The sequence below is a fragment of the Euleptes europaea genome, chromosome 7, assembly GCF_029931775.1.
Source record: "Euleptes europaea isolate rEulEur1 chromosome 7, rEulEur1.hap1, whole genome shotgun sequence".
In the NCBI taxonomy this organism is placed as follows: Eukaryota; Metazoa; Chordata; class Lepidosauria; order Squamata; family Sphaerodactylidae; genus Euleptes; species Euleptes europaea.
This window is the reverse complement of record NC_079318.1, coordinates 45220017-45350130: the sequence shown is the minus strand read 5'-3', so window position 1 is coordinate 45350130 and position 130114 is coordinate 45220017. Positions and strand designations below refer to the sequence as shown.

The 130114-nt window shown below is 42.8% G+C and overlaps 2 protein-coding genes across 2 annotated transcripts; both read right to left on the bottom strand.

Annotated features, from left to right (window-relative positions):
- Nucleotides 1–27981: 27981 nt before the first annotated feature.
- LIN9 (lin-9 DREAM MuvB core complex component) lies at nucleotides 27982–53723 on the bottom strand. Its single transcript, XM_056852576.1, has 15 exons — nucleotides 53645–53723; nucleotides 46036–46068; nucleotides 45299–45393; nucleotides 42729–42833; nucleotides 41515–41648; nucleotides 40412–40537; nucleotides 38928–39085; nucleotides 37017–37150; nucleotides 35576–35695; nucleotides 35294–35395; nucleotides 33053–33133; nucleotides 31401–31526; nucleotides 30203–30385; nucleotides 29664–29761; nucleotides 27982–28354 (listed from the first exon to the last, which is right to left on the bottom strand). Exons 1-15 carry the CDS (start codon nucleotides 53721–53723, stop codon nucleotides 28249–28251), a joined length of 1680 nt encoding a protein of 559 aa, XP_056708554.1. The 3' UTR covers nucleotides 27982–28248.
- A 13024-nt stretch (nucleotides 53724–66747) lies between these two features.
- Nucleotides 66748–102377, bottom strand: PARP1 (poly(ADP-ribose) polymerase 1). The gene is made up of 23 exons (XM_056852681.1): nucleotides 102235–102377; nucleotides 93949–94111; nucleotides 92880–92998; nucleotides 91942–92156; nucleotides 89040–89136; nucleotides 85948–86064; nucleotides 85449–85625; nucleotides 82667–82808; nucleotides 81371–81511; nucleotides 80376–80618; nucleotides 78307–78375; nucleotides 77484–77616; nucleotides 75827–76022; nucleotides 74984–75112; nucleotides 74047–74130; nucleotides 73248–73370; nucleotides 72609–72737; nucleotides 72121–72219; nucleotides 70661–70813; nucleotides 69116–69243; nucleotides 68967–69028; nucleotides 68000–68114; nucleotides 66748–66967 (listed from the first exon to the last, which is right to left on the bottom strand). Exons 1-23 carry the CDS (start codon nucleotides 102352–102354, stop codon nucleotides 66886–66888), a joined length of 3036 nt encoding a protein of 1011 aa, XP_056708659.1. The 5' UTR covers nucleotides 102355–102377; the 3' UTR covers nucleotides 66748–66885.
- Between the last annotated feature and the right edge of the window lie 27737 nt (nucleotides 102378–130114).

Sequence of the window (130114 nt, the reverse complement as noted above, 5' to 3'; positions counted from 1 at the left end):
TACTTTTGTCTTCTTGATGTTCAGCTGTAGTCCTGCTTTGGCACTTTCTCTTTTAAATTTCAGCAGTAGTCGTTTCAAGTCTTCAAGGCTGCACTTTGCAGCAGGGTTTTACTGTGAAACAACAAAATCCATTTACAGATGATCGTTAAAGTGCACTGAAAGTGGATTGAAAGTGCATTATTCAATATGTGTGAAAGCGCCCTGGGAGTGTGCCCCATCATAATTGAGGGGGCTCTCTTGAGTGGAGATGCATAACCTGCCCCCCCAGTTGCAAGACAAGTTGGGACTGGCACCTTTCTTTCTAGACAGAAGTTCTGCTAGGGCCACAGGTGCGCAGCAAGGCGAAGTGCCACAGATGGCTTCGCTGATATACCTGTTGAATTGCGCCGCCTGTAGAAGGGTGTAGGAGCCCTGTCAGGAAAGAAGGTGGCAACCTAGAGGCTGCCCATACCCTTGCAAGTCACCCACCCTGCGCATGCCCCGCTGAAAAACAAAATTGTCTTCAGATATTATAAATAAAGCAGAAGTCCATCTTTAAGACTAACATTTATTCCAGCATAAGCTTCCATCAGTCAGATATTTGTATTCATGACAGGCAGAAATCAGCAGGTGAAATGCCCGGTCAACAGTCAGTAAGGGATAACACTTCATTTGTTGATTTCCTCTTCTGTTTTTCAGCTTCTGGAGGCACAAGGAGAAAGTACCCAACACTTCTTGTGTGCTCCTTTATTTAGTCTTGAATGGATGCCACGTCCTGGTCCCATAATCTTGCAATATTAGAGCAGGTGGGGATCCCCACACATGCACTGAATAGAGCCAGGACATGGGTTCTCAAACTGGGGGTTGCTACCCAAATATGCATTGCAACTCTTGCAATTGTTAGGCTAGGAGGGAAGAAGAGGAGAAACAGTGTGTGACAAAGGCCTGAAAGGCTCAATAGCAACTGTAATAATTTGCAAGTGATACTAATAAAATATAAACATTATTCACCACAGGAGCAAATAAACTTTGTAGGCTGGTGCAGAGTACAGGTAAGAAAGTGCCACCTCCTATATTACTTCAAGCTCAATGCCAGGAGAAACAGTACCAGTACGAAATGTAAGTTACTCTCAGCTCTGATGTTCACTTACATGAGATTCTTGGGTTTTATGTTAGATAGGGGGCAAAGTAACATAGAGTTACTTTGCAAGTGGATCTTAACAAGTAGAGGGGCAGCCCATTCCTAAAGGGGGTGGGGGTAGATCCACGGCAGCCAAGAACGGCAGAGTAGCCATGGAGAAAAAAAAGGTATTTTAAAATTAACAAAGGAAAAATGGAGGGAATGCCCCATTGAAACCAGCGAGGCTGAACCACCAACAAAGGTGGCGCTGCCCCGTCGCCACTGAAGGGACATTGCTGGGGTGAATGGGGTTAGAAAACTGCCCAAAGGCAACTACACCAGGAATGCCTCCTTCATACCAGCACAGCTGTTCTCTTCCGGGATTTAGTTCCTGGAGTGGCTGCGCTGGCAGCAGGGGCCAGTGGAGCTCCATCGCTCCCAGATGATGGCATGTTTGCTACTTTATCCTGTGATAAAGTGGCATCTGTGTCCCCATTGGGGAGAAAGGTGAAGTCTAAATGAAGTTAATAAATAATAAAATTTACCAACATACTCTGCTTCAGAGGCCAACTTGTTGCAGAATAAATGAATACAATATACAGCAAGCAGAGATGGGACTTCCATAGTGGAATGGGGAAAACAATGATCCTTGGTGTGAAAACAGAAGTGTTGTTTTTTCAAACATAACAACATCAAAGACAATCAACACACACTACACTCTACATTTCTCACATTATACACAATGACACATACATCATCTACCATTCGCCTCTCTCTGGGCATGTACAGAACATTTTAGTAGCCCTTTATGGTTATAAAGAAAAACGTTTAACCAACAGGGGAGAACTTATAGAGTAAATAATGTTTACTGCATGTAAATTTTCTCTCACCAGCTCTGTCAAATATAATATGCCTTCTACTTGATTATAGCGATTTTACTCAGCTAGTATATAAAAATAATTACCATTAATTGATCTTGTTATCTCTTCAATCACATTATTTCTCAAGATATAGTAAATTATTTCAATACATAATTATTAGTATATATAGTGTAAATAAAATATGTGTTAACATTTCTGTCAATATATAACTAATAAAATGTGAGTAAAATATACCTTTTGAGTGGTTTTATCTATTTTAACTATAATAAGAAAAGAAATCATATTATTTCATGTAAGCTGATAGACTTATATATTCAATAGCACTTCTTTTTTTAAGCTGTTTTGTAATAATAACTATTTGGTTATTATTTCGTTATTATGGATGTGAGGGTGATCTGGCTGTGACATCTGTCACCCCATTGATTGCCAGGGTTGGTTTTAAAACTCTTAAAGCATATTATATTGTTCAGGACACATAGTCATAGTACAGTTTCAATTTCCTTTGAAATTCTTCCGGGGATTTTTCATTCATCTAGTCGGTCAACTTGGCCATCACTGCATATTCAGCTAGCTTGTCTAGCCAATTATCTACTGCTGGTATTCCTTCCTGCTTCCAGTTAGCAGTGATTGCCACTCTTGCAACGGTAGTCATACCGTATATCTAAAAAGGTATTCTCTGCTTTTGTCTATTATGGGTGGTAGAATTCCTAGTAGCATTGTTTTGGGGTCTAGAGGAAAGGTGATCTTTAGTATTTTTTTGACTTTCCTGGTGCACATTGATCCAAAATTTCTTTACTTTTCTGCAGGTACACCAGCTATGGAAAAAAGTTCCATCCATCTGTTTGCATTTCCAACAATGACCATTAGAGCTCTTATTCATTTTACTAATGTCTTTTGGTGTTATATACCAACGAACGAACAGCTTGTACCAATTTTCTTTCAGACTCCATTCTTTCAGACACTGTGAATTTTATCGCTTTGGACCAAAGATGTTCCCAAGTTCCCAGAAGTGTTGTTTTTCATATATGAAGTTCTGGCAACTTTGCTAGGCCACAGTGGGTGCCCACCCTAAGCATATAACCAGAACACAGAACTTAACAAATGTTAAGTAGTAGTTAATCTGTGTTAAATTATCTTGAATATGTTCCCCCTACTGTGTAATTGCAAAAGGACCTTATCAAGGGCACTGTGCCAGTGAAGAAGTAACTGCCAAGTGAACACTTCAGAAATAACCATCCGGCACAGTGGCTGGCATCATGAATCTAGATTGCTTTCTGGCCATGCACGCAAGATCAAAATATTGTACTCCATGTTAATTAGCAAATGTTACCATCCCCATGTACAGGCAGTCTCAGCTATTAATGAGGACTAATTTGCCATTTCAAATGAAGTAAAAATTGAAAGGGTAGAAGTATGTACAATTTTGCCCCTCTTTAACAAAGCTCTGGAGGCTGCTCTTTTTATAAAAAATAAAATCTTTAGCTGATTTGAACGCATGAAGATGCCTTATACAGAATCAGACTATTGGCCTGACAAGGTCAGTACTGTGTACCCAGACTGTGAATGGCTTTCCAAGGTCTCAGGCAGAAGTCTTTCACATCATTTACTACCTGGTCCTTTTTTAACAGGAGATGCCAGCGATTGAACCTGGGACGTTCTATGTGCTAAACAGATGCTCTGCCTCTGAACCAAAGCCCCAATGAGCCAGAGCCACACCCGCTGTCTTGACTGAATCACACATGTATCACTCCCCTCCCCAAACCCCACCCTCCCCAGGCTCCACCCCCAAATCTCCAGGAATTTCCCGACCTGGCATTGGCAACCTTTTAAACCGGTACTGTAAAAGCAGAATGCATGGGGTTTGCAATCTGGCACCAAGAGGAGAAGTCAGGATGCTGACAGGATGGTGGACAGTTAGCAGCATCCAGAACCTGGCATAGCACGGCTGTTCCTCCAACTCATGGCTCCCGCAATCATTGCTGGAACAGGAAAATGAGTTCCAGTTTGTGTACCACATGAAGATTTAATTTCAGAACAAAGGACACACGTTTGCTTATCTCAGTACTTTTCTCTGTGAACTGAATTCATTGCCCCCAGCTACCAGGACGTGCTCCATCTTGGAGAGCTTTCAAAAGGGATCAGACAGGTTCATGGAGGATATAGCTGTCAATGGATATTAGCCACAATAGTAAAAAGAAATGGAAGTGGATGCTATGAAAAACATTGTTACTATCAATAATTTATGGCAGATGGAGGACTGAAGCAAGCTTGTTTAGGGGCTTCCTAGAGGCACCTGGTTGGCCACTGTGAACAGAATGCTGGACTTGATGGGCCTTGGTCTGATCCAGCAGGGCCTTTCTTATGTTCAAGCTACTGACTCTCTTATTCCTCCCATGGGACAAGCGGCTTTGGGAAGTGAGGGGAGTTTCCGCTGGAGATACACCATGCAGGCCTGCCATTTGCAGAAGAAGGTAGTCAGAAATAAAGGATCCTCTTTGAATCCCAACCCCCTCCTCTCCCCTTTCCCTCTCCCTAATATTTAATATCTTGTATTTTATTTATTTGTATACTATATCTGGCTCCTTTGAATAAGATACCAGAGGCTTACAGCATGGTGGTGTGGTTAAGAGCAGTGGACTCTAATCTGATGAACTGGGTTGGTTTTCCCACTCCTACACATGGTGAAGCCAGCTGGGTGACCTTGAGCTAGTCACAGTTCTCTTCGAGCTCTCTCAGCCTCACCCACCTCCCAAGGTGTCTGTTGTGGGGAGAGGAAGGGAAGGAGATTGTAAACCAGTTTGATTCTCTTTAAAAGGGAGAGAACGTCAGCATGTAAAAACCAACTCTTCTTCTTACCTGCACATCTTAAATGACATTCCATATATTGTCGAAGGCTTTCACGGTCAGAGTTCATTGGTTCTTGTAGGTTATCCGGGCTGTGTGATCGTGGTCTTGGTATTTTCTTTCCTGACGTTTCGCCAGCAGCTGTGGCAGGCATCTTCAGAGGAGTAATACTGAGGAGACACTGTCCAATGACATTCCATATGTTTGCAAGGTTTGTTTAAAAAAAAAAAAACAGTAGGTGGAAAGAGAGAATTAAGATGTGTGCATCATCTCCTGGTTCATTAATTTCTTCCTTGGAGAAACTGCGGCCCATGCTGAAACGTGCCAGGCTGAAACTTAAAACTTCACTGTTAAAAAGCTGTTACCCAGTTGCTGATCCTGGCAATGTTTGATACCAAATTTCTGAACCTTGAAGCTCCTGCTTTCCTTGCATTTCCTTTATTGCTTTCTGTTGCCCTTCTTTTGGATCTTCCTCTTTTCATTAGAACTGGATTATAAATTGTCCACGGTTGATTTTCAGAGACAAAGGCAGTACTAAGTCTTGCCAGAAGTGCTACATTGTATCCAGTATGATAGCTCCATCATCATAAGCAGATTGGGCATCTGATTTCTTTTGGAAGTCAGCCACGTCACCTTTTTTTAAAAATGCTTCTAAATCCTGTTGTCCTTTATACACTCCAGGAAAGTACTCACTTCTTTGTTGGAGCTGCCCACAGGTTGGCAGTTTTTATGCCGGAAGCCCAGAAGGAATAGAAAATCCCTGGTGCCACCTGCTGGACAGCTTTAAGAACCGCAGGCATGCAAAGGTGATTCTTAAAAAAAGACTGCTCTCTATTTTCACAAAGCAAGATGCCCCCCTCTTAGAGTCTGTTACCTTTTCTGCAGGTGTAACAATTCTAACATTGGAAAGGGTGGTGGTGGACCTTTCTAAGACGCCTCCATAAAATATTTTGAAGTAGTTGGACATGTGCAAAGTCAGATAAAAGGCAACAGAAACAGGTCTCTTTTGCATTGACTGGTCATTAGTTCAAGTAAACACCAAGATTAAGATTATGCAGTAAATCTTCAGTGTCAAATGGTTCATCAGTATAAAGCATGCTTCAATATTTTTAAAAGCTATTAATCCAAAAAGACATCTCAGCAATCTAAACATATCTAATTTCCACAGCTTACTCCAATATATGTATCAAATTGTGTTGCATACTCCAACATATACCAAATTATGGTTCATCCTGGGCTTTTTGCAAAGCTAATAACATACAACTCCCTAACTTTCTGCAGTGGTGCACTTTTTTGTGACCTGTACTTCTTTTACCTCACTCTCCCCACCCCCCATTTTACCCATGTTTTCCAGATACTGTTTTAGCCAGAATCTGGAAAACGGAGGCAAAATGCATGAGGAGAAAGAGCCAACCTCTGAAGGGAGGAAAAGGCATGCCTAATCAGAAAGAAGCCCCAAAGCAGTCTGCAGGGGTGGGGGGAAAAGACCATTAACTATTTGCGTGCATAAATGGCCATTAATTATATGTACGCATAAATGGCCATTAACTATATGCATGCATAAATGGCCATTAATTATATGTATGCATAAATGGCCATTAACTATATGCATGCATAAAAGGCCATTACCTATATGCAGACTGCTGCTCCGCTAGATCCTCCACTCCATTTTGAAACAACCCCCCCCCCCCGGAGAGTTACACCCATTTCCCCAGAGGTTATGCAGAAGTGGACTCTGGGGCCATTTATGCATGGGAGGTTTTGCCTTGGATTTGCCCCTCTCTAGAAGCACATTCTCAAAATTCTCTGCATGGGGGCTTATTGTTGAGTTTTGAGGATTTAGATGGGGAAAATGTGCTTCTAAAGAGTGGCAAATCCAAAGCAAAACCTCCCATTCATAAATGGCCTGGTTGTCTCAGCTCCTTTGCCCCTCAAGCTCTCCAATACAGTGTCTTAATTGGCCACAACTCTCTCTCTCTGTGTGTGTGTGTGTGTGTGTCCTTAGAGGGAGGGTGGGGAGGCAGGCTTGCACTGCTGATGCTGCTGTGATCTGCTGGCGAAACGGATGGTACTCATCCTGTTAGTAACCATCGTACATCTGCATGGATGGACCAAGGGGTGCTATGCTCTTGGCCCCTGAACTGTGTGCCCCCAGCCGATACCATACACACTGCATGGAGGGCCTGCAGGGTGTGGCAAGCACTCCTTACAAAAATAGCTGGGGTCTTGGGGCCAGAGCTGCTCTGCAGAGGGACTGGCCAGCTCAGAGCTAGCTTTTGATGACATTTCCCATTGATTGGGGGGTAGGGTTGCCAGGTCCCTCTTCACCACTGGTGGGAGGTTTTTGGGGCGGAGCCTGAGGAGGGTGGGGTTTGGGGAGGGACTTCAATGCCATAGAGTCCAATTGCCAAAGTGGCCATTTTCTCCAGGCGAACTCTTGGCTGGAGATCAGTTGTAATAGGAGATCTCCAGCTATTACCTGGAGGTTGGCAACCCTATTGGGGGGACACTTGGTATGGGCCCAACAGGTTCATGTAACATAGTTGGACACTGTCTTCCCTGTACCTTTTGTATGGTGGTGAAGTGGGTGGAATAGACCGCTAGAAGTGCCTTGCTGCCAGCATTTGCAGTAGACAGCTGTCTTTCGGCAGTGGACAACAATGTTGGGGGGTCTAGCACTCTACAGAGGCCAGGAAGGCCCGAGTAGATCCAACCTTGGCCTATTTGGGCATGCTAATGAAGGGACAGAGTGAGAGAAAGCTGCAGAGTTTGGGCATCATAGGGGGCTGTTTGCAAAAAAGGTTAGTGCCATGGCCATTGTGTTTGTCAGGCTATGGGCTAGCACTCTGAGCGAAAATGGCAGCCATAACAAAAAATATGGTTGCGGTGGGTGATGTACCAGGTTCCATTCCCCTCTATTTCAGCCCAGGGCCCAGGGCCGTCAGAGCTAGGAGCACCCACACTTTGTGAGGTGGATGCACAAGACTGCACCATGATCAGCCATCCATCCAGATAACAATATCCGCACGAAATAAATGCAATTTTAGCATGTATTAAAAAATTAATACAAGTGTATATAGAAGACTCAACCTTGCTAAAATTGCATTTATTTCATGTGGATATTGTTATTTAAAGTGCCACAGGCTGTATTATTTATATAACTACTTTGGAACAGCTGCATGTTCATTTTGTTAATTAATAATAATAATTAATTAAATCTATCCAGATATGCAGGTCCATTCACATCCTGATGTGGCTGGATACTAAAAAAAAATCTGGTTCTGCAGATTGTCCTTAGCCAGCAGAAACAAATCTATGTCCTGATGCTGCTCACAGAATGTGGGAGTTCCTAGCTCTGAAGTCATTGTCACCCGTTCCGCTTTTCAGGGGATCAAAACAATTGTAACAAAACAACAGAAAACATAATTTGAAATCCATCACTTATTGATGAAAAATGGGCAGTCACCTGGGCTTTCTGTTACCAAGGGTCAGAAGAAGAAGAGTTGGTTTTTATACCCCAATTTTCTCTAACATTTTAAGAAGACTCAAAATGGCTTACAATTGCCTTGCCTTCCTCTCCCCACAACAGACACCTTGTGAGGTAGGTGGGGCTGAGAGAGTTCGGAGAGAACTGTGACTAGCCCAAGATCACCCAGCAGGCTTCATGTGGAGGAGTGGGGAAACCAACCCAGTTCACCAAATTAGAGTCCGCCACTCATGTGTAGGAGTGGGGAATCAAACCCAGTTCTCCAGATCAGAGTCCACCATTCTTAACCACTACACCATGGCTCCTCCACAGGAGTGCAAAGAACATCACCTCTGAACAGGGCAAGAGCACACATTTCCTCCTTAGGATAGTTTGTCTCATTAATTCCTTGGGGAAATGGCAGTAGCATACTCAGAACCCTGGATGAAATCTTTATGCCTCGGAGAGATGTGTGTGTGCATAGCTGCATTAGGGAAATAAGCAAGCAACATACTTCAAATCTTCCATATTCACAGTCCCAAGGTTGCCAAATTGTTTGTGCGATTGCACAACAATGAAGATGGTGGATAAGGCTTTGGATTTGGGGTCATAGTTCAAATCCCTGTTAATTCCTAGGCATATAACGTAAGTGCAGACATGATACTCAGCATTAGACCTCCCAATATCAAAAGTTGGAAAACAGTGACATATATAACAGAATGGGTAAGATGAGAAAAGGAAGTAATGTTCCTTTATGTCCCTTCCTGAACCATCATGTTAGGGAGATCTTGGTGACCCCGCTTTAAATCCCTATTCAGCCACGAAACGTGCTGAATACCTTGGGCTAGTCACATACTCTTTCTCAGCCTAACTTACTTCACAAAATTGCTGTGAGTGTAAATGGAGGAGGGGGTATGACTCAGTGGTACAGCATCTTCTTGGAGTGCAGAAGGTCCAAGGTTCGATCCCCAGCATCTCCAAGTAAAATGATCAGGGAGTAGGGAATGTGAGACCCTGGAGAGGTGCAGCCAGTCTGAGTAGACAATACTGACCTTGATGGACAAAGAGTGGTTTAGTATAAAGCAGCTTCATGTGCTCATGAGGGGAGACCCTGAGCTCCTTGGAGGAAGGACAGAATAAAAATGTACTAAACAAATACAACACATATTTAACTGATTAAATGAACACTAGCTGCAGTCCTTGGCTTACAATATATTTCTTATCTGACTCTTAATTCTGAGAAACAGAAAAAAATAATCAAATAACTAAAGTGGTTTGCTGGATGATGAACCATAGATGGCATTCGGAGGAACTGATTATCTGTCTTTGTTAAAGAAGAAGAGTTGGTTTTTATATGCCAACTTTCTCTACCACTTCAGGCAGAATCAAACTGGCTTACAATTACCTTCCCCTCCCCACACAGACACCTTGTGAGGTAGGTGGGGCTGAGAGAGCTCTAAGAGAGCTGTGACTGGCCCAAGATCACCCAGCTGGCTGTATGTGTAGGAGTGGGGAAACCAACCCAGTTCACCAGATTAGCATCCACCGCTCATATGGATGAGTGGGGAATCAAACCTGGTTCTCCAGATTAGAGTCCATCATTCCAAGCCACCACTCTTAACCTGTACACCACACTGGCTCTCAGGAATTTCATGAACAGAATTTTACAACTTTTATCAAATCAGTCCGTAAGTGCCACTGTGTATATGCTATGTATAATTTTTAAAAAACCAATAGCCCAAAAATAAATTTCTCATGACCAATTTTACTGATTGCAAAATGAGAAGTGACAGAACTTCCAGCTTACATAAAAGTTAAAACTTTTGTGCTGAACTCCTTTTTCACTCATTGAAAATCTACAGGTGAAATAGACTGTCAAGCATTCAAGTCTCACAAGTGTCAGGTGGAAAGGAAAGGAAGTAGATGCAGTAAATGCTCTGGGAGAACCTGATGCACCCGCATAGCTGAAGGCAAGTATCAATCTGGCAACTCCCTTGGACAGGAGACCACTGGAATCCCCCTTAATAGCAAAATAAAAGTATTATAAAAGATTCTGAAAAATGAATAGACAGGGAACTGAAATCTAAGCTATCACACCAACCAAGTTTTTTGTAAGAAGACTAATATGTCACATTTTTAGACATCTCTGGTACTTAAAAAGTCAACAACAAGCCGTTAGCACATCAAAGAAGTGTTGATGATGGTGATTTTCATTCATACTGGCAAAAGGCCTAGATCTAAGGTTCTGCGGAAGGTTGTTTGTGGATTTAAGGACAATCTGAAAAAAGATTTAGCCTAGTTAAGAGGAATATGTTTATCTCTTTTTTTATTTATCTCTTCATTCTATATGTAGAACATATCATATAGCAAGCTGGATTAGATCAAGATGAAGACAGAGTGGTAGAATGGAGAAAATTGGTGGAAGGAACACTAACTTGAGATATTCAGATGACACCACATTTCTGGCAGAAAATTGTGAAGAAATGACTACTGATGAGGTGCTAAAGCAGGATTACAGCTCAACATCAAGAAGACAAAAGTAATGACTACTGCAGAATTGCACAACTTTAAGGTTGACGATGAAGAAATTGAAATTATTGAAGATCTTCTATTTCTTGGTTCAATCATCAACCAAAAGGGAAACTGCAACCAAGAAATCAGAAGGAAATTATGACTGGGAAGGGCAGCCATGAAGGAGCTAGAAAAGATTCTTAAGTATACGGATGTGTCGCTGGTGACCAAGATCAAGATAATACATACCATAATGTTCCCTATTAATAGGTATGGGTGTGAAAGTAGAACAATGAAGGAAGCTGACAGGAAGAAAGTTTATTAGTTTGAAATGGGGTGTTCGAGGAGAGTTTTGCAGATATCAAATAGACACATCAGTGGGTTCTAGACCAAATAAACGCTGAACTCTCTCTGTGGAAGCTAAAATGACCAGCCTGAGGCTATAGTACTTTGGTCACATTATGAGAAGACAAGAGTCACTGGAAAAGACAATGATTCTAGGAAAAGTTGAAGAAAGCAGGAAAAGAGGAAGACCCAACATGAAATGATTAAATCAAGGAAACCACAGCCCTCAATTTGCAAGACAGGGTTGTTAACAATAGGACGTTTGTTTTGGGACATTAGTCGCTATAGGTCAGAAACTACTTAATGGCACTTAACACAAACACAAGAGGAACTAATTATGTTAAATTTCAAAACTTGTACTACCTTTCCAACCCATCATTTTTCCAAGAGGAAAATTTCCTTGTGAGGTCAGTTAGGCTGAAAAACTGCAGCTGGTCCAAAGTTACCCAGCAAGCTTCATGTTTAGGGCCAGATACCATCCATGCCCTGATTTTAACAGTAACTACATCCATAATAATTGACTGATTCCAGAAAAATAGAGGGGTGTCATGGATAACAGCAAGAGAAATTTGCTATCTCAGTAAATCGTCTGTGGTAGTAAAACATAGGATGGTAATTTGTACTGACCACAATTTATATAAACTAGACTTGAAGAATGCGTAGGGATCTCCTACTTTCCATATTAGAGGAAGAAAACTCTGAATGTCTAATTCAGAAGTTCTGTGGCCACAAAACTACACATTTGCTTTTTAAAAATACTAAATTTACATCCCACTTTTCCTCCTTGTGAAATCAAGGCAGGGTATATAGGGCTCCAGGAAGATCTCCCATCCAGGTACTGAGCCAACCCAGAAATCTCTGCTGGCAACAAAATATCCACAACTATCATCAGGATTCGATGAGTTTGCCCTCTTCTACCACCCTCATCTCACGTAAACATACAACTTGGGTGGAGATCAAAGATCATGATTCTTTTGGAAGTGTGGGAATACTGTAAATGTTTAACTCAATGTTTTCCTGTAAGAAAACTTTTCTTAAAATGCCTGGGCTATTGTAAAGGTGTTAAGGTCTTGCTCCTCTCTACTTTGATTCTTGGATCAAAGACTTTGACATTCTAACAGGAAGGGGACATTGCTGGAAATAGCCCCGTCTCACCAGATCTTGGGAGATTTTCTTTTGTATTCACACTTCAGCAGTTTGAGCAGCCGACAGACATCTCAGTTGCAAAGCTATCAGCACTCTGAACATGTAACTTGCATAGAACTAAAGGTATGTTGCTCACCACAGCTGCACCAGTTGCACCAGCTAATTTTTAAAACACGGAGACTTTCTAGGGATAAATGATCTTCTGGTCAGTAACTATCAATTATTAGCAGGGCTTTCAACCCCCTGGAGAGTAAAAAAAAAAAAAAGATCCTGTCTTTAGGGTAGCCAACCTCCAGGAGGGGCCTGGAAATCTCTCAGGATTACAACGGCTCTCCAGATGACAGATATCCTCCCCCCACCCCGGGGGAAATGGCTGCACCAGAGGATTGACTCTATGGCATTATACTGTGCTGAGATCCCATCCCTTCCCAAACCACATCACCTCCAGGCTCCACCCCCAAATCTTCAGGAATTTCCCAATCGAAATTTGGCAAACCTAAGCTTCCTGGTATTTTATCTCCATGCCATGAAAAGCCACATCTGCCCATTTCTACAAATTAGGCCAGTTGGCAACCCTAACTCTTGGCCTTCTGTGGCTTTTGTTTTTGGATTCTGGATGGGAGAGAGAGGTTGGGCCTTTAATAGTAGATCTGAACATCATTTCACCAAGACTAACTTGGTCTGTTGTGACATGTGTGTATCTACTTAAAGCTCTTCATAGCTCACAGAAGTGAGACCCATGTCCATTGTATTCTACCTGTGTTAAATTCAGTTCACTGACAACCCCCATTACGGGTCAGATACCCAGTCACCCTGAATTTTTATTTACTTATTTAAAACAACTATATCTTGCCTTTCTGCCAGTAACTCCCAAGACAGCTTACACCAACAACAAAGCAACATCAGTAAAATCCCCCACACCACCCAAAAAGCAGCTCCCAAGGCCAATAATAATATGGCATGCAGTGTGGGGTGGTGGACGAGGCTGTATTTCAATAAGGTGATCCATAGACTAGGTTCCCCAGCCTGGTGCCCAGGGGTGCCATGGAATCCACCAATACCTCCCATGTCTCCCTCCAAGCTTTTCAGAAGGTGGGTGGGGCCATTGCAAGGCAAGGCTTGTTATTGGCTGCTGTCCTTCAAGTGAAAGGACTTTCCACAGCTGGAATAGCAGCCACTGGAAGATCAGGAGGACTGGTAAGCAGTCACCCTTCAGGCTTACCTTTTTTATATTCCGTTTCTCCAGTCCTACTCCAGAGGGGTCCCCTCCACCATTTCTATTCCTTTTCCATGGTTTCTTAGCAAAGCAATGAGGAAGCTACTGTGGTTGGTTCCTCCTCCTACAGTGACCATTTTGAGTTTGGCACCATTTCCTGCTGTGGGCAGTTTTGGGTGGCGCTCACCACACTGTCTCAAGAATCCAAAGGTATCCACAGGCTCAAAAAGGCTGGGGACCCCTGCCACAGACAATGTGGGTCCTCAGAAGTCCTTTCCAGTTACACTAAAGACTAGGGTTGCCAACCTCCAGGTATTAGCTGGAGATCTTCCCCCAAAGGTGAATGGGGAGGGGCTGTGGCTCAGTGACAGAGCATCTGCTTGGCATGCAGAAGGTCCCAGGTTCAATCCCTGGCATCTCCTGTTCAAGGGACTAGGCAAGTAGGTGATGTGGAAGACCCCTGCCTGAGACCCTGGAGAGCTGCTGCCGGTCTGAGTAGACAATACTAACCTTGATGGACCAAGGGTCTGATTCAGTATAAGGCAGCTCCATGTGTTCATCTCCTGCTATTACAACTGATCTCCAGCCGATAGAGATCAGTTCCCCTGGAGAACATGGCCGCTTTGGCAATTGGACTCTATGGCATGGAAGTCCCTCCCCTTCCCAAACCCCGCCCTCCTCAGGCTCCGCCCCAAAAACCTCCCGCCACCCTACTAAAGACCCCTTCGTATCTCACTAAGTAGAAATAGCCAGCATAAGGAAAACCAACAAAATTATCCCTCAGATGTAGAGAATAGGACTTTTTTATGCTAGCATGTAAAAGCCAACAAGGTTGGTACAAGGCAAACATGTCCAGAAAAAGTATTCCATAAACTAATGCAACAAAATATGTAAATGCTAGAATGGCCATTATCTGGATCATATAAAACAGCTTTGGAAACAGGCTGCCCTCTTGTGGCAAAATTCATTAACAAAAAAGTGTCTACTTAGCGAAGGAAAATAATACGTATTCTCAGAAAGTTTTCAAACGCCAGTGCTTAGATGGATTGCACCTATTTAGGATTGGAAGCTTTTAAACTGGTCCCTCCAGCTGTCCATTTAATATCAGTTTGATTGGCAATAAATTATCAGGTGATTTTATTGATGCTATGCCATGAAAAGCATCAGCTCCCATTTCCACACATTAAGCCTTTATTAAAAGGACAGGACCCCTTTCCCCTGTCCAGTTGGCAACCACACATCCATTCTGCTTCAGTAAGACAGTTTTTTAGGTTCTGCGAATTATTGAAATCACTGGAGATCTAGAAAATTGCATTGGGGACAAAATGTATGACGGTTGGTAGAAAAGGTTGGAACCCACATGAATAACCCACAGTTTAGATGTAATTATGAGGTGCTACTAAAGTTTCCACCTTATGAGCAGTTAGATTAGCCACTGTGACATGCAGGGCCTTCTCTGTAGTGGCTCACACTCTCTGGAATGCTCTCCCTTGGAAATTCTAATGAACTTCATTCCAATTGTCATTCTGGAGTAGTTAAGTCCACCAGTGGTTGCTCTGTTCATCCTGTCATCATGCTCTGAAACATTTCTCTCTACCCGTCCTTTTTTGTTCCGATCATCCAGCCTAATGAAGAGCTCTGCAGAACTCAAAGCTGGCTGGTTTGTGATAGTGTGGTCCTAATAAAAATGTATTGCACTGTTATTTTGGGATTTCCTCTATAAACCTATACAGCTAGAATCATAGAATTATTGTTGGAAGGGACCACCAGGGTAATCTAGTCCAACCCCCTGCCCAATGCAGGAAATTCACAACTACCTCCTATCCCACACCCCCAGTGACCTCCTACTCCACACCCAGAAGATGGCAAAAAAAAAAAAACCTCCAGGATCTCTGGCCAATCTGGTCATGCAAGAAAGGACCCTGAGAGCCAAAGCTGACATATGGCCATCTAGCCTCTGCTTAAAAACCTCCAGTGAAGCCCACCACCTCCCAAGGAAGCCTGTTCCACTGAGGAACTGCTCTGTCAGAAAGTTCTTCCTAATGTTTAGTCGAAAACACTTTTGATTTAATTTCAACCCATTGGTTCTGGTCAAACCTTCTGGGGTAGCAGAAAACAACTCAGCACCATCTTCTATATGACAGCCCTTCAAATACTTGAACATAGCTATCATATCACCTCTTAGTCATCTCCTCTCCAGCTATTTACAGTCTTGATCTTCTTAGTTAGATCTTAGAAATTAATACTATTACCATTCATATAGTACGTTAGAATCCTATGAAACATTTAATATACAAGATTTCAGTAACCCTTAGGACAACTCTGCAAGATTCTGTTGGCACTGTTACCCCGTGTTATAACTGGAGGGCTGAGAGGAGCTTCCTATTAACCTCTCGGTCATTTTGTATCCCTATTACATTCACTCTATTTAAATATAAAGCTCATACCCTACCAGAAAATATTTTTGTTAGTCTTTAAGGTGCTACTGGACTCTTGCCCTTTTTGACTATTGCAAACAGACTAACACGGCTACCCACTGTGAATTATCTATTTAAATATGATTGTTATAATCCATTAAACCTACTTCATCCATGTTCTTGTGTGTTAAGTTCCGTCAAGTCGCTTCCGACTCATGGCGACCCTATGAATCAACGTCCTTCAAAATTTCCTATCTTTGACAGCCTTGCTCAGGTCTTGCAAATTGAGTGCTGTGGCTTCCTTTATAGAGTCAATCCATCTCTTGTTGGGTATTTCTCTTTTCCTGCAGCCTAAGAAATCCATGTTCATAGGGATTCTTATTGCCACCCCTTAGCAACAAAGAACTAATCTCAGGATCTAGGACTGTGCTTAGAAAGCCAATAGCCATTACCCTGGTGGAGGTGTAAGACTATCAGTCTATCTTGCTCCCATTAGTGTATTCTCTTCCTCTTGAGGAGCTGATAAGAGCTTTAGCTGGCAAGGGAAGCCTTGGGAGAACAGATTCATATGAAAAGATCACAGGACTACCCTTGCTAAACCTTAACAAGTTGGGAAAGCTCTTCTGTGGTAAGATGAATTTACTGGGTTTGGTAATGGGCAGATTGCTCCCTACCTCACTGGAGGGGAGGTGGGAATGTTCCTGATGCGCAAACAAGGTGTCCTGAACCAAGGGCTAGCAGCTTTTTGACAAGACTGCTTTTTGTGTATGTTAAGTCTTAATGTGCTGCTAAATCTTCAGATAGCTGAGGGTTTGAAAAAAAAATTATTTTGAGAAACTAGGCATTGATCTGAGGTTTAGATTGGCTTTTAGTGAAGCCCAGAGCCCAATTTATACTAAGTGCTGTTTGGTCTAGGCTTCTAAGCAGAGCTACTGCTTGGCTTCTGTCGCAGGAGGAAGGGGGATAGCAGAACTTTATGGGCACAATACAAAGTACCAGTTTTTAAAGCCTTAAACAGCCTGGGAGCAGGGTACCTAAACAATCACCTCCTTCCTCGTCTGTTGTGAGTTCCAGCAGCAATGATGATTCTTAAGCATACAGTTCCAGAGCACAATATAAATATCTTCTAGTGGCATAGGAAGGGTAGAGAGGAAAAGGGTAAAGATCTTCCTTTCCATCGCAAGCTATATTATACAGAAAACTTCCAGCCATGACCTCCTCAACCAATCACTGGGCTGAATCCATGATACTTTCTCAGCTGAACCATGTGACCTAAATAAGAGGCATGAGTAGATGACCTTGAGGTGTAACCACCAGTATTGGGGGTGGGGGGTGGGGGGTGGGGAGGTGGCTGAGACCTGCAGAGAAGTCAAAGAAATGTCAAATAAACACTTAGCTGGAACTAACTGGGATATTCCTCTAAAATGGCAACCTCTGAATGGTGTAAAACCCTCTGGCTTTCAGAAAGCTTCATGATTTAATCATTTAACATAATATCTCCAGCCCTCCCAGGCAGGCCGAGTTTCTTACCCTGTTTGCTAATTCAATTAACAGTGCATTCCTAAAGAGAGTTACTCCAGTCTAAACCCATTCATTTCGATGGGCTTAGACAGGAGTAACTCTCCTTAGGAAGGCACCGTAAATGCGATCAGTTCACCACTTCTATGAATTCCACAGCTGCTCATTTAGATGATTTATATCCTGCTTTTCTTCCCCAAGTCAGGTTTCCAAGGCAGCTATCAATGGACTCAAGAATAATCCCTCCATTAAAACCCTCCATTAATCCCATGATAGGGCTCTCTGATGGTCCCTCCTGATGCCTAATGGACTAGATGCCTAATAAACAAATGCCTAATAAACAAATGTTTATTAGATGCCTAATAAACTAGATGCCTAATAAACAAATGTTGACAATAGCAGGGAAAGTTGTATATCCATAAGAGCTGTGGTGGTCCTTCCTTTGAGCAAAAGCATTCTCCCTGAATATAAGCAGGTGTAGTAGAAGAAGAGTTGGTTTTTATAAGTGGAAACTCAAACTGACTTACAATCACCTTCCCTTTCCCACAACAGGCACCCTGTTAGGTAGGTGGGGCTGAGAGAGCTCTAAGAGAGCTGTGACTTGCCCAAGATCACCCAGCTGGCTTCATGTACAGGAGTGGGGAAACAAATCCAGTTCACCAGATTAGAGTCTGCTGCTCATGTGGAGGAGTAGGGAATCAAACCCGGTTCTCCAGATCAGCGTCCACAGCTCCAAACCACTGCTCTTAACCAGGGGCAACCCCGTCCCCCGCCCAAGTTTGGGTCGATCATTCTTTCTCCAATAAGTTATGCATGGGACATTTTGTCTTGGATTTGCCGCTCTCTAGATGCACATTTTCCCCATTCAGATCCTCAAAACTCAACAATAAACCCCCATGCAGAGTTCTGAGAATTCGGATGGGGAAAATGTGCATTTAGAGAGTGGCAGATCCAAGGCAAAACCTCCCGTGCATCAATGGCCTCCGCTTAACTTTCCTAGGAAGGAGCAGAAATGTGATGCAAACGTCCCAGAGAGGTTGAGACTGGGTGGGGCTAACTGGTAAGGGCAGGAGATTTTCCTCTTGACCCCCGCGGCGGCATAAAGCACCCCATCTTGCTACTTAATGCACGTGCGGGCGGGGCGTGTGTGAAGAAAGCTGCATAATGTAATCAAGGGAAGGCTGGTTAACCCCGCGAGCCTTTTGTCTGGGGCCGGCGCCTGTTCTGTGGGCAAGAGAATGACTGAAAGGTGCGCCCCCCCCCCCCGCGAGAGGGCCGTACAGGTATACAGGCGTCATTCAGGAGTCATTCATATGGGCAGAGCAGATAGCACCTCTTATCGTTTGGGAGGAGGTCTGATTGCATTTGCAAGTCTGGGGTACCCCACCGCCGGCTTCGTCGTTGATCTAATCAAAATCCATTTGCATGTCGTCGTGAATTTTGCAATGCAAGTCTCGACCCAAAGGGAGGAGGTTCCGCTGACCTGTTGCCCCAGTGAAAGTGCGCAGGATTTAGCCTCCCGGGACCGGTTTGTTCACCTGACTGCGCGCTCCAGATTGTCCGCCTGAGGACGCTTCCAAGAAAGCCCCCCTGAAAGAACAGGAGCCGCTTCTGAATACAGCATCACTTCTGCAATAACAAGCGCAACAAGCGCCTAATGCAGGGAGTAGAATTCACCCTCCACTTCCCTTCCTAGAAAGGGGGCTTCGTAAGAAACGCTGACTTGAAAATCTCACGTCGGTCATACACTTACAGCTACAAATGTTCAAGATGCTTGAAACGTACAGGGTTAGGGTGTACACCAGGCTGTGAAAAGCACGAAATCTGCCCCTCTTTTAATTTGCCCCAAACCATAAGGTTTTATGGGGTTGCTTAGAAATGATAATCTCCAGATGGTTGCTCCTGCTTTTCTTTTTCTTTTAGAAAAGATGTTGCTTTCTCTAATGGGATGTTCCTAAACCAAAAAAGGAGAGCGAACAAAGGACTGAATTCAAAAAGGGCAAGAGTCCAGTAGCACCTTAAAGACCAACAAAAATATTTTCTGGTAGGGTATGAGCTTTCGTGAGCCACAGCTCACTTCTTCAGATACCAAGGACTGAATGTGAGCGATGAATGCAAGGTGATAAATGTGTAGGTTTGCACTTAACAACTTAAACTCCTCTGAGTTTAAACTTAAACTTCTTTTGGCCAGCAGGGTTGCCTTGTTGGATAAAATCAAAACATAAAAGCCATATCATACTTTTGATTAGGACCAACCACATAGCACACACTTTAAGCATCTCCCCAAAAGGCCATTTATGCATGGGAGGTTTCCCCTTGGATTTGCTGCTCTCAAGATGCACATTTTCCCCAAGCGAATTCTCAAAACTCTGAATGGGGGTTATTTTTGAGTGTTGAGAATTCGGTTGGGGAAAATGTGCATCTAGAAAGTGGCAAAACCAAGGCAAATTCTCCTGTGCATAAATGGCCGAGTGTTCCTTGGGCTGAATGTTCCTAAGAACTCCTGGTTCGGCACCCTGCGTAGAAAACGCTTTGTCGAATCCAGTTAGCCCAGCGTGTGGCCTGGAGCAGGTCGCACCCTTTGTATGCTGGGATCAGGAAGAAAAAATAGGAGCCGTTGAGCCGAACACCTAAGAACCAGTAAAGGAGCTTTGGCTGCCTGGGGATGCCAAAAGAGGTGCACGGCTCCTTGAAAACGTCCAGACCAAAGTAGACCTTGCAGTTTAAGTCAAGTTGATGCATTAAGAGTCAGTGTAAACCAGACTGTGACAGTGTTGCCTAGTGAAACTTCTCAGGGTTACTCTCCAGTTGAAATGTTTCTTTCTTTTAGCTGACACCTACTTGTAAAAGATCTCATCTGACCAAAGAGTTCTAGAGAACTTAAAAGCACCCAAACCGATTTGTGCTATTTTGGTTGGCTTTAATAAAACATGGCTTCTGTTTTCAGATTTTGTTATGGGTTTGTGCAGCTAAATACGTGTTCGGTTTTTAAAAATCTGCCATAAGGTAACAAGTTTTGTTTTGACTTTTGTTCCCAAACTAATATTGCAACCGACATACTCAACTGGAAGTGGTGGACAGAGGTGGACTTACTTCCAAGTAAGCACGCATTCGGTTGGGCTATACAATGATTTTACAACCTAATCTGGTTGGATATGGTACTGTTGAAAGGGGAGTTTTTCATTCAATAGAGTTTTAAAAACTAATTATTACAGTGCCATCTGTAACTAATTATTACAGTGTTACACTAAAGTCGGTGGCCTTAGAAGAAGCATGTAATTATGTTTAGCCAATTGGCTTGGAGGAAAGTGTCCACTTTAACAGAGGTTTAATACGTGGGAACTGGCAGTTTAAACTTTTACATGTCTTGGAGTTAGATACCATCTCATATTTAAAAGGTTCTATTTAAAACGCTTCTATTAAAAAGACGAAATATTTTTCCCCAAGCCAGCTGGTAACCCTAATTGCACTTTTAATTTCTGCTGCAGCTCTTTTTTTTAAAGGTCTCGTTCGGATTATTGTATCGTTGGGGGGTAGCCATCTTGGGGACTGACTTTGTTCGATGGGATACTTGGGAAGTTAGCCTTATAGAACTCTCCCGGGGTTATTCCTGGGGTAAGATCCTCAGTTAATAGTCACCTGTGTACATTTGAGCTTTGGATGTCTTGCACTGTGCTGCCTTTCGGCCGCCCTGTTTTTACTCCCGCTGCCCCTATAAAGTTGTCAACTGGACACAGGGGAAATGTCCTGCCTTTTTAAGAAGAGGTTTACCGGGTGAGCACGGGCAGTTCTAACCTTTTCATAGCAGGGAGGTCAATAGCATCACCTGGCAATTGCTTGCGGTTAGGAGTGATATTAAAGGGACAGCCGGTACGATGAGTTTAAAAATCGGCAGCCACGACCCATCCCGACCAGTGTGTCTGCCCGTTTGAGGATGGTACTTGTTCCATCCAAGAAAACCTCTGGCACAATAAGCCCGTTGGGGCTTGGAACCGCCGCCTTACGAGCCCAGGTAGAGACGGACGCGCCGTTCCGACGGAAACAACCTTGCGGAGATACAGCCTTACGCGTTTCAATCGTGCTTTTCTCTAAAGAGATATTTTCCTCTAACGAGATCTCAAAGACCATTTATGCGCGGGAGGTTTTGCCTTGGATTTGCCGCTCTCTAGATACGCTTCCCCCACCCCCACCCCATCGGAATCCTCAAAACTCTGCATGGGGGCTTCTGGTTGAGTTGGGAGAATTGGGATGGGGAAAGGGGGCATCTAGAGAGCGGCAAATCCCAGGCAAACCCGCCCCTGCATAAACGGCCAAAGGAACACAGTCGCGGGGGACCTTTGCCTTTGAGGAATAGTCTCTGCTCGAAGGAGTCGTTTTTGAAAACGATGCTGGATTGTGGAGGGGGCGGCGGGGGCTGAGGGGGCGGCGGGGGGCGGCGGCGGGGGGAGGAGCCACGGATCGCCCCTTGCTGGCTGGTCGGTCCGTCTTGCGCACTCCCCACCCCCTGGGGGGCCCTACTTTCTCCCCTCCCCCTAGCCAGAGTATATCTAGGAGAGGACCCCCATCAGCTTTGCCAGCCACACGCTCCAGAGATCAGCGACGGCAGCGATTCACAGCGTTGGACGAGATGGCCCAGCACTTCGCTGCCCCTGCTCCGCAATACAGCAACTCTTTCCCGGTCCCGGCGGGTAAGTAATCTCTTTCTCCTTGGCCGTTTACGCACGGGAGGTTTCGCCTTGGGGTTGCCGCTCTCTGGATGCGCCTTTCCCCCATCCGCATTCTCAAAACTCTCTGCCTGGTCACTTATTTTGGAGTGTTGAGAATGCGGGTAGGGGGAAAGGCGCATCTAGAGAGCGGCAGACCCAAGGCAAAACCGCCCCGGCACAAACGACCCTACTCTGCCTGGTGGTTGGGGGCGGCTTCCAGCGAGTTGCAGGCGCCTCCGGTCCCATTTCCAGCCGCAGCGTGTTCGGGCCGAGAGCGGACGAGCCCGGAAGGCATCCTGCGAAGATGCGGGGGGGGGGGGGGTCAGGCCCTGGAAGCCGCTGGGCGAGGCAAGCGGGCGACGCGCCGGCGGCACGCTGCTTTTTGGAACCCACGACATCCTGGAGGGGGTGCTTCCAAAGGCCATTTCGGCACGGGAGGCTTCGCCTTGGATCTCTAGATGCACGTTCCCCCCCCCCCATCCAAATTCTCCAAACTCGGGCACTTTCCCACAGCCCAACTCATGCACGCCCAATCCACTTTCAGCGCACGTTGAAGGTGGATTTTACTGTGTGACCTGGCAACCTCCCCTTGCAAACGATCGTTAAGGTGCACTGAGCGTGGATGGCAAGGGCGTTATTCGGGCAGCGTGAAAGTGCCCGTAACGATAAGCCGGGCAGAGTGCGGAGAATCCGGACGGGGGGGAAACGTGCTCCGGGGGAGCGGCAAATCCAAGGCGAGAGCAGCCACGCATCCCTGGCCCGAGTCCACGTCGGCTCCCCTGGCGTGCCTTTCGCGCCCCCGAGCTCATTTTCGCCGGCCCCCCCGTTTGGGGGGGCGAGCCCTGGCCCGCTAACGCGCTCTTTCCCTTCCAGACCCGCGCCAGGCCGCCGCCCAGGTGCCGGCCTTGCAAGCCACGGCTGGGCGGCTTCTCCCCGGCGAGGAGGCGGCCCCGGTGCGCGGCGTGCCGGCTGCCGGGCGGCGGCGGAGGACCCAGTACTCCGCCGCCCAGCTGGCCACGCTGGAGGAGGCGTTCCAGTGCAACCAGTACCCCGACATCAGTGTGCGGGAGGCGCTCGCGAACCACACCCAGCTGCCGGAGGCACGCATACAGGTGAGGAGGGCGGGGAGGTTCTCCCGGCAGGGAGCCTTGGCTCGCAAGGAAGCCGCGCTGAATTCCGAGCAGGTGTGCGCAGGGTGGCCTGCGCACAGCTGCAGCCCCCGAGAAGGGCCGCTGCATGCCGTTTGGGTTACTTCTCCCCGGGCTTGCGTGGAAGCAGGCCGGCCGGGGCCAGGTGCATGGGCGCGTTGCATGGGAGGCTTGGGCCATTTATGCAGGGGAGGGTTTGCCTTGGGTTTGCTGCTCTCTTAGATGCGCATTTTCCCCATCTGCCTTCTGAAAAACTCAAAAAATAAGCCCCCGTGCAGTTTTGAGAATGCAGATGGGGGAAATGTGCATCTCCAGTCGAGAGCGGCAAATCCAAAGCAAAGCCTTCTGTGCATAAATGGGCACAATACAAAGTACCAGTTTTCTTCTTGTGGTCAGCCCAGCCCATAGCTGGTTAGTTGTGCTTGTGTCTCTCCTAAGGAGGCCTGGCTGTGAGGGGGTGGGGCTGCCCAGGACTTGCTGCTAGAACGACATACAGCCACTAAGAGGGCTGCAGCTGGTCCAGCTTTCCCTTGGTGGGCAGAACTTGACCAACTGTTAATGCTGCTAATTGTGTCTTGCCTGCCACAGTGGGGCACTCCCATGTTCTTTCCAAATCTATCTTTGAGCAGCCCCAGAAATGGGGGCTGGGATGGTCTATGAAGAACTGCTCTGCTCACAATGTTTCTTTTTCCTCCTAGGTGTGGTTCCAGAATAGACGAGCTAAAAAACGACGTCTTATTAAAGGGATCTTGCAAAAACACCCAGGGGCAAACGGGCCCTCCCAAAGTTTAAAAGACTCTGCTGCCAGATCTGTCCAAGCAGCCCCCACAGCAGATGGGCAGAGGCTTCCATCCACACTGCTTCCCTCCACACAAATGCACTTCTCTCCCCCTCGGCTTCCAGACATCTCTTCCTTCATGGTCAACTTGCTTCAGCCATCTCCCAGCCAGGGAAGATTACCTCCTTCAGCCTGATGACATACTTTCAAAGAGGGGCAGCCTCAGGGCAGGGAACTGACCCAAGATGACTGTTCAGAATACTACTTTAATGGACTTTTTAAAATATATTTTAATATTTTCTATACTTGTATTTGTATCAGCAAATTTTCCCCCATTCCTTCCCTTTATCTTTGTACCCTTTTCCTTTCCCAATAAACTCTTTGATCAAAGTCATGTTTTCCTGTTGTCTACTTTAAAAGTCATACTGTCTTAGGATGAATTGCTGTATGCTGACTGTTTTGGTTTGTTAAACAAACTCTGTGATGCTGCAGCTTCTGGTGGTGGTGATTTGGTTGTACAACTTGAGTGGGACACCTGAGACTGGGGTTCTTGCCACCTTTGCCCACTATTACCTTCATGGCATGTAAACAATACACCTTTTCCAGTATAGAAATCTGGTGAAGTCCCCTTAGTCTCTGGGGTTAACTATTTTAGGTGGTTCAAAGCTAAGTTTTGGGTTGTGGGACTGCAAGGAACTAGGAACTAACACCAATCACATCTTACAACTACCAATGTGAACATAACATTTGAGGGGGTGGTGGAAGTACCATTTTAATTTGGTGTACTGGCTAGCTGATGCTTGGTGGTTTTAAAAAGTAAAAAACGAGTTTATCAATTTTTATGAATAAACTATTAAAATGTTGGAATGTGTAGTTCACAAAATACAACATATGTTTTGGGATTGTAATTTAAAGTACAAGCTTTTAAAGTATGTTTTAATTAATGTTTTATGGCTATGCTATGATCTGCTCTGAGCCCAGCTTGTCAGGAATGAGGGCAAGATAAAAATCAATAAATTCTTGAGCCTGATGCTTTTGATAGCCTTAGCAATGCAGGTGTCCTCAAATAAAAGCAGGCAGGAATAACTCTGAGCCCCAAGGAGAAAAGGAAATGGGCATTTTTAATTTCTGTGATAGTTAACTATGAATTCCCATATAGTGGGGGCAGCTGCTTCTATCATGTTTGCTCCTATATTGGGGCAAACATGTCATGGGGCAGGAGAGACCCTCAACCCTGAATGCCCAGGTTATGGCACCTGTGCTTAAACTGAACACTGCTTTGGATATATTACAAAGTAGTTTTATACATATTTCCCCAGCATCTATAATCACTGTAGTAAATCATATCTTTTAATACCCAGTTCTTAAAAGGGAGGACCTGTTTCATTTTAATTGGTAAGTAGTACATACAAAGGGTAACACATTTCTTATCTTGTTAAATGGGGCAGGGTATATCAGCTTGATAATTTTTACTCCTTTTAAAAAAATTTCATTCAGCACAAAGAAATATGCTGCAGCCACACACACAAAAAGCAAAACTACTGAGCAAATTCTGGGGACCATTAAAAGAACACTTGATATAAAAACTTAACAAAATGTCAATATAAAGCGCAATTGGCCTGGTGGAACACTATGCCCAGTGAAGTTCAGGCCCTGCGCGACCTGAAGCAGTTCCACAGGGCCTGTAAAACAGCTGTTTTGCCAGGCATATGGTTGGGAACAGCAACGGTTTGCATCTGACTGACCTCCCCTCCTCCCTTCCATCTCTGTTATAGTTCCCACTATTATGATTATTATACTTCTTGCTGCTATGGTTGAAGGCGCCTGGATTTTATTACATGTAGAATTTTATTGTAATATGTGGATTGGTTTTAAAATTGTCTTAAAAGTTTGTAAGCCATTTTGAGCCTGACCTGGTCAGGAAAGGGGGTTTATAAATCAAATAAATAAACATTAGCAGAGTGAAGGAACTAAAATTCAGCAAATTGTTGTTGTAAAACTCTGTTCTAAAAAGAGCTCAAATCATTACTGATGTTACAAAGTGAAGTGTGCAACCAATTCTTAGATGCTGAAGTACCTATAAAGCCATGAAATCATGCATTTTGGAAAAAAAGCTTTCCCTCCAGTTTGTACAAGTAGTTAGTAATTGCATTAAAGTGGTATACTATGACTAATGTCTATAGACCATTTACAGGATGGTAATGTTAGCTATATGTAGACTTGGGCAAGAGGATGGCAAAACTCTTTCTGAGCATTGGGTTGTGTGGGAGAAACCAAATCCTGTTTGCAAAGATAACTACTTGGTCTAGGACCAAACACATACTAGAATTTAGAAAGCTGTTTCCTAAAAAATTTCTACTGAGCTTCATTGTAGGTTTTGAACAGACTTATCTGCTGTGAATTTAATTATTATGATTACGCAGTTATTTAGGAAGAAACTCAAACACATTCAGAATACTGTGTTCTGAAATGACTGTCCAACTGAAACAGTTTACAACCAATCCCAGCTAATATGGCTTTTCTTTTGTGGTATGTATGGTTTGGCTGAATCAGTGTTGGGGAAGCTATATGAATTGAGGAATACTATTGTGGATGTGATACACATTCTATTTACAGTAATGCATCATTGGCAAAAGTATACTAAAACCAGGCCTCCACAGGAGCTATTGACTTAAGTCAATAAATTATAAAGCATCCATCAAAACAGGCTATTACACAACCAAATGTTTATCAATAATTCTGAACAAGAAACCTTAAGAGGGCTGGACTCCATGAACGGCAAGAACATTTCATGGAGGAGCTGAATTAATCTAGAGAATGAGCCATCCAGTATATCCTGTTGTCAAGCAAAAATATATTTCTAAGCTTATATTATGTGAATATATGAACTATCTGACTTCTTCAGGTATAAAATGTTTTGCAATTTTTGTAAAATATTGCAACTTAACATAAGTCAATGAGAATAAAAGATTTATGCATTTCTTAAAAGAACAGGATTTGCTAAATATAGACTCTGCAGTTAAGTTTTAAAGCAGCACAGATACAGACACAATACAGAAGCATTTTTAAAACTATACAAAATTTTAAATTGAAAATAATTGTTTACATTTTCTTTGTACATTAACATACAAAAGACCTCATTTCATGAGGCATCAAAGAATCAAACATTGCTACAGCTATCTGAAAATTCAAATCTGGAAACAATTTATTACACTGAAGCTTTACAAGACTACTAAACAAACAACTCAATACACACTTTTTACAAGATTGAAGTTTCTGTATTCCCCCCCATCCCCAGATCTTGGCTGTCTATATTTTTAGGCAGTGCACAGGACTGGCTATCCAATTGCATTGTCAAAACTTTGTAAGTCGGTTGATAGCCAGTTTAGTTTAAGGTTGTGCAAACAAATCAGTGGAAAGTATTACCAGTTATTTGTGTGAAATATCTTAACTAGAAAACCTTTTATCCATTCAAGAAGGGGGAAAAAAGCAAGCCTGACAGTATTTCTGGAAATTCAGCAGTCCTTTGCTACTCCTTCATTAGATTTCTTTTATAAGTTACGATAAATTAAACATTCAAAAAAGATATTAACTGATTTACAAGGACTCCCAGAATCCACAAGTGTACAATAGCTACCTAGCCACTAGCATTCCTTTGCATATCCCATTCTGCTATTACTTTCCAGAAACAGGAATATACACACTGCTTTATCAATCGCCACTCTGTTAAGAGACTAAAATCCAAAGGCAGTAACACACTAATATTAGGGTACTGTACCTTTCAGAACAATAGATTGCTGCCCAGCCCCTTCTTTGTGTTGTTTCCTTTCGATTGCTTTCAACACATTGGAATTAGTTGCAACTAAGTTTAAAATATTCTTCCTTTACATTATATGAAACTTGTCTGTATAACATTCAATTAAAACAATGTACGTACTTTTATAACTAAAGTTTAGCTGTTAAACAAGATACTGTATGTGCATAGCAAGTGATGAAGTCTATAGCAATGCTGGTAATTTCTTGCTGGTTTCTTCAGAAGCAGTACAACACATCTCAAAATATCCTTTTAATTTCCTTTATTTTCCAGCAGTTAGGATATTTGGTGAAGCTTATAACGAGGCTTTTCCACAGCTACATTCTGTACACTTGGACTAAGGTGAACATTTCTCTTTGTCAGTCTCTGTTGGTGTTGTTTGCAGCAAAGGCATGTAAATTTCCCATCTGGCTGAGTCCACTCTGAATATGTGCAACATGGATCTCAACGTTATTCTGAAAACAACTAAGGAAAGCAAAATAGCTTTTAAGTATTTTGGTCATTTTAAAAAGAACACCATTTATATTTAATGTTGTCAAGCCAAGGTATCAACATGAAACTGTAAGACAGTTGAATAAAAAATTTTAAATGTTTTATTACTAACGATCACAAATATTTTGTAGAGATGGAGATGGAGCAGGCAGTCCTGGGTTGTGTGGTATCAAGTTGCCCAGCGCTGCTGCCAGAACTGGCCTTGATGACTCCTCCCTCAAAGGCCAAAAAAGTCCTGGAAAGGGCACTCCACTCTGCCTATTACTGACAGAAACAAAGGCTTGAAGGCTGTCAATACTATTGTGGTTGCCTAGCAATCCCACTGAGAGGGCACTCATTTCTTAAAGCTACAGGTGCTGCTTCCATTGTTGGGTGGGAATTTAACCCCTCCCCCCAATGTTTTTGTTTGTTTTTAAGATTTCAGATATTTCAGGTTTTTAGGAAGATCTGTCTTGTCTTTCCATTGCTCCAATCTGCAGATTTAAGAATTCAGATTTGGCCATGTTGATCATCAGATACGTTGATGAATCATAGAATTGGAAGGAACCACCAAGGTAATCTAGTCCATCCCTCTGCACAATGCAGGAAATTCACAACTACCTCCCCCCCGCCACACACACCCAGTGACCCCTATTTGATGCCCAGAAGACAGCAACAAAAACTCTCCAGGATCCCTGGCCAATCTGGCCTGAAGGAAAATTGCTCCCTGACCCCAAAGTGGCAATCAGCATTACCCTGGGCATGCAAGAAAAGGCCATGAGAGCCAAACACTGACACAACCCTTCCTGCCCTGCCTCTCATGATCTGCCTAAGTTCACAGAATCAGCATTGCTGTCAGATGGGCATCTAGTATCTGCTTAAAAACCGCCAAAGAAAGAAGAGCCCACCACCTCCTGAAGAAGCCTGTTCCACTGGGTAACTGCTCTAACTGTTAGAAAGTTATTCCTAATGTTTAGCTGAAAACTCTCTTGATTTAATTTCAACCCACTGGTTCTCTTCTGGGGTAAAAGAAAACAACTCTGCACCATCCTCTACATGACAGTCCTTCAAGTACTTGAAGATGGTTATCATATCACCTCTCAGTTGTCTCCTCTCCAGGCTAAACATACAAAGCTCCTTCAACTTATAAGATGAGTTATGACTGCCAACATACAGATCCAAAGAGAATATACACCATTAGACATGCTAAAATATTAAGAGAAAACTGGACAGTACTTTGGTGTAAAGATTCTCAGTTAAATATAAATATCTGAAATGTATTTGACTATGTACTGCACATTACCTGATATTGGAGGAATCTATGGAGTTCTTGATGTCATTTAATGAATCTGTTAATGACTTAAACTCAAAGGAATTTAGATCACCTCCTTCTGCTAGACACTGGAAGAAATTAAAGATTAAAATGTCAAGAGCTAAGGAATATATTTTTATCTCTAATGCAAAGCCCACATAACTACATTAGATCTTCTGATACGTGCTATAAAGCAGGGTGTCTAACAGCATAGACAACTATAGGGGAATTGGCAAAAATCACACACCCTCTTCCCCTCATGAACTTGTGTGTGAACACAGCAAAAGCTAACCAAGAATGCCTCCTTGGGCATCGTGGAAAGTTGGGATACAAATATTTCAAATAAAAAAGAATGGAGAGGGGTGCTAACCACTGATTCCATATTTACAATACTCCTAAAGGTCCTTTAGAAGCAACTTTTGGAAGCAACTTTTTCAGGGGGCACGTAACTGAAGGAAAAGACGTGTACTGCGAACTCTGGTTCTTTAGATCTGAGCCCTCTGTATGTTTTCTCTCTCAGCGCTACTTACCTTAATCTGCAGCAATATTGCTGTAAGTCTAGCAATTAGGTCTGTTAGGTTTTCATTTTCCACACAAGGCTGTCCTGTCGTTGATGTATTTGACTGCCTCACAATCTCCTGAGCTTCCTCCTCGCATCTCCTTCTCAAATCTGTTGGATGGTCTGCAGGCTGGAGGCCTTGATCTGGCGCAAGCTGTGGTGAGTGTTTAAAAAACTATGATTAACTTAACAACTGTCTGTCAACAGTCAACCGAAATTTTAAAATATGATTTCACAGATAGCTAAGTAATAAACATTTCTTACTCTATAGGTTGGAGCCTATAGAGCCTATGATCGGGCTCACAGAAGGTCCTTGTAGAAGTAGATCTTCCTCCTTCCACAACAACCCTCTGCAACCCCATGGACTTTTGGCATAGAGAGCTGCAGTGAAGAGGAGGAATCATCCAAAATTATCCCCAGTTTGGAATTCTGCTGGTGGAGGACATGTGGCAGAGCAAGCTTTCACTTGGCACATCAGAAAGCAGAGGCTGTTTTGCTCAATTCCACACATCACCGCAAAATCCTATACCAGATGGGTTTTACTCCATGGGTCTCCTGCAACTTCCAGCAATGGTTTATGGAAGTCACAGAGGGAAGGTGAATGTGGGGAAACATCCTCCAGTGCAATTTTCTAATCCAACCATAGGATCCAACCCAATATTTTTATTCAAGGACTCACAAATACAGTTGCTAGGTCACCTGTAATGATCAGAAATGTGATTCTGGCACTTCCAGCATTCTTTGGCAGGAGCAACAACAATTAAATAAATACATAGTTTGAGACACTGGGTTGGAAATCTACAGCAGTGTATTTCCACTAACAGATTTTTTTTATTTTTTTGCAGAATCCCTTTTTCTACTGCAGAATCACCCCTCATACTGTTACTGGGCGGGGGGATCCATGTCTGGGGCTGCAGCGAGATAGGGGAGGCAATGAGGTTCCAATCTACTGACGGAATTCCCTTCCACTGGATATACCCATAATAAGAAACACAGGGAAGCAGATAGTAACACTCCCAAAATGGCATTAGGCTTCACTATGTACTGGGACACAGTAATGAAAAAAAAACCTAGTGTCGTTTTGAAACATTCAAGTGAAGAATCTTTAGGACTTAATTTATAAAAATGATATGCTTAAAAAGAGACGCTATAAAGTAGTTACATTTTACCTCATAACAATATTGCTGAACTTTATGCAAAACTTTGTTTAGATCCTTGTTTAGCTGTTCAAGATCTAAAACAATAGTTGCATATCTACGCTGAAATTCAATGCTGATCGGCATAGAATAGGATTTCTGTATTGTAAAAAAAAAAAGAGGAAAAAATTAAGGCAACAATTTGAGGTATTTGCTGTAGTTAAAAATTTGTTGTTATGGAATTACATTTTGAAATAATTTCTGTGTGCTAGCACTTAAATATCAAAGCGTATTTAAATTACTTTCTTTATTGGGTGCAAGAAAATAAATCCGAGTACACACTTAAAATCCTCAACTGGATCTGATCAACCGCAAAGTCATGAGTCCTCCGTTTGGACAATTCCAACTACACAGGCCAAATCAGCTCCTGCAACTAATCTAAAGTACTGATACAGGTGATGTGTAAGCAGATATTTAAATAGTTTTTTATTATTATTGATTTTACTCTGTATGCCAATCAGTCTAAGGCTCAAGACAGACATGCCAAGCTAAATGCAAACTGGTTAATTCTACCAACTTCTGCAGGAGCCAGGAGTGCACAGCTTTCTTGAACATTTGTGCAGGTGAGAGAACAGATAACTGAAAAAAAGGACTTCTGGACTCCCCTTGTGGCAACAATTGTATTGAAACAGTTGCTCATGTCTTATTTTACTGTAGTTTCTACACAGAATCTAGTAACGAATTTTAAAGCCCCCTGTTGGAAAATAGACAGAATGTCTCAGATTCTTTTAATGTTTCCAATTTATTGAATAATCGTTCGCCCCATATATTGGAGATGGTGGCACAGTTTTTAAAGTTTGTTTTAAAAGCCCGCCAAACAGTTAATTAGATGGTAAGTATCAACAAACAGCGATATTCGATGTAACTGTCTTTTAACTATTCTATAAAGGGCACTTTATATCTCCATTCCTTTTGTACCCTTCTGTATTATGTTTTTATGCCAATAAAGGAATGATGATGATTACTTCTGGATTCATGCAAACTGTCACTGGGAAGCAGTACCTATGCTCATGGGCTCCGCACTCAGATTTTACTTCGTAGATGCTTCATGAGGCTGCTCAGTGTGGAGAAGTTCCCAGCACTTTAGACAAGGGCTTGGCTTATAATCCAGCCTCTATTTCTGGTTGCTGCCAGCCCCTTCCCTCAGCCCAAATTCTGTGCAGAAGGCTCAGAAGACTACAAGTATTTTCCCACTAGTCCTCTCTATGCAGCACATTTTTATCCCACTCTTCCTCCTATCATGGTTGTGTCTAAATTACCATTTAAGAGAAACGCCAGCAAAATCAATTCTGATTGGTACCTGTACCATACATTTTTTTAATGCATTATGCAGAGGCCAGCTCAATCATGCTATGAACACAGGACTGGTGGTTCCTCCCAAGCCTATGCTGCCTATTTTTGTTGTGAGAAATCTGATGGACCAAGGTAATTCTAAATCACTGGTCAGCTCCCATCTTTGTAAAACTGCACATTAGAAAATCATGTACTGCAGCCTATTTCAAGGGAATACCTCTTTTATATGCTGCAGATTAATCTTTCTTTGCACTATAAGAAGCATACACCTACACAATTGATAAAACTCTATGCACTCTAAATGAGCAAATGAAGCATGCATATGTACTTGCCAGTTTTTCTGCCTCTGTGTTCATTTCCCTGAGCTGCTTGATGTGTTCCTTTTTAATCATAAGGATTTTTGATAATCTCGTCTGCAGTGGGGGGGGGGGGGTAAAGAAAATAACCATTTTAACGGGTCTTCAATGTGCTGCAGAGGTGGAAAAGCCATCAGGCTGATATTTTAGTTAATAATCAGATGCACAAAGACTGTAACAGGTTCTGTTTTCTCAGCCAATGCTTTCAAAATAAATACCAGTGTACGATTTCCGACAAAAAAGTTGAGCAAGTGGACACATGGGGTTATCTTGGCTCTTCAGAGGCACTGTCATTTCCTTCCTCACTGTGCTTTCAGCCTGCTCGGTCATGCGCTGACTGCTCAGCTCCTCTACATCTACACATAATTGGCCATATTTCCTAGGTTTAAAAATTCCTTCTCTGGAGCAGCCCTGTCAGAGCAACTGCATGGGGAAAGTAAGAACATAAGAAGAGCCCTGCTGGATCAGATCAGTGGTCCATCTCGTTCAGCATCCCGTTTCACACAACAACCAACCAGTTGTTCTGGAGGGCCAAGGCCTTCCCCTGATGCCATCTCCTGGCACTGCCTCTATATATGGAGGTTCCCTTTATCCATCGCGGCTAATAGCCATGGATGGCGAGTCAACATTTGAGCTGGAGCGTCCATGCCATTTGCCTGATCCTCAAAAGTCCCACACATGTGGATTCTCTCGCTCAAGAGAAATCACATCAGTGGAGCCTTTTTAAAACTGGATATCAGCAGAAACATCCCAGATCACATATTGCTTCCCCCATGTGATTATGGCAACAGGGCCCCTTTCCATGGTGATGCTAGGACTCCCTATAAAAAAAACGCATAATTTTAAAGCAAAAAACAGAAACCTGAAAACACAACAAAAAGTGGGAGCTTAGTATTATCACAAATGCATGTTTCAGGTATTGTAAAAATTTATATTGTAATATAATCACACTTATGAGAATTTGAGATGCTTAATGCTAAAAAGTAAAAAAAGGATCCTGTACTTTTGCTCTGTGCATGCTTTTCTCTGGGTACTGTGGAGGTGGTCCTCCACTATAGGACATGTTCCTCTTGCACCAGGAACAATGCCATCATAAGCACATCCTAAGTCAATGGGTTTAGAAGGATGTATCTCTGCTCTGGATGGCTCTGTTATGTTTGATTTTTCTTAAACAGCAGAGCCCATGATATACAGCAGAAACTGACAGAAGTATCAAAGCCATTTGTGACCTATATGAATCTGGGGGGGGGGAATTCCACTGGGCTAGCACACAACTTTTGTATGAGCCAAGGGTAGTATAAGCCCCTTTTGTGGAACTAAGCAGGTCTCTGGATCCTAGAAATTATAATTGGTAGTCAAAATTCACTGCTACATTCTATTTTCTGTTGCCTGGTCACACTGAATTCCAGTGTCGTCTGCCTTCTTATCCAGCATGGGGCTCATATGCTCTAGCGACACAAACGTTCACAGTATTGCATGTAGTTTATAGCTGCTATCATGCAAAGCCACAAGACGTATGAAGGAAAGGAGGCACTACTGTTCCCTCTACTGTTGCATGAGGGAGACTGCACTGCATTATGGAGAGCAGGCATAGCAAAAGGAACAATGGTAGGGAAATACTGGGCAGAGTAATGAGGCGAAGCAGGGAAATCAGTAACACTGTAGGGAGAAAAGCAAAAACTGAGAGCAAATTTTAAAGATTCATAATTCAACTTTTGTTCAAAATTGAGCTAAAAAATAGAAAAGCAACCTGAGCCAAGTACAACAGTAGAATGGGTTTTACCGCAACAGCAATCCTCGGACTGAACAAATTGTACTACCTAGCTGTTTAACCATAGGGTTAACTTCGGTATACCAACAAGAATTTCAGCAGCATTCACTTCAAATAAATTTTACTTGCGCAAGAATAACATAACATCAGATTAAAATGAAGTGCTCTCAGTATTATTTAATATTTGTTATTTCAAAAGAAAACTGATGTGCATTCCTATCCATATATACTCAGAAGTAAGTCCCAGTGTTTAGCAGGGCTTACTTCCAGGATTGCATCTTCAGTGGGAAAATCCTGAAGAGGCTAGTAAAGATGACAGAACATCACTAGGAGGAAATAGATCCAAAGCACTGCATATCATTTTTGATATTGGAAAATTGATTTATCTACTGATGAAGTTCAAAATCAATACAGATAAAACTGAAAGAAAAGCAGTTGACACTCACCACTTGGATAAGGAATTCTACTGGAAAACCACCTAAAGTCTCGCTATCTGAGCCTGAAATTTTGTTTTTCCAAGAAGACTGTCCTAATAAAGGATCGCTGTCCTATACAAGAAAAAAAGTTGCATTTAACAACTTATTTCTAAAAAAAGATTTGATAAAACTTTAAACTTGAGTTCACTATATTTCAGAAATTCATCAAATTGATATTTTTTATTTTCTTCAGTTCTTTTAAATTCTGAAAATTGACTCAACGAGGCAGAATTTCCACTTTATGTCACTTACCGTAATTGGTGACTGAAGGGAAGGTGTATAATGTAGTCGAGGAGGAGTCATGAAATATCTAGAAGGCCGCTGTTTTTGTCCAAAGGCAGCAATTGGCATGGTTTCATGAGGTTCATTACTCTTATATCACAGAGGAAAACAAGTTTCAGGATCATTTTAAGCACTAGAATTTTATTTTTACTTTTAATTCAAACATTTTAAGGCTTGGATTCCACTCCACCCCTCCCCACTGCAACCCAAAATGCCCTCAACCCTGCTGTTCCTGGCAGTTGGAGATCCCCAGAAATAGGATGACAGGAGAAATCAGAAAAAACAACAACAAAAACCATGTAAACAGGAAGAAATTATTGGTAGGTTTCAACCCTAAATTTGGATTCTAGACAAAATATACAAAGGAAGTTATTTTGAGAAGATATGTTAAATCTCATTAAACTTGTATTTTATTATGAACAGTATTTTATCATCCAATAAGAAAACATCCCTCCCCCCAATTTTAAACAAAGTACAAGGTGCTGTGTATTTTTTCTTTCAGCTTCGAATCAGACTAAGGCTGCAATCCTATGTACACTTACTTTGGCATAAGCACCACTGAATTCAGTCGGACGAATTTCAAATTAAGCATGCCTAAAAATGAGCTGGACATACTTATAGTTCCAGAATGTCATACACTGCATGGTATGGAATATGGTGCTGATACACAAATCTCACAATCTTTGTTCCTCATTGTAGATTCAGAGTTTTGTAATTAACGTTATGTACAGTAAAGCCCTTACATACGGTGACAGATTTGGAGGCAGTATATCGGTTGCATAGCTATGCTGGGATCTGAACCTTTCTAGTCAAACTTGAAGAGCTTCATGGCGCAGAGTGGTAAAGCTGCAGTACTGCAGTCCAAACTCTGCTCACGACCTGAGTTCGATCCCGACGGAAGTTGGTTTCAGGTAGCCGGCTCAAGGTTGACTCAGCCTTCCATTGTTCCAAGGTCGGTAAAATGAGTACCCAGCTTGCTGGGGGTAAAGGGAAGATGACTGGGGAAGGCACTGGCAAACCACCCCGTAAACGTCGGGATGTGACGTCACCCCATGGGTCAGGAATGACCCGGTGCTTGCACAGGGGACCTTTACCTTTTAATCAAACTTAATACTACTCAGTAACTTTCAATATGTCTAGATTCTTATTAGTAGAGTGTCAACAAAAGCAGCAAGTAAGTGACAATTTGCCTGAGAGTAAAATGTTGACCACCAACTAAACAAGCAATTCTTAGTAAAGTTATTCAGTTTACAAAATATTGCTATTTTCCAAATATATGACTTGTATATGGGAAGATACTGTTTTACAAATGGCACATCTGTATTTGATTCCTGAATTAGTACCTAACATTAAAAAAAATGTAAAATGCATTATTTCCAGAGAAAAACCACATTCTATAGATAATACTTACAAGGACTTCATAATCTGGGATTGTGTGAGTTCCGAGCCCTGCCCTCTCAAACGTTACTCTGTAAGTAGCATTAAGAGTGTCAACAGCATCTATTTGTCCAGTGAAGAGTCCATCATGGGCCCCACGTAACCTCGCTAAAATCAATAACAATTATCACAACCTTTATCTGAGGGAAACAGATCTAGATGTCTTTGAGAGCTGGCTTTAGATAGCTATCACATACAATAAGGCAATTTCTACTGTGTACTAAAGAAATCAAAATTTAACATGCAACTTTCAAATTGAAGATGAATTCTGTGACTGGTACAACTATGAGAATTAAAGAATTTGGAATATTATATACTTTTCCCCTTTTGCATAATTTATAGTGCAATCCTAAAGGGAATTGCAGGTCGTTTATGTATGGGTAGGATGGCCCTGGTTCATCTCTCTCTTGTCTCACACTTTTATACCCCGGTATCGGAAAACCTTATACATGGTGTGGCTTGTTGCAGGAGCAATGCATAATTCCATGCAGAAATCAGGAAGCATCTGAAACCCCGCCCCTTGAAAACGCTGCTTTGTAATTGGCTGCAGTGCTTACTGTGATAATAACGTCACCCCACCCACTTCCCTTTCCCCCTGAGAGTGGCCACTTCACAACCCATTTCTCAAGGTGAAGGGCTGTAATATCTCCAGCCAAAACCTATAAGCGTCTGTCCCCACACCTTGAAAACACAGCTCTGCTCAGAAAAAGAAAAGGCGGGATGGAGATTCTTAGCTCGTGTGTGATTGTGAACCCAACACTTTTGAAACAAATGGGAGAAGATGCTATGGGGGGGAGAGTTCTTCTCTGGACACTTTCCCCCCTGCTGGTCTGATGGCATATCGATATAGCATTAAATAATCTAAAACACTAATCAAAATAGCAGAGAGAGGTCGGCGGAGGCTATGATTGGGTGCTCGCTGGCCTCCCCACCGCCGCATTTGGGTTATGAGGTACCGTGGGAGGGTTGAGCAAGCAAACGATCCTAGCCTCTGCTGCCTCTCTCTGCAATTTTGATTAATATTTTAGATGATTTAATGCTATATCGATATGCCGTCAGACCAGCAGGAAAAAAAGGAACCCAGAGAAGGAGCGGCACATGGCCACCTCGTCGTCGGTATGGCTTTCTGGGGCATTGTGGAGGGGAAGGCTGAAGTCTGGCTGGAGGAGGAGTTGGAGACAGGGGCATATGGGGCATGTGGAGATCGACCGCGACGTGACTATGCAACTTTCTATAACTGGGTTGAATATGGGAATAAAAAGTGACTTTGGATAAAACAGGGATTGGAAACCAGGGAAGTAGCGGGACGGAAGTAAGCTGAGCCTCAGGGAGGAGAATGTCATGCATAGCCCCGCAGGGAACCGAGACAATTGCGAAGAGACTCAGTTTACGGGTTATTGGAACTTAACTGAGAAGGGTGCCATAGGGGAGCGCTGTTGGCAGCTGCTTCCAAATCACAGGGAGTGAATTCAATTAACTGAGAAGGGTGCACCTCTTAGGGGCTGCGCTGTTGGCCAGCTGCTCCAAATCACAGGGGAAGTGGCAAGTGCACATGTGCCTCCTTTTCCTTTCCACGAAAGAGAAAGATAACAGATGCTGTTGTGGTAGCTTTACAGGAAAGGATAAGGAAGTTATTACAGTGGTACTGAGGATGGGTAGAGAGCTACTTTTAAATGCTTGCAGAGGGATTGGTCATTCTGGAGAGACCTTCTGACCACTCCTGCCTGTAAATATTTAAATAACTATGTAGACTAGTATTGCTCTATGGACAATTCAGTAGCAACTATGTAAAAATTACACTGCTTTAGTTATCTTCAAGCTAAGAATTTCAGGACTCAAGAACAACCGACAATATTTAATTCCATTTAACAGAAGAAAAAAGTACCTGTAACTTTTGTTCCTATAACTAGTGGCAGTGGGATTTCTTCAGGAAGATCTTTATACTGGGATATGTCTGCCACCTTCCGTTGCTGCAGAAGTCTAATTTTCTGCCGTTTCTGTTTTAATGCAGCTCTTTCCTCTTCAAAGAATGCAGAAGAACATCTGCAAATAAGTAAGCAGAATTTTTTCGTTTGCACTTGCTATGATATATCTTATTCTGAACCCGGCCACTGTGCGAATAGAAAAATCTAAAGAATGGGGCCGGGTAACACGGCATGGTGACAGCTGAAAAATCTTCCCTGCATGTCACTGAAGATTTAGCTGGTTTGAAACGGCTACATATTGTTTACAAACTCTATAAACTCTCTGACTTGGACTATCTGGGAAGGGTATTATTGTAGTATTGTTGGTATTACAAGCTAATGGGTAGTGTTTGTGTTTTGTATGTATTGTGTACTTGGGATTTTTGTATCGGTTTGGATCTGTATTGTATGGTGGTAATATAGTGATTAACTTGAGCTATGTGCTGTTTCTTGTCTTGAGTTATCCTCATTACAGCACAGGGTGTTATTTTTGGATTTCTACCTACCCTGAATAGCTTGGGTTCTGCATAACTCATGAATCTCCTAGTGGCTCACACATGCTTTAAAGGACAGCAGAAAATGCTCTGCTTAGTATCTCCTCAGATGTGAGACTGGCCATAGAATGCAGCAAGGATTTCATTCGGTAATATTTACTATCTACAGGGCTCTGCATAAATTCACACTTATAACACTGTAGAGTTTTTATTTAAGTCTGGTTTTAGCAGTCTTAAGTTTGTTGGCATCTTAGACTTAGTTGCTATTGTATACTTGGGTGGTCTTAACTTTCCTCTACAGGACTGCCATTTCACCATGAATATACAATGTAATTTTACAACAGTTGTAATGGTTTTATTTATGGAATGTATACATTTTGTAACTTGCCCAGGCTGTTTACTGGATTAGATAAGAAATGTCAATAAACTTAACCCAACCACTGTAGGCACCTTTCTGCTACTGCAGAATGCTGCCAGTGGCATTCTGTGGCACAGACTGGGTAGGCTGATCTGTTGAGGGGTGGGTGGTCCTGCTTTTTTGGGCAGGACACGTGAACCAGAATGCTCCCTCAATCCTACTATTCTTAGATTTCAGTCTGGGCAAACTAAAGGTTTTGTAACCTACAGTGCTAGTCTGGCAGCACATTCACAGTGCAGCTATCCTAATAGAATCGTTTTGGACCACAGAAGGGATATAGGACTTGTATATATTGAGTTGGTGAAAAAAGCTGCATTGTTTCATCCTCCGTTATAATTATGTGCTGCATCCTGTGTTCTACAAACTAACCACAAGCTTTGAAGAATGAATCATTCACAAGAAAGCTTCAAATAAAAGCTACAATTAACCACTCACAAAAACCCACTGCCTAAAAATGCTTCACTCATCCAAAGATACTCTCTAAGCATTTTACCTTCGTGGTTTCCCCATTAATCGTCTGATTTTCCCCCATTCTACTCTTGTTAATTTTCTGGTTTTCAGATTGGGAAACGATTCTTTCAGGCAAACACAGAAATCATTATCACCTTCAAACAGTGGCCTGTTTAAAAAAACAATTGGCATTCTGCTGTTATACATTCAAGTATTTTCAGAAAATACATTATGAAATAAGACAATTTCATTTCTACATATATAATTTCCCTTAGAATGAGAGATAATTTTTTAACATTTTGGCCAGTTATTAAATGGACTCATGGCCAGCTATTAAATGGACTCATGCAAAACTAACTAACCTTTCTTGATTACAATTAGAGGAATAAAAAGGTAACATTTTATGACTAATACTTTGAAGTTGATATAGTCAGTGTATTACATTTATAAAAGTTATATATTCCTACTGCCTATGGATGTTACACATAAGCTCAAGTTTCAATTAAACGGTTATAACTCTAACAGTACATTCCTATGCAGTTACTCCAGTCTAACCACAAGGACTTTAGACTGGAGTAACGTTGCATAGGATTACACTATGACTTGAATAAAAACAGTTATAAGAACCATCAAATTCATTGTTAGAGATTATTCTTAGGTCTACAACAATTGTCTCAGTCAGAAATGGAATAAGAAGCAAATGAGAAATAATTTCATGATGCAATATGCTACAATTTATAGCCAAAAGCAGATAAAACCAGGCCAAGAAGATAAACTGATTTAGTGAAAGAGTATTCGATGAACTGGAATAGAAATAACAATTATGTTTTTATCCCAATTAAAGTCTGTAACAATGTGAACCATTTATGCAGATGAATGAATTACCTGTCAAATAAACAGCTGTAAAAACATTAGATATTGATAAAACAATTTTTGCCCCATTTTTCTTTGGAAACATAACTTTTACTATATAAAGTAAATCCATATAGTTACTACATGAAAATGCACATAGCTTAATTCCAACACATTGTTTTAAATTGCAGAATAATAAATGAAAGGCCTTATAATCATACATACTTAGCTTAATTCCAACAAGTTGCTTTAAATTGTAAAATAATAAATGAAAGGTTTTATAATCATACATACTTATCTATATTGGAGTAGAACCATTCATATATACACCATTTGTGAGCTTTTGGAAGTTTGAGTAAATTACGCAGCCGCAAACCAATCTTCTGTGATGCTTTTTTGTCTGGGGTTGGCATCGATGCAGTAAACTTCTAGACAATAAAAGAAAATAGAGGTTACTAACAGATAAACAATTAAAGTGAAATCTTGCTACTTTATAAACTGTGGTTTGAATCTCATGTCTGCAGGCATAAGGGAGAGGTGAATTTTTGCTGATTCCCTCCTCTTTCAGGAGACCTCTGATCTCCCCCCCCCCCAAGCTAAACTGCATCTAAATGTACTTTTAGAATGCAGAGTGTGGATGCTGGCAGTCTTTACTTCAATGTTGTGTGCCTTTTAACTTTAACAATTTACATCTAACATTACAAATAAGTGACATACATATAGTTTCGTAAGGACCACCAAGTAATCAGAGGTACTGACAGTTCCCTGCTGGTATGACTGTATCAAACTAAATCAAGATTTCCCTCCTCTATTAAAGCCCAGTAAAAGCAAATACTTTGTTTTGTTTCCTATTAGTGCTTATTTCCTAAATCTGGAGCTGCACCCCCCCCCCCAATTCGTACTCAGTAAACAGAACGTGACATATTCTGCTCAGCTGTTTCAGCTCTGCTGGTGCACTCATTTCTGCTTTACATGGCAGACTCGTGTGTTGTGTTAAGTGCCATTAAGTTGTCTCCGACTCACGGCAACCCTATGAATTAATGACCTCCAGAACATCCTATCGTTAACAGCCTTGCTCATGTCTTACAAACGGAAGAGCATGGCTTCCTTTAAAGAGTCAATCTATCTCATGTTGAGTCTTCCTCTTTTCCTGCTGTCAACTTTTCCTAGCATTATTGTCTTTTTCAGTGAGCCTTCTCTTCTCATAATGGAACCACTTCAATATGCTTAGGCTTGGCTCTGTATAGGACAGCACTTAACTAGTTGCTGTTGGTTTCTTATGGTTTATTTGTTAAACGTTTTATAGCTATTGATTTTAACATCATGCCAACCTACCTTGGAATTATGTTCAGATTCAAATATTTCTGAATATTACTTTGTTAATTTTTTAATTTGAATTGTAATAATGAAATTGAAAAACAGAGTGTTTTTTTTATTTATTTCTTGATAGGTATTAAGTTTTAGCCTAGCTATGGGAGAATGTAAACAAGTTTTATACATAAGCATACCTGTGGAACCATTGCAACCCTCTGATTTCTTTTAGGTGATCTTGTACTTATTTGTCTTTCTTCTTCTTCACAAAAGGAACGGCTTCGCTTTGAACTTCTGAATGGCTAGAATAAAAGAAAAATCAAGATAACCGATTTGTTTCAATATACCAAATCCCTGATAAACAAGCAGAGAGCACCTTCTTTCCTACTGTCTGCTTTGATATATTAAGGTCCAGAACCCATTAGTTCTCCTTGTACCTTTAAAGACATTTTACTTTCAGTTGAAAGCAGTGCATCTTCATGCAGTGTTGTTGGCCCCCCGTGTAAGACTTTTAGTACTGATGTTATATTTTATGATTCTGAAATGGGATAGCTATTGGTTTAGTCCATCCTAAATCTTTACATTTTGGTGTTTTAGGATTAGTTGTAAGGGAAGTTAACAAAGAGCTGCCTCATATTAGGTCAGAGTATTGGTCTATTAAAGCCACTACTGATGGTTCTGACAGCAGCTCTCCCAGTGCCAGGTAGTTTGCAGGCTTTCCTATATGATCTGTTTCACCTGAAGATCCTACAGACTAAACCACTAAGCTTTGGAAAAGCAGCTGACACATGTTCTAATAAATCCACATTTGAAAATAAGGCAGAAAATTAGCCATGGGTCTTCTCCAGAACTTTGAAGGTGCTCTGTGTTCTTAAATAGTTAGTTCCCCTTGACAGGGAATCCTTCAAAGTTTAATACTTGTTAATGTCCATGTTAGTGTCAGTGGGACAGTTCAGCACATGTTCTCCAAATGCAGAGACATCAGTGTAGCTAAAAATGCTTAGCTTTAGCTGGGTTAAACCATATTATTAGAGCTGAGTTCCTCAGCTAGATCTCTCGGGTACTGTCTTAGTATTTTAGTTCAACCAACTGTTTACTGCTTAGTTACTGCCTGATTAGTGGCAAGGACTATTTAGCAAGCCCACTGGTCTGCCTGTCTGTGCCTCTTTGCCTGCCTGACCTTTCTACATATGAAAAAACTGTTGCCAGATTGTCATCTGGAGTTTCTCGTCCTCCAGCAGCACCAGCAAAGCTTACTCGAAAACATCAAGATATATAAGGACTAGCTTTATACTTCATTGCTGAGAGAAGAAGAAGAGTTGGTTTTTATATGCTTTCTCTACCTTTTAAGGAGAATCAAACCGGTTTACAATCTCCTTCCCTTCCTCTCCCCACAACAGATACCTTGTGAGGTAGGTGAGGCTGAGAGAGCTCTAAGAGAACTGTGACTAGCCCAAGATCACCCAGCTGGCTTCATGTGCAGGATTGGGGAAACCAACCCAGTTTACCAGATTAGAGTCTGCAGCTCAAGTGGAGGAGTGAGGAATCAAGCCCAGTTCTCCAGATTAGAGTCCACTGCTCTTAACCACTACACTATGCTGGCTGAAGCCAGCTCTGGGGAGAGACCCTCCCAGCATACTTTATGTTTTTAAAACATTATGTTGATGCCATCATTTGTGGCTGATACTGCTGCATTACAGCATTGTCTGAAGAATATGAAAACAAGAGGGGACCTGTGATCATTTGAGATGGTACAGGAGGTAGGATACAGGGAAAATGAGATGCTCTTCTGTTTCTTTGCTTGTATGAATGCCCAGATTATGATCTTGGGCAAATAATTTCAGCATGAATTACAACATGAAAGAAAAGACAGTGTGATATAAGTTCAAATTATATATATATTTAAGAAATTTACCACAGTTACATGGTAATTGCCCTGACCTGGATGACCCATGCTAGCCTGATCTCGTCAGATCTCAGAAGCTAAGCAGGGTCAGCCCTGGTTAGTATTTGGATGGGAGACCACCAAGGAATATCAGGGTTGCTGTGCAGAGGAAGGCACTGGCAAACCACCTCTGTTAGTCTCTTGCCATGAAAACCCCAAAAAGGGGTCGCCATAAGTCGGCTGCGACTTGACCGCACTTCACACACACACAGTAATTGGCTTGGCAATTATTTTTGTACCCATGTAACAGTGGATATGCTAGCATACATAATAAATATACATGTTAAAAATTTACCACAACTACATGGAAATTAGATTGGCAACTCTTTTTGCCAATATAACAGTGCAGTCTCAAGCAGAATTATTCCAGTTCAATGGACTTAGACTTGAGTAACTCTACAGAGGTTTGTACTGTAAGATTCCCACTGACTTTTGTTGTTTCAGTCAATTGCTTTATCTGAGCATTTACTGAAATAAGTGAGGGGAAAAGAAAGTCTTTTTTATAATTCCAGACTGTAGCAGGGGGCAAAAGCATAGATAGTATATCTGAGGGCACAGAATATGAGGACCTTTTATCCTAATGCTGTGCATGTTCACGGAGTTTTAGTGAGTTCAGTGAGGCTTACTCTGATGAAAGTGCACTTAGGACTGTAGTCTTAGCTCTGATTACAATGTTAGAACTTGAGAGTTATAGAAAAGTTTTGGAAAATACAACTGCAGTATATGCTCAAAACCGTAAAACATAAAAAGGCCAAATAAAACGAAATGTGGATTTTCGGCAAACTTAGGAAGCCACGAGCATAGGTCAGTGTTATCCCTTACCATTTCTACTGCAGCTCCTGCATTCTTGCCTTTCCAAATAGGCGTTTTCTGCAGAGAAGTGAACTTTTCATTCCATGTGTTGGATAAGCTTCCCTCTGTTATGAACAAGTCACATGTCATGAATACAGTTGTCTCCACATATGTGAAATAAGCAGAATAATGATCATTCTAAAATCTATTACAAACGGAAAATAGGATTTTATAATATTAATATTGTAACTATATTTTTGTCTGCTACGGTCACATGGAAACAGGGAATGGGGATATGTTTAATTCTAGCAGAATTTGCAGCTGATACCAGAGCTTGGCTGATAAAAACAAGGACCTAGGAGATGAGCCTTGAACTTGGGGGGGGGGGGGAAGTTTAGCAATCTTCATTTGTTCTTTCTTTTACCATAAAAATCTTTTTCTGAGACTTCATATTTTTACTTCTGTGTATGTAATCACCAAGTCTAAGAAACACAGATGTGTTTATTTCATTGCATGCATGTTGGAAAACATGCATATTTATTGTGCATTATACACAAGAGTTATGATGGTTCACAAGACATTTTGCAGCACAGGCTTCCTTTTCTCTCAGTTCTCCTGAATCTGTTGGTGCCTAATTCATCCACAGTAACTGAAATTCAGCTGACCTCGCCTTCCCACTTATGGAATGAGCTGTCATTTAAATTTCATTCTCATTTGTGACTGCCACTTCCATGATTACTACAAACTAACCAATAAATACGTCTTACCTTTCAAGCTCACCAGGGCTTTTGCTGATGAACCTGCAATTGGAAACACAAAGTCAATACAAATTACAATATGTCTCACAGTAGATTCATAGATGGCAATGTTGATATCTCAAATATCCAACTTATTATTCTGCATCAGTAAGTAACCAGTAAGAATAGATCTATGTTACAGCACTAAATTTGGTTAACTATCATGGCTCCCAACCAAGAAGTTCCATTCCAGAAATCTCTAATTCTATGAAGAAGCACTATTTTCTAAGAAAAAACATATTAGTGCCCTTAAAAAGCCACACCTTTTCAGGGGATGCCACAATAGTTAAACCAAGGTCAAAATGGGTTACATTTATAGTGTCTATCTAGCAGGAAGGTACCTGTATTAATTTACCGTATATACTCGCGTATAAGCCGAGTTTTTCAGCCCAAAAAAAGGGCTGAAAAAACCGAACTCGGCTTATACGCGGGTCAATACGGTAGGGGGGAGGGAGGGGGGAGGGAAGGAGGGAAGAGGAACTTACCGTCGCCGCTGCTGGCCCGCGCACCCTCTGGGAGGCCTGGAAGCGGCCAGCGGGGCCTGCCTGCATGCAGGCAGGGCCCCGCCACCGCCACGAGCGCAGGGAGGGCGCCGCTGCCGCCTCCAGCTGATCAGCGGGCCTCCTCCTCCCACCTCTCCGGGTGAGTAGGGGGTTCAGGGGCTCTTCCCCCTCCCCCCCTAGGGTGGCGCTGGGGTCGGGGTGGGTCTGGAGGGCCCGGGAGGGGTGGCACTGGGGTCGGTCTGGAGGGCCGGGGTGGCCGGGCAGGAGGGCAACCCGGGACAGGGGCGTTGTATAAGCCGACCCTCGGCTTACATGTGGGTGCCTAATTTCCCCCCATTTTGGGGGTGAAATTAGGCACCTCGGCTTATATGCGGGTCGGCTTATACACGAGTATATACGGTATAACAGCAAGAACAATCCAGAGTTCTGTGGCACCCTAAAGACTAATAAATTATGGCATATGCTTTTGTGGGGTACAGTCCATCTTGTCAGACATTATGTACTTGGAAGCAATCTTGAATTCAGTAGAATTTATTTTTTAGTAAGTATGCACAAAACAACAGTCAGTCTAGATTTTGAGTATGGTCCAATTTAAAATTAAACAGCATTAGTGCAGATAATGTCAATGTGATATCCTTCAAGCCTCATAGGAGGCTTAGAAGTTTTCAGTAAGATGCAAGAACGGGTTGATGTTTTTGCAAAATTTCTGTTTACAAAGGGCTAAATACTTCTTTTAGCAAAGGTATAGCAACTGTGAGGTCACTAACAAAGCTGTGGGAGCATATTTCCAAAACCAGGCATGATCATCCATTTTTTAAAGCAGTGTTCATTTGGAGGGGTTTCCCTCCTCCAACACAGCAATGTGAGTTTTTGCACAGCGGAGAATAAAAGATGAAACCACGTTTCATCCACTGCTCCAAACCCAAAGTAAGTATTTAGGTCTTCATCAGTCTTCCCTGTCAGACTGCTCTGATACCACACAAGCAGCACCAATTCAAGCTGAGTAACAAACATCATACCATTAAGCCACCTTGGTGGCCCTAGTAAGGGCAGAAAGGCAGGCAGAAATGTTGTAAATAAATGAAAGATGAAAAATTGCAAAGAAAAAAATACATTAGGCTGCTCTAACTTACAACAGATGTGCAATAGCTAAGCAAGAACCAGCAAAACTATGCTGTAACTCTCTCCTCTAAATTTTCCAGTCTTCTATTCTATGGTGGCTTACTGGAGTTGCCAAAAGAAGATGCTTTAAAAGCCCTGACCTGGATGGCCCAGGCTAGCCTGATCTCGTCAGATCTCAGAAGCTAAGAAGGGTCAGCCCTGGTTAGTATTTGGATGGGAGACCACCAAGGAAGTCCAGGGTTGCTGTGCAGAGGAAGGCACTGGCAAACCACCTCTCTGTTAGTCTCCTGCCATGAAAACCCCATAAGGGGTCACCATAAGTTGGCACTTTACACACAAAAGTGTTACATCATTACTGATATTCTCAAAATGGACACACAAAGTAAGAAATTACTTGCACTGAAAAAGGAAGAGATGAATCTACTCCGATTACAAATATCAATTTGTGAATATATTTATGGACTGCCTACCTAGGTAAACTGTAATTTGGTATATTACTTTAGATGTGGAAGTGACTGGTAAATTTAAAGAATATAAAGAGAAAACTATACTACTTTCCTGTGTTTACCTAAGCTTGTTTGAGTAGATTTTGTTACACTGGCACAGCTGTTTTAGGATGAAAAGGAACAGATTCCATACAAATTATCTGACCACCCAATGCTATCAGTCACCTATGTAAGACACTATGTAGACAGGATCAGGGTAAAGGCTGGGGCTGGGCACTGGAGAGGTAAGAAGAGATCTGGTCAATTGACCTGCCATAAATCAAATAATGTTCAATATTTGTTAATATGTTAACTTTATTAGAAATAAAAAAATAACTGATTATCAATAGGTCGGATACGTTTATTAATAGTAAAACCAAATTAGCAGCTGACAATTTTTTGGCAGAAGCCAAATCACAAGAAAGGAGTATTTCCTGGTTCCAGCAATAAGCTAGATGGAGTCACAGTTGTTCTAGGCAGTGACCTTTACAACGGATGATTGCTTGTGTTCCTGTTTCAACGCCTGCAGTTATGGAAGGTTGTCAATAGGAAAAACCTTTCCATACTGCTAACATTTCTCCTGATGTCCGGGGCAAGGAGACCTCATCCCTGGTTTTATTAACATATTACACCAAAAGTGAGCGGTGAATTATGAAAGCTCATACTCTTTCAGAAAGTTTGTTAGTCTTTAAGGTGCTACTTCAATTTGCAAGATCTGAGCAAGGCTGTCAAAGATAGGACATTTTGGAGGACTTTCATTCATAGGGTCGCCATGAGTCGGAAGCGACTTGACGGCACTTAACACACACACACAAGGTGCTACTGGACTCTTGCTCTTTTCTACTATTACACCAAACTGTATGAAATCAATAACCGTCTACAGACATAGTGGCATTCTTGGCTTTATGGACTATTTGACCATGGTCAATTGACAAAATTTGCCAGGTCATCTTAAGTGTGCCAACAGTGAAGCCCTATGTTGCACAGAACAGCATACAGATGTGCTGCTCAAATTGCATACAAACACAGCAGGTTGCCCTCTGCAACCTACCTGCAAGTCCTGACTTATGGATTTAAGAACATTGGCCTAGGAAAAAGCCACACAACTAGCTTTCACAGTTGTAAATGCTGGTGCAATAATAGTTCTTGGCCTATAGAATCAACACCTACAAGATTTGACTACTATGTTATTATCCTAGCCTACTTTCTTAGACCTATTGATCTAAATATAAAGTATTTGTAAGTAAAGATGTTAAGAGTCAGAAAGCTAAAGTACTCGACAAATATTTACCCAAACTGAGCTGAACGAGGACTTCAAGAATAGGAAGATCACATTAAAAATATAGCACCACAGATAAAGACTAGACAAGAGTACTGTATAGATTCTGTGTTATAAATGCTGTAAACATTCCTTTGCATTATAAAAACTGAATAAATTAGGCTGCGTACATGTCAATTTATTTTACACAATTGATTTTACTTTTTGGTAGTCCCAGGTGGAACAAGTGGACAGCCACAGGCTGGTTCAAACACTTTAAAAACCTCCATGCAAAGTAGAATTTGAACGGAGGTCTCTTTGGTCCTAGTTTGACACGCTAACCATTATACAATACTGGCTTTCTAGATTACCTACGAGTTAAACAGGCTAAATTAGAGGGTTCTAGCAGAAGTCCTTTGAACTCCAGAGAAGCTGGGAATTTTTCTCTAAAATGGTAATGAGTGATACAGATGAAACAGCTATGGGCTAAAAGTGTATTTGGTAAAAAGATGGCAGCCAGGAAAAACAGATGCCTCTTAGTAGTAGCTTTCTGGGAATCAAGGAGCTCCTCAAAGATACTCTAAGACCTCAGAGGAAAAGTTCATTTTCACAAGCCGCAGAAGAGAAAAAGCTGTGTCTGGACTGAATGCCTTCAGCCCTACAGGTGGGGGCTGATACGACAGAATGTTCACTTGGGTTAGGAGGAAACTTGCCTTGAGGTCAGGCTAGCCAGGAATCTAGGCTGTGGTTGCCTTGGATGAACTTCCAAATTTCACTAAAAAAATATTTTCTGGGCAGTCACCTTTGACATATGAAGCTGATGCTGACACACATCTCCCCCTTTCTCAGAGTCTCCCCTCCTCCATTTATTCTCACAAGAACCCCATGAGCCTTTAAAGAAAAAGTTCAACGAGTCCAAAGTCACTCTCAAGCGCAATCCTATGCACAGTTACTCCATTCTAGGACCATTGGGGGTTCGATTGGCATAACTCTGTATAGAGTAACACTGTTAGTGTGCTTCATGAGAGTGAGAATTTGACATTAGGTCACCCCAATCCAAGTTCAACAGTAATCCCTACAACACAATGGCTCTCATGCAAGTTAACATGTAGATATACAACTATGTTGGCTTTCAGGCAATGCCAGACTTATTCTATTTGAACATAAAAGCAGATGCAAACATCTTGGACACATTCATGCAAATATGTCTATGTATGCTATGTCATATATTATCTTTCTGTTCAGTGTACATGTTTTGCACATGGTAATCTGTCATAAGTCTCTCCAAAAGGCAAAGGAATATCCTTGAACTATTCTTTCTGAACACAGGATCACAGACCTATTCCACTATGACTCTAAAATATGTATGTTCATTCTACAAAACATTTTGGACATGTTTTACTAACTATGGTAAGAATATATTCAAGTATTTACTATACAAATAGTTATTTCCAGTGGCCAAAGTGCACTGCTATGTGTCTGCTACACATATTGTAAACTGAAACTTTTATCATGCTGAAGTATATTTTCACACCTGATCTGATGTCTTTCTACATACTGATTTAATTTTAAAAGTTTTGAATACATATTTTAGCACTTTCTTAATTATTTTTGTACTTCAAATATTTACAGTTTGCATACAAATACTTCACAAGCAATTCATAATTTGCCTGCAAGTGCTCTTTCATTCTCTTTCATATACCTCTGTTTTGTGTAATACCAAGATGATTGTAGGTCCATATGCAGTACGCATACCACTTTGTGTTCCAGTACATTACATTGGCCATCATACTCATAACTCCTATTCAAATATACAGAAAACTTGAATTTGTCAGTTAAGTCCATCTCTTTGTGTTCATGAACACTGTAACGTAAGGTGCCTATGCTTTGCAAGCCTACATGATACTTCTCCATGTTCAACACAAGGCATGTGGCTTAAACCCTGTGTAGATTTCTGCAAGTGCAAGGGGGGAGGGGTGATTTTTGTAGTCCCCTCTACAGGAGACTTCCAATTCCATTCATGTTATTCTGGGGGGCACTTGACCCCCAGGAGCAGCATTTCAGGGTGTGTTTTAGACTGCCAATTGGAAGGGAGGAATCAACTAAAATCATCCCCCATGCCTGTAGAAATCTAGATGAGCCATGGTATATTAGCTGCCCCATTGTTTATTCCTCAGAAAGGCATTTACATCAATATGCACCATTGTTCAGTCTGTACCTTTTCTTAATACTCTTTTTTTTTACATAAACAAAAGAGCTCAAGTAAATTCTAACCAGTACTAGAGGCATGTTTATGCTGTAGATACTAATTCTCCATGGAAGGTATGTTCTTTAATTACACTAGTTTCTTGGTTGGGTGCACAATATGAGGCATCCTTTCCCACATAGTCTTTGATCAACAATGAAATATACTATACCATCACCTAGGTTCTGCCGAAATGCTTCTCCCAATGGAAATACGTCCTTGTTTTTGCTATTTTTCCAAGACAGTGCATAGACAACTCAGGTGGACCATACAGACAGCGCCAATTAAGGACAATGCAACTACTGTTTCTCCAGGTGCAACATACATGCTACACCAAGCCACATAACAGGAAGCATGTTCCTTCATCTAAGTGAACATCCCCAAAACAATGTTCTGCCCTTTGATTCTGTACTCCAATGTATTAACGTTTATTAAAATACTTTACATATACATGAGGAAGGCAAAGGGGGGAGGGACAGTTTGTAGCGCTTTAGCCTCCTAACAAGGATGATGAAGAGAAGGTTTTTATACCCACTTTTCTCTACCTTGAGGAGTTTCAAAGTGGCTCACAATTGCATTCCCTTCCCCTCCTCACAACATTGCATTCCCTTCCCCTCCTCTTGTGAGGTAGGTAGGGCTAAGAGAGTTATGAGAGAACTGTGACTGGCACAAGATCGGCCAGCAGATCGCCCAGCAGATCGGGAATCAAGGCCGGTCCTAGAGTCCACCACTCTTAACCACTACACCACGGTGTGGACCAGGGGGTTAGAAATAAAGATTCATCCATATAAGGAAACTTTCTTAAGCAGCCACAATTTTTTTGTCGTTATCTTTTTATTTTTCACTGCAGAAGGCAGGATACAGAAGACCCCCCCAAATCCACTGTAGGCAAATGTCATGTCAACCCCCCAGGAGCGCGATGCCCAAGACGGGACCGAGCTGATGTGAACACTGCCCGCAGTTTCTCTGCACTGGAAAGATAATTCACGGTGGGTAGCCGTGTTAGTCTGTCTGCAGTAGTAGAAAAGGGCAAGAGTCCAGTAGCACCTTAAAGACTAACAAAAATATTTTCTGGCAGGGTTTGAGCTTTCGTGAGCCACAGCTCACTTCTTCAGATCTGCAGTAGTAGAAAAGGGCCAGAGTCCAGTAGCACCTTAAAGACTAACAAAAATATTTTCTGGCAGGGTTTGAGCTTTCGTGAGCCACAGCTCACTTCTTCAGATCTGCAGTAGTAGAAAAGGGCCAGAGTCCAGTAGCACCTTAAAGACTAACAAAAATATTTTCTGGCAGGGTTTGAGCTTTCGTGAGCCACAGCTCACTTCTTCAGATACAGCTAGAATATGAATCCACATTCTAGCTGTATCTGAAGAAGTGAGCTGTGGCTCACGAAAGCTCCTACCCTGCCAGAAAATATTTTTGTTAGTCTTTAAGGTGCTACTGGACTCTTGCCCTTTTCTACTGCTGCCCTGGAAAGGTGCAATGTCAGTGCCGCCCGGCGCCCTGAGCAAATCACAAAGCCGCCCTGCCGGGCCTGGTACGGCGCGCCCCCCTCCCGGCCCCTCCGCGGCACTGCCCGGCCTGCGCCAGGTCAGGGGGCGCAGGGCGCGGCTCACCCCCCGACCGGGACCAGCGGAGGTTATATAACAGCGGCTTCCGGCCCTGCTCTGCCGGTCTCCCGAAGGAGGGGACTCCCTCCACAGGCCAGCTGCCGGGGAACGCGCTGGAGAGCGGAGGTAGGCCGGGGCGGGGGGCCGAGGAAGGAGACCGTGGCTCCGGCCCCGCACTGCCCCGGCGCCCATAACAACAACAGCCGCCGCCACAGCACCAGCAGGAGGAGGCGACGAAGCAGCAAGCGCAGCCGCGGCGCCAGCTCGAGGGACGGGAGCCGCCGGCTGGCCCCGTCCCCGGAGCCGCTCCCCAAGGGGAGGCGGCGGGGCACAGCCCAGGGGCACGGGTCGCTACTCACTCTCGTCAGGCAGCTGATCCAACTCCGCCATCTTGAAGGAGCCGCGCCGCTTTTTCAAAGGCTGCCTGCCGCGGTGCATTGTGGGCAAAGGCGACTCGGTCCTCCAGCCTGCCTGACTGGCGGGCGGGCGGCGAGCCGAGGCGCTGCGAGCTGCCTGGGCTTCGGCGAGGCGGGGGCGGGAGTGGGCCAGGCTCGGTCGCGCGCGCGCTCGGGGTGCGGAGGGAGGGAGGGAGGGAGGGGGGGTGAGGAGGGCTCAGGTGGAGTCGGTGCTGGGCCGGCGGGAGGGGGGCTGAGGAGAAGCGGCGGAAGCGCCTGGCGGGTGACTCCGTCCGTCCGTCCGTCCGGTGCTGGCCGCTGCGGTCCAAAGCCAGGAGGCGCCCGGTGTGGGACCCTACAAAACTTCTCTACTTCAAGCGCCTCGGCAGATTTCGCTGGTCTGTCTCGCCCCTCCGCCCTTGATCTGAAATCTTCGTTGCTGCAATTCTTGGGGCTTTCCAAAAATAGGCGGTTTAATCTGCCACGTATACCTTGCCTGCAAATAGTAAGAGTCCAGTAGCCCCTTAAAGACTAACAAAAATATTTTCTGGCAGGGTAGGAGCTTTTGTGAGCCACGGCTCACTTCTTCAGAAATATTTTTTTGTTAGTCTTTAACAAAATGTTAAAAATGTCCTGTCTTCAGAAAATATTCTTGTTAGTCTTTACGGTGCTACTGGACTCTTGCTCTTTTCTACTACTGCAGATCTGAAGAAGGGAGCTGTGGCTCACGAAAGCTCACACCCTGCCAGAAAATATTCTTGTTCGTCTTTGAGGTGCTACTGGACTCTTGCTCTTTTCTACTACTGCAGACAGACTAACACGGCGACCCACGGTGAATTGTCTTGCCTGTAAATATCCGAGATCTGCCTTGAGCACCTGTGTGCAATGATGAGGCTCGCTTTTGCTTTTCCCATACGTGCCCATCTATTTTTCCTTTCCCTTCTTTCCTGCTTTATTTTTCAAACGCTCGACAACTCGCAGTAGCTATTCTGCTGTGTTACAGGCCACCTCGAAGACGCTGTGCCAGCAAAGACTTTGTCCTAATTGCAGTGATGTTTGATAATATGCACAATGGCCTTCTGGAATATTTAAAAATAATTTTAGGTGACGGTTGAAATTATAGAACTAAAATTTACCAGAATTATGTTACTACGATGTCATTGCTCGTGCAAGTTACCAGAAAAGGTTTCAATAGATAGCTAGATGCTGTATTTTCTTGTGGCTTTGCAGATACATATTTCTTCTCTTTCCCTTTGTTATTTCCATCACATTTACAGTGCACTATTAGTCACTATTCATTGTGTTTGCTCATCATTTAGTTTAATGTAAATAGTATCTTGCTTTATTACCACTGTCCTCAATTTTGATAATTTAGCTGAAACAATTATTTTTAAATCTTCAGAAAATTGACACCATGGCCCATCTGGAGCTCAATGCTGTTAAATGCAGTCTGAGCAGATAAAAGAACAAGCAAAGCAAAAAAAGTTTCCTTTCTCAAATATCTTCAGTTTGACTCAGTAAAGAAGAAGGCAGCTCAGAGTACAGCTGAAATTGAGAAAACATTCATTAACAGACACTTACTGTAAGGCTGAGGTGAAAACATAACAAAGGAACAGAAAGTAGATTGGTGAAAGATGAACTTGCAAGCAATTTACAGTATGGCCTAGATGTGATGATTTTGTATAGCAAATTCTAGTGGAACATAGATCCAAACAAGTTCAGGAATTTAACTTTCCAAATGATGGAAATAAAAAGATCACAAGAGCAAGCCTGCCAACAGTGAAGAAACATATTAATAGTGCTGCAAGTTATTTAGCAGACATGCAGTTGGTACCTTACTTACTGAAAATGGTTATTAGGGTTGGAAAAACATGTCTTCAAATTATGCATTCTTATGGAAAAAGTGTGGAACATTTGAAAAATTTACAAAATTGGAAAGCACTTGAACTACAATTGAAAAACCTATTGAAAGCTATTGATGAGGACAATATGCATGTAATCAAATGAGAAGAATACTGGAGCCAAACATTTAAGCTTCTGGTTGCTCTAGTGCTGTGTTGGCGAACCTATGGCACGGATGCCACTTCCGGCACACGTAGCCCTCTCTGCCGGCACGCATGGTTCCTCCAAGCCGCTGGCCATTCCGGCTCTGCCCTGCCCCGGATGGGGGAAAATGTGCATCTGGAGAGTGGCAAATCCAAGGCAAAACTTCCCATACTTGAGTGGCCTCTTTCTTTCTCCGTCTCCCTCCGTCCTTTTCTTTCCCTATTTTTCTTTCTCTCCCTCGCTCCATTTCTTTCTCCCTTTCTCTTTTTCTTTCTTTCTCTCCCTCCCTTTCTTCCCTTTCCCCCTCCCTTCCCTTTCTTCCTTCTTTCCTTCCTTCCTTCTTTCCCTCCAGAGGCTTCTCCGGCGCCCTCTGGGTCGGTGCGGGCGGAGGGGCGTGCAGTCCTTTTCCACCTTTGAAGTGCCCACAAGCCATCCTCCAAACACCTTTCCATTTGTCTTGATATGTAGAGAGAAAACACTAAGGAACTAGTTCCCAATCTCCAGATACTAGCTGGAGATCTCCTGCTATTACAAGTGATCTCCAACCAATAGAGATCAGTTCCCCTGGAAAAAATTGCCACTTTGGCAATTGGACTCTATGGCACTGAAGTCCTTCCCCAAACCCCGCCCTTCTCAGGCGCCACCCCAAAAACCTCCCACTCATGACAAAGAGGAACTTGGCAACCGTAGCCTCTCCCTCTGGGCCCCCTCTGGGGGTGGTATTCAGGTTAAATTGCCGCATTGGCACTCGGCGATAAATAAGTGGGTTTTGGGTTGCAGTTTGGGCACTCGGTCTCTGAAAGGTTCGCCATCACTGCTCTAGTGAGAGTTCTCAATGGAAAGACCTGGCATTCCACAGGACAATTGAAAAGTGATACAGGTAATAGTAACTTCTTAAAATGTATTGGATATGTAGCTTTGCTTGATTCAATTATAAAGAACATCTGCATAAACATAACTTGAATTCATTTTTATGAGCTTAGGAGAACTCTGAAGAACAAGCAGACTTAGTGTCCAGCAAATGCTATTAAAGTGAGAACAGGAGTCCACAATGTGGCACACACCATGGCACCTGCCACTACCTTTCCCAGCGTCCACCAAGTGTTTTTAGAAAGTGCCAGGAGGGACTCTTGCCCAGCAGGGCTTATGATTGGCCATTGGAGATGTAATGGGCTGTGGTTTGGCAGCAGCTGTCCAGGCAGCACAAGGATCTTCACTATATTACTGAAGGTAAACTGTATATGTATGAAAATATAAGCAATACAATCATTTTAAAAGGCATTCTGTTAAACAGAGCTGCTGCCTGGTATGTTGAAGTGTTACTATTAGAGTTATGCATAACCTCACTCCCTGACATTTTGTAGTTGCATCCACCACCTTGTATCAGAATTCCAAAGGTATCTACAGGCTTGAAAAGATTGAGGACCACTGTCTTAGAAGCTGTCCATTCTGCAAAATATTTTTTAACAAGCAGATGACAGTGAACATTCACTTTGTAGATGTATCAGCCTGTAGTTGAGGATAATGCTGAAGTGATTATTAAGAAACATTTTGTGGGTTTATGCTGTTGAAGGAATGCCAAAATATAGAAAATAGTATCTTAACAAGAAAATCAAATATATCGTATCTTAGAATGTTAGAGATTAAATTGGGATAAAAGGCATATTTCCACCCAGTGTATGTACACTTTGTGTATAATTGAATAGTAGATACATTATTGAAGCATTATTGTAATTCCTTATTTTTCCCTTATCCTGTTTAAAAAAAACCCTTTATTCTTTTGAAAATAAAAAATATAAACATGAAAAGAGCTTGAAGGAATGCCATCTATTGAGAACTTACATGGCTATGGGTGTGATAATAAGAGTAAAATGAAGGGTAAAGACAACAGTGTACAAAAGTGTGTGTGTGTGTTAAGTGCCGTCAAGTCACTTTCTACTCATGGCGACCTCATGAATGAAAGTCCTCCAAAATGTCCTATCTTTGACAGCCTTGCTCAGATCTTGCAAATTGAAGGCTGTGGCTTCCTTTATTGAATGGAAATAAATCCTGGAGCATTTTTTTGTTCCTTGGTGTCCACATTCCCTGGTTCAATGCATTTTTTCCTTTCAAGTACAACATGCCGTTGGGAAGATCTTCATGCTCAAGTGAATTCTCAGTGGGTTCGGCCACTGAGTTGAACATGATGGGAGAGTTGAATGGATGCCTTAAAGCAGGGATGGGGAACCTCAGGCCCGGGGGCCGTATGCGGCCCCTGAGGACATTTTTTGTGGCCCTCGGGAGCTCTGGGGACTCGCCACGGAGGAGCGGCACAGGGCAGCCCTCCCTGAGGGTATTCCTGGGGCCACGGCTTGCAGGGGCGCTGCGGAGCCCTTTGGACCTCCTCTCGCAGACTGACAGCTGTTGGTCGGCGAGAGGAGGGGGAGGGACGCTTCCCCCAAGGCTGCCCCCTATAGCTGCAGTGTGCAGGAACGCCGGGGCACACTGTAAGCCCCTCTTGCTGCCTGTCAGCTGTTGAGCAGTGAGAGGGAGAGGGGGAAAGAGGCCCGCGGCTCCCAGCGGCAGAGCATACGCGCAGGAGCCGATCGGGCTTTGGGGGGCCTTTTGTGGACTCTGGGGGTGGGAGGGCATGGAGCCTGGAGCCAGATCGCATGGGGCCGGCGGGTGTGTGTGTGTGTGGGGGGGGGAAGGCTTTTCTCTCTCCCTCTCTTTCTGTCTCTTTCTTTGTCTCCCTCTGTCCTTTTCTTTCTCCCCCTCTTTCCATTTCTTTCTCCCTCTCTCCCTTTTCCTTTCTCTGTTTTCCTCCCTCCCTCCCTTGCTGATCGACTGCGGGCTGCGTCCCCCGGCGCCTCATTTGCTCAGGCCCACTGCTGGCTGCCCTCCTGCCTGGGAGGGGGGAGGAGTGAGGGCGCCCTCCAGGCCTTCTCTGCGTGGCCTCCCCTGGGGTTGCCAACCTCCAGGTGGTGTGGCAAACTAAAGTTAGCATGCTGACAATAACTTAGCAAACAAAAGACAGCAACAATTTGCGAAAAATGCAAGTGGTATTAATTTATCATATCCACTATCGCATAAAAATAATTCTGTATGTAGCACTAGGTATACTAGAGTACAGAAAGGCAAACTTGCCAATTACAACAGTTACAACAAATAATACAGTTATTATTGTTCAACAAAATACACTGTGCAAAACAGCATGTGTAGCTCATCACTTTGTCCAAGAGGAGGGTTGCGAGTTCTTTCGACAGGTCTCTGGTAACCATCTGTTTCGGCTTATATCAAAGCCTTCCTCAGGGACCAACGCTTGCTGTTAGTAACTTGCTTGCGCGTTGGCCAGAGTGGTGGTGGCCGGAGACAAGGCAACCCTAGCCTCTCACCCCCCCCCACCACCACCGGGAGATCTACACCTGGTATGGCCCCCAAATTATGTTATAAATGTGCAAACGGCCCTTGGCAGGAAAAAGGTTCCCCACGCCTGCCTTAAAGCTTCCTCAATATAAGCTTGGAAGATTCTGATGCTACTATCATAGGGTTGTATGTCAATTCAGTGGATGCAGATGCTTGTATATGGCTTTTGCAAGTTCAGATGTGTAGTTTCACTCATTTTGTGGTTTGATATCTTGTTTGAGAATATCCTTAGCTGTAAGAAACTTAAGGCAAAGGGCTTCTACATATATTCTCTATACAACAGCAGTAATGAGAAGTTTTTGGAAGAATACAAGAGTGATGAAGGGTTTGAAAAGACTCCAGTAGGTGCTTGTGAGCTTGCTGAAAAATTTGAACTACAGCAGACTTTGAATCAGAACCAGCATTTATTCAGAAGAAGTAGAGTTTGCATATGAGGCAAAAGATTTCAGGATCCAAAACAAAATTAAACTTCTATTTTTCAGTTCCAAATTCTGCAGCTAACTCAGTTAAAGAATGATTTTATCAGATACAGCAGCTCTGTTCATCATTTGGTGTCCTCGGTGATTTGCACGGTTTGCAAAATAAGACTTCAAAACAGACAACATTCCTTGCAGCTAGAGTTGGTATTGTCAAAAGTTATAAATTCCCTTAAGTGGATGACAGGTTGGTCATGAACAAAACCACAAAGTGCTGGAGTGTGAATCCTGCTACCATCATCGCCTTAACTAACCCACCACCCAGAAACCAAGGGACTGAGTCAATAGCCCTCCCCTGTCTAAGATCAAGAAGTCATCCCTGTAAGGTAAGACACTTGCAAGTTGAGTTCCAAAAACCTGTTATTTTGGTAGCTATAGCCAACAGGGCTAAAGAACTGGATTCAAATTGAAGCCCTCAAACCCAAGAATGCCACAAAATAAGGTTTATTAAGGAAATGTACAGGAATATACAATTGAAGGGCAGTAAACAGCAAGGATAAAATAATAAAAGTTAAAAATCTAACCTAAGCGCATTTGCAAGCATTGGTTCTCTAAATCCAGATGTTACCTGACAAGGATGAGTCCAATAGTTTCTCAGTCCAAAGTCCAAAATATGTCCTGGCCATCATGGCCCACCTGATCTAGAATCAAGAGGTGGCCCAAAGATAGATGTAATGCAGACAAAGGGCAAGAATGAAAGATCTTCCTTTATGCCAAATGACACTTGTTGGCATGATTCTAGTTGACCAATCAAATGTATAGCGAATTATGAAACTTTATCAGGTATGTTGCTAACTAGGTCACCCCAGTCAGGTGTATTGCCATCATGGGATTATGTACTCTGCAGCTTTACAAGGCCTAATTAAGTACCTTCTCCCACTCACGGATCCTTGCACTAACACAATAGAATATAGAAAAGAACAAGAGTCCAAAAGCATCCTAAAGACTAACAAAATTTCTGGCACGGTATGAGCTTTCTTGAGTCACAGCTCACATCTGAAGAAGTGAGCTGTGGCTCACGAAAGCTCATACCCTGCCTGAAGTTTTGTTAGTCTTTAAGGTGCTACTGGACTCTTGTTCTTTCCTACTGCTACAGATAGACGAATACAGCTACCCATCAAGATAGATTACGTAGGCAAATTCCCTCCTTCCCTGGATTCTTTGGCTTTGAAACTGCTAGGCCTAATGGTTTAACTGACACCTGGGTGGACTCCCTTTCGTCTCTTGTTCCCTGACACTGCAATTAGGATGGCCTCAGGTTCTCAGAGAAAGAAAAGCTTGCATGATTTTTGCTGGCCTCAAGCCTGAACCAATGTTTCTGAAAGACAAAAGGCTGGTGGTAGGCAAACCATTCAACTGACAATTGTAGCATAAGCTTTCCCATCAATATATTGTCGAAGGCTTTCACGGTCAGAGTTCATTGGTTCTTGTAGGTTATCCGGGCTGTGTAACCGTGGTCTTGGAATTTTCTTTCCTGACGTTTCGCCAGCAGCTGTGGCAGGCATCTTCAGAGGAGTAACACTGAAGGACAGTATCTCTCAGTGTCAAGTATGTAGGAAGAGTCAGGGAGGGGTTGGGTTTGAGCTGAGTACTGTCCTGCAGACGTAATGTGCTAATCATTGTCCTGTAAGTATCAAGATAATGTACTAATGAGAGTGTGGTATGTTAATATGGAAGCTTGGCTTCCTGCCCTGAAAAACCTCCAGACTAACAAAGGCTACAGTCAACAATAGCCATTCAGATTAGCTTTGGATTTCACACATTACCAGATCATTTCAGGATACAATGCTTCCATATTAACATACCACACTCTCATTAGTATATTATCTTGATACTTACAGGACAATGATTAGCACATTACGTCTGCAGGACAGTACTCAGCTCAAACCCCCAACCCTCTCTGACTCTTCCTACACACTTGACACTGAGAGACACTGTCCTTCAGTGTTACTACTCTGAAGATGCCTGCCACAGCTGCTGGCGAAACGCCAGGAAAGAAAATTCCAAGACCACAGTTACACAGCCCGGATAACCTACAAGAACCAATTTCCCATCAATCTTCATTGTTCTTTGATTTCTCTCTCTTTCAATTTCTGTTGCTAGTGGGAGGCATAGCAATTCAAAGTTAAAATTGATAAAGACATGCCTTCATTCTTCAGTGCTGCAAGATGCTTGTTGGACTGGCCTTCATCTTAATAGGACTCAAAACAGCTTCAAAACACTGACGCAACGTAGTACTGTAAAGGCAACTGCTGCCCACATATCCTGCTTGTATGTGTCTCAGAGGCATTTGGCTTTCTACTTTTACTAGACTTGCCTGAGAAAAGTATACTTCCTGAGAGTCCAATATACAGGTGGGATCAGAGCCACAAACCTTTTGTTGATTCTACATTTGCTACTACAAAGATAACTCCATGAAGGCAAGCCAGTTAATTTCCCTCACAGATCATCCTTAACTCAATTTCTCATCGGTTGACCCTTGCAAATACTCTTTTCCTTTGTCGAAGGCTTTCACTTTGTGTTACTACTCTGAAGATGCCTGCCACAGTTGCTGGCGAAACGTCAGAAAGAAAATTCCAAGACCACGGTTACACAGCCCGGATAACCTACAAGAACTCTTTTCCTTTCTTCAGGGAAAAAAAATCCCAATATAGATATAGGAATGAAGTACTGTTGATATGTCTTCAGGAGCAGACTAGCTTGAATGGTTGAGCTAGTAGGGTGATAGGCAATTTATTGACACAATTTAGTAAATTATACAGTTGCAGCTGAAGATGTCTGCTGTAAGGGTTCTCCTGTTATAAACCGTGTAAATTCTGTCCCTTACAAATGTTATATGATGTCCTCTTAATGTGAAATGTTATATGGAGAATCTCATGAGATGTACAAATGATCTAAACTTCAGGGTAACCAGATATAAAATGCCCGAGTTACTGAAGTTAAGCTGTGGCAATCATATTGTGGCTGGCTCCACCTCCTGCAGTAGCCATTTTGTTGCTGTGCCCACCATGCCATGGCAGAATTCCAAATGTGCCCACAAGCTCAAAAAGATTGGGGAACCCTGATTTAAAGCTATAATGTGTTAGGGAAAACTGTGATTAACCAAGACTTGAGTCTTGAATCAGGAGTGATTTGTCTCTAACTCATGTCTTAAATACTAGAGGCCTATGGAACATCCTCTTTGCTTCAGACCTTTCATATTTCATCTTCCCTATTATTCGAAATGTTCCATGCACATATAAACACATGTTTCACACATGTACTCCCAGACCTCCATGTCAAGGGATCTTTTGTCTGTGCTTGAATTGAATGCTGCTTAGGCAATACTCTGGGGAAGGGCTTGGAACAGCAGACAATGAAGGAAACTACTTGAGTTTTAATCGTTAGTGAACATAAAAAATTAACAGAAGGACTGCTTTTGGAGTAATAGCCCATGAGATCTTCAGCTCATAGTTCAACAACCTTGGGAGGCCCTAGAGCCCTATGAGAGCTTCCAGTTTTGCTTTTTTGGAAAGAGCTGACAGTTCAGATGTGTGTAGAAAGCAAGGGAGCCACACGCTGTGTTTGCATGCACACTGAGAAGCAGCAGGGCAGCAAGGCAAGGTCTAGTGGTGGTAAAGGATTCCTTTTTAGCACAGCTAAACTTTGTCATGATTTCCCTGACATGTTCTCACTGCTCAGTGGATTATTCCTTGCTACTGCCTGATCTTGTTCCCATGAACTTGATCTGGAGAGCTTATGCCATATGCCTGTTCCATAGCACAATCATTTTTAGAGCTGTGAAGTCTTTTTGGGGGGGTGGGGGGGGGAGAATAGGAAAAACTGGAAGAGTTTTTGCTCCAACTTTTCCCGTGGAAAAATTGAACCAACCCATTAAAAAAGATAACATATTTCAAGAGCTAAATGATTTTTAAGGAAAGGTTTTTAAATACTTTTAACTGCGCTTCAATCCCTCAAAGTTCTATTAATTATGTAAGACATTGTAGTATTGGGTAATTACATTCCTGTTTGGTGTAACCATGGGGGTTACCGCATTATGCATTCCCAGCGATGTATTAAGAGTTTGAAAATGTTATAAAAAACATCGCTTTAAAAGGTTTTTTTGATGCCACGGCTAAAAAATGGTTGGAAGACGACTTCACAGCTAAAGGGGCCAAACAAAGTGCGAACAGCATTTTTTATAACATTTTCAAACTCTTAATACATCGCTGGGAATACATAATACGGTAACCCATGTATATCCCAGTCAGAAGGTGGGAGGCGTGTTGCAAAGAAGGGAATCAAGATGCAAAGGTACAATGCGAAATGCAATTAGCTTGTTTAGAGCAGGGGAGAAAATTGGGGACACAAAATTGGCACTGGAGATAAGAATGTCCCTATTCATCCAGGGTGTGTGTGTGTGTGTGTGGAGTGTCCATTGTTCTCAATTTAAGAATGACCTCAAACACAGAAGTCTAATGTAATCACCTCTTGAAGCATCTCTGTTTGAGGACTGCCACTTTTAGGTCAGCAATGGGATGTCCTGGAAGATTAAAATGTTCTTCCTCTGGTTTTTGAGTGTTGTGATTTTTAATGTCCGATTTATCACTTTATTTTTTTGCATAGGGACTGACCTGTTTGTCCAGTGTAGAGCGTAGAAAGGGCATTGCTGACACTTGGAAGATGAACAAGTGAATGAACCTGAGATGGTATGGCTGGCATTAAGTCTGGCGATTGTGTTCAGGGTGAGTACGGGGACAGAGTTGGCATCATCCCAGAGTATGTGTCCATGTTAGGAAGTGCTTTGTTGTGAGAAATTGTTTAAGATTAGGAGGCTTTCTGTGGGCAGGAAAAGGTTTGCCTCCCAGTGCCTGAGAGAGGAATTTCATTGTCCAGCATAGGTTGTCGGTCTGTTTCAAATTTTGGGCTGTGAAACTCTGTTGGACTCAGGTCTTGTCAGGTAACATATGGATTTAGAGAACCAATGCTTGTAAATGTCCTTAGGTTAGATTCTTAGCTTTATTATTTTATCCTTCTCATATGTTGTATATTCTTGCACATTCTTTTAATAAACCTTATTATACTTTGTGGTGTTCTTGGGTTTTTGGGGCTTCAATCTGAATCCTGTACTCTACCCCTTATTGGCTACAGGTACCAGAATAACGGTCTGTTGGAATGTGTTTTACGTCACAGGGCTGTGTTCTTAGTCCCTTGGTCTCTGACTGGCAGGTTAGCTAAGGGGACTAGTGGTAGCATGTTACCCTGGGGTTGTGAGGGTTCATATCTCAGCATTTTGTGGTTTTGTTCATAACCAGCCTGACACAAGGAGCCTTAAAAGCCTTTGACACACCAGTGGCTGCTGCTGTATGTAAAGGGAATGCTGTACGTACAAGGAACATGTGGGATGAAGTTTAGGGCATGGTAAGGGAAGAATAGGGCTTTGTCAGAATCCACACTTACCCGTCCCGGATGGTGGCATGATGTGACTGAAATAGGTGGCATAGGTCAAAATGTTCCTACTGGACTTAATGGAGACCCCAATATATATGCTTTGCTTTCTTCCTCCTTTCACATAACCACAGAAAAGGATAGCATTTTGGCCAACTGTTTGGCCAAGTCACTGCCCGAGGATAAGTAAACACCAGTCCATGAACACAAGTCTCTTATTAGGATCACACCATTCTGACCTCATGTGATGTTATTTCTTTTTCCAAACCATTATGGCAAATCTGTCCCAGGAAGACACCAGGATTCTCAACTTCACAGCTGTAACTGAGGTTGCAAAGGCAAGCTAGGGAATGTAAAAGACAATTCCTCAAAAAGTACAATGCCTGCAATGCATACCTTGTTCAAGAAAAGAGGGGTACAGAGGTGTTTTGCTAAAGAGGGTTTCCAGTGACTAACCACCCTCCCAGATGACACCCCTATCAGGGGGAACAGACGGTGTGTGTGTGTGCTGAGCCATGTAGAATGGAAGAACACTGTTGAAAGCATACCTTGCAGTGGTGTCTGTGGAGTGTGGTTCCTTTTGTCCTCCCACTAATTTCTACGTGAAGTAGATATCTCTAGAACACTTAGAGTTGGTATATTTTAGCGGTTAGTGTCAGATGACAATCTAAGAGACCTGGGTTCAAATCCTCATTCTGCCACGAAGGTCACTGAGTCACCTTCATCTTCTAGTCAACACACACTCTGCCTAAACTACAGGGTGTCCTGAGGACAAAATTTGAAGAACTACATATGCCACCCTGAGTTCCTTGGAGGAAGGGGGAGATAAAAATGTACCAGATAGATGCATCATGAAAGGCAATGCTGTTTCAACATGGAAGCTACATTCACTACCACCACACTGGGGGACAGGGCAGACATCTCTTGCATGGGCCTTTTGCACTGAATTACTAACGCTGCCTGCTGGAGAAACTCCTGTCGTTCTTTGTTTATGTGGATGGCACCCATCTAAAAATCTACCTCTGCTCATACAAAGAGCATATCCAGTGCCTTAGGTATAGTTTATGTCTTTTTTCTTGAGACAGCAACTGGTCTCTTGGAAAACCCCTGGATTCTTGAGGTGCTCTGGTTTCTGCCTATTTGGGTGAGAATAGTGGTGGTGCAGTGGGCTTGTGTACTGTGTTGGGTGGTATCATGGAGTTCTTTAGCTGCTGCCAGGTGAGGATTGTTGCTTCCTGGGTATAGGTCGGGTGGGGATGTAGGTGCCCAGAATTGTGGAGGGTGGAGAGGGAGCTGTCAGTCACTGGAAGAGATCCCGCCAGTGCTGCTACATTAGCTTTCCTTAGTGCTACACCGTTGATTGCTGGTTGAGAAAAGGATCACAGTTATATGAAACAGGCCCTGTGTACTGACCAAAGGATCACACTGAAATCAATGAAAGTGTGGATACAAATAAAGATTTAGTATGAAATTAGCTTTTATTTTTACTTCAAAATAAACATGTTTAACATTTATTCATAATAGAAACTAAGGAAGTTTTTGTTGTTGTTGAAAACCCAAAAGTGTGTAAACCATTCTAAGTTTCTCCTCCCTGCCTCACTTACAAAAGGCTAAAACCAAAGGGGATTTTTTGGTCTGTCAGTTAAAAGACACACAATAGTCCCAAAACTAGAAGGGGTCAGAAAGGAAACGTTTCTCAAAGTATATAAAAGAAAAGCCTTGCTAAGGTGATTGCTGAAGTTCACTCAAAGCTCTGCAGCCTATTTCTGGTATCTCAGCAATAGGAACGGATGCTTAGGCATTTCAGAAGTTTACACTATTAACTCTTTAACAGGCCCTTCCAATCTTTGTTCACCAGAGAGATGTCTTATAGTTGAATTTCAACTTCAGCAGGTACTTCAGGTTTACCTGAGCAATATCATAGACAATATATCTGTAGGGAACAATGAATTAAGGAAAGGTTTATTTTCTTAAAAAGAATTTTCATGAAGAACATTAGCATGAGGTCATAAGAACTTAAGAGAAATCCATGCTGGGTCAGACCAAGGGCCATCAAGTCCAGCAGTCTGTTCACACAGTGGCCAACTAGGTGCTTCTAGGAAGCTGAAATCCTAGGGTTGCACTTGCAGAAAGCACTCATGGTGTTGGTCCTTCCCTCACCTTTCCCTTCCTGCTGAAAAGGCATTCCTGTAGGTCACACACACCTATGGACAAAAAGTCACTGAGCACAGGAGATGCAGTGAGGAGGGGGAAGATCACGAAGATGTCCCACCTTGCTCTTGCATCATCAGAAAACTTGGCAGAAATATTACAGTACAGCAAAAACTTTGTTGGTGCTAGAGGAAGGCAGGGGGAATTTCGTCACATTCCTTCATCTCTTTGCAGCCTTCAGGCCACATGGCTTTTTGTCAGCACCCTGTAATGGGCCTAGAAGCAAACTGGCAGCTATTGTAGTTGCAGATGCACTGTAACACCTGTACCTTACATGTGGTGTCAGGCAAGACAAGGCCTGTTGTGTCCTGAATCAGGTGTAGCTTCCAAACTGTCCCTGAAGGAAGCTCCACCTAGAGTTTACTGCAGAAGTTGATATGCCAGGTACCAAACAACATCCCTATCTCCTACTGGTCAATGAGTCAAGTGCAACTGCAAAAAGCATCTCAGGTTGGTCACAGCTGTCAACTGACCAGCCCAGAGCAGAATCTAGAGTATGCCCTATTTGAATACCTATTTTGTGCCTATACAGCCTCTATCTGATCAACTTCCTGACAGCAGTGGAAGCCAATTTCATTCAAGCTAAGCTTTCCAAGCAACAGATAATGCCCCCTCCACAACACTGGCTAGAGACCCCAAGATCCTTTACTGATGGCCTTCAGCTGGGTGGAAGCAGCTTCAGACAGGCAGGCAGCTCTGCCATGGTGATCGTGGAACAATACATTCCCTTAGAAAAACGTGCTTCAAAGGATACTCATTATACAGAAGACAGGTGTCGCTAACTCCCGATGGTATTCCTTTGCCTAAAGGAACATCTACGCCATCAAGAGAGATAGTGGCTGAGGGATCTGGTGCAGTTTTGCCCAAGCCTGTATTAAGAAAGCAAAAAAAAACAGCATTCATGTTGGCAAGTGCCCTTCTGCACTGAAAGCCTTTTCAGCTTGTCAAGATAGTCAGTTGTGGTAAAACAGATTTGAATCCCCACTGTGCCATGGAAGTCTACTAGGTGACCTTGGGCCAGTCACAAAAACTCAACCCAACCTTAATCCCAGATTTCTTCTGAGAAGAAAATGGAAGACAGGATAACGATGCAAGCTGTTTTGGGTCTAAATGAAGGTATAAATGAAGAAATTGATATATTTATACTCCACCTCTTTGTAATTTGCTCTTGAGGTGGCTACTTTAAGTGCTACTGAAACTGGCTGAACACAAGTTTCCCAGAGGAGCTTAGGAACAAACACCATTCCTTCAAAGGGACTTAATGCTGAGTATTTAATAGTCTTATAATCATCCAAAATTCCTTTGGATTCATTTGTGTTTACTTTTTCCCTACTAGATCCCAAGAACTCACGGTGGGTTACAATATATCCGTATCTCATTTTATTCACAGGTTGAAAAGAGGTAATTTAGATCAAGGCTACTCAAGAAGCATCATGGCTGAGTAGGTGAATGTGACAGTATGCCTCACTGGCTCTAATGTATATATGAACCTTCATTTTCTGTTTCCATGATCTTGTGAACAAAAGTCCTTTGCCCTGGACAACTGAAGCAAACTGCTCACATTCTCCTTGGGATTTTTAGCATAAGATCATAGTAAGGCTAAAATAATTTCTATAATAATTAACAATACATATTAAGGAACATCCCTCCACTGTGCTTCATGAATTTATCTACAAGGTACTATGACAACATTTCTTCACACACACTCAAATGAGGCTTACCTTTGACACTGTGTTTTCCTTTCGGCACCTTGGTGATATGGGAAGCATTCTTCATTTCGTACCTATCAAGCAGAGAGGTTATTACTTCGAGTAAGATACTGATGGTTGCCCCCTGTAATACAAAGCCTTTCTAAATACAAATTACTTACATATTTCCAAGGGCAACTTCTCCCAGCAAGATTAAGCCTACGGAGTCATTTTGGGAGGTGTGACAATAGTTGGCGCTCTTGGATACCATATCCGCAAAATAGACACCTTTACCAAACATGTAGCCGGTCTAGGGAGAGAACATTGGCAGCTTAACAGCATGTGACACTACAGAAAAGCATTTCCAACACTGCCTTAGCAAGTCAGTCTAGTGGGAGGGGTGACTGAGCTAAGACTGCAGCTTCTTGTCCCACCAAACCTGCCCGAAATCATAAACTCAGACACTAAACAGTGGGAGGTGGCAGGGGTGGGGGCAGCAGAAAGTCATGCCCAGAAACATGCCTTGCTTATTCCCTGTTGCATGACCAACTGCCATCCTGCAGGCTAGGAAGAAACTTTCTTCCATATCACATTGGACAGTAATTCTCAGAAACTGACTGAGCTTGCTCTATCCAGGAATCAGCTTTCTCCAGTACACGGGGGCACTGTGGGTCTAGACTGTGCAGGCTGATTTGTGAGAGGACAGTGAACAGATGGTACTGCCTCACAGCTAGGGGTTGGACAAGATGGCCTTTGGGTTGCTTGCATGCATCTCTGCAACACAAGGCTCTTTGAGTAAAATTCAGTCTGCTCCAAAAATTCCCAAAAATCAGGATTTAGGAATCTTGGCAGAGTTCTTAAAATGTAAGATACATAAATATAAAATAGAAGTCTTGACCAATATTATCATGTTGAGGGAAGGCCATATCAAGACAGTCCAGCCAGAGCAACATCTGAAATGTCCAGGGGGGCACCCTTCCTATACTAGATATTTCTGTGTTAGCAATAGAAACCATATCTGTGTGCCGGCAAAGCATACAGGGAGGGAAGCAGGAGCACACCCGCTAATCTCACCTTCACATGTTCAAACTGTCAGCAGCAGGATATATGGGCATACAAACTGATTGCATGCAGGTGCTTTCCCCACCATCAGGGACTCTTGAAAAGCAGCATTCCCAATGGAGTGTACAGCGTACGTGTCTGACAGGACTAGCAAGCATGGCCCCGTCTTCTCTATCTAGGAGCACTCCCTGTATACAAGTACAGGTTGAGTATCCCTTATTCGGACATCCGATATCCAGACTGATCCGAAAACTGGACCTTTTGAGCCAGCATGCAGGCATTACTCACAGGCCCTCAGCAGTGCCATTGATGGTTCAATGTACACAAAATTATTAAGGAATATTGTTTAAAATTATGTTCAGGCTATATAAAGTATACAGAAAACATATATAAAACATAAAATACAGAAAACATATAAAACATAAATTAATTTCGTGTTTAGACGTGTGCCATCCCCAAGATAGCTCATTATGTATATGCAAAAATTCCAAAATACGGAAAGATCCGATATATGGACTTCTGGTCCCAAGCAGTCCGGATAAGGGATACTCAACCTGTATGTTGAATGTACAGGGCTACTGTAGACCAGGAATTCCAACGTAGCAGGAAACTGAAAAACTCAAGATGTCTACACAAAGCCAGTTAGCTCGCAGTATTTTACATACCACAGGGGCCTCAGGTGGAGCTATTCGGAGACCCTGTGATAAGATACCAGCAAAATTGGTAGTGCGAGAACCATGCCACAGCAGCTGACGGTTGTGTAGCTCTTTGAACGGTTTATAACGCTGACTTTCTCCTTCGCGTTCAATCTTGAAAACCTGTGGGAAGGGAACAAGATTTTTTTTTAATAATACATAGCAAAACCACGTTTGAAAGTAAGGCGCACTAGGAAAAGAAGAAACTCAATTCTAATGAGCACACAGCATGTGTCCTGTGCTACTAAGCACATCTAGAAAAGCTTTACGTTCAAAAACTGTTCTCTGGTCTGAAAGCAACCATGAAAATCCAATTTTAGGGGCAAAATAGGTGCAAGCATTTAAAATCAAAACTGCAATCCACTATGGTAAAACAGACATCTTTTATAGATCAATTTCAATTTTTTTAAATTATGTAACTAGAAATTTGGAACAGAACTGAATTAAAGTGAGACAGAATGATAATGATTTAGGTAATATATGTGTAATAAATACCTTATTATATATGGAAAAATATTTTGAGAAGAATAATGTAATTCAAATACGCTGTTAATTGAGTTACAATTTTGAATGTCACGCTTGTATATTGTTATATTGTGTTTATGCTTTAATGTTTTCATGTTTGTGTTTGTTAAAAATAAAATTAAGAAAACAAAATTGCAATTTACTAATTATATTAAACCAACTTAAAATTTAAGACTGTTCTGAAGACGAATTTCCAGTGAGAATGATACCATCTAAAATTTGACTATGAATGAATAAAATGCTGGGGCGTGTGTGTGCATGCTAATTCGAGCACTTAGGACATCCCCAGAGACGCTCTTTTATTCCCCTTTTCTCTCACTGTTGTCCCTTCCTGGACTTGGATCTCTTGCAAGGCACATGAGAACGCTTCATCAGTCTGTTGCGTCCTTATTGACTTGGCCATACTTCTCCACCTCTCCAGGGCAAGCAGGTCAAGGTGGTTCTGGGACAGTGGCCTTGGCAACAGATGTGTCAGTACGCTCTGCCCTGCTCTCTTATTGCTTGGGGACAGTATCAGTGGGACAGCTTGGGCTGCAGAGCTGAGGTGTAGGCCTGTGCGACCTGAAGCAGGAAGATCCTGGACAGGTTGGTGAGGAAAAAAGTTTGCACTTGAGAGGAGGGGCCGAGTCAGCACAGATTCTCTGGTCCATTCTAAGCATCGTTAGGGTACAGCTACTGGTATCCCCTGCTATGGTTGTGTGTAGAAGGGAAGTGTAAAGACTTCTGTCCAGACTGTCACACAAACTTTGTATCTCTTTATGCCACAGTACAACTTCCCACACAAATAACACAGTACAACGCAAAGATTAGCAAAGTACTCAGCATAAAGCAAACAAGAAGGCAAGAAAACCAACCAATTCTGTATTTCAACCCTTAAGCACAGAAAATCTTTAATCAGAACCTACCTCCATGACTTTCAAGTCATAAGCATTGTGAGTACTGGCATGAGTATTCTTAACATACTGCTTTATGATCTTGGCTTCTTCTGAATTTTTGTCTACTACCTATGGGGGAAAGAGGACAAAATGTGTTCTTTGAAAATAAATGAGACAAAAGGAATCTTAAGAATAGAGGTGAGGGTTTTTCATCTCACAAAGCTGCAGATTGAGTTACCATATTTACTCAGAAAGGAACACCCTTCCTAAAAAGAGGTTATACAAAGGTTTTTTTTAATTACTATACATGCTTGTACGCGAATGAAAAATAACCCCCTCCTTTCTTGATAGCACAGCTGGACAAAGTCCTAATCTTCCTTTGAGGTAAATACAGTATTTATCTGGTTTCTCCAGCCATGTTGCATAATTAGCTTTTAGCATTATCAATCAAATCCCACCAGAGCAAGTTGGAAAAGGCCAGTCAGGCTCTATTCATAATGTGGCCAGTCCTATTTTACCTTGATATCTGTTTTAAGTTTTTCATAGTTCACATCTATGGGATCTTTATCCCCGTCCTGACCTCCACTTCTGAGTAGGCTGTAGGCAACTTCAATGTCAAGCAGATTGTCCAGCATCTCTACTTTGGACTAGGATAAAGAAGACAATATGTTTATGTAGTGAACATTTTCTGTGGCCTGAGCATGTGACCCAGTAAAACCATGGCATCCTATAGCTAGTCACATTGCACTAAAAGTCAATTACAAGATCAGCAGGTCCTCTCATCAACAGAAGCATAAGCCTTGGTTACTTTTTATCTTACTCTTTCCCAAAGGGTTTGAGGCCTATGTACAGGATTTGCCCTCCTTAGACAAACATTTTAACCTTACAACCTGGAATAAATGACAAAACTAAGAGATGGCAACCAGTCTAGGCCACCCAATAAATTTCATGGCCAAGTGACAATTTGGACCTGGATCTCTACCCCATATTAGCTGAGGAAGTCCTACACTGCATGCAGGTAAGCTAAAGTAGGTGTTTTTGATCTCACATCTCCAGTACGGTCTCTAGGGAAAAGAATACAACTGATAGTGAAGCACAGAAAGCACACACAGTGCCCAAATTGCGTTCTACAATTAGTATCAGATCTCAGTTAATACCGTAATGTATTCTAGGTTGTTTAAAAGAGGAGGCTTCTTCATCCCAAAGTCATGAGGAATCAGTGTGTAGAAGCGATTGGAGAGATCCAATATTTGTGAATCTGTTCCACCACTAGAAACTGCCTAAATAGGAAGGAAAACAAGCAAAATAAAAACTCTTGCAGCAACATTAAGGTACTTTGCTGAACACTTCTACACAACAGAATGGAGACTGCACGAGTAAAAAACAGTTCCAACACGAATAATTTACAGGGCAATCCCAAGTAGAATCAACAGGCTTAAGTGTTATCATAGCCCACAAAAGCTCTGTCTTCTGAGCATATACTGCCAGTATCTGTCAAAGAGAGCTTTGACTCAGCTCCAGTCCCCATTCCTGGTCCCTTTCTTGGTATGCAGTGAAGTACACTACCATCCTCCAAAATGAGCTGACAGTATGACGATTTCAAAGTAACAGCATCAATGCATAAAAGCCATCAATCTAGCTTAATTTCACACGCCTCTACCATACCACTTGAAAGACGTAGTACCAAAGGACCAAATTAGGGCTACTCTGCAGCCAGCTCCCAATCCTACAAATAAGTTGCTATGTAGTCAAACCAGGTCTTTTTGATGAAACATTAATTATCTCGTTAAAGGAGATGGACTGGAACGGGACAAAGCCATAATTTTTGTGCAGCCAGGAGTCTTCACATTGCCTTCATTAAAAGAAGTGTAATTTGTAGAAGTGGCAAAAACCAGCCAACTCCCAGCCCAGCCTGCCTTATGAGCTCCCCTCATCATAACAGTTTTTCATGCTTACTTGCTGCACGTCATTAAGGATGGAGTATGCACTCTGGATCTGCCTCTTACTTAGTTTCCCCAAAGGCATCTTCTGGAGATCAATCTGACAATAAGGCAAACAGAAGTAATTAAAGCAGAACCTTCATTTTTCAGTAGAAGTATCGTTCACAACAAACACCCAAGATCTCTGATGTGCAACAATTCTTATTTAAATGATCACAGTGTAAGGTGCTATGGGACTCCCAGGGACTCTGTGTGTGTGTAAAGGGCCGTCAAGTCGCAGCCGACTTATGGCGACCCCTTATGGGGTTTTCAAGGCAAGAGACTAACAGAGGTGGTTTGCCAGTGCCTTCCTCTGTACAGCAACGCTGGACTTCCTTGGTGGTCTCCCATCCAAATACTAACCAGGGCTGACCCTGCTTAGCTTGAGAGATCTGACGAGATCAGGCTAGCCTGGGCCATCCAGGTCAGGGCCAGGGGACTGTACCACCTCAGTAAGTTAGGAAATAGGATTTATAAAGATAATTATAAGCCTTTGTTTTTAATATTGTTTGCTTACACGTTTTGAGTATTGAAATATCGTTGGTATTGAAATATCATTGGTATTTAGCTAACATCCCCCTTTTCAAACCTGAGGGAAACAGGCCAATAATAAATAATAAGTAATAAAATAATAAGTAATAAAATAGTATATCCTTGTTATTAACTGTTCATGTACTGCCACAGAAAACTCTAGCTCTTTGAAGAATAGGAGCAGAAATTTAGTGCCAGGTAAATTCATACACAGGCCACCCCCTTCTGCCACAGGGAGAGAGTAATGAATAGTTTATGAAAGGTGGCACAGTGTGTTGAACTTTAAGAATGCCAAAGCCCTCAAAGTGTAAAAAGGTGTTGCTTCATCATCCCATAATAAAAAGGAAAGCATGAAAGAATTATTAACAAGGATTATTAGCAACCTCAAATTCCACCATGGCTTTCTTCATGCTCTCCACATCAAAGATCATCTTAATGAGGTCCTGGACTGGCTTTGGAAGCTTTGATTTGGTTCCTGCACTAACTGTCAGTTTCTTTACTGCTTCTTCATCCTAGGGAAAAAAAGAGTGTTAATTACACCCACAGGCAGAGTTTCTCAGTTAAACCAGTCACGCTGGAGATGGGAGTACGCATTCAGTTCTCTTACTTTACCCAGTTAACTGGGAACTCTAACCCACTAGTTTAGACCCACTGGTTGAAGAGAACAAACATATACCCAGTTTGTCCCAATCAAGGAGAAAAGCAGAAAAAATAAAAGGCACAACATTATTTTACTTTGAATGAACAGATTCTCAACTTTTTTTGTTAATTTCCTCAAATCTAGAGATCTCAGGGCTCAGGAAACCTCGGCATACTATCCCAGGTTGGTCGAATATTTTAGTCAAATGCTCAAGGGGGTACTCTGGCGATGTGAGGGTGTGAAAGAAAGCCTTAGGTCTGGGATCTACTGTTAGATTTGCCGATGTTTGCCATCAGGTGCCCTCACATTAGACGAATTCACTGATGTCATGTCTTCTGAACTGCCAAAGCTGCCACACTGTTGAGCTGGAAATCAGGTGGGCCCTGGCAGAAAAGGTGTTGTGGCACAGCTAAATTTTGCAGGGTGATCCTTAAATGTTTCAGTGCTTTGATTCAGCAGGGGCACGTGGCTTTCTTCTACAACAGTTAAGGTAGCACGTGCACTTGTAGTCAAAAGTAAATTTTGTGTATATGGCACTGACAAGGAAGCAAGTTCCTCTTTGGTAGCAGTAACATTAACTATATACCTGTCCATAGTCTATTTCCAGAGGATAGAATTTTTTTGGATATTTGGTGAAATTTTTAGAATGCCAGGAGTTGCCGGTCTTGTCTTCATACAGATTCAGAAAGTGTTCAATGGCTTCCTCTTTAGATGGCATCTGCTCCAGCTTGTTGCTTCCAATCACTGTGCCAACACGGCCCCAGGAACGGAACACCCAGTATCTAGAAACAAAGGAGTTGGGAGAAACAGGAAAAGGGGATTAAACTAGGCCGCAGTTCTGAATGGCATGATGGGCACAGCCAGTCTCTCATGGTGCACCCATTCCTACCACTTCATTAGGGCCGCAGCACCAACACTGAAAACTTCTGCCTGGCGTTCTCTCTACACAGCCAAACTCTAAAAAAGAAAGCCTCCTGAAGTTTCGCTCTACAGAAGGCACACCTAAAGCATGTGTTCATTTAGGGATCCAAAAGCTGCACTAAAAAATATGGAAGTTAAAAAAAAAATGCCCCAATTCCTGCTGCACTGGGCTTCCTGGGGTTTGGCAAAATAGGCAGTGGCCAAACTCTCATGCCACTCACTGGTCAAAGTTGTCCCCACCCTAGAAAATGGAATTTTGCATGATATTAAGAACAGAAGAAAAGCCATGCTGGGTCAGACCCAGGCCCATCAAGTCTAGCAGTCTGTTCACACAGTGGCCAACCAGGTGCCTCTAGGAAGCTCACAAACAAGACGACTGCAGCAGCATCCTGCGTGTGTTCCACAGCACCTAATATAGTAGACATGCTCTTCTGATACTGGAGAGAATAGGTATGCATCATGACTAGTATTCATTTTGACTAGTAGCCATGGATAGCCCTATTATCTTTACATCGTCAAAAGAAACTTGTGTATATGGCATTGATATGTCCACACACCCACTTAAAGCTTTCCAAATTGGCAGCCATCACCACTTCCTAGGGCAGGCAGTTTCACAATTTAACTACATTACTGCAGCAGACTTTATGCTAATATTTAGGTTTCAACACAGCTGAAGCTTTCATTTCCAGAACTAAACCAGCACAGGCTGGGTGGGGAATGGTTGGTTTTGATGAGCAGACGCCTATGGGTCTGGGAAGGGTTAACCCAATCAGTCACTAATCCCTTTGTATAAATGCTGGGTGAAAATCCATCACATCTAAATGTAGTCCTCAGAGAACAAAAGGGAAGATTTTCAAATTAGATTTGCAAACTAGGTTACAGGTTGGCACTGCCCCAAATAGAACTGCTTCAGCCTCTTTTGGCCGATAATGAGGTGCACACTCTAAATGTAATGCCAGCCCAGTGTGCTTATACATTTCTAAATACTTGGATTACCACCTTATAATACATACCCGGGCTGACACTAAATGATTTATGAAATTTTATGTGTGCAGAAGACGTCGTGTTAGACCACTGAAGAAGGCCTGAGGGCTGAAACATGTTTGGCATGTGGTTTTAGTTTATCAACCCTATATCTGTTGCCATAAGGGCTTGTTTTGAATATGTGCATAAGTGCTTTATAACAAATAGATTTCACTGTTTTATTTAGGTCTCATTTCACTAGACCTTTTGGGTACTGAACAGAGAGTATGTCCAATGAAACTCAAACTTTGTTGTAACGGGAGACAGAAGCATGTAATCAGGAAAGAGGCACAGCCAACCTGATTTCCCTGTCGTCTTCCAACAGCTGAAGTTTGTAATAGGAGTTGGTTCCCTTGACAATATCTACCAGGCCAAGAGTGGCACTGAAGATTTTGCCACCCTTTTCAAAGACATGAGCAGAATCTTCTAAGCCTGTGAGGAAGGGCAATGAATTAAGGTTAGGGGAAAAAAACACATTTTGATCTTACTATTTTTAACTTTTAACACGATACTATAAGACAATTCCCTCCCCTTTCCCAGATTCATTTAGGACGGCATCTACAAATTGCATTTCAACAGTGTTTGTGAACACTACTTTGAAAATTGTCAGGGATTGAAAAATATCTGGATACTTCCATTAAAAAACCTATTCAGCCAATCTCACAATGAGATAAGGCAGGAGAAAACCACTGTTCAAAAGCTAAATGACATTTTACATGTTTGCATTACAAGCACGATAAACCTTCCTGGAGAAAACTACTGGAAGTTTGCTAGAGAACCCTGAGACTCATCTGGAACTGGATCCTTCACAGCTCAACCATCATTATTATCCAGCTTATTTGTGTCCTAGCAGCAGTGCAGGCTTGATCATCCATGGGAGGCAATTCTAAGACATGCTTCAAGGACGTCCCTCAGTTTTGCATTATGTGGAAAGGTCTTAAAAATTAGGAGCCACTAATGAGCTTGAACAGCCTTGTAGAAGATGCCAGGCAGTCCAACGATGGTGGACCTTGAACTTCAGAACACCTCTAGGTTGCAAATTAGCAGAAAATGACCCATTGAGGCATTTCTGACAGAATATCAGCAAAAGAGATAACAGGCACAAGGATTTTCTGAAGTCACCTGAGTCGGGGTCCACAGCAGCACCTCCTTTCACCGTCAGCTTCATTTTCTTTTCAGACTTGCTGGTTCCTGTACAAAAAAAGTGCAAGTATTTGTTAACATACATTTAAAAAATACATTCTCTAGTCTCAGAACAAGAGCTGCAAAAGGAATAACTGTTTCAAATCTATAGAGGGTTTGGGGGAATAATTTTCCTGTCTGGGTTCAATTTCAGCAAGGAAGTTTTGCCTCAGGACTAAAAGTTTGCAAGGAACAAAGTATGTCCTATTAAATTCCCATTGAAGGAGAATTTTTTAAAAGGATACCTCTCCATATAAAGAGCAGCATTTTCAGTCATTCTAATTGAACTATGTAAAGTATTCTCCTGGAGTATACAGTCTTGAACTGTTTAAATCCTCATATTAAACAAAATTTTTGTATTCTTTAAGCCTTGGTCCTTACAGATTCTTCTCTGTTAATGTTAGGGGAGCTTCTATTGACTTACCTTTGATTTCTAGTCAGGCAATCCAGTTTAGAGAATTAAATCCTCCCCCTTTATTCTTGCATCTTCAGAACAGAAAGAGGGCCACAGATTTAGATCACAGAAGATGAAGGAAAAAGGTTCCTCAAACACTAATTTCCTCTGCCACATTTCATCATAAATACCAAAGGCTCTTTATAACCCAATAAACACACACCTGTTATTCTTAAGAGGGAGGGAAGAAGACTGAGACATCTTTCCTCTAAGCAGTGTTTTGTTGTCGAAGGCTTTCACGGTCAGAGTTCATTGGTTCTTGTAGGTTATCCGGGCTGTGTAACCGTGGTCTTGGAATTTTCTTTCCTGACGTTTCGCCAGCAACTGTGGCAGGCATCTTCAGAGTAGTAACACTGAAGGACAGTGTCTCTCAGTGTCAAGTGTGTAGGAAGAGTAATATATAGTCAGAAAGGGGTTGGGTTTGAGCTGAGTACTGTCCTGCAAAAGTAATGTGCTAATCATTGTCCTGTAAGTATCAAGATAATGTGCTAATGAGGGTATGGTATGTTAATATGGAACCATTGTATCCTGAAGTGATCTGTTAATGTGTGTAATCCAAAGCTAATCTGGATGGCTATTGTTGACTGTTGCCTTTGTTAGTCTGGAGGTTTTCAGGAAGCCAAGCCTTATTCATTCTTAAACTCTCCTCTTTTCTGTTAAAGTTGTGCTGATGTTTATGAATTTCAATGGCTTCTCTGTGCAATCTGACAAAATAGTTGGTAGAATTGTCCAGTCTTTCAGTGTCTTGGAATAAGACTCTGTGTCCTGTTTGTGTCAGTCCACGTTCAGCCACTGCTGATTTCTCAGGTTGGCCAAGTCTGCAGTATCTTTCATGTTCTTTTATCCTTGTTTGTATGCTGCGTTTTGTGGTCCTGATGTAAACTTCTCCACAGCTGCAAGGTATACGATATACTCCTGCAGAGGTGAGGGGGTCCCTTTTGTCTTTTGCTGATCGTAGCATTTGTTGTATTTTCTTGGTGGGTTTAAACACTGTTTGTATAACCTACAGTTGCTGGCGAAACGTCAGGAAAGAAAATTCCAAGACCACGGTTACACAGCCCGGATAACCTACAAGAACCAGTGTTTTGTTGTATGCCTGTTGCATTTGATTGGCATTCATACCATAATATTTTGTTGGTGGAAAATGTCTAAGGTGCAATGTGGACACGCTGCTTTTTAAACTGCGTACCCCTTCCCCACTGGTTTCTCTTCTCACTTTCCTCTCAAAATGAGAAAAGGTCTTTTGGGGGGGGGGAGATAAGTCAAGGTACAAACCAGTTGTGGGTATCGACCCACCAGTGGAATCTAAGAGCTGGGAATCATCAGCAGATGGCATAAATAAGAGGTTAATTTCAGCTAAATGTTAAGGGGTTTGGCATGCCTGACTACTGACTGCTTTGAGGCTCTTCATCTCAGCTTCTAAGTTAACTTTCAATGCATTAAACTTAACAATCCAAATTAATATACACAACACTTCCAATGTAGCAAGTATCTTTAGCAGTCAAGGGAAAAACCAAGCCCTGTGACAAAGATGCCCTTTAGATGTTTCCTTCACCTTGCTCTTCCTTGTTCTTCCCGGTGCTTTTCGTGTTTGAATGCCCGCTGGATTTCCCTCCTATGGGCACTTCTTTGTGCTCCTGCTTCACTTCTGAGCCCCAGGGGGAAAGAGCATGAAGGGACAGAAGCTCCTCAAAGCTCTTGCTGGAGGATTTTATGTCCTGGAGGAACTCCTCTGACACCACACGGACTTGTGCCTCCTTGACTTCTTCCATCTTCTTGCTCATTTTCTCAACTTCCTCTGGAAGATTCAGAAAGGGAAAAGTGAAAAGGCATTGCATGACTTGTGATACTTTTTCTAGGGACAGAGCCCACAGCATGGTGATAAGAATATGCTCTGCAGGTCAGAGATTCCAGGTTCAATCCAGGGCCTGCCAACAAACTCAAGTAACATGGCTGAGGGTCAAACTCACTGGGAGAACTGCAAGAAAATCCTCACCGCATTTTAAAATAGATGATAGAAGCCACATGGAGACATCCCCCCCAACGTGGTTAGACATATACAGTTATAACCCTCCTTCAGGGCTACCAGCAGCATGGGGGGGGGGTTTGATTGGGATAACCATGGGAGGGGAGAGTTTAAGCCCCCTTCCCCTTATGGCCTTGATCTGAACTGGATCCCCATATAGTGTCTATCAGCATTGTTAAAATGCTATGAGGACCTAATCACAGATCTCCTTGTGGCTTCTCTGTTCTGACCCTTAGACCTCCACTTGGGAGCTGCTGCCAGCCACCTTGAGAATGCAGCATAAAAATCTCCTACATAAGCATGAATTGCCATCACTAACAAATCTGAATTGGTATGAGAATGCTTCACAGGTTCAAGTGGATGCCAAAACCTGGCAACAAATGTGTCTTGCTCAGTGTAGGATATGAAAGTACCCATCACATGAATCAGAACCATCATGTGGGAAGTCTCAATACTCCCAGCAGTCCCAGAGGAGGATGTGGAAACATTCCACACAGCAATTACCAGTTAACAGGGTCACTCACTTTGTGAGCTGATGCACAGGTTGGCTTTATTCACAGAAGCTGTCACCTTTCCTCCAAGCTCTTCAATAGCAGACTTTATTTCATCTTTATTCTTCGACAATTTCCCAAGGGTCACGACCTTCATGTTACATAAAGGTTTATCTGGTTGGTCAAATATAAAGTGCAAAGCATATGATGAACAGGTCATACCATGAAAGCTTTTCGAAAACTTATCAAGCGATGATAGCAGTACCCCTCATTTTGTGGAAAATAAAGCAGATGCGAGTATGCATACATTCCCTGACGTGGTAAGGCACTACTTCAAATTTCAACTGAGGTTCCTTGTTTGAAAGTACACCTTGCATCAAAAGTTTTCACTTCCAAGGAGATGAGAAAATGATTGTAGATGGGGTGTGTGCTTTCAGACAACCAAACACCTTTGCCCATAAATCACGTAGTACAGTTGCATGAGAGTACCAAGTTACACCCAAGAATGTACATTTGAATTTATTTAAAATGTTTTTATGACACCTTTCCACCCACAGAGTCCCCAAGGTGGTGAACAATTGAAACTTTAGAACAATTGTTAATATATACACACACACACTTGTTCTAAAAACAATTAAAAACAATAATTAATGAAACACAAATGGAAAGGCAAGTCAGCGAATTGGTGACAACAAGACGCGTATGAAGAAGCTGGATTTTGCCGGATGACTAAATTGTGTAACTTTCAGACTGCTTGATGCGTTTTCACTACCGACATGAAAGGAGGACATTTCACCCCTTGGAAAGAAGGCAGTTAAGGGGAGACATGATAGAGGTCTATAAAATTATGCATGGTATGGAGAGAGTGGACAGGGAGAAGCTCTTCTCCCTCTCTCATACCAGAACGCAGAGTCATCTGCTGAAGCTAGAGGGTGAGAGATTCAAAACTGATAAAAGGAAGTATTCTTCACACAACGCACAGTTAAATGGTGGAACTCCCTGCCCCAGGATGTGGTGATGGCTTCCAACTTGGAAGGCTTTAAGAGGGGATTGGACATGTTCATGGAGGAGAGGGCTATTCATGGCTACTAGTAAAAATGGACACTAGTCATGATGCATACCTATTATCTCCAGAGAAGTATGCCTATATATTAGGTGCTTTGGAACACAGGCAGGATGGTGCTGCTGCAGTCGTCTTGTTTGGGGGCTTCCTAGAGGCACCTGGTTGGCCACTGTGTGACTTGATGGGCTTTGGTCTGATCCAGCATGGCTTTTCTTATGTTCTTATAATGAGTGTATTTTGCAGGCATTACATGGCGGGCCACTTACCCGCTGATGCAGCCGAATTTTCTGTAACTGGAACAGAAACTGCTGGAGGAGGAACTGAGTTTGCAGAGGCAGCCTCTGGGGCAAATACTCTGTCCTGTTTTTTAAATTTAAATTTCTTTAGATATGCGATTTCCCGGAACTCCTGTGTTGGGGCAGTAGACGCAAGAGAAATTAACACGTACAATGTAAGAAATCCCAAGATTAATACGGCAACCAAAGTTAAATGACGGACTTCAGAGAACTGTTTGTTCTGTTCCATCCCCATGAACCCCATTATGATCTTTCATCTGCAGACACGCATCATCCTGGGCTGTGATGGAAGTGGGCTACACGCTTTGCCAAAACTCTCACGATGTATTATCAATACTTGGAGCTCAGTAATGATTGTGGACCAAATGTTTTTCTAGAGCAGTGGTCGGCAAACTCATTAGTCAACAGAGCCAAATATCAACAGTACAACGATTGAGATTTCTTTTGAGAGCCAAATTTCTTAAACTTAAACTATATAGGTAGGTACACTGTTTATTAACTTAATAAACTTTAATTAAAGTTTTAAGTCTTAATTAAACTATAGGAACACTGAATAAAACTTGATATCATACCTAATAGTGATCTTATTTATTGATAAAAATTTAATTGTAAGTAAGGTATCCATAAAATTAAATCATGACAATGACTGACAAACACTGTACATTTTCCCCATCTGCATTCTCAAAATTCTGCAGGGGGGCTTATTGTTGAGTTTTGAGAATCTGGATGGGGAAAATGTGCATCTGAGTGGCAAATCCAAGGCAAAACCTCCCATTCATAAATGGCCAATAACCCCCCATGCAGAGTTTTGAGAATCTGGATGGGGAAAATGCGCATCAAACATGGCTCCCCCCCCTGGGCCCCGACCTCCTCCTCCTCGCCGCCGCCTGGGCTCCTTCCCTCCCTCCCTCCCTCCCCAGCCGGCCGTTCGCCCTTCTGCCTCTCCTCAGCGCCTTGGCCTCCTCCGCCAGCCAAAACCAGCGCGAAAAATCCTGCCCGCTGATTGGCTGCCGCCGCCCGCCTTGGCACCGCTTGCAAAACCCGGCTGCGCTGTGAGGGGAGGGAAAAGGAGGAGGAGGGAGGCGCTTTACCTCACACACCACTCCTCTTGTGGGGGGGGGAAATAAACCCGAAATGGGGCGGTGAGGAGAGGTTTCGTGGTCGAATTTTGGTGGGGGGGGGGGGCGCGCCTCTTCCTCCTCCTCAGAAATGTTTGGGTTTCCAGAGCCGCACTCAAGGGCCCAAAGAGCTGCATGCGGCTCGCGAGCCGCGGTTTGCCGACCACTGTTCTAGACAGATGGACAACATTGCTGCTACCCATGGTAGGTGTATTCAAACAGCTCCCTAACAGTATACCCTCAAAGAATATTTTTCACCAGACTACTACTCACTTCAAGCTGAAAACCACGATGCCCTAGGAAGAGGCACACCACAGACACCACAGGGCAAGGAGGTGGTTTGGAAGTTACCCGCTCATTAACTGCAACTTGATTGAATCAGCATTCTTCCAAAATCATTGCCTTTTAGCCGTAAACCAGAACCTCCCCCAACACTTTAAACATGCACATTTACATCTGTTAACCTCGAAAATCTTTAACCTTCAACTTGATTGAATCAGAGTTCTTCTAACATCACAGCCCTTTAGCCATGAACCAGGACCTCCCCCAACACATTAAAAATGCACATTTACATCTGTTATCTTTGAAACTCTTTAACCATCATGCATTGAATTGGGTATATTTACAACTTTGCTTGTAGAAAACTAAGGCGTTTATACTTCAATTTCAGTTTCAGTACCTTTATTGGCATACCATCAACAGTCGCTCAAATAAAACCAACCCTCTAAACATCATTTAACTTATACTTAACTTGTGTGTCAACACAATTTTATATGCTAATCAAGTTATAAATTATGCATTTTTTTGTTCTTAAAGGAGCAAAATGGATTTGTACTTGAAAAGAAAAATTGCATATATTTTCAAACACACACTCCAAATTTCTGCCTGCCCTTCCCAGGGTGTGAGAGTTCATGTCTTCAACATTTCTGCAAACCAAAATAGGAAAAAAGAAGTTAGGTAACAGGAGACAGCTGCGTGTTTTGCTACATAAGCTCCATCAGGGGATCAGAGTTCCTTTGTGCAGAAACTCTGATTCCCCTGATGGGGCTTAAATAGCAAAAGGTGTAGGGGATTTACAAGTCAATAAAGCTGTCACCTGTTACCTGGCATCTTTTTTTCCTTTTTTGGTTTGCTGGCATGTTGTTAAATTAGCCTTACTTTCACTTTCAAAATTTCTGGATGTTTTACATTTCTTACAGGCCCACTGCTTTAGAGATCTGGGGAAGGACAAATAATTTCCTCTATCCATGGCAAAGGAAGATGGGAGAAGAGGCCCCTAATCTCCTGTTCCTCAAGGCCACTGCCATGGCTAGAGCTCTAGTAAAGTCAGCCTGCTTACCCAGATTCAACTCCACTATTTGTTCTGTGGAACAGTGAAGCTGGAGCTGGGGGAACTAGGATGCTTTTGCTGGCATAGGAAAAAAAAGTGGAATGCAAGTCTGGGAGTGGGTGATTTGAAAAAAGCAGGGATGCTGAAACCAAGGCTGTTGTAGGAAGCAACAAGGGTACTAGTGGAACCAAAGGGAGAGGGAGAGTGGGGCCCCTTTCCCATAACATTATTTCTCTAGTCATTGACAAACATTTACATAATGTAAGACTAAATGGCTGACAGACGAAAAAACGAAGTGCACTACCTTCGGGATGGTCCATTCTTTCCTGTTGGGAGCCTGTGTCTTGGCAACACATTTAGTCCAAGCAGTAATGTCCCCTGTACAGTAGTAAGCATCACTCCGGAACACAAACTGCCCTTTGCATTCCTCACAAGGCAGCAGAGCCCCAAAGGCCATCCCATCGGCAACACGGTCCAGGATCTAGAACAGTAAAAAGGAATCATGCCGAGGAAAGTAGAGGATTCAAGGCATCAGACCAAGACACTCACAGAGCCCGTGGACGCCTGGATCATCTTAGGAATTCTTTCTGCAGCTAGATTCGTTGCGTACACAACTTTCTAGGTTTGGAAACTACAGGTTACCTGTGAGTGGCCAATCATGTTGCCCTTGAGGCTACTAGAATAGGCTTTCATTCCAAAAATTTTGATGTTTTTTTCTTCACTCATTTAATTTACAGACTGTCTTAACGGTTACAGAAAGCAAGCACATAGTAACATATAAAACAGAAAAGATTCCAACTCACAGCTGATTCCCCAGAAGGAACTTCTTGCTTATTTGCTATCAGGAGCTCTTTCAGGTCATTAATGGAACAGGCTTTCTTCAGTTCATCTTTGATGTTCCAAATCAACTCTGTCTGTTCCTGTAGATGCAGAATAGTACTTTTCACTGTTTAGGTCTCTTTGTTAACAGAACTGTTGAAAAGAAGCACGTCCAATAGACCTGAAGAGCGAGGCTGCCTACTTTGCAAACAGAAATCCATGAAATAAGGGTCAGGTTATTTGCTACAGTTATCAATTAAATGAGGTTTAATTGTAAAAGTTTAATGCTAAGGCCTATTTCTCACTGAAGTGTCTGGGGACATAAACTCATGTCTAGGTTGTTCCATTTCAGACTGCAGGTGGGTGCTCATGTGACTATATGCTCTTCCATATTAAAAAAATCCTTTACAGAAAACATGAGTCACATTCAGAAGTCACTTTAAGCTACTCTGAATACAAACCTGGCTTGTTGCCAGGCTAGCACACCTTGCTGCTCCCTCCATAACTCTGATTACCCAAAACATACAAATGCAGGTTTGCAAGGTGACTGGAGTTAAGTTTCTCCCTCACAAAACCAGGACTCTAAGCCTGGATTAAACCCTGATTTAGATTCTGGGGGGGGGGGGAGAACTAATTCCTATTAATCCACATACCTGCATTCATATACCACACATAACCAGCGCTCACTTCTAACCAGGATTCTCTGCATATAAAATGAGGCAAGAAATCTGGTTTGTGTTCATTTAAAGTATGGACTTTGAAGAAAGCTGATAGGAAGAAAGTAGATTCCTTTGAAATGTGGTGTTGGGAGGAGAGTGTTATGGATTCCGTGGACTGCCAAAAAAACAAACCAGTGGGTTCTGGATCAAATCAAGCCTGAACTGACTCTAGAAGCCAAAATGACTAAACTGAGGCTATCGTATTTTGGTCACATTATGAGAAGACCAGAGTCACTGGAAAAGACAGTCATGCTAGGAAAAGTTGAGGGCAGCAGGAAAAGAGGAAGACCCAACAAGAGATGGATTTACTCAATAAAGGAAGCCACAGTCCTCAATTTGCAAGATCTGAGCAAGGCTGTAAAAGATAGGACATTTTGGAGGATTTTGATTCAGAGGGTCGCCATGAGTCGGAAGCAACTTGATGGCACTTAACACGCACACACAAAGTATATCTCAATACAGTTTCAGTGTCATGGAAGACCAACCTCCTTCCTGAACCTCGTTTTGTATGTAGAGTTGTTGTTTTTTGACTGAAGAGCCTGCAACTGCAATTTGAAGTGATATCACTCGGACACAGATTTACAATTACAGTGTTAACGATGCCCAATTCATGAGGGAAACAGCCCACTGGCAACTCCTCAGTGAAAGGAGTCTTTGTATAAAATGTTTCCGGTATCATTACCATTATTGTCCACCATTTACAGAGAAAGTGACAGTGGCCATGTGAATACTTTTAAAATCAAGTTTGGAGTATCATGCAGGTACGTGACAGAACTAGTCTTAAGTACCAAAAATCAACAGAAAATGGTATTAAAGCGAAAGCCCAGGGAGAAGTCAGGTCCAATTTGCACAAGCAGTAGCCATTACACAGCAGCTTGTCTGTGTAAGGGTTCAGACAAATAGGACCTAGCATTGCTCAAAGAATACCTTTCTTATATTAAAACCCCTCCACATACTTCTGATTCAAACCTACAAACTCCACTGATCCACAAAATGTCATCCTGCCAATATTGGAGGAATCGAACTCCACAAGAGACATAATACAAAGGTATGAATCAGAGAATCTCTAAGGAAACAGGAACAAAAACAGGAAGGTGGAATTCTCAGTGGGTATCATGAGAACTGTTTGTGGGGAAGCCTAATGCCTCTCAAGCTTGAAATACTCTTTCAGAGGAAGTCTTATTTGGTAGCCTATAGACTGCTTCAGGCTAGGAGATAGCCCAAGTACTATCACTCTGTGAAATAACTGTATATTACAGAAAAATAAACTCATATTCATATCCGTCTTTCCTCAACGCACATGCAAAAATAACATACGTATAATTTAAATTTTAAAAGGCTGACATCAACAGCAGAAACCACATATACTCCACTAAATCTTATATTCTAATAGTGAAGACAGGTTGGCTGTTGAGTGGGAAGGAGATAGGGTTACCAATTCCATGTTAGGAAATACCTGGATATTTGGGGGGAGGGGTAGAGCCTGGGTAGGGTGGGGTTTGAGGAGAGATCTGAGGGGTATAATGCCAGAGAATCCACCCACCAAAGCAGCCATTTCCTCCACGGGAACTAGGGTTGACAACCTCTAGGTGGAGGCTGGAGATCACTGGAAATTATAACTGATCTCCAGATGACAGAGATCAGTTCCCCATGAGAAAATGGTTAGTTTGGAGGGTGGACTCTATGGCATCATACCCTGCTGAGGTCGCTTTCCTCCTCAAACCTTGCATACCCAAGGTTCCACCTCCAAATCTCCAGCAATTCCCCAACCTGTAGGTGGCAACCCTAAGGAGGACCGATCGCTGTAGTTGGGAGAACTACTGTGATTCCAGGAAATCTCCAGGCCCTGCCTGGATGTTGGCAACCCTAGAAAGAGAGAAGGAAGCAGAAAAAGGAGAGACGCCATGGGGGCTTTCAGGAAAAGGAAAGAGGAAATAGTGGGGGAGGGGGAAATGAGATGACTCCTGGAAATCCTTGAGGGTTCCTACTTGTTGCTTCTAACTGACAAAACAGATAAATGTAAACTGAAAAGTCATAATATTACTTGGCCTCCTTTATGCTATGGTATACTTCCACGTATGCTTCCATTAGAGAGAAACCTATTTTTTTTGGCAGCAACATAAGGCATCTGGAATGATCTTGCTTTTAGGTAATTAAAAAAACACCCCTGCTTCTGATTGAAAACTATGCCAACATCACAAGCTCCTTCAGATCCTGCTTCCTTCTTGTAATTATGCTAGACTTTGAACAAGGTTCAGGACAAAAGCAATCCAGACGAGCGCAGCCTCCACTGTCAGTTCAAAACATTTCATTGCCTTGTAAAAGGAAGATGGCTGGAGGATCCACAAGAAACAAACCTTCAGCAGCTTCTCCTGCTTGGACTGCTTTTCTTTTTCCTTTTTTGGTTTCTTTTTTGAGACAACATTGCTATCCACATCATCTCCTTTTCGCTTTCTGAGAAAAACAAACATAGGCTGGGTTACTCAAATACAATTCAGTCATTTAACAAAGCCTGATGGCCTCTGTTACTCTGAATACTTGGCACAAGCCCTTCTCTGCCTTTGTGCAGCCCCAATTTCATTCTTTAGATTCCTTCCTACTAGCTTTTACATGCAAACTGTTCAAGCATCCTTGGCAACCCAAAACAGTATCAAATTAAAAAGTATTTGGAAGAGTACCTTCGAACACCTTGAGGCAGAAAGAAATGAATATTTAAAATGTGTCGCCAAAGAAGGGGATTTACTAGGTTTGCAGTAACTCCGTCCTTTGTGCCTGGGGTGACGATGCGTGTTCCTGGGACTGAGAAGGAAGAACTTACACAGGGCTCCCTGTCAGTCACTCCCGGGAGATCTCATAAAGAGCACAGTAAAGTCCTGTTCAGACATCTGAAGCCTTCATCACACAATGAATAATGGCGGCAATGCAACATGTAACATGGGATCTGTGACATCTCTGGATATCACCCCTAGCTTCCCAGCAGTAATGTCCATCATAAGCAGCAGAGCATTTTTCAGTCAACATGATCACAGCAGGCACGTGATGTTCTTTATATAAATGCATACCCAGCAGAGGCAGAGTGCTTTGGGCGACAAAGATTTTGCACACCCAATCCAGCTCTAAGTTAGAAGACATTCAATACTCGTCAAGCTTATAGGCTGCCAACCACTGGACTCTTTCATTGCTGTACCTGACAGTAGTCTGTGTCAGTCTGAGCAACAACGTAAGGTGCCCCCTCAGTGGGACTTTTATTCCTGTCTACTGTATCTCTACAGGCTAGAGAGAAGGCCAATAGCTCTAATAAACTGAGGCTAGTCCACCTGCTTCATCTAGGCTTGGGCACAAACAGGTGCCTATCACTGACAGACTAGGACACCAGCAACTCTCGGTTACATCTCTACTGCATCTGCAACGTTTAACAGCTATAGATGCAAGAGCCTCAGAGATATGACGACAAATTACACTGAATGCTATGCCGCCAAGCCAAGCTATTTTCCACTGTGACCCTAGTGTCATGTTGCATGACTATAGTATTCTGGCATACATACCTAGCTTCCTTTTGTATGGGATACAGCCACATTACTTAAATTATCTCACTTGAAAGCAGAAGCAAAGCACACAAAAAGAAGCATTTGCACAAACTACCATGCTCTGTTTCATACACTACCCCGGGAAAAGCAAAGAACAAGCCTCAAATAGATCAACACGGAGAAGCAAACATGCAAATGCCCTCTGCCATAGGAAACAATAGACAAGTTACAAACATAGTAAAGCAGCAGCTTTCTTTATTGAAGCTAGAAAAATTACGTTTTGTAATACCATGCAGTAGTGAGGGTTGCTTATCTTTCACAAACTCAACACACCATAGCACAGGGCAAACCACCCCAGGTTCTTCAACTGTGTTTCTAGATCTCATGATTGAGGTCCTGCTTTGGTTTACCTTCTGCTTTGTTTAATGGAATTATGTTCTTTTAAAGGGTTTAGAAGAACTGTTTAAGCATCGCCACAGACCTGAGTATTTTCTGTCACTCTCCAATATCCAGTATTTAAATGACTGAAACTTGCAGTGATTATTTGCCTGTGCTTGAAGGCCTAAAAAATAAAATGAAGCCTGTATTGTGCTGCTGTTTATAGGCCTACTTGCATCGGAGAAGAGGGCAAACTGCTTAACACTGACAAAGGGAGCTTTGACTCTCAAAAAAGCTTATTCCCTGAAAATCTTGTTGGTCTCTAAGGTGCTACTGGACTCCAGTCTAGCTGTTCTACTGCAGACCGACATGGCTACCCTCTGAAACTGCTTAACAGTGTGGACTACATCAAGATTTCATTAGCTATAGTTAATTATGATATTAAGGTACATGTGATTTAACTATTTGATACATCAGTTACACAAAACTGGAATATGGTGAACTAGCATTGCTTTCTGTGAAGCCTACGCTGTCATTTGTGAACTGCAAAGAGAAACAGATAGCGCTTTAGAAATAACAAAAACTGAAATAATTTCAGTGACATTAAAATGTGGCCTTCTTGCTATAGTGCGTTTGGCCACATTTTGAAAAACTGAAAGGCAACCATGAGGCTCATTATTTTCTTAACACACATACACTCGCAAAACTGTCTCGGGATTTTACCAGGGGTTTATAGGATATATACAAGAACCCCAGAAGCCCTATATTCTATAATATTATTTAAATATTATGCAATAATACCGCACTCCCATTCAGTAAGTCAGTTCATGGTTATTCAGGCCAAGGTGTAGAAAAACTTACAGAAAGAATGTTCACCAAATAAGGGTGGGCCTCACTTGGTGATGGGAATTTCCCCCTCTGCAGTATTACTGAAGGTGCTGGGGGACCTCCAACAGGGGATACTAGCAGCAGGAGCAAGGCATCTTACTCCCTTCCTACCAAGATAGCTGGCAGGCAGAAGGAACTGCCAGCCTGCTTCTGTGCAGCCACATCTGCAGGTGGCCAGCGCAGCGAGATCATGTGACCTGAGGAACCCATAAGGTCCCATGTGGCCTGGGTTCTAAGCCTCGACAACTTGTCACTCTGTGCAGGTGATCTTCCACAGAGTTCCTAGAAGCCTGGCCTGAACTACCAGCATGCCCTCTGGCTGCCAGCCCTGACAGCACCCTGACCAATCTCTGCCCTGAATGGAATGAAGACTTGCTTTGTATTTACTTTCTGACCCGTCTTTTGCAGCAGTTTGACCTACAGCTCCTTGACCCACGTCGCAATAGTGCAAGTTCCTTCTTCTTACCCATCATTCTTGACAGCTGGCAGCTGCTTCTTCAGAGTCTCTTTATCCTCATTATTCAGCAGCCCAAAGCCTAGTAGCTGGGAGGCACTAAAGGTAGGGAGAAAACCCAGATCCGCTCTGCGGCTGACAAAACAGGCTGGATGGTACCAATTGTCTATCATTCCCAGTTGGGGCTTTTCAGGATGCACCATTTTCTTTGAAATTCTGATCTGGCCCTGAAGCAGAAGAAAAAAAGAAGAGATCATGAAGATGTATATATTACTTTTTCAAGAGAGACTTTAATACACCATTTCTGAACAACACCTTTTGTTTTAGAGCATACATTTACGGATTTTAGAGTCAGAGGCACCAAAGACATTTCAAATTTAGGAATAGAAAAGAGCAAGAGTCCAGTAGCACCTTAAAGACTAACCAAATCTCTGGCAGGGTATGAGCTTTCATGAGCCACAGCTCACATCTTCAGATACAGCTAGACACAGCTCTTTTCTACTGCTATTGACAGACTAACACGGCGATCCATCATGATCTAAATTTAGGAAGGTTATCCAACCTTCTAACCTGAGAGAAGGGTAGACTATAATATCTACCTTCCTCAAAGCAGACAACACACAAACACAACTCATATAGAAAAGAGCAGGAGTCCAGTAGCACCTTAAATACTAAAAAAAAAATCTGGCAGGGTATTAGCTTTCGTGAGCCACAGCTCACTTCTTCAGTGAGATGTGGCTCACAAAAGCTCATACCTTGCCAGAAATTTTGTTAGACTTTAAGGTTCTACTGGACTCTTGCTCTTTTCTATTGCTAAAGACAGACTAATATGGCTACCCATTGTGATACAACTCATACAGAATGCTTTTTTTAATCTTCCAATTTGGTGTCTGGCTTAAAACCGAAGCAAATCATTCTTGTGAGAGGTAAAAAAAGGATTAATTGCTGACCTTTTCTATTTTCTGTTCACAGCCTTTGCAGGTACTTCTGTTGGACTTTGCATATTCTGCTGCAAAATCATTTAAACTTTTTTCAGCTTTGCTACCTCCGTCTTGGTCACCACCTTTACCTGGAGAAGAAATAGCTCCAAATTCTGATTTAAGGCATGGCACTGGACAAATTACACAAGAACAAGGACAGGCACAGGGCAAAGAAAAGGTGGTTTGAGTAATGAGTGCTCATGTATCAAGCATTAGTAGACACAGCCACAAATGTTAACAGTTAAGTGTTTAACCAGAATGAATGAAGAAGAAGAGTTGGTTTTTATATGCCGACTTTTTCTACCACTTAAGGAAGAATCAAACCAGCTTACAATTATCTTCCCTTCTCCTCCCCACAACAGACACCCTGTGAGGTAGGTGAGGCTGAGAGATTGTGACTAGCCCAAGGTCCCTCAGATGGTTTCGTGTGTGGGAGTGGGGAAACCAACCCAATTCACCAGATTAGCATTCGCCGCTCACATGGAGGAGTGGGGAATCAAACCCAGTTCCCCAGATCAGAGTCCACCGCTCCAAACCACTGCTCTTAACCACTACACCACACTGGCTCTGAGAATGCTCAGTTAACTCCCCCCCACTGCCCAAAGGCATGCATGTTATTCACTCCCACCTCTCAGCCCAGCCTGCTTGATGCCTCAGCCACTGTTGGGCTTGCCGACAGGCAGAGCCGCCGGCTGATGTCATCCTCTGGTACCTTCACCCTCAGCCTTCCTTGGGTGGCCAGAAGCCAGTTCGGCCAGAAGGGTCCTGGGCAGCTTGCTTGTCTGCAGTTGCAAGGGAGGGGGAGGGTCCCGCCAGGTGTGGTGGCTGTCACCATGGAGGTCCAATGGGATGTGGTTTGGTTGCCACAGATTCCTCTGGGTAGGGGGCCGGGCAGAGCAATATAGGCTTGAGTATCCAGCACACTTAATTAGCTGACAAACCCCATTCCCCAGGAGTGCCAGATCACAAAGCTTTTACTGTATTAAAGCTAATGAAGCAAATGGCACCTACCTTTGGCCATCACTAGTGATTTGCCTACCTGTTGCAATGCCGCCAGTCTCTATGGATTTTTTAATTTTCTCTTGATCGTCCCATCGCAGTTCAGAGAAGCCATCCACATCAGCGTGGGACACAAGTCGAGCCCGCTTCCAGAAACAGGAGTAATGGTGCCAGTGGGGTACTTTGCCATCAAACATGGGGGACTAGAAAGAATGGAAATGCTCAGAACACATATACCACACATAATGTGCAAAAAGCCCAAATTACAGCTTAGCACACAGAGCCTTCACCTCACCAGTTTATTGCTTTATAGAACATGTTTTCTTATTATCTTGAGTACATTTACACTTAAGCATAATGCAAGTCCTGTTCTGTGTTCACCAAGGAAGGATTCATACATGCTTGCACACATCTCTCTGTATTATGGTGCAGCTACTCAGTTCTTGATTACCTATTGCTGAACAGGTAGCTTGACAGCACTGAACGACTGTAAATGAGGGCCAGTTCACACACTCACTAACTTGGAAATCCCATACTCATGCCCACCACTGGGTATACACTGCAACACCTTTATCGAGCAAATGTACATACAAACATATGCATACCTAATTTCAATCCTACCTCAGAAAGGGATAGAAGGAAGAGTGAGAGATTTGTTAAAATGCCTGCAATCACGTACTACATACATCATGTTGTCTGAGATTTCTAACTTTTAGCCCACCCTTTTTTCTAAGAAAAAAGGGTTAGATTTCTAAAAGTTAGATTTCTAACTTTTAGCCCACCCTTTTTTCTAAGAAATGCGGGATGGTTTACCCTGCCAACAGCATGAGGTAAGTTATAGATTAGGAAAGCATGAATGATCCAGTGAGCTTCAGGGCTAAATGGGTATTTCAGCTCTGATCTCTCCAGTCTCTCTGTTCAATGCTTTACCCAATACACCATACAGCAGGGGTGGGGAACCTTTTTCCCGCCAGGGGCCATTTGGATATTTATAACATAATTTGCGGGCCATACAAAATTATCAACTTAAAAATTAGCCAACCAATGTGTTTCTCCATGGCCTGGGTGGGAAAGGGTTAACACAGTTTCTTGGGCGGTCCTAGCAGTTCCATAGCTAATGACTCTTCTGCAAGGGGGGGGGAAGGTTCCTTTTCTCGACAAAACAAACTCACATCTGCCTTGAATAGAGGCTATTCCTGTCTGTGGGAGAGTGCAGATCACCAGTCTTAGATCCTTCTGAGCTAGAGATCTGCCAGGATCCACGAAGGGCCAGACCAAATGATTCTGCAGGCCTTAAACGGCCCCAGGGCCTGACGTTCCCCACCCCTGCCATACAGGCTCCAAACAGGTTGCTAGTTGCCTGGTGGTGATACAAAAGCTCTGCCTGGGGTACTTGATTTGAGATGGCTCATAGCCAATCTTGGCTTTGTATTGGGGCCACTAAATGATGCCCATGCAGGTATCAACTCAGAGGCATTAAACTAAGGAGGCAAGAAAGCTGAAGTACAGAAGCCTATAAATTAGGAAATAAGGGCCTGATTAATTCATTGTCAGGATACCCCTACCCACAAGAGGGAAAGCGGCTATGTCACTAGAAATTTGTTTGTGTGACTAGAGGCCTCATTTTACTTGCATAGCATCTTGGAGAAGGATGAAGAAGAGTTGGTGTTTATATGCCGACTTTCTCTACCACTTAAGGAACAATCAGACCAGCTTACGATCGCCTTCCCTTCCCCCTCAACAGACACCCTGTGAGGTAGGTGGGGCTGAGAGTGCTCTGACTAACCCAAGGTAACCCAGCAGGCATCATGCGGAGGAGCGGGGAAACCAACCCAGTTCACCAAATCAGTGTCCGCCGCTCATGTGGAGGAGTGGGGAATCAAACCCGGTTCTCCAGATTAGAGTCCACTGCTCCAAGCCACCACTCTTAACCACTACACCACGCTGGCTCTCCTGGTGTAGTGAATGGCATCTATTAGTGGATGGCACTAATAGGACTCTAGACTTGTAACCTGCCATGTTGTTCAGTGAGGTGGGAGCCTGGCTTCACCTTAACACAACACTGCAGTGAGGAAGTTCACTTTTATTCCCATGAACAGGCAGACAAGAATGCAATTAAGAGGCTACCCCCTCCGGGTATTTGCAAGGGTCTCCAGCAGGTGCACATGCATTTTGTAATCTTCAGGAGTACAGACAGAATAATGATGGCAAAAGATCTCCTGAATAACTACAGTCAACATAAGAACATAAGAAAAGCCCTGCTGGATCAGACCAAGGCCCATCAAGTCCAGCAGTCTGTTCACACAGTGGCCAACCAGGTGCCTCTAGGAAGCCCACAAACCAGACAACTGCAGCAGCAGCATCCTGCCTGTGTTCCACAGCACCTAAGACAATAGGCATGCTCCTCTGATCCTGGAGAGAATAGGTATGCATCATGACTAGTATCCATTTTAACTAGTAGCCATGAATACCCCTTTCATAACAATACATTATGTGTGACCAGAATGCACTGAGGGAAAATAAAGCTTAAAGCTCTGTGAAACATGCCATGTCCTATTCCAGGCACTTGAAATTCTGCAAGGAAAGTAATCTCATTTAGCTGATAATGCCTCCACAGCAGAGCCAAGCTCCCTTCATTAAATGGCCTGGAGTATTGTTCGTAACACTGCTGAGTGCAGAGACATATTCTGTCCTTATTACAGGAAGATCAATCCTTACTTTAAACAAAAGGAATTTCTGCCTTTTCTTAATTTAAACTGAAGTAATTTCTCTTTTACCACTGCTACTCCTTAATTTAACACACCAAGTCAATATTGGCACACTCACTTTGAGTAACACAAACGTATATTGAATATTGAAGCAGAAGCCATGATCAGTATTAGCATCCTGGCCGGGGGGGGGGGGGAGGGAATCTGAGGAAAGTCAAGCCTTCCACAGACATAGCTTTAAATCTAAAATATAATTCTGACACACACACCCCAAACAAGAAAACTACACAAAATACTGTGCCAACTTTGTTTGAAGTATTTGTGTATCAAATTAGGGATTAATCTGATCCACAGCCCATGCCAAAGTCAATGCTGGAAGTTAGGCTTAAGTCCCCAAATATGTAAAAAGAAATTCTTATATTAAAAGCCATGAATGGCCACCATGCAGTTAAAGATCCACAAAACTAGCTGCAGCCAGAATATATGTTACTGAAAAACCATGGGAGCCCCCCGATTTGCAGAAAAAAACATTTATGTCCTCCATGCCTGAAGTATCTGCAATTAGCAGGCATTGGAAAGAGTGAGCATAATACTGAGGTTGCCACGGCAATCGAAAATGCCACATGAAAATATGATGGCTATGGCCCCCAGAAGCAGGCAAGAACGGGCAGCTACAGCCATTAAATTTACTTTGTGAGAGCCAGCATGGCGTAGTGGGTAAGAGAGGTGGATTCTTATCTGGAGAACCGGGTTTGATTCCCCACTCCTCGGCAGACTCTAATCTGGTGAACTGGGTTGGTTTCCCCACTCCTACACATGAAGCCAGCTGGGCGACCTTGGACTAGTCACAGTTCTCTCCAAACTCTCTCCACCCCACCTACCTCCCAAGGTGTCTGTTGTGGGGCGAGGAAGGGAAGAAGATTGTAAGCCGGTTTGATTCTCCTTAAAAGGTAGAGAAAAATCGGCATATAAAAACCAACTCTTCTTCTTCTTCCCTCACTTGCCCGCCCTCCCTTCGCCAGTGGGAATAGAGAGGTGCGCAGGACATGGGAGGGAAGACCATATAGGTAGGAAGGAAAGAGCAAGTGGGAGACATGAGGGAAGAACACCAAGTCAGATGGTGGAAGTAGAGTTGGGATATAAGGCAAGGCATTTCCTCTCCTTGTAATATTAACTGTATTATATAGGCTTCCTTCCACCAGAAGAATATATTCTTCAGTTAGATTTATATGACCAAGTCATTTTCTAAAATGATACTGGATGCAAGAATCACACTCCAAAATTGCTATGAATCTTGGAACAAGCAGGGGACACTTCCACTTGAAAGAGTGAGGAGGACCAAGATTTCCTGGAACTTCCCATTTGAGATACAGCCTCCTTGTGCTGCATTTCATACTGTCCTTAAAAGGCTCCTGGCCTTCAGAAGTAACTTTTCAGCAGATGTAGATGGTGCAGATCAGGGGAGGCAGGTCAATTCTGCAGTTAGAGCTGCCGCTCATGGTTCTTGGGATCCAGCCAGTAGTTTTTCTATTTAGATGGACACCATGGAAGTAGCAAGAATATGAATTAAATCAGTACTATGTTACTGTGAGGTTTATTTGAATAGCAGATATACCATTGAGATGCTAATAAATCTAACTCAAATATTGATGGGAGAAAATTTAGTGTTTTAGGACCCTCACTTGGAAAAACTGATAATTTCAGATAACGAAGATCCTGCTGCAGAGGCATCATACTATTTTTAATTTGGAGGCAGAGTCTCAAAAGAAATATATGACCAAACAGGGAAAATATATTCATCAAAAGGCAGATAAACTACAGATATTTCCGTTTGGAGGTAAAATTCAAATTTTTCTGTCATTAAATGTCAGAAAAATGGCTTCTCATAGTATTTAATGCTTTTAAAGTTAAACGGTACATACATGTGGTGGCAACGTGGGAGAGAGAAAAGATTATGGAACATGGCAAAGGGCTCAGTGAGTGAGATTTTCTATATACTGGCCTCTGCTATGGGCTGGATTGGGACTAATGTTTCTATGGGTTTCTTCCTGCGAAGAGTGACTTTTCCCACCTTCTCCTGCCAATGGCACCCAAGGTGTCCCTGAAATCCTGTTCCTGGGGGATTCCCTCTCCTAGGAACAGGATAAGGGGCATCTTGGGTTTCCATGTGAGGAAGAAAGAAGGAAAATCGCAGCATATTCAACCATTTAAGGTGAAATTCAAATTTAAAAAACACTTCATTGACAAAACAGTGTATTCTTTGTATTTTGTTAATAAGCTTAACTTGCTTAAGCAAACCTGTGTGTGCCAGTAAAGGCAGATGGGTTCCTTCCTAATCTTACCTCACTCCATGTTAATATTTGAATCCTCTCAGAGAAGGAACTGGGGGGGAAGAGTATAAACTAACCTTTTGTCATATTAGATAGGTCTCTTCGCAATACATAGATGTCCACTTTTTTTAACCCTACAATTAGCAACTATTGATTTGTGTGTGTATTTTAGTACAGATTCCACCCCTGTTGTAAAGGAGGAAGAACTAGATACTCACTGTACCAAGTGTCTGCGGTGCCCGAATTAAGGACTCTCTAAAGGACCCCCAGAAAGGCTACACTTTCCCTCACTAATGCAAAAAAGAAAAAAGGAGGCTCCTTGCTCCTCTGGGTTCAGCTTCCACAGCTGGAAAACCCAGTTTTCTATCAAAGGAAACTCTGGATCATACGATAAATTAGTGTTTCAAAGCCTGAGCTTACCAGTTTAACAGCCATGATTGCCACCCACCCCAGCCAAAGGCATTAAAATAAATGAAAACAGATAAAGATGTGAAGATATACTTCTAAAAGCAATGACTCATACCTGTTGAAAGGCCAAACTGCAGCTAAACATAGATTCAGTTTGCTCATGCACTGTTGTACGTAACAAAAGATTTAGGTCAATAAGAAATAAGTCTTAGAAACAAGTATTAAGATAATGTCTAATATCCCAAAGAATACAAGTGAAGTACCAGACCTAGATCAACAGTAAAAAAGCAAACTCCCTCCTGCCCACCCACTCCAAAGGACAATTTTAACCATTATTTTTCCCGTCTTTAACAATGAATTTGTTCTAAGGTCTGAACTTCAGACTGAAATAAGCAACTATGAGAAAATGAATGCAAAATGTATTAATTCTCTAATGCAGAATTATTGTTTTATTAACTGTTCCAAACATGGAAATGACACTTAACTTAAAATGTTCAGACGCTCCTATTAAAAATTAGATGGAGTGGAAACGAGTTAGGTTGCAAAAATGCTTACACATACTTTCAACCTGTGGAAAAGTTGTAGTTTTCCAAAATGAAAATAACCATAATTCATTCATTCTTGGAATACTTACTCAGACCCAAAACATTACTGTAAATGTTTTTTCTAGTATCTTTCTCCATGAGTCAAAGTTTGTGAGCGCACATACAAACACATTTGTTCCAAGCCCTGACAAATATACAACACGTATATGCGCACACACAAACACAATCCTAAACACACTTAACTAGGCGCTAAGCCCTACTGGACTCAGCACAACTTACTTCTGAATATACCTGCTTAGGATAGCACTGCCAGTCACTTCACAAGTGGACAGGTAGTTTATAAGAACAAGGTGGAGAACCTACAAACCCACATACAGCTAATTAATTCTTCATAAGTTGTTCATTCAACTGTCCTTTTAAAAAAAATGAGGTGAGTTCAACTCAAGGTGAATCTCAGTGAGGTGACTAACAGTTCAAGTGTGTGTATGTGTGTCCCTGTGCACGTGCCATCAAGTCACACCCCAATGCCCGTTCCAGAGAACTTCAAAGCTATGTGAAAACCAAGGCCAAGAAGTGTGTCCGTATCACACTTCTGTCTAAAACAGAATTTATTTTCCAATGTAAAATAAGCAGACTTCTACCATAGAGGTGTCAAAAGTGCACAGCAACACCATTGAACATCCCTAAAGAACCACAGCTGATGGTGGTTTGGTTTTTTTTGGTAGCTGTTTGCCTCTGTATCCCTACTTACAACTGGTGGCATCTGAAGTTGCTTTCAGCATGACCTACCTCAATGTTCCTGAAAGCTTCTTAGAGGAACAGTGGATTAAGTTTAATAAGTACTGAGGTATGTGTGTGTGTAAAGTGCCGTCAAGTCGCAGCCGACTTACGGCGACCCTTTTTTGGGGGGTTTTCATGGCAAGAGACTAACAGAGGTGGTTTGCCAGTGCCTTCTTCTGCACAGCAACCCTGGTATTCCTTGGTGGTCTCGCATCCAAATACCAACCAGGGCTGACCCTGCTTAGCTTCTGAGATCTGACGAGATCAGGCTAGGGTATAGGGGAGAGCATTTCCTCCTAATTACCCATTTTTATACCATTACAGAAATTACCACAACTTTCACACCATTACAGAAATATTAAAGATTATCCACAATGAATCCCTCTAATTATCAATGCTGCTGTGTCACGCTTTTGCCAGATGCACTTCAAAGGTACTGGTTTACTCCTATAGACACCAGCTACCAATAAAGAAAAAAAGGTCACCAATATCTCCCTTGGTATCCATGAAGCCTCAAGTAAAGTTCAAGGCCCATAAAATGAGCTACATACCGGTACTTCACAGGGGGATGTTCTATGTTTCAGTATCCAAACTTCTAGCCCTCATGCGTGAACACTACCCCTTGGAAACAACCTTAAACAGAGGCAGAGAAATAGCAGTACTCAAGCGGCAAATATTACCTTAGGCTTACCTGAAAGTATGCCCCATTTAATCTAGCGGGATTTACTTTTAGGTAAACCTATCAAGGGTTAGACTGGGCGAAAAAGCATGGGAGGTTTTGCCTTGGATTTGCTGCTCTGTTGATGCGGATTTGCTGCTCTGTTGATGCACATTTTCTCTATCTAAATTCTCAAAACTTTGCACGGGGGGCTTATTTTTGGCCGTTTATGCATGGGAGGGAGGTTTTGCCTTGGGGTTTGCTGCTCTCTAAATGCGCATTTCCCCCCATCCGAATTCTCAAAACTCAAAAGTAAGCCCCCATGCCGAGTTTTGAGAATTCAGACGGGGGGAAATGCGCACTCAGAGAGCAGCAAACCCCAAGGCAAAACCTCCCGTGCGTTTTACTGTATTTAAAGCGCATTCGGTTTCACGATTGCTACCATCTTTAAGCGCTGGGTTGAGCTGCCATTTTTTGCTTGACGGACGGCCAGTGTTGAGTGCCTGTGCCGCTGCAGGGGGATGGCAGCAAAAGCTTCCTGGCAGAGGAGGGTGCGGCCGGCTGGTTGAGCCTCACAGCCTGCTGACAGAGAGCCTTTCCGGGGGGAACCGTGCCCCGGGGAGGCGGCTCTTCCTGCTCGCGACCCGTATGCGGCACATGGCCGGGCGGAATCAGGTCGGGGGGTTGGCAGGGCTGCTGCTGCTGCCGCCGCCCCTGGGTGCCAGGAACAAAAGGCGGCGGCAGCAGCAGCAGCAGCGAGGGGGGGGGGGACACGCCGAGCCCAGCCCGCAAAAGGCGGCCGTCTCCGCAAGCAACGTGGCGCGCTGGGATGGAAGCGCCGGCAGAAGGGTGTGGGAAGGCAGCCCCCCCCTCGCCCGCCCCCGCCGGCCGCGGTACCTGCACCATGATGGCCAGGCGCAGCGAGTCCTTGGCGATGTTGTCCCCACATTTCTTGCAAGAAGCCCGTCCGCTCTTGGCGTACTCGGCCCGGTACTGCTTCTCGGCAGGCTCCGCCATGACCACGCCGCCGCCGCCGCCGCCCCCCCGACGCAACGCTTGGCGCTGAGGCGAGGCTGGAGCGGCGGAGGCGCGAAGAACGAGCCGGGCTGCCGCGCAGCCAGGACCCTGGCGCCTCAGGGGCGAGCGTCGAACGGTCGACCCGCGCCCAAACAGGGCTCACTTCTCATTCGATCAGTGATCGATTGGTTGAGCCGAGTTCGGGAGGCTTTTCTCTCTGAGCCGCTGCTCTGGAGTGGTCCTCAAGCGCCATCAAGGACCAGAAACCATTGCGCGCGGCGCCCAAGGGGAAGAAGGTGTCTTGCGGCCACGTGTTCAAAAGAGGGAATTACGCGAGCGTCTCTTCGCAGTCGGAGCGGGGGGGGAGCGGGGCGGCCTCTTGAGTTTCCCGCCTGTAAAAACTGGCCGTGGTTGATAGCCCTGTCAGCCACACGTGTTTTACCTCCTTTGGTACCAGTTGCAGAAAAATTGCCCTTCTATACTGAATTAAATTCCGTTCATTGAATGGGACTTCTGGCTAGAGGCCCAACTTTTTTTTAAAATAATTTTTTATTTTCTTAATTGACACATCAGCATACAAAACAATATCCAGTATTAAAAAATAGCAATAATACTAAAAAACTAGTCCTACCAAATTAACAATAAATTGACTTCCCCCTCTCCCGTCTAAAAATAAATTGTATAAACTTTTGCTAACGGAACTAATCCCAATACTATTTTAATTAACATATTCTGATCCTATCTAACATCATTAAATCAGTACTAATATAAAATTAAAGGTATAAATAAGGGATTAGATCAAAAAGTATTCTTTAAATGGTCCCATTGAAAATTAAATTTTTCCAAAAGGATTAAACACATGGTTGAACAATTGAGATAAACAGTAAAAAATAAAAACAGATAGGAACCATTAAAATATTTGTATATAATCAGAAAATAAAAAATATTGAGTTCTATCTCCCTCCATTTCTATTAAATAGAGGCCCAGCTCTTCCCCTCTTAAGAACATAAGAAGAGCCTGGCTGGATCAAACAAATGGTCCCATTAGGCCAGCAGCATGGTTCACCCTGCGGCCAACCAGTTATGGGGGGGAGGGCAACAAACACCGTAGAAGCCAAGGCCTGGCACTGATATGCCCCCTAGCACTGGTATTCAGAGGACTTGTGCCTTTGAATATTGGCGGTTCCCTTTAGTCACCATGGCATTGATGGACCTCTCCAAGAATCTGTGTAACCCTCCTTTAAATCCATCCATGCTTGTGGACATCACTCCATCTGGCCGTAGGGTTTCCAGCTCCTGTTTGGGAAATACCTGGAGATTTGGGGCGTGGAGCCTGAGGAGGGCAGGGTTTGGGGATGTGAAGGACTTCAGTGGGGTATAATGCCATAGACTCCACCTTCCAAAGTGGTAATTTTCTCCAGGTGAACTGATCTCTGCCACCTGGAGTAGTTGTAATTCCAGATCTCTAGCCAATACCTGGTGGTTGGCTACCCTAACTGGCCATGAATTCCACAGATGAATTACTTGTGTAAAAAAATTCCATTTGTAATGATCAAGAATCTAATGGCCATTAACTTCACTGGTTGCCCCCAAGTGCTGAGAGAGGAAGAAAAAACATTCTCTATCCACTTGGTTGCCCTCTTTTGTTGTTCTTGTTGCTCCCCAGCACTGGTATTCAGAGGGCTACTGCCTCTGATTATGAAGCTCCTTAGTTACTATGGCAAATAGGTATTGATGGACCCTCCATTAATTTGTCTAGTAAAGCTAATTGAATTAGTGGCCATCATTACATCATGAGATACTGAATTCCACAAGCTGATTAATCAGAGTACTGGTTCTGAATCTACTGCCTGTTAACTTCATATGGTGTCTGTGATGTCTAGTCTTATGGAAGAGGGAAAAAAAGCTATTTCTGCCCACCTTCTCTACCCTGTGCATATTTTTGGCCCATATTCATCACCCGTTTGCCATGTTGTCCCCACTCAATGAGTCTGGAGTTCTTTATAAACCACTTAGGTCCCCACCATCCTAAACAATTTAGTGGTATCTCTAAACTTGGCTACTTTGCTGCGTTTCACACCCGAGTTCCTTAAGAACCCTTAGGTGTGTGCCATTTGAATCTACAAACTTATTAGTTCTTAATTTTTTGCTAAGCTTTACTTTTTTCTTTTCTGAAAATAGTGGCTCCAGACCCACATTTTCTGCATTGAAACCAATGATAATAATACCCTTTCTCTGCAATTTTCCCATTTTCCTTGAACAATCCCTTCACTCCTTTGTCATTCAAGGACCTCACTACCTCCCTGACCAGTTTCCTGCCTCTTATGTATTTAAACATATCATATGTACATGTATCTTATATTTGGCCAAGATCTCCATTGTTTAAAGGAAGCCTTCTTACCTTTATGGGTTTTTTGGTTTTGCTCATTAACCTCACTAACATTTTCCTAACTGTTCTGAATCTGTAGCATACGGTCTATCTGCATTTTAGTGTGAATTTAAATAATCTCCAACCACCATGAAAGGATTTATCTCTCCTTTTCAACTTCCATTGAGATTATCTCTTCATACTGAAAAAATCCCCTTTTCTTCACCATCTTGAGCTCCTTGGAGGGACAACGGAATAAAAATGTGATGTGTGTGTATTTTGCCATCAAGTCACAACGGACTCATGGTGACCGGGTAGTGTTTTCAAGGCAAGAAATGAAAATGTGTTAGACAGATATAAAAGTGGTTGAGTTGGTATCCTGGGGCAACTTTCAATTTGCATAAATGCTGGTCACTGTTCCCAAGCAATGTGATGATAATTGAAGCCACACGTTGTTATGCAACTTTCTCCTCTGGTTGCCTTTCAAAAATTTTCTCCATTTGATCAAGCAGGCAACAGTATATTGCCAATGTTAACATTAACATTACTGACCCACAGGGTGATGTTTACTAGGCAGACTATGTTAACGGGGTGATTTGCCATTGCCTTCCCCAGTCGTCTACACTTTACCCCCAGCAAGATGGTTACTCATTTTACCGACCTCGGATGGATGGAGGGCTGAGTCAACCTTGAGCCGGCTACCTGAAACCAACTTCCGTAGGGATTGAACTCAGGCCGTGAACAGAGCTTTTGACTGCAGTACAGCAGTTTACCACTCTGCACCACTGCAGAGTTACACCCGCTTAAACCATTGACTAGAATGGATTTAGAAGGGGATAACTGCTCTGGATGGCACTGCAAGTATATTGATCACCACTGCAAAGTATATTGTTTGTTAATTGTAGTTGTGTTCTCTTCCATGCTGTATGCTTCTGAATCATGAAGCCTCTCAATACCGCTTTAAAAGTGTCCCAAACTGTGTTCAAAGTGGTTTCTCCATTCAAATTAATTTCAAAAAGTCTTTAATAAGAATATTCAATTCCTTCTGTATTTTCTCATCTTTCAAGAGTTTATCATTTAATCTCCATCTGAATGCTTGTCTATTGTTCCATTCGAATGAGACTGGATTATGGTCAGAAAAAGTTCTTGGAATTATATGAATTTTACGTAGTTGAGTGAAAATTGATTTGCTTGCTCATATCATGTCTATTCTGGAGTGAGAGTTGTGTCTTGCTGAATAAAAAGTATATTCTTTAGCTGATGTGTTCATTGTCCTCCAGATGTCCTGTAATTTAAATTCTTCTATCATTTGAAAAAAATATTTTGGTAAACATCCTTCTTTGTCATCTTTGGCTTTTGTTTTCTTATCCAGGGTAGGCAGAGTAACTCCATTGAAATCTCCCATCAACAGGATCTGTTCTCCAGCATATTGCCACATTATATCATTGAGTTGAGCATAAAATTTAGCTTTTCCTTCATTTGGTGCATAGATTCCAACTACTAGTTTTTTTTTTGTCCCAAAATTGTTATTCTAATAATATTCTGCCTTCATCTTTGTAGACCAATTCCGGATTTAAATTAGGATGTGCATATAATACTACACCTTTAGTTTTTGTTTTAGACGATGAAATAAATGCCTGTCCCAACATTTGCCTTTCCAAATATTTTCTTTTTTGGAGATATGAGTTTTCTGTAAGCAGATTAGTGAATATTTATTTCTTTGCAAATATTTAAAAATCCTTGCTCTTTTAACTTTCTCATTCAGTCCATTTTCATTCCGTGAAATTACTTTAGCCATGGTGATTGAGTTATAAGAATTAAGCTTTATGACGTAAATCCACCAGCTGCCCCTTGTGATGAGAGATCATCTTCTTCCTGTTCTTGGTCTTACTGTCATCAAAAGATGACGAGGAATATCTTTAAGAATTACCAGTGGTGTCTCCCCTACAACAATAGGATTCTCTTAATGAGACTGCATCATAGTGTCCTTAATCCTAATGTCGTAGAAGGAGATCATGATGTCTCTGGGCTTGGATTTCTTCAATCTTTATGGTAAAGGTATCCTGTATATTCTATTTATTGCATGGTCTAAGTCTTGTTCTTGTATTTGCCACAGTTCAGCTAATGCTTTGATCAAGGTCTCTGTTATCCCCTAGGTCTTCAGGCAGATTACGTAAACAAATATTAGCCTCTCTCACCTTCAAATCCATCATGGCTAGCTGGACTTTGACTGTATCCTCTTGGGAATGTATTGCATCAAATTGTCTATCATGTCCTTCCATCTTCTTCACCTCTTTCTGCTCCTCCATCACCTTTTTGACTGAAGTATCCAATATCTGCATATCTGCTTTTATTGTTGAAACTTGAGCCTTCATATCTTTGATATCTTCTGTTACAACATCAAGTTTCTGATTAACAGATTGACTAAGGATAGTCATCATAGAAGACAGTTGTGCCATTTGGTTGGACATCTGTTCATGTTGTTTTGCAAACGCTTCAGATTGCTTGGCCAGCATTTCTTGCACTTTCTTTTCCATTGTTGTGTCTTGTGTGGTTTCCTTAAGTTTAGAGAATGCAGGACTATGTAAAGAACCAGATCTTTGAAGGGGTCCAGACATTTACAGTGTAAGTAAAATTTGGAGAATTTGGCAGGTTTCCAATAGTCCAATCCTGTGGTGTAGAGCTTTCAGATCTATATATATATATTTTCGCCACAGTTAATATTGTCTAAATCATCTTAATAGTATAAAAACGGGATTTTTAAAGTTAGAATACCAACGAGTTGTAGAGGACGCTCTAGGTCGGCAAGTAAAGCAGGAAACAGGAAATGCACAGGAAGTTGTAGGGACGTGGACCTTCTGCCGTCTCCTCTCGTTGATTTCGAAGTGTAGGAACATTTTAACGTAACACAAGGGAGACGTACTTCCGGACCTGCGACCTTCTTCCTTGATTATGTATATTGCTTCCGTGCCTCATAGAGCAATAGAGTTTACAGCTTACAGTCTTCCAGTTCCAAGATGAATCGCTTCCAATAAAAAGTGGCTGGAGGACTCTCTTAAACCGTAAAGACGTCTCTAGTCAGAAAGGAGGGGGTTTCATTCCTCCCTCCCCTTCCAGCAATGCCGCATCTAATTGGTAGTGTCTATGTCAATCAAAGAGCCCCGTTTGTTTAGTCTATACGCTGATTGAATTGATAGAGTTCCTGCCAAGTTATCTGATGGATTTCTCGTTAAAATATCAATTTATATACTGGGCGGAGAGACTTGGATTCCAGAGATGATTTTAGCGGCCCCCGTAACTCCTTATTCAAGGTAAAAGCAAAAGAGTTCTAGCGACTCACTTGGATTTCTGGAGATGAGGTTTCCCTTTATAATGTAGATCTTTGATGGTAATAGATAGGACTGAGCCTAATGCCAAAGGAGCGTTCGTGGTGACATCGTATCCCTCGATGCCAGCAGGACAGGCATCCAAACCTCCGGGGGACTTATAAAAGCTCCCTCAGAGAGTTTAGGAGTCAAACCGCACTTTTCGGCTGCAGGGGTATTCCTGCTGTCTACCTGATCAATTCTGTGGCCCTTAATCACCCATTATCTTTTTTTTTTTTGTTTCTCCCAAATGCCATAATTTTAGTTTTCTGGTAATTTATGGTAAGGCATTCATTATTGGAGTACTCGATTAACCTTCCCAGGGCGCTCTTCATACCTGTGGGGGTCCTGGAGAGTATGACTGCATCATCTGCATAAAGCAGCATGGGTGTGTGCCTTTGTGCAAGTTTGGGGGGATGACAATTGGGTGTTTGAAGGTGACTTGCCATATCATTAACGTAGAGGGCAAATAGCATAGGTGCCAATATACAACCTTGTCTAACTCCTCTACAGGTTAACACCAATCCAGAAATAATGTGTTCTATTGCCAAGGTTCTAGCACTTGTGATTACTCTATGCCGTTACAGAGATGGGCTTTAATTTCACCATGCTGTATTTTAATGTACTGTTCTGTATTTTATCTTGTGTTTGTTTTTACTTTGCTCAAGACTTTTGGTCAGAGGTGCATAATATTAAAAGGAAAGGAATAGCATTCCTTTTGAGTGTGTGTTAAGTGCCATCAAGACAGTAAAAGGACCTAAGAAAGACAGCACATGTAAGGCAATTTTCTATCAAGTTCTTGTTTCTGGGCAAAGATTCAGGTCTCAAAGGTACTTGAAGTGCTAAGCTGACCTATATTCAGCAGGCATGTTGATTAAGACCTGTCATCATGAGATAGATAGTGATTTCTCAGATTTTTGTAGTCTTAATTGTTTGTCTGTTAGTTCAAGCTTTCAGATTCTCCAGAACTCTTCATCAAACAGAATGTTAAACATGAGCACACACAAAGGGAGAGAGGAAGAGGATTTAGACCATGATCTTGAGGTCTCTTGTAAGCATCCTTTGTTCAATACTGAGCAGATTTGCAAAGATAAAGTGGTACTGAATAGAGCAGGTGTGAGGTTGCACCTTTGACTTGGCGGGAAAAGAAAGAACTCCTAAAAACAGTAACACCGACAACAGATTCAGACCAATAAAAATATCATAAACCAATCTGAACAAGCATAGATAAATGTGGTTGAGTTCATCCCCCATCAGAGTTCTTCCACTTTCTGGAATGCAACCTGCAAGGGGGCCAAATGTGTTTTCTGGGGTTCTCACTTAAGATGTGGGTATAAGAGACCTAGCCTCTCTCCTCTGTGAGCTCTGTCCTCATTTAGCAGGAAGCTCATCTTCATCATTAGACCTCCTTTCCTATTCATGCCTAGTTATTAGGACTAAGGAACAAATAAATAAGCAGCCAAAAAAACCCTTCTTTAAATGTTACAGCAGTGCTGCTATCACTGTTCTGGGTCGATTGACATCCTGTAACCCACACACAGTAACAAAGATGTGATTCAAAAAGAGCTGAAGGGCATGACAGATTGTACGAGCTGCCTTGGCAGTTCTGATTGGGCTGAAAGGCAAGATACAAATTTTCTAAACAAATAAATAAGAGGGCTGGAGAGAACATTTAGAAATACAGTAAAGAATGAAAAAACCCTTTGCTTGACTTGATGTAAGACTCAGAATATTGTTTATTTAGAAAATTTGTATGCTGCCTCCCCAGAAACCTCCTCAAGAAGAAGAGTTGGTTTTTATATCCTGCGTTTTCTCTACCTTTAAGGAGTCTCAAAGCAGCTTACAATCATCTTCCCCTCTCTACAACAGACACCTTGTGAGGTAGGTGGGATTGAGAGAGTTTGGAGAGAACTGTGACTAGCCCAAGGACACCCAGCAGGTTTCATGTTTAGGAGTGGGGAAACCAACCCAGTTCACCAGATTAGAGTCCGCTGCTCATATGGAGGAATGGGGAATCAAACCCAGTTCTCGAGATTAGAGGCCACCACTCCTAACCACTATACCGTGCTGGCTCAAAAAGGCAGCTCACAAGTAAATTAGTAAAACAGAATGAGGTAAATAACAGTAAAAACAATTTAAAGAAATAGTTGTATGTGGGTAAATGAGCCTAAAGGGAAAACTAAGCGGTGGCTCATGGGCCTTTGATAGTTGTGTACAATAGGGAAGCCCAGCAATTGTAGTTTGAGCAATTGTAGTAGGGGCCATGGCTCAATAGTAGAGCATCTGCTTGGCATGCAGAAGGTCCCAGGTTCAGCCCCCAGCATCTCCAGTTAAAAGGACCAGGCAATAGGTGATGTGAAAGACCTCTCCCTGAGACCTTGGAGAGCCACTGCCAGTCTGAGTAGACAATACTGACCTTGATGGACCAAGAGTCTGATTCAGTATCAGGCAGTTTCATGTATGTTCTCACCTCCTGCATGATGACCTGTTCCCGCAAAAATTCCCTCCTCTATCAAAGGTGTAGGAGCATATTGTCCTCTGCAATTTGTTACCCTACTGATTGGTTTATGTAGCTCATAGAGATGTTAACAAAAATTATACACAAGGACCAAAGAAGCATATCATGTCTTGAATCTTCTGGAAATCTACGCTGATGGAAAGATTTCTGTCAGTGGAACATGACTTCTCTGCCTCCTCCTCCTGATGCAGCCCCAAGTGTTCCCCAAAATGCTGCTCCAGGGGGGTTGGGGGTACGCAAGAGAACAGCATGAGGGGGAGTCAGAGATCTGCAACAGGAAGGAGGAACTGGTGAAAATCACTCCTTCTTGCACACACTGAAATTATCAATGGGATCCAATGCAGTATCTTTTCGAATCCTAGGCTCCAACAGGAAATAGAAGGTATGATCCGGCGGATACTCCTTAATCTGCACAATGGAGTACACTCCTCACCACTCCAGGTAGTAAAAAATTAGAGGGGTAATGTTGCTGGGGTTAGATGAGGGAAAACACGGCTGAGTTATGGGCCATTTTTGCATGGTAATTAGCAGCGTGTTCCAGGCTGAATTGCCCCGCATATTTTTTTTTATTTTGCAAAAAGAACCGTCATTCTGGAAGTGACTGCGAAGCTGGCACTTACCTGCTTCGCATTACTAAAGAGGCCATTTAACGCGACCTTTGGAGTTTGCCGTGAAGAATCTCCCTCAAGGAACAATGCAAAACAACAGAGGCACGTTAGCTATGCATATTCTAATAGCTATGCAAACAGGAACAAAGGAGCAAGCGAGTGGGGGGAGTAGAACTTCTCCTTTTGCGTCGGGACCGTGAAAAGGCATTTTTAAAGTCACATTTTTAAAAAGAGCTTTGAGCGAGCTCCGAGCATCAAAATTGACCATGCAAAAATGGCCCATGGTGTTTTAATAAGGTTAGCCTTTCTGAATATGGAAACAGAGCAAATCTGGGAGCCGAGAGGTACTCTTACAAGGCAGCACATCCGCTAATCTACACCAGATCCTCAGAGACTCTGCACCCTAAAATGCATCACTTTTGGCAAACTCTGTGTTCCTTTGCCTCTGGCCCTCTCTGTCCAAAACTGCTGCCACATCCTCAACTCCTCAGAACCCACCTCTGTAGCTGAATCACCCATTACGGAAAAACCCACGACCATTAAGGGAGCATTAAGATTCTTTTGCCAGATCCCATCCAGAGGTACTTTAAGCAAAACCAGAGTGAAAGACTCCTTCAGGAGACAGAAAACCAATAACAATATTAACATAGAACACTGGCTGTTGGTTGGCATCGTCCTTGAATTCATGCTGGGGGGGAGGAGATTGAGTGGTCCTGCACTAGATGGCGCTAGAGGCACAGTGAAAATGTTGCAAACAGAGCAGAATGCCAGACACGGAAATAAAAATTAATTCCTCGCTTCCCAAGCAGTGGGAAGTTTTCAGGGCATTCTTTCAACAGGGACAGATGCCTTGTGCTGAAACGTTGACTCTTGAAAGCTTATACCCTGAAACTCTTGCTGGTCTCTAAGGTGCTACGGGACTCAAATCTAATTATTGCTTGTGATGAAAAACTAAGTAGGAGATCTATGGAGCATTTGTAATTTCTGTTTATTCATAAACATATGTGTTGAACCAGGGAAACAGACGAACACTCATATAGGCAAGTGCTCGTTTTCAAAGCAACAGCTTATCTCTGCAGCCTGTGAGAGTACTTGTTGCCAGCCAGCTGCAAAAATTCAATCTGTTCCTCTTGCTAGATTCAAAACTATTTCACTCATCCTCCAGATGTGACTTTCGCCCCTAGTGTTGGAAATGTCAAATGGCCATTAGGGACCTTAAGCCGAACACCTTCAGCTAGCAAGGTAGTTGTTGCTTTGCTCGAAGCACTGCGACAGCTTCCCCGAAACATCTCATTAGATCATCCCTCCTAGACCAACTACTGATGCCCTTGGATGATTTGCTCCCCATAAAGCAAGCTTCAGCATGTACATCGAGAACAGCTTGAATGTCAGATATTTCTTTAGGCCCATAAGCTGTGACACCGTGTTCTAATGCATTTTGCAGAGGATGTCACTGCCCTTCTGGAAAGGACTAGTCTCACAGAAGAGTAAATTAGGCATAACAAATTGTTCCACCCATTTCCTGATTACAGATTTACAGCTGTTTCCTCCCCAGATGCTCACACTATGCTGACTCGATTTCTGTTAGCCCTTCTGCATGCATATTTTATTCTATAAAGAACTTGGGAAGCCCATCAGAAGCCCTTCCTATGGAACTGGATAGAGGATGAAGAGCTCTCACTTGCTGACTTAAAATGCAACCCCTATGCTTGTTGGTGGACAACACAAGGACTTTGTATTGTTGTGGCTCCTGAAACCACCTGACTTATGTGGCTTTTTGAAATGAAGCTAATCATAGCTCCACAGGACAGTTGTGTGTGAGTGAGTGAGTGACAGCTGAAGGCACAGCTGCGAGTAGAAAAGGTATTAAGATGTGGAGAACATCCAGCATACACTGAAAGGATTCCAATAAACCTGCCTTAGGTTGAATCCTATAGGAACAGAGCCTTTGCTCCCAGGTATGGCCATGATAACCATCTGCAATGGAGAACACAATACCCTTGCCTTTTATGGTGGAAGCAAACAGGAAATTGCAGGAAGAACAATTTTGTAACAAAATTTTCATTTCTGTACAAATATTAAAGGCACAGGTCCCCTTCCACACTTTGCCTCTGGCTACCTTGTGAATAGCAGCATCCCTGCTATCAGTTCAGCTCATTTGCACACACTTGGAAGAGCAAGGATGATTGGGAACCTGAAGATTGTAGGGCCCTTGTGATACATCCCAATGGAATGAAAGCATTTAGGTAGATAGTTTGATTGTACAGGCAGTCCTGTCTGAAAAAGAAGAAGAAGAGTTGGTTTTTATATTCTGTCTTTCTCTACCTTTAAAGAGTGTCATACTGGCTTACAATCACCTTATCTTCCTCTCCCCACAAAAGACCTACATTGTGAGGTAGGTGGGGCTGAGTGAGTTCTGAGAGAATGGAGAGAGCTGTGCCTAGCCCAAGGTCACCCAGCTGGCATCATGTGTAGGAGTGGGGAAACCAACCCGGTTCACCAAATTACAGTCCGCTGCTCATGTGGGGAATCAAACCCGGTTCTCCAGATTAGAGTCCACCACTCTTAACACTCATCCCTTTAGAATTATCAAAGAAGTTTTAGCCAAGTGTTTTTATGTTGCTACTACATTTTGTGTTATATTTTGTTCTTCTTTAAGAACTTACAATGGCTATGCTGAACAAGATGTCATGAATGGAACTTCCAAAGATCTCCTCACCCCATTAAAAAAAATTAGGCATAGAGGGGCCTGATTCTTATCAGTACTGCATTATAAGGATGGTTTCTTAACCTTCACCCACACTGTTTCCCTGACCCCCTAATAGACCCAAGGAACCAGTATTTGCCCCATTATTACAAAAATACTGGAGCCTATATCAATGAGTTTAAGAAACACTTGGATGACATCTAGGGCAGAGGTTTACAAACTGCTCCACGAAGCATCTATTAGTGCTCTGTGAAGAGATTGGAAAGAAAAAAATACTACTGTCATTCAGTTTAGTGTATAGGTACTAGGTGAAAATCAGTTCTCCGTGACGAATTTCTCTCCTGAAAAGTGCTCCATGACTCAAAAAGTTTGGGAACCTCTGATCTAGCATATCTACAAAGGCACAGTCAAATTAAGATTAATATGTAATCAGCAGTTGACTGCCAGGAAGCAACTCCAAAATCAGACAATGGAGGCTTGAGTACCCAGGGCTGATTCAACTGTTCATTGTCTAGGGCCGTGGTGGCGAACCTATGGCACGCGTGCCAGACTGAGCACTCAGAGCCCTCTCTGTGGGCACGCGCACCTTCGCCCCAGCACAGAGTTCGCATGAGTTCGTTACTAGAAAGCCAGAGGGTCGTGGGGCCGGGCTGCTCCCCTCCCCCTCTCCACGTGCGCCTGAGGGCATTTCTCACATCACCTGCCCCTCTGCCCAGCAGCCCAATGGGAGCGCTTCCTCTCTCCCCTGTCTGGGGTAAGGTGTGTCAAGGAAATGCCCCCCCCCCCCAATTCGTTGTTGCTGAAACATTTTTGGTCCAGGCCTTTGGCCTGGCTGGGGAAATCAAGCTGCAAGACATTCCAGGATGCGCTCAATTAACATTGGTAAAAAATGCAATTGCTTCCCCCATCTGCCGGACCATTTGTTGTCAGAGTAACAAATGGTCCTGCCTCAGGGAACCCCAGGTGATCTGCTCTGTAAGCATTTGTCACCTTGGTGTTTTCTGTTGCAAGCCAGATGTCATCAATCTTTGGTCAGTTGGCATCTCCGGAATCTCAGTGAGGTTTGAACTCCCCCCCCCCCCCAGATCCTGGAAAATAAAAGAGAAACACACACAACTGTGCGTGTGGTGGTCTGGACATGCGAACAGCATGTCGGATACCATCAATCCATCTGATTCCTGGGGCAGAGATATGCCAAACGAAACTCTTGGAACATTTATTGAATGCTGAACTGATGTGCATCATCGCTTTTGGAACGGGTAACATTTTTGTAACTTGTTATGCTTTTGCCAAACTCTTGAACCTAAGAATCCTACTGTGTAGCCAGCTGCTTAAAAGCTTTGTTGTTTTGATTTGCTTTTGAGATCACAAAACTAATTTTTATATGATCTTAAAGCTAAACCACAGAATTGCTTCTCCAAACCTATTGGAAAAGAAGTGCATGCAGAATTTCACATAGCTGTGAGTGTTCATGAAATACAGCATGATGCAGCCATCCAACTAGAATACTGCTGTCTTAATAAAAAAAAATGTAATCTTGTACAGTATTACTATTATGGACAGTATTTATATTTCACTTTTCTAACTGCTCCCTGTCCCTAAGGGGCTCACAATGTAAAAAGAAGCAAAAGAACACCAGCAGACAGCCACCAGAAAAGACACTGCTGGGGTGCGGAGGACCAGTTACTCTCCCTCTGGTCAATAAAAGAGGAACACCCACTTACCCAGCATGTAATGTGGAACTCCTTGCCACAGGATGTGGTGATGGCATCTAGCCTAGATGCCTTTAAGAGGGGATTGGACTAATTTCTGGAGGAAGAGTCATCATGGGTTACTAGCCCTGATGGGTATGTGCTGCCTCCTTATTATAGATGTGGGCCACTGTGAGATACAGGAGCTGGACTAGATTGTTCAAAAGCATGCCAAATGCAAACTTTTACCTTTCCATAAAAAGTTGTTTGTATCATTGAAAGCTCTGTTATTGTGTTTTTCTTTTAAGACAAAAGATGTTAATGTATGAGTTGTTTTTTATCAACTAAAACCTCAGTATTCAGATTAAATTGCCATGTTGGCACTTGGCGATAAATAAGTGGGTTTTGGGTTGCAGTTTGGGCACTCGGTCTCTAAAAGGTTCGCCATCACTGGTCTAGGGTGATACAGTCCTCCCATTAGTTTTCTGCACTGGTTTAATTTTCATGTGAAAGTGCCCCCATATGAGAACCTCAGCCTGCTCTAAAATTTACTATCTCTGGGTGAGGAGTGTTTTCAGGTTTACTACCTGGGGTAAATTTGGGTACGATGCATGCTATTCTCTGAAACCAGAGAAAATTCAGCTGGTAAAATCTTATGAGAAGACTGCACAGACTGCATTCAAGCAGTGAACATCTGAAGGAGAGGAATCCGAGAGCTGTCCCACGGTGAGGGAAAGGGTTAGTGGAGTTCCTTGTGGGTGGTTGTTCCCCACAGATAAGCCCTGAGTAATGCTTTAACAATGTTGTGCTTCATTTATCTCACTGGCTGAACTGTGGGACATCCTTGGCCTTTGTCTAACCGCTCGCTGTGTGACTAATCTCCATCATTCGTTAAAAGTGCAATAAATTACTGCTGGCAAGGGCTGAGAATGTAAGACAGCATCATTTGCACTTGTTGTCTTTCAGTGACAAGCCTTCGGATACAGCAGTCAGTGCAATTCTCATCATTTGGATTAGTGGCATGGAATGAGAAACACAAATCAGGTTCAGGGGAAGGCATTCATTAGGCCAGCATCAGAACAGACAATCAGAAGCACTATTACTTTCTAAACACTGAACATTGAAGTTCCTTCAGTCAAATATTTATTATCTTTCTTGAGGTTCTTTGAAGTCTCATCAGCAGGGATATATTGAACCCTCATTGCTTTTTTGGGGGGGAGCATTACAGCTTCTGTTGCTATTGCAGTGTGGTACAGGGTTACTAACCTCAAGGTAGGACCTGCTGTTCTTCCAGAATTATATCTGATCTCCAGAATACAAAGATCAGTCCCATAGAGGAAATGGCAGCTTCAGAGGGTAGAGTCTATGGTATACTATACACAGAAGAAACAGAAATCCTACAGTGGCAACAGAAGGTGGAATTTCCCAAGCTGGAGTTGCCTTCAGGGTTGGAAATTTTGGGGCCACATTGGAGGTGGGGGGCTCACCCAATGAAGGCTTTAACTAGAGATAGATGAGCTCCATCCAGCTTAAAGGTAAAGTTCCCCTGTGCAAGTACCAGGTCATTCCTGACCCATGGGGTGACGTCACATCCTGACGTTTACTAGGCAGACTTTGTTTAAGGGGTGGTTTGCCAGTGCCTTCCCCAGTCATCTTCCCTTTACCCCCAGCAAGCTGGGTACTCCCTTTACCGACCTCGGAAGGATGGAAGGCTGAATCAACCTTGAGCCGGCTACCTGAAACCAACTTCCATCAGGATCGAACTCAGGTAGAGAGCAGAGCTTCGACTGCAGTACTGCAGCTTACCACTCTGCGCCACAGGGCTCACCATCCAGCTTACCTCCATCTTTATTCCTTCATGTCCTCCCAGTGCCTTCCAGGAATTGTAGTTCTCAAAATGATTAAGGGGGAGGGGAAACTATATTCTCTAGGACTAGCAGTAACTCTGTGGTTCATTGTGGACCTGGTTCATTAAGGACCCTGTTATTTCAGTGTCATTAATGTAACTGGTGACTTGCTGTGCCATTTTGTCTTGTTTCACTAGCTGTTAGGGCAGAGATGGGGGACATTATTGTCATGGACAGGGTTCCCAGCTGCCCACTAATGGCAGGCAATCTCCTGCCAATTCCTGCCACTGCCCACCAACACTCACCTGATAGGTGGGTGGAAGCAGGCCGGCTGAAAGGGAGGGGCGTGATCGGTGTGCATGCACGATGACGTCACCTCCAGAGTGATGTGGAAGCACTGGCATCGCACCATGGGAACGCTCTATCACTCTCTATGAAACCATAGAGTTTTGGGTGCAAGTGATGCACTGGGTGCTCTAGCACACCCCAGTGCTAGAGCACCCAGCCGGCGCTTCCACATTGTACCAGAAGTGATGTCATCACACACACAATTGCTGCCTCCTATACCTGCTCCCCTAGATCTCCCACTGGTTGCCAAGAGGGACTTGACAATCCTAGTCATGGATGATGTGAAATCTAGTGCCTTCACATTTAGGGCCTTACTGACTAACAGTGCATTCCTAAGGAGAGTTACTCCAGTCTAAGCCCATTGAAATGAATTAGATTGGAGTAACTCTCCTTAGGAATGCACTGTAAGGATTTTAAAATAGTGTCTATATACAGGAGGATTTTGCTCCTAATGTCAGGATTATACATACTATTTATTTATTTACATCATTTATAGTCCACCTTTCCCACTGAGACGCAAGGCAGATTACACAAGACAATTTAAATAAACAGAAATGGGACATTCACTAAATCCAATAGAGGTTTGGATTGCAGAAATCTGAAAACAAGCAGAAAATCTGAAAACAGAATTGAAACTAAGCTGAAACAAAGCATAAGCATTAACGTGACATGTTAAACGCTGTAGGAGTTACATAGAAGGATCCAACTTATAGCAACAGACAGTATGTACTAGACATCATAGTACAGATCACAGACCCTATCTGTTTACCAAAAACATCTTTCTGAAACATTTCATTACAGTACAGTCCTATTACGTATGTTTAAAAGCCCTCCTGAATAATTCAGATCTGCATAGTTTGCAGCACCAGCTTTGATCTGAAGAAATCAGCAGCTGTTTGTAGCATAGAGCTAAAATGGTCATCTGCTAATTGTTGCGAACCAACTGCTGTTATGGGGACAGCTACAGGGGCCAGTTCTAAAACTGGCAACCTAACACATTATCCACTTAAGAGTAACCTGGGGAAAGACACATGCTTGCTGCCAGAGACACCAGAATGTGTCTCTGGATAGCTACCGTTGTTCTGGATAGAAATGGTCAAGGACAGAATGTTTAAGACTGGCCTGCAGGACAATTCTTGGGTAAGGGCACAACTGTTCTTGTAGCCAAGAAACTTACTGTGTAACTAGTCTGTGTAACTACTTTCAGGACACCCCTGATTACAATATTCTGTATGACTTGCCGGTTCAGGAACTGGGTATTCTTATGCTCCAGTATTGAGTGTGCACTCAACTATTCATAACAGACATAATAACAAAACAAGGCAAACATGACTGACTAGCAAGGGAAACAGAAAGAGATTTAAGCAGACACCCACTGTGAACTGTTATAGCTTTTCTTAGAGATTGATACTCCTATATATCACAACTTCACATGCTACTTCAAACACTTCCCCTCTGTTCATGTGCACGTGTGAAAAATAGAAAGGTTGTTCTAAAAGCCTTTATACCATCTAAATCTATAGATAGCCACACAGGAAGAATGATTTGATCTCAGGGCCTTTTATGCATGGAAAGTTTGCATTCAGTTTGCCACTCTCTAGATGCACAGTTTTCTCATCTGAATTCTCAAAACTATGCAAGGGGGCATTTTACCCCAAAGAAATTCCAATAGTACCTTGTGATCAATTATGCATCCCCAGTGAAAATGCGGAGCTTTGGAGTCCCTCCCCCCTGAAAATTCTTCTTTGTAATTGGCTGTAGTGTATTTTTTTTGAAATACATCACCAACCCCCTCTAGCACCTCAGAGGGATTCTTTAATTTGAAGTGAACTGAGAGGCCATTTTACAGCCAAAGCAGAGAAGGGTCTGGACAACCCCCCCCCCCCAACCAATTTGTTTCTGGCTATCTCAATGCAGGGGTCATAAGAACATAAAAACAGTTCCATGGTCATTTCCATTTCTTTGTTCCATCAACAATCACTCGCAAATGGGCTGTGCCTTCGTTCTGCAGTTTGATCCTGGACAAGTTGGGACTGCACTGCTGGAAGTTCGCTTAAAATCAGGACTGTCTGCTCATTGGTAGCATATCAAGGGGCATTTGCTTAAAGAGCTCCTCAGCAACTCGGCCCAAGGAGCTCTGGGACGGGCTGCATTCGTCGGCGAATGCCTGTCCACAAAGTCATTTCAGGATCCTTGGCATCCACTGCCAGGGATGAAGGGAAGGTCTCAGAGAGTGCAGGCTGATTATTTCTCCAGTCTCCATTGAGATGGCTTTTGGGGGCTTCAGGAGGTTGGATGAAGGCTGGCTGGAGGAGGAGTGGAAGGGGAAAATGAGAATAGGGTCTGGGGAGAGAAACCCAAAGTAAAGCCTATGCATGGAAATGGCACTGATTTCCCTCGATTTAGCTCGATGCAGAAGTAAGGATCACGGCAAAACAGCATCCTGAAACTGTGGGGAAAGTGTGATGCGGGAGCAAAGTGACTTCTGAAGGTCAGAAAAATCATGCATAATCCCAACAAAGCCCTGAAGCAGTCTGGCAGTGATCAGGATGCTAACTACCCATGCATAAAAGGCCCCAGTCTAAATAGAATTTTGTGTATTCAGTTAGGTGTTTATGTACCAAACCAGCGTGGTGTAGTAGAGTACAGGGCTAGGACTGGAGAGGTAGGGGTTTGACTCTCCATTTTGGTCATGAAACTCACTAGGAGATGTTGAAAATAATCGTAACCAGAGCTATTCAATGGGTCGCTCTCTCACACACTTGCACAGAGTCGTTTGTTAGGGAGGAAATGGAAGAAGCAAGAACTATGTACATTGTTCTGAGTTGTATATAGGAATGGAAGAATAAAAATGTGATAAATATATCAATACACCACTAGAAGGATGGCAAACTTCTATTCGAGGCTAACCTTTACATTTTAAATTGAAATTAACATTTTTTGGGGTATCAATGCAACTTCTGCCCCTTGGTTTGTGTATACTGCATGTCATAGTAGACCCTCACTGGCTGCTACCTGCAGGATAGAGAGGCACTTGCATGCGTGGATTTGCTTGGGATGGATGTGCATTGGCTGTGTGTGTTTGTCTCCGAATTTACAGCATCACCATGTTTTTTCACAGATGCTGATCTGAGTCATTCATGCAAATGCATAAATAGAATATTTGGAAAAACTGTGGACCATCTCTTCAGACTAACCAATTTCTCCCCCCACACACACTTTATTCCATAGTTTCTTCATCATGAAGTTTAGTGCTATTCAACAATAAGGTTAATATGGTTTTAGTTCAATAGACAGGAGTGGTATTATATAAAGCCTAATTCCTTTGTTTTTAGATTACTGCCTGTTAGCCTTTATCACCAAGTCTTGGAAACACCTGCTTTCAACAAAAGGAAATGTCACTGCTTTAGTTAATAGACTTTTTTCCGGCAACAGGCTCTAATTGACTATCGTCAGTCAAATCCAGCCCTTTTTTTGGAAAAAGGAAATACTTAATGTCAGGCTTTAATTTTTTTACATTAATGCATAAAGAAAATCTCGACTCACACAAACACCTCCTGGGGAAAAACCCAGGTGCCCCAAGGATTTTCTTGATGAAGTAGAACAATCTAATTTCAAGGACAGTCTTGTTACTTGGGATTTGAAACAAAAGGGTACACCCACGTTAAAGGTCTCTGGGGTGAGCCCTGAGTGACTGTTGCTTTCAGCAGGTAGAGCCAAGAATCAGAAAACCATGCCTCAGGTTTCTCAGTTTCTCTTCCAGTGGGAGCTTTAACCAAGACGTAGATCATGCCTTCAGGAGTGTGCCCACCGGATGGCTTCTCTACCTGCCTGAAGCAAAGAATGGGGCAGCATTTGTGTACATGTAAGCAATTTGTGTACATGGGAAAGCTACCAGTGGGGAGGAGAGTGGTTCAGAAATTGTGTATGTGTATGAAAGAGGGAGTGTGATGTTGTACCTGTAAACAGATCCTCGCCAAAATGTTAGAAACAGAGAAACAGCAACAACCATCTCCCAGTCATCAGGGTATCTCCCACACACTTTATTTCAAAGCACTCAAGTTTTGCTAGTGCAGGTCAACACATCAATGTACACCGTTTGATCCCTCATTGTTTGACCCCTGTTTAAACTACCAATAAGGTATACTGAATATGTGGAGGGTGGAGGGAGCAGGATCAGGGCACCTGGCCCCACCCTGGCTTTTACGTGTTTATCAAGAGTGCATGAGCTCTGATAATGCTATCAGAGATTCTGCTGTTGATGACTCTTCTAGAACTCTGTTCATACTTCCCAAACGGTATGTGGAGGTTAGGGTAGGGCCTAACTCCATTATCCTGCCCCCTCCCCCCATTACACATCCAGGTTGCTTCCACAGGAGACCGTCGTGCCCCTGAAGGTGAAACAGCCAGTCAGGTGTTAGTGCTCCCCTGACATCCATTCTTTTTTTAGAGAGCTGATTGAATGTGGGAGGAAGTGGAGCAGCCTACAGTTTCTGCCCTGCCTCAGCAAGCAAGCTGTCCTAGAGAGTGTAGCTCTGCCTCAAAAGCAGTGCAGAGCAGGAGTAGTTCCACTTTAGGAAGAAGACAGGGTGACAATTTTAGGCCTGTCTCTGGTGATAAGCAGACCAGTAATAGTTTAGTCTGACTATATGGGAAAGGGCTGACCGGTGTGGTTAGAACTCCTGTGTGTGAGAGGTGTTTAGGTTGTAGAAACCTGTCAGAAATAATCTGGTTCAAGGGAGCATCCGCAACGTCACGAATGACGCCATACTCCCCCGGAGAAAAGATTGTTCTTTTTAGCAGAGTGGAGACAGGGGTTAAACATTCTTGGGAAGAAGACTGCAACGACAAAAGAAGGGACACACAGACAGAATTTTTGAACCTGCTGCCAAACCTCGCAGATTGACCACAAGGATAATGTGCTTTAAGTGAATGGTGCAGAAATGGCCTTCCTTGAGGCAGTAAACCTCTCTGAACACCAGTTGTAGGAGTCAACATTAAGGGAAGGCCATTACTTCTATGCCCTATTTTTAGGGTTGCCAGGTATGGCCTGCCAACCAGTGGGAGACATGGGTGTGTGTGGACATGGGGGGGGGGGGCACTGTCAGTGACAGAGTTATGTCATTTTTAAGAAAAAAAATATGGAGGTGACATCATGCCTCTTTAGGAACTGCCAGAAACTCTATGGTAAAAAACAGAGTTTCTGGTGATTCTGGACTACATGGACCACTGGTCTGATACAGCAGGGTTTTTAATGTACTTTATTGTTATTTTATTATGAAAGGCGATGAATGATAAAAGGCTGAACAGCTATCATCCAGTAGTGGTGTAAGGCATAAATTCTGTGGTTTCATATGTTGGGGTGCACTTAAATTCTAACCATCTCTTGTTCTTTTTAACTCTTGCCTCAGATCTTAGTGTTCTACGATCACACACCAAAACCTACCTCACAGCAATAAACCCTCTATTTTATACACACTACCCTATATTTTAACAGAGGGGGAGAAGTAGGGGAAAGGTTTTATTTGAACAACACTGATCCCCCAAAATCTTAGGAGGCCGTGTACCCTCTCAGTTATAGTCTTGTGTGAGAAAACTAGCTTGTATGAGAAAACGATGTGTGTAAAAACTGTTTTGGGACCTTAGAGTAAATCTGATACAGTGATCTGTGATATTTATACCTCTTTGGAACCGCAAATGTATGGACTTCTAAAAAGCTTAATTGCCTATCATTAATAAATACTACCCATTTTGTGGGATAAGATATTCAGATTTGGCACACAGCTCTCCAAATGGTGTGAGAAAGGGGAGCAAACCACAACACTGTTTGGCTCAATATGCTCTGTAGCTTCAGGCGATGGATGATGTTCCCGTGGGAAGAAGCAATTCCCAAGAATGCCACACAGACAGCCTACTTCAGTGTAGGGCTGACAGCTGCTACAACAGTCTTCCCAGATGAACCAAGGTACACATACCTTAGATGATCTCCAGTCTTCTGGGACATGTGCATTTCTTCAGCTATGGTCTTTTGCATTCCAGAACCATACAGACACTTGTTTGGGTAAATTTTCAATAGGTCTACTGTACACTTTTAGTCATTTATCCTCCTCTTACTGTATCTTATAGTTATTCTTCAAAAATACTAGGCTCAGAAGAGACCATGTGAGTGCGATAAGAATATTCAGATTAACCATATCCGAATATCTTGGAATGACTTGCATTTAAGTACATTTGAGACTCCTTGATTTCCTCAGAGTATGATTTGGAGTTGTCCTGAGACAAATTATATAGAGCATTGGGGTACTGCTTGTTTTATGTGCCACCTGAAAGCATCCCTCATTTATCCCTTTGGTTATGAGTCCTTATTAGCTCAGTACTAGTAGTAAAGCTGCTCAGATCCCAGCATCATCAATAGCTGGGAGAGTTAAGACAGTGAAAGACACAGACAAATAACAGGATTCATGTTTTAAAAATAACAGGAGGTTGAAAGATCACAATGGGTGTTAGTCTGTCACTAGCAGTAGAAAAGACCAAGAGTCCAGTAGCACCTTACAGACTAACAAAATTTCTGTAATAATAATACCCTACCAGGAGGTTGAAAAGCAGCCTATTGAAACATGTTGTCTTATCTCGATCACCTGTAGCTACCGTATGGAGTGCTCATGGATGGAAGTCTACATTCCATCTTTTTGACCTGGCATTTCCCCCCTAGATTGGAAGATGTCCACTAAAAAGCAGGACTTCGTTATTGCTGATTGGGTTGTGCAGAGTGCCTATTTCTCCTTTCCAGAAAAAAAGAAAATTACTCTCCTCTTTTAGAGATGGACCCAAGATTCCTCACAAAGGGGCAGGAGGTGTTAATCCCTCATTTGACTACAACACCAAATAATGAGCTACATGCACAATGAGTTATCTTACTAAGATCCACATTTTCAGATGTTCAGTGAAGAGTCGCTTAAAACCCTGCGTACTCCAACACAAACCTAAATTGATCCAATAAGAGTGATTAATTGTTTTATTTCTTTGCATCTCCTAAACTTTGGGGCTTAAATGGCAACCAGTATCTTGTGACTGAAGAGGTAAGAAGTGAGGAGCATAACCATGATTTAAAGGGATAATTTTGTAGAGAATCCACTTATAATCTTGGGAAAAAAGGGATTTTTAAAAATGGCAACAAAGATGAAAATTACTAACATCCATCTTTCCTATGATCAATATCATTTCCAGTTACCTTTTCAATTTAAACCTACATTTGCAGCATTGATTTAAAGCATTTGTGTGTCTGCGAGTCTGTCAGCTCTACCATTGTTCTCAGAAGATGTCTCGTGTGAAGCTGGCTCATTTTTCATAGTTGTGGTAGTGGCACATGCTTAGCATTATGATCCTGCAGGAATTAGGGCTGTAATGAAGGCAGATGCTCATTTCGAAGAAGATTTCAATTGGAAAACTGATATCGCCTTGGACACTTTGCATTTTAGGTAGCAAGAGGTGAATACTGTATGGTACTTGGCAGAAATGTATAATAACATACAGAATAGGGATAGAATTAGAAAAAAGAAACAAGAGTATTTGTTAGGAAATACTAGATTGACAGAACTGCTGTAGGAATGAGAAGAATCATGGCTTTTACCATAAATTTACCAGTGTGGCATACTGGTTAGTGTTGGAGTAGGATCTGGGATACCCAGTTTCAAATCCTCGTTTTATCATAGAAGTTCGCTGGGTGAATTTGGACCAGTCACATACTATTAACTTAACCTACCTCACAGGGTTGCTGAGGACATAAAATGGAGGAGAACAACATAAGCTGCTTTGGGGAGAAAGGCAGGGTATAAATGAAGTAAACACATTTTTTTAAAAAAGACTTAAATTTGGTCTACCTTGATCCAGCTCTAGTCAACAGCTAGATAACTTTTCCACATCTGGTAGACCCCAGATGCAGGTAAGTTTGCAGAAACCGCCATTTTTTTTATTGCCACACTTCAACCTCGTATGGTAGGCTTTATTTCCTTCATAGTAATTGCAGGCAACGTGTTTACCAATGCAAAGAACGGGCAAAACTGGGAATAAAAGCAAGGGGTGACAATTACATACTTTGGTCTGAAAAGTTTACCACATGGCAGCTCTGTGCATGACAGCATGCCAAATCAGCACACCTGATATCCTCAGATCCTAATGGGACATGGTGATAGTCCTGGACATGGTGACAGAAGTCTCAGCAAAGGTGACACATCTACAGTTGTATGAATCCTGAGGTACATTTCCCCCTCTTCCTGTTTAGTGCTACCATTGCGGGGGAAGCCGCCGTCTGGAAGTGACAGTTCCGTATAATATCACATAACATCTAAGGCTCCTAAAAGCTGTCCAAGTCAACCAGATGATCCAATTAAAATCTAACCAAATTAAAATATAATCAAAGCAAGATCTACAAAAAAAGTCCTTTCTCCCTTCTCCTTCCTCTATCTCATTACCAATATTTCATCAAAAGGCCAACTCTTCCTAAAGATGAATGGAGCATCATTTCCAAAAACTTAACTTTTAATGATTCTAATATGAACTTCAGAATTTTTTACAGGTCATGAATGATCTTAGCTTAACCTATGTAAACACTTATTTTGAATAGTCCAATTGTATTCAGCACTTTTCTTCATTTGCTAAGGAAGAACAGAGAAGATAATCCGGTGGGAGTCATGGTGGTCCAGTCTGTTCAATGGAGCTTCAGTTTGAAAAGGAGAAGAGTTGGGTGTCTGGAACCCACAGATCCCTGTTCTGCCTGCTGGAGTTGTTTTGGTGAGGAAAACCGAGTAAAGGGGAAGGAAGGCTTTCTCTCTGCATCCTGATTCAAATTGGGCACAACACATGTGGGAATTGAAGGAAGCCACAATCCACATCTGACTGAAAGACAGAGCAGAAACCCAGACATAAAATGTACAAACCATGTGTGAATTGTTCTCTTAATTAGGAGAGCCATTCTCTGTTGGCTCTACTCCTTGCATCTGCAATACGTTTTCTTTAAAGTTTATAAAAATTGTTAGGTAGAGTATGCGTTTGCACAAGAGAATTGCTTTGCGGCTTAAGAATTAAGTTCATAGGAGGCTGGTTGCTTGAGAATAAAAATAGTAGTCCTTCATTATAAGGAACTACATACTAGATAGGAAGAGTAGAAATAGCATTCTAAACTAGCTGTCTATGCTAAGATGGCTAGAGATAGAGAGGCGCACATCTTGATCCTGTGATAGTTGGACAAAGAAGAGGAAAGAGGGAGGGTCAGCTGGAAGGAAGTTTCCCTGAGAATAGCACTCTAAGGTCACAGAGACAACATGTAGACTTGTCAGTTCCAGGCTGGGAAATTCCTGGAGATTTAGGGGGTAGATCCTGGGGAGGGAGGAAGAGAGGGACCTCAGCAGGGATGTGACCCATAGAGTCCGCCCACCCCCAAGCTGCCATTGTCTCCAGGGGAACAGATCCCTGTAGTCTGGAGATCAGTTGTGATTCCAGGAGATCTCCAGGTCCCACTTGGAGGTTGCAACTCTAGAAGCAGATCAAAGTAAAATGGGTATAGAGAGTCCCGATCCCTCTGCCTTTCTAGTTCTGTTGGCCCCTTTGACGCCTGTGTGTTCTTGTGCTAAGAGACAGTGCACTATTCATTCCTTCTAACAAAAATTACTAGGGTAATGTATGCTTGGCCCTGACCTGGACGGCCCAGGCTAGCCTGATCTCGTCAGATCTCAGAAGCTAAGCAGGGTCAGCCCTGGTTAGTATTTGGATGGGAGACCACCAAGGAATACCAGGGTTGCTGTGCAGAAGAAGGCACTGGCAAACCACCTCTGTTAGTCTCTTGCCATGAAAACCCCAAAAGGGGTCGCCATAAGTCGGCTGCGACTTGAAGGCACTTTACACACACACAATGTATGCTAAGCTCTTTGAACATTCTTAAACACTGTTTAAATGCTAAGTATTGCTATTATTCAGACACCTATTTGCAAACCGATTTACAGATTTTACTGGGAAACCACACTGCTCTGTTATCTGAAGAAGCAGGCTAAACTTAGAAGATTTACTTGCGGAAGGGTGACTCATAAACTGGATTGTTTCATCTGCCCTGGCAAATCAGGGACATTCTGGGAAAGTTAGCTCTTCTTTAATGAGGTGGTGATTGTTCCTGTCCCTTAACCACACCTGTAAGTTGACTCCTTTTCAGACAGAAAGTACAGGCTGATACTCAGAAAACACCTTATGCCCTTTCACACATCTCAACAGAAGTAGTTGTGTAGGATACCCTGGGAAAAATCCAGAAGAGAGTTTTGATGAATGGAAGAAGGGGTGATTTTTTGTTAATTCATCCCTCCTGCTGCAGACCTCTGACTCCCTCTGATGTTTCTGGAAGGGGGATCCCCTGTCAAGGAAGAAAAAGCATTTCAGGGGGCATTCTGGACTGTGGTGGGAGGGAGAAGGTGAGGAAGATTCACCCAACTTCATGCACTGTCAGTAGAAATATTCTGTGGGATCCAAGCCCTTAAATTGTATGGTGGGCGAACAATCATATTTGTGTGGATCCATTTCAGCATACAGTTTATGTTATGTATGCAGCGGGAAGCTGGGTTTGTGTTGAGCTTGAGTCTTGCCAGGCTCCTTACTGGCGTGTCCCCGATTGGACCCCGGACAACAACCGCCCAATCATGGAGTGGGTGGGTGTGGCCGCGGGTGGCCGAGCGGGGCATTTAAGCGGGGTTCTGGGCACAGTTTTGCAGTTCCGTTCTTGTTCACTCAATAAAGCAGTTGTTATTGGAACTCTGTCTCCAATCTCGTGTATCACCCACGCGGACTTAACAGTTTCATCCTGCCTGTTTGGTCAGCCAATGTGGCCCCAATCCTAGATGCAAATTTTCTTGGCTCTTATTCCAAATTCCATATTTCATGATCTGAAAAACAAGCGAATCATAGTGGTACATGTTGTTTGAGACAAAATGGTATGCAAGTTTCAAATCATGTTATCGGGAGGGTTTTTTTTTGGGGGGGGAATATCCTGTGAAGAAGGGACACTTTGCATCAGTCACACTCCTTCCCCCCTCGCACATCCACCCACTTACTGCGGGCTTCCTTCAAAGTAATGAATAGTTCAGCAAGCTGCATCATCTTTAATCAGCCTCCTCCCCCGCTGGAATTCTTTTATAAATATTGCTAATAGCTAAACACATTGCACAAACGTACAGCATGTTCTGCCTCTGCTGTCCTTGGAGAGTCATACAAAGATGACATTGATAATATATTGTAGCTCAGATGCGTTGGCAAATCTTTTCCATGGGGCTACTATGGAAAAGACCTACACCCCAGGGACGTGATAACATCTAATGTAATGGAATCTAACAAGAGATGCATTCATCCAGCTTCTTTACACCAAAGAAAACTTCTTTACACCAAAGAAAACAGGTTTTAGCTGATGAGGCCTGGGGTGGTTTCAGGAAACAAACTCTAGACTCAGGTTTGAGAATCAGAAGAGAATTACAATAAATGAATAGCAGTAAAAACCAAAACTACTTAGAGCTTCAGTGCTGGGGTGAGTTTGGGAGAGCCACACACATACAAACACATACACACTTAACCCCCAAAATGCAAGTAAACAGGACAGAATTTGAAATGGAGCTGGCACCAGGTGAAAGATCCTTTGGCCATAGTCAGGAAGCAACCACAGAAAAAAGCTGTTTCTAGTAGGCATCACCTAATTTCTGAAGGTGGGGCCTCTGTTGATACTGATGTGTTTTAAAGACCAACCCTTTGAACTGTGCGCCGAAACAAACTTGAAGCCACTGAAGTTCTTTAAGGACTAGTGACATATGCTCTGAATAGCCCAGACTTTCCTGAGCTAGTCAGAGTTTAGAAGCTAAGTAGGGTCAGCCATGATCAGTGGGAGACCACCAAGAATGACCTGGGTTACTCTGCAGAGGAAGGCAATGGCAAACTATCTCTACCCATTTCTTGCCCTGAAAACTCTAAGAGGGGCTGCCATAATTTCGCTGTGACTTGGAAGCCCTTTATTATTATTATTAACATATGCCCATTGTGGCAAGTTCCTCTTAGCAATATGGCCACTACATTCTGGACGAGCTGAAGTTTTGAATGAATTTCAGAGGCAGTGCTGCACATACAGCACTATGGTAGGCCAGCCAGGACATTATTAAAGCAGGGATAAATGTGGCTTGAGGGGCCACTTCAAAGCCACTTTCTCTCATGGGGTTTTTATTCTGCCTTTGTATGTAGGGGAAGGAGCTGCAATAGGCAGGGGGAAGTGGCACACAGCAGCAGGAAAA

Bases quoted from the DNA above. Each gene is read 5' to 3' on its own strand.
- LIN9 (XM_056852576.1), bottom strand. From the start codon at position 53,723: ATGCACCGCGGCAGGCAGCCTTTGAAAAAGCGGCGCGGCTCCTTCAAG. The intron at 42,834-45,298 runs GTAAGGGATAAC...CTTTTATTCTAG, and splicing joins CAGGAGCTGCAGTAGAAATG to CCATTCAGAAGTTCAAAGCG. The intron at 37,151-38,927 runs GTACTTTTTTCT...TATTGATTTTAG, and splicing joins TATAGGAACAAAAGTTACAG to CGAGGTTACGTGGGGCCCAT.
- PARP1 (XM_056852681.1), bottom strand. From the start codon at position 102,354: ATGGCGGAGCCTGCCGAGAAGCAGTACCGGGCCGAGTACGCCAAGAGC. The intron at 76,023-77,483 runs GTTGGCTGTGCC...CTTTGTTTCTAG, and splicing joins GAAGACGACAGGGAAATCAG to ATACTGGGTGTTCCGTTCCT. The intron at 66,968-67,999 runs GTATCCTTTGAA...TGTTCCCTACAG, and splicing joins ACCTGTCTTCTGTATAATGA to ATATATTGTCTATGATATTG.